This window comes from Coregonus lavaretus, assembly GCF_964263955.1.
Source record: "Coregonus lavaretus genome assembly, contig: HAP1_SCAFFOLD_499, whole genome shotgun sequence".
NCBI classification, from domain to species: domain Eukaryota; kingdom Metazoa; phylum Chordata; class Actinopteri; order Salmoniformes; family Salmonidae; genus Coregonus; species Coregonus lavaretus.
This window is the reverse complement of record NW_028161407.1, coordinates 37,597-181,775: the sequence shown is the minus strand read 5'-3', so window position 1 is coordinate 181,775 and position 144,179 is coordinate 37,597. Positions and strand designations below refer to the sequence as shown.

At 42.4% G+C, this 144,179-nt stretch overlaps 9 protein-coding genes across 10 annotated transcripts; 8 read left to right on the top strand and 1 right to left on the bottom strand.

The window, feature by feature from the left end:
* Positions 1-2,806: 2,806 nt before the first annotated feature.
* LOC311120715 (NACHT, LRR and PYD domains-containing protein 1 homolog) lies at positions 2,807-20,455 on the top strand (the record flags this gene model as incomplete). Its single annotated transcript, XM_084195293.1, has 11 exons — positions 2,807-2,877; positions 12,596-12,738; positions 13,329-13,366; positions 14,010-14,074; positions 14,207-14,421; positions 14,609-14,868; positions 15,028-15,153; positions 15,319-15,451; positions 15,537-15,566; positions 17,734-18,016; positions 18,512-20,455. The coding sequence occupies 11 exons, from the start codon at positions 2,807-2,809 to the stop codon at positions 18,516-18,518; spliced, it is 1,371 nt and encodes a 456-aa protein (XP_084051419.1). The 3' UTR covers positions 18,519-20,455.
* Positions 4,342-10,791, top strand: LOC311120712 (protein NLRC3-like; the record flags this gene model as incomplete). The annotated part of the gene is made up of 7 exons (XM_084195290.1): positions 4,342-4,462; positions 4,653-6,453; positions 6,530-6,703; positions 8,674-8,847; positions 9,299-9,472; positions 10,051-10,097; positions 10,235-10,791. 7 exons carry the CDS (start codon positions 4,342-4,344, stop codon positions 10,789-10,791), a joined length of 3,048 nt encoding a protein of 1,015 aa, XP_084051416.1.
* Positions 20,456-41,141: 20,686 nt separating the features above from the next.
* On the top strand, positions 41,142-42,884 carry LOC311120708 (uncharacterized protein). Its single transcript, XM_084195280.1, has 3 exons — positions 41,142-41,271; positions 41,359-41,467; positions 41,707-42,884. Exons 1-3 carry the CDS (start codon positions 41,197-41,199, stop codon positions 42,648-42,650), a joined length of 1,128 nt encoding a protein of 375 aa, XP_084051406.1. The 5' UTR covers positions 41,142-41,196; the 3' UTR covers positions 42,651-42,884.
* A 49-nt stretch (positions 42,885-42,933) lies between these two features.
* LOC311120707 (uncharacterized protein) lies at positions 42,934-44,692 on the bottom strand. The gene is made up of 2 exons (XM_084195279.1): positions 44,496-44,692; positions 42,934-44,253 (listed from the first exon to the last, which is right to left on the bottom strand). Exons 1-2 carry the CDS (start codon positions 44,674-44,676, stop codon positions 43,226-43,228), a joined length of 1,209 nt encoding a protein of 402 aa, XP_084051405.1. The 5' UTR covers positions 44,677-44,692; the 3' UTR covers positions 42,934-43,225.
* A 5,956-nt stretch (positions 44,693-50,648) lies between these two features.
* Positions 50,649-57,342, top strand: LOC311120718 (protein NLRC3-like; the record flags this gene model as incomplete). The annotated part of the gene is made up of 8 exons (XM_084195296.1): positions 50,649-50,811; positions 50,955-52,767; positions 52,851-53,024; positions 55,282-55,455; positions 55,535-55,708; positions 55,970-56,143; positions 56,603-56,649; positions 56,786-57,342. Exons 1-8 carry the CDS (start codon positions 50,691-50,693, stop codon positions 57,340-57,342), a joined length of 3,234 nt encoding a protein of 1,077 aa, XP_084051422.1. The 5' UTR covers positions 50,649-50,690.
* Positions 57,343-61,071: 3,729 nt separating this feature from the next.
* Positions 61,072-62,515, top strand: LOC311120714 (caspase recruitment domain-containing protein 18-like; the record flags this gene model as incomplete). The annotated part of the gene is made up of 4 exons (XM_084195292.1): positions 61,072-61,098; positions 61,226-61,358; positions 61,441-61,470; positions 62,202-62,515. The coding sequence occupies exons 2-4, from the start codon at positions 61,271-61,273 to the stop codon at positions 62,513-62,515; spliced, it is 432 nt and encodes a 143-aa protein (XP_084051418.1). The 5' UTR covers positions 61,072-61,098; positions 61,226-61,270.
* Positions 62,516-77,404: 14,889 nt separating this feature from the next.
* On the top strand, positions 77,405-89,706 carry LOC311120719 (protein NLRC3-like; the record flags this gene model as incomplete). Its single annotated transcript, XM_084195297.1, has 9 exons — positions 77,405-77,464; positions 81,462-81,829; positions 83,248-83,414; positions 83,603-85,403; positions 85,480-85,653; positions 87,624-87,797; positions 88,154-88,327; positions 88,966-89,012; positions 89,150-89,706. The coding sequence occupies exons 2-9, from the start codon at positions 81,489-81,491 to the stop codon at positions 89,704-89,706; spliced, it is 3,435 nt and encodes a 1,144-aa protein (XP_084051423.1). The 5' UTR covers positions 77,405-77,464; positions 81,462-81,488.
* A 4,432-nt stretch (positions 89,707-94,138) lies between these two features.
* Positions 94,139-98,939, top strand: LOC311120717 (NACHT, LRR and PYD domains-containing protein 1 homolog). Its single transcript, XM_084195295.1, has 6 exons — positions 94,139-94,399; positions 94,559-94,684; positions 94,850-94,982; positions 95,066-95,095; positions 97,253-97,535; positions 98,301-98,939. Exons 1-6 carry the CDS (start codon positions 94,166-94,168, stop codon positions 98,305-98,307), a joined length of 813 nt encoding a protein of 270 aa, XP_084051421.1. The 5' UTR covers positions 94,139-94,165; the 3' UTR covers positions 98,308-98,939.
* An 8,014-nt stretch (positions 98,940-106,953) lies between these two features.
* On the top strand, positions 106,954-109,694 carry LOC311120705 (uncharacterized protein). Of its 2 annotated transcripts, none has more exons than XM_084195278.1 (2): positions 106,954-107,010; positions 108,691-109,694. In XM_084195278.1, the coding sequence occupies exon 2, from the start codon at positions 108,736-108,738 to the stop codon at positions 109,483-109,485; it is 750 nt and encodes a 249-aa protein (XP_084051404.1). In that variant the 5' UTR covers positions 106,954-107,010; positions 108,691-108,735; the 3' UTR covers positions 109,486-109,694. The 2 variants fall into 2 exon arrangements, with proteins under 2 accessions (XP_084051404.1, XP_084051403.1); XM_084195277.1 differs by having other exon boundaries at positions 107,939-109,520.
* Positions 109,695-144,179: the final 34,485 nt, after the last annotated feature.

The following is a 144,179-nucleotide window of genomic DNA, read 5'->3' as shown; positions in this document are numbered from 1 at the left end:
TGGTTTGGAGAACCTTTACACACGACGCAAAAATATGCAAAATGTAAGCTACAAATTGAAGAAAACGAACACTAAAGTGACAGTTATAAATGTATGTGGGTTTTACTGACGGTGGTTCTCGATAGTGGCTGATATTTAACATGATACAAATTGTAAAATAAACGGAGAAAAGCCTGGGCATAGCCTATAATTAAAACATTCCGAAGCTCATACATCAACTCGGCAGGTTCAGTCCTACAGAAGCCTAAAGCTTGGGGGTCCAAATTGCATCCACGCCTATTATGAGGTCACACCAGTAGAGGTGCGTGCGTAAAATCACTGTTAATTCATATGCCTTGTGACCGTGAAATAGACTGTAGGCCTAAAGGCCGAGACAATAAGAAGACACAGTGGCAGAATAAATTCAACCACCTTTGTTTTATCACAAAACCGGAGAGCAACTTCTGTCCAGTTAAGTCCACAATGCATATTCTATGTAACAGACAGTTACATGACCTACAGCATGGTCAAGCAAGTTAATGTTTCGGACATTTTCGGACCACTAAACAACTATTGATTTAGAACCACAGAGAGTTTTCAGCAAATTGCAAAGAGTGGTTCATGGTCCTGATTTATGTGTGTGTGTGTGGGTGTGTGTGCGTGCGTGCGCGTTCGTGCAAGTAGAAAAAACATGTTGACTCACCCTACTTGTAGAGAAACGCCAATGACACCCTCCTCTCTTTCATGTTGACAAAATGGTCTATCAGTCTGTCATACAGTACACGGTCTATCACTCTGTCATACAGTACACGGTCTATCACTCTGTCATACAGTACACGGTCTATCACTCTGTCATACAGTACACGGTCTATCACTCTGTCATACAGTACACGGTCTATCACTCTGTCATACAGTACACGGTCTATCTCTCTGTCATACAGTACACGGTCTATCACTCTGTCATACAGTACACGGTCTATCACTCTGTCATACAGTACACGGTCTATCACTCTGTCATACAGTACACGGTCTATCTCTCTGTCATACAGTACACGGTCTATCACTCTGTCATACAGTACACGGTCTATCACTCTGTCATACAGTACACGGTCTATCTCTCTGTCATACAGTACACGGTCTATCACTCTGTCATACAGTACACGGTCTATCACTCTGTCATACAGTACACGGTCTATCACTCTGTCATACAGTACACGCTTTTATTTTTTGTTGTCCTAGGCTACCTGGCTAAAATGCTTGCTCACTAGCCTAACTTCCATTCATGGCAACGTTAGCTAGTTAACATTATCCTTCTACATCTAGCTACATATTTAACTTCTATCCTCTCAGGCCGGGGCACAGCAATGTATGACTTAATGGTTGGATCAGAATCGCTGTTATAATCATTCGCCAGTATGGAGAATTAAGTAAAACCACAAGTCCGAATCCCTATCTCCATCCATGGTTCATTTAGGAAAAGGCCAATGTTAACTAACTAGCTAGACACCAGAGGACAACAACACAACGAGATGCAACAATTCAAGTTGTTTCTGTCAAAATCCAAGCTGGTTTACCTTGACACCTTTTAATGGAGCACCAGAACCAATCACAGTTGAGCTCGCTCAGTTTAGCTCAACGCTGATTGGCTAATTTCTAATACTTTTTTAAATCGAAGGACAAATGTTCGCTGGCTTCCCTTGTCTTCAATGCTACGGGCAACAATGTCATACTCGTTTGGACCAGACAGCATCAGATAGATGGCCTACACATAGAGAGACAGAGGGGCGCTGTTTAGCTCGCTCGGATGCTTTCTCCTGTGAGATACATTCAGCCTCTTGCGAATTAAAGGACAATTATGAAGCACAGAGAGACGAAAGATACATTATAGCCTGGCTTCCCTTGGCATAGAAGAAATACCTGTCAGTTATTTTAACTGTCTGTAATGTCTACTTGGTAAATGTTTATAATGTCTGTCAATCTAAGCTGTAACGTATTTTTAGTTGTGTGTACCCCAGGTAGACTAGCTGTTATTATGGAGTCAGCTAATGGGGTTCCAACCAGGTAGACTAGCTGTTATTATGGAGTCAGCTAATGGGGATCCAACCAGGTAGACTAGCTGTTGTTATGGAGTCAGCTAATGGGGATCCAACCAGGTAGACTAGCTGTTATTATGGAGTCAGCTAATGGGGATCCAACCAGGTAGACTAGCTGTTATTATGGAGTCAGCTAATGGGGATCCAACCAGGTAGACTAGCTGTTGTTATGGAGTCAGCTAATGGGGATCCAACCAGGTAGACTAGCTGTTATTATGGAGTCAGCTAATGGGGATCCAACCAGGTAGACTAGCTGTTGTTATGGAGTCAGCTAATGTGGATCCAACCAGGTAGACTAGCTGTTATTATGGAGTCAGCTAATGGGGATCCAAGTCAAATCAAATCAAATTAACTGTGTATGTTTAAATGCAATATGAAGTCTCTGTTTGAACTCTGACCACAGACAGTAAAAGTGTTGTCATTGTTAATGGTTCTTCAACAATGTTTAGAAATATTGACTGTTCTGTTATTTCTTATTGTAGCTGAGTGAGCTGTGACTTACATTTAAAATGAGTATCTCTGGGGAGAGAGAGGAGGGGACCACTGCCTCTAAAATGAGTCTCTCTGGGGAGAGAGAGGAGGGGACCACTGCTTCTAAAATGAGTCTCTCTGGGGAGAGAGAGGAGGGGACCACTGCCTCTAAAATGAGTCTCTCTGGGGAGAGAGATAAGGAGACCACTGCCTCTAAAATGAGTCTCTCTGGGGAGAGAGAGGAGGAGAACACTGCCTCTAAAATGAGTCTCTCTGGGGAGAGAGAGGAGGGGACCACTGCCTCTAAAACGACTCAAGACACCAGTTCTAAGAGGTAAGAGATGACATGTAAAATATACAGTTCTCTTAAAGATATAAAACTAAAGGGAAAAGTGTTCCCAAATTACATAAAATGTAGGTCTACATAATTCATTTAAAATTCCCCAAATCGATTTATCAATTGCAGACTGTAGCTTTATAAAGAAACATCAGAGCTGTGTTCAAATACTCATACTAGCCGCACTAACCGTACTATTTGTGATGTAAATTGAGTATGTAGTATGCTTATTCGCAAAAGTACGAAGTATACACGCAGTGGACACTATTTACGTGCTTTTAGGGCCCATAATGCAATTCTTCAGAAAATGGGTGTGGCTTCACAACGTTTTCAGATTTTAAGAAAATGGCGGAAAATATGCAGCCGAAGTCTAACGAGAGCGGATACAAATTCATTGCTTTAACTAATTATGACAAATGTTAAGAAAATGTTGAACAATGTAATGACTTTTCAAATAAGTTAAGCTACACGTTATGTTGGCTGACAATGTGTTGGCTACGCTATCCTTACGCACCGCAAAGCATATCATTACAGCAGTAGGTACTACCAGTATGTTAGCTAGCTACCTCGTTAGTTGGCTACTAATACACCGAACTTGCCAGTATATTAACTATATGCTAACTAACTAACTATCTAACGTTTATTGACTTGATTATTCACATCATTCTTAGCTAAGTGGTATAGTTGTTGTGCGTTCTCAATGGACATAAATTAGCTCTTGCTATCTACTCCGATTTCAAAGCACTCTCGTCTGAGTGTGCCAGAGCGCAGAATAATTGACGAATTTACAAACGCCCAACACCGGTTTAATGTGGCCGGTGTCAGTAAACGTCGGCAAAAATGTAAATTGTTGCCAGCAGCACTGGATAACATGAAAACAGCCTATCCGGCTCTGCTATGGCGAGTAAAATGGTCAGAGTGAGGTGTTCTCTCATTTGTGTCTGGAAGTAGCTAGCCAGTTAGCTTGACTGCTGTCATGAGGGTCAGAACGCTAGGATCAACCCTACTCCTCGGCTAGTGTGTGCTCTGAACACTCAGAGAGCGAAAACGCTCTGAATTTAAGAACACCCAGAGCGCACTCTGGCACTCCAGATTGAATTTACGAACACAAACATGTCTAGCTAGTGATTTGTTTATGCTAACAAGCTAGCAAGTGGTTGCATAGCAAAATAATCAACTTCCGGTAGACAGGCGTAGTGTTAGTATGCACAACTGAAAGGATACCATTCGTTTACAGTATACTAAAATGAACTAATAGTATATTGTATGTAATACTCATTAAGTATGTAGTATAAAGTAGGTTAGTATGGGTATTCGAAGGATACCCAGGACTTCTAGAAGTTCCATTATACAGTTGTTCAAATGAAGTAGATGAGATATTGATAAGGTGATCGATCTCCCTGTTTTGTTGAAAGTGTCCAGAAGCCCAGAGCAGAGTCACCTGCCCCCAGCCTGCTATCAATGAAGAGTGATCAGTCACCTGCTTTCAGCCAAGAACCATTACCAGATGACAATAAGGAAGTGGAGAGTTTAGACAGTGAGGATGCATTAAAGATCACACACAACCTTCTGGACAGAAGAAGTAAGACTGTGTTTCATACAATATTACAAAGAACGGTACAAAGGCCCCTTTAAACACACACACACACACACACACACAATCACACACACACACACACACACACACACACACACACACACACACACACACACACACACACACACACACACACACAAACTTATGAGTCCCAACTCTCATTGTTTTCCTACAGGTCAAACTCTTCTGACAGTCCAACAAGACATTAAGGCTAAACTGAAACACAAGTATCAACACATATCTGAAGGAATTGGACACCATGGAAACCAAAGTCTGTTAAAGGACATCTACACAGAGCTCTACATCACAGAGGGTGGAAGTGGAGGGGTCAATAATGAACATGAGGTGAGACAAATAGAGATGGCATCCAAGAAACAAACCACACAAGAGACACCAATCAAATGCAACGACATCTTCAAGACTTTACCTGGACAAGACAAACCTATCAGAACTGTGCTGACAAAAGGAATCGCTGGCATTGGAAAAACAGTCTCTGTGCAGAAGGTCATCCTTGACTGGTCAGAAGGAAAAGCAAATCAGGACGTTCATTTCATGTTTCCTCTTCCTTTCCGTGATCTGAACCTGAAAAAGGACCAATACAGTCTGATGCAACATCTTTCCCACTACTTCTCAGACCTGAAAGAGATTGAAAGCATTGAAGATGGGGAAACCAAAACTGTTTTCATTTTTGATGGTCTGGATGAGTGTCGACTTCCTCTAGACTTCATAAACAATGAGAAGTGCTGTGATGTCACGAAGCCAACCTCAGTGGACGTGCTGCTGACAAACCTCATCAAGGGAAATCTGCTTCCCTCTGCTCTCCTCTGGATAACCTCACGGCCTGCAGCAGCCAATCAGATCCCTCCTGAGTGTGTTGACCAGGTGACAGAGGTACGAGGGTTCAATGATCCACAGAAGGAGGAGTACTTCAGGAAGAAAATCACAGATCAGAATCTGGCCAATGAAATCATCAAACACATGAAGACATCAAGGAGCCTCCACATCATGTGCCACATGCCAGTCTTCTGTTGGATATCAGCCACTGTCCTTGAGATGATGCTGAAAGAGGCAGAGAAGGATGAAGTCCCCAAAACTTTGACCCAGATGTACATACACTTCACGCTCATCCAAATCATTGTGAAGAACAAGAAGTACAACAAAGCCACAGAGACAAACCCAAAGGAACTGTCTCAGTCAGACAAAGAGATGATCCTGAAACTGGCAAAGCTGGCTTTCCAACAGCTGCAGAAGGGCAACCTGATCTTCTATGAGGAGGACCTGAGAGAGTGTGGCCTTGATGTCACAGAGGCATCAGAGTACTCAGCATTGTGTACAGAGATCTTTAAAGAAGAATCTGGGCTGAACCAAGACAAGGTCTACAGCTTTGTGCATTTGAGCATTCAGGAGTTTCTAGCAGCAGTGCATGCTTTAGAATCATGTCTGGACAAGAAGGAAAATGTTTTTTCCACCACTAGTGAGGATGAAGATGAGGAGTCAATCCAGTTGTTTGACTTACACAGGAGAGCAGTGGACCAGGCCTTGAAGAGTGAGAATGGACACCTGGACCTGTTCCTCCGCTTCCTTCTGGGTCTCTCACTGGAGTCCAATCAGAATCTGTTACGAGGCCTTCTGACACAGACAGGAAGTACAACACAGAGCAATGAGGAAACAGTTGAGAGAACAGTCAGGTACCTTTCAGACAAGATCAAAAGGGAATCCTCACCAGAAAGGATCATCAACTTGTTCCACTGTCTGAATGAACTTGGTGCCAACTCTCTAGTTGAAGAAATGCAAACCTCCCTGCGATCAGGAACTCTTTCAGAAACAGAGCTAGAACCTCAACAATGTTCAGCCCTGGCCTACCTGTTACTGATGTCAGAGGAGGTGCTGGAGGAGTTTGACCTGAAGACATACACCACATCAGAGGAAGGTTATCAGAGGTTAATGCCGGTTGTGAAAACCTGCAAGAGAGCACTGTAAGTTCTGCTATTGAGTTGATGTTTACATTATTCTGGAGGATTTGTATATCTAACATATTATCTCCTCTCTTAGACTGGATGGCTGTAAACTCACATATGAATCCTGTGAGACTCTGGCCTCAGTTCAGCAGACACCAAACTGCCCCCTGAGAGAACTGGACCTCAGCTACAATGACCTGGGAGACAGAGGAGTGGAGCTGCTCTGTGTTGGACTAACCAATCCTCTCTGCAACATACAGACACTTGTGTGAGTTAACTATCTTCAGTATCCACTGTTTCTTTATTGTTTATATATTCGTAGTTGTTAGGAATCTTAACATTATTTGAACATATACATAAAATGTGATAAATATTTAAAACAAAATGTAATGACTCGCTAGGTGTGGCTGGCAGGATGGAACAAAAACAGTCCAACACACAGGAGCTTAAACCTGCTAGGCTGGCATATTTATTCAAAATAAAAGATTAACAAAGATTGTCAAACTATAACTGAAAACAAAACACTCTAATTAACTGAACCGAGAGTTTGACTTAGTTGTAATGAAAAACTAGCTGGGCTGCTACACAGATTCACTTGTAGTCCGGTTAGTTTTCCTGTGGAGAACACAATGTCCAGGGGCGTCCAGCCCGGAGCTCTCCCCTGCTGAACTAAAGCAACACCTTAAATGTCCAAGGTGCATTGCAGCCTAAACGAGGCCAAGTGGTCTCAGGTGTGGACGTAGCCCTGCAGCCTACAATGCTGGTTGTGGGGGCGTGGCTGACGCTCAAAACAGTGGCTTTCCCCGGGCCACATTACCGGAGCCACCACACAAAGGTTAAATATCTTGAGTGAGGTGGTATGTTTTTAACATTTAGTTATACCACAGCATTGTTGAATACTCATTTCTGATTGGCTAGAAGGGCATTCTAGAATGGACATTCAAACCAGATAACGGGACAGTTGGAAAATATATGATGACGCAATAAGCGCCTATACATGCAGAGCTTGCTACAAAGTTACAGAAAGCTCAACCGGAATTGGTTACATTGTAAACACAGGTGCAATTGGCATGATGACTGCAAGAATGTCCACCAGAACTGTTTCCATAGAATTTAATGCTAATTTCTCTACCAACATCGTTTTAGAGAATTTTGCAGTACGTCCAACTGGCCTCACAACCGCAGACCAAAGTGTATGGTGTCCTGGGGGTGTGCGGTTTGCTGATGTCAACGTTGTGAACAGAGTGCCCCATGGTGGCGGTGGGGTTATGGTATGGGCACGCATAAGCTACGGACCTACGAACACAATTGCATTTTATCGATGGCAATTTGAAATCACAGAGATACCGTGACGAGATCCTGAGGCCCATTGTCGTACCATTCATCTGCCGCCATTACCTCATGTTTCAGCATGATAATGCACAGGCCCATGTTGCAAGGATCTGTACAAAATTCCTGGAAGCTGAAAATGTCCCAGTTCTTCCATGTCCTGCATACTCACCAGACATGTCACCCATTGAGCATGTTTGGGATGCTCTGGATAGACGTGTAGTACAGCGTATTCCAGTTCCCGCCAATATCCAGCAACTTCACACAGCCATTGAAGAGGAGTGGGACAACATTCCACAGGCCACAATCAACAGCCTGATGAACTCAATGCGAAAGGAGATTTGTCGTGCTGCATGAGGCAAATGGTGGTCACACCAGATACTGATTGGTTTTCTGATCCATGCCCCTACATTTTAAAAAATGTATCTGTGACCAACAGATGCATATCTGCATTCTCAGCAATGTGAAATCCATAGATTAGGGCCTAATGAGTGGATTTCAATTAGCTGATTTCCTTATGAACTGTAACTCAGTAAAATCATTGAAATTGTTGCATGTTGAGTTTATATTTTAGTTCATTGTACTTTGCTGTTATTCTGGCTGCAGAGGTCGTGACTGGGTTAGCAACAGTGTATTGACATATCTCCTCTCTTCAGACTAGCTGGCTGTAAACTCACATATGAATCCTGTGAGACTCTGGCTTCAGCTCTGCAGACACCAAACTCCCCCCTGAGAGAACTGGACCTCAGCTACAATGACCTGGGAGACAGAGGAGTGGAGCTGCTCTGTGTTGGACTAACCAGTCCACTCTGCAACATACAGACACTAGTGTGAGTTAACTTTCTACAGTATGAGTTATTATGTGGATGTTTTAAACATTTGTTAATCATGTGCTCTTCTGCCCTCTAGTCTAGGTCAGTGTGGTCTGACAGAGGGTTGCTGTTCAGATCTGGCCTCAGTCCTGAGTTCACCCAACTCACAACTGAAACAACTGGAGCTGAGAGACAATGACCTGCAGGACTCAGGAGTTACACTGCTGTCTGCTAGACTGGAGGATCCAGACTGTAAACTACACACACTGGGGTAAGTACAGCTGTTTCAGTCAGGTCGGTACTGAGCTGAGTTACACTGCCCTCTGCTGGACTGGAGGATCCAGACTGTAAACTACACACACTGGGGTAAGTACAGCTGTTTCAGTCAGGTCGGTACTGAGCTGAGTTACACTGCCCTCTGCTGGACTGGAGGATCCAGACTGTAAACTACACACACTGGGGTATGTACAGCTGTTTCAGTCAGGTCGGTACTGAGCTGAGTTACACTGCTCTCTGCTGGACTGGAGGATCCAGACTGTAAACTACACACACTGGGGTAAGTACAGCTGTTTCAGTCAGGTCGGTACTGAGCTTAGTAAAACAAATACTCTGAACATCTGATGTTTCATCACAATGTTGGTGTCATGGACAAATGTATGAGTGTCCTACAAGATGATTGACACCAGTACACCAACCTAGACAGCTGTTGTGTCTCTCTGTAGGCTGTCTGGCTGTCTGGTCACAGAGGAGGGCTGTGCTGCTCTGTCTTCAGCTCTGAGGTCAAACCCCTCCCACCTGAAAGAGCTGGACCTGAGCTACAATCACCCAGGAGACTCTGCAGGGGGACTGCTTTCAGCTGCTCTGGTGGATCCCACAGATAAACTGATGAAGCTGAAGTAAGTCAGAATATATGTCCTAATAGTGTGAGCAGCGGTTGTGTCCTATGAAGTGTAGTAGGTTCAGTAACATGAGGACATGATGATAGAATTAAGGGGAAGTTTACCCAGCAGGCTTAGCACTCCAACACAGCATACATCATCACCACATGAATACTCTCTTCTGCATCTCTGATATCCTGTTGGAATTGTACTCTGTTCTGTATGCAGTAGGTAGGATAGAATACCTGTATGTATCTAGTAATTAATTGTACTCTGTTCTGTATGCAGTAGGTTGGGTAGAATACCTGTATGTCTCTAGTATGGAATTGTAATCTGTTCTGTATGCAGTAGGTATGATAGAATACCTGCATGTCTCTAGTAATGAATTGTACTCTGTTCTGTATGCAGTAGGTAGGATAGAATACCTGTATTTCTCTAGTAATGAATTGTACTCTGTTCTGTATGCAGTAGGTAGGATAGAATACCTGTATTTCTCTAGTAATGAACTTGGATAGTGCACCAGAACACAACAATATGGTTTAAATGCTGACTGCTTTATTAGGTCTTTGTCAGTCAATAACCTGTTTCTCCTACAGTGTGGATCATGGTGGAGAGTTCAGGCTGAAATCAGGGCTGAGGAAATGTAAGTCTCTTCAATCATAATCAACTGCATATTCAGAACTACAGTAACATAGTAACTAATCAATACTTGTTCTCTACCTACAAAAACAACATTTTATATGAAGATGTGGTTTGATTAAACTCCCCTTTTGTCTACAGATGCCTGTCATCTCACCCTGGACCCAAATACAGCAAACCCACACCTGATACTGTCTGAGGGGAACAGGAAGGTGACACGGGTGGAGGACAAGCAGCATTATGAAGACCATCCAGACAGATTTGACCATCTTTACTTAGTTCTCTGCAGAGAAGGCTTATCTGGATGTCGTTATTTCTGGGAGGTGGAGAGGGATGGTGACATGGCTGACATTGGTGTGGTGTACAGAGGACTGAAGAGGAAGGGACGGGTGGATGAAAGTTGGATTGGAGCCAACAGGAAGTCCTGGTGTTTATTCTGCTCTGATAGCCTCTATTTATTTTACCATTCTGGAGTCAGCAGATGCATCCCTGGTCCTGTTTCTAAGAGAGTTGGAGTGTATCTGGACTGGCCAGCTGGTACTTTGTCCTTCTATAGTGTGTCCTCCTCTGGTACACTGACACACCTTTACACAGAACACACCACATTCACTGAACCCCTCTATCCTGGGTTTGGGTTGAGCGTTTTCTCTTCCTCAGTGACCCTGTGTCAGATAGATGATCAACACAATCAAAGGTGAGTCATAGCAATGTTTTATCATGTGTTTTCCTCTGGAATCATTCCTACAATTACATTATTGTTGATGTGTTTAAATAACCCCCTAAAATCGATTAACGCAGCGGTGTGTCAATCTAAGTAACATAATAACAAAATCCCCATCAATCATCCGTCAGTTTAGGATAGATATATCTGTTTTTCAATCCAACGCATCGGCGGTGAAAGGTGGCAGAGCTAGGGTGTTTTGTCAGGGGACTCATCTGAAGTCAGTACCGTCGATATGCCAACTTCTGTTTGTAGAATCCGAACCGTTTTGGCTAGAAACTAATCTGACCCCACTGTGGACTAGGGAGATGCTCTACGACCCCCATGAGTGTCAAGGGATACGTCTTACCGGTAACCGGTACCGTTTGGAAAAAAATTATGTAATGAAGGTAGTTTTGTGCCTAACCCAAAATAGGGGTTAAATGTAATATCCCTTGACATGTAAAATATATTTCCTAAGCTTTCTTTTATCTCCTAGATATAGGACAGACAGTGGTCATTTAGCAGACGCTCTTATCCTCAGAGACTTACAGTAGTGGTCATTTAGCAGATACTCTTATCCTCAGAGACTTACAGTAGTGGTCATTTAGCAGATACTCTTATCTTCAGAGACTTCCAGTAGTGGTCATTTAGCAGATACTCTTATCCTCAGAGACTTACAGTAGTGGTCATTTAGCAGATTCTCTTATCCTCAGAGACTTCCAGTAGTGGTCATTTAGCAGATACTCTTATCCTCAGAGACTTACAGTAGTGGTCATTTAGCAGATACTCTTATCCTCAGAGACTTACAGTAGTGGTCATTTAGCAGACACTCTTATCCTCAGAGACTTACAGTAGTGGTCATTTAGCAGACGCTCTTATCCTCAGAGACTTACAGTAGTGGTCATTTAGCAGATACTCTTATCCTCAGAGACTTACAGTAGTGGTCATTTAGCAGACACTCTTATCCTCAGAGACTTACAGTAGTGGTCATTTAGCAGACACTCTTATCCTCAGAGACTTACAGTAGTGGTCATTTAGCAGATACTCTTATCCTCAGAGACTTACAGTAGTGGTCATTTAGCAGATACTCTTATCTTCAGAGACTTCCAGTAGTGGTCATTTAGCAGATACTCTTATCCTCAGAGACTTACAGTAGTGGTCATTTAGCAGATTCTCTTATCCTCAGAGACTTCCAGTAGTGGTCATTTGCAGATACTCTTATCCTCAGAGACTTACAGTAGTGGTCATTTAGCAGATACTCTTATCCTCAGAGACTTACAGTAGTGGTCATTTAGCAGACACTCTTATCCTCAGAGACTTACAGTAGTGGTCATTTAGCAGACGCTCTTATCCTCAGAGACTTACAGTAGTGGTCATTTAGCAGATACTCTTATCCTCAGAGACTTACAGTAGTGGTCATTTAGCAGACACTCTTATCCTCAGAGACTTACAGTAGTGGTCATTTAGCAGACACTCTTATCCTCAGAGACTTACAGTAGTGAGTGCTTCATACATTTTTCGTACCTTTTTTTTTTCTTCTCCTACTGATCCCCCGTGGGAATTGAACCCACAACCCTAACATTGCAAGCACCATGCTCTACCAACTGAGCTACACAGGACCACATTCAGAAGTTGACATAGTGTTATGTCACATTTGGCAATGCACCCTACATAGGGAGCTGTTCTGTCACCCTTTATACACCCTTTGTATTGCTTATGAAGACTGTATGTATGCTATATAAAGCCTTTATAAGTTGTATTTAGTTTAATCACAGTCTATCCTTCTGCTTTACCAACAGCAGAGACCATGGTGGAGAGTGTTGTATCAAGCCTGGACCTGAGAACACCAGAGACCATGGTGGAGAGTGTTGTATCAAGCCTGGACCTGAGAACACCAGAGACCACGGTGGAGAGTGCTGTATCAAGCCTGGACCTGAGAAATGTGAGTGTTAAATTATAATTGTTTTAAAATCAAAATACGATTAAAGCGTTCATTATACTTGAGTCCCAGGCAAGGAACACAATCATGATCTATTTGGTCAAAACACACTTAAAGGTAGAGTCAGCAATATGATGTAGATGCACAAAGTAAACATCATAGTGGGTACATTTCTACAACATCTAAGAGTGTTGGAGCGCGATGCTAAACTTCTCTGTTTTGGTCCCGTGGCTACCACGCTGTAAGAGAGTGAAGAGAACCCGTGCACATGGGCAGATACTGTGTGAGAGAGAAGTCAGGCATCTTGCTCATCACAATATCTGCGGTGCTGCTCGTACAACATCATTTAGCTGACTCTATCTTTAAGCTCTCATCCTGGGATCTACCAGAAATCAGGCCCCCAACATCTCCAAAACATGGACCAGAACGATGTTGTTTCCTGCTTCCACAAACATTCATTAATATAACACTAATGTGTGCTAATGAGACTGTTGCTCACTTATATACATTTTTATTACAAGTCTATTTAATAATTATTAATTCATTACTACATGAGATTGTCCATTTTAAATAACAACTACTTTTGACTTCAGGGATTCCTCAGAGCTGTAAGACTTGTGACCATGTTGAGGTAAGTCATAATGTCAATTCTTACTTTTACATACCTTCAGGAGTCAGGCACAGTCTGAAAGCCAGGTGTGTACTGACCAACCATTCATACTGGGATACAGACAGTCCTGTGTTCTGCTTTAGTAATATAAACACAGTCTGAAAGCCAGGTGTGTACTGACCAACCATTCATACTGGGATATAGACAGTCCTGTGTTCTGCTTTAGTAATATATACACAGTCTCAAAGCCAGGTGTGTACTGACCAACCATTCATACTGGGATATAGACAGTCCTGTGTTCTGCTTTAGTAATATAAACACTGTCTCAAAGCCAGGTGTGTACTGACCAACCATTCATACTGGGATATAGACAGTCCTGTGTTCTGCTTGTAGGCATGCAGGATTTTAGCTGTTGTCATATTTTGTCATTAGACAGTTGAATTGGATCAATCCCCAGCATTCCATGTAACATTTAATAAATACATTAGATTAGTTACTTTGGTTAATGGGCCAGTTTCCCGGACACAGATTAAGTCTAGTCTTGGACCTTAAAGGACTTTCTATTGAAGCTTCCATTGATCATGCTTTAAGTCCAGCACTAGACTCAATCTGTGTCCAGGAAACTGGCCCCATATGTATAACTGACATGCTTGTCCTTGTTCAGGACTCCACACACTGGCTTCAGATTGAACCCTTGACTTCCACTGTCCAGGGAGTGACAATCTTCAGGTAAAATAACTACTTTTAACATTTCATTCCGCTTGCTAGTGTATTTCCCCATTACCTTTGGGAATAGTCTTCTAATCCATCCTCTCCATTTGACGATTGACCCTCTCTACCATATCTTGTTGTTGCCCTCAGGCACAGGACACCCAAAGGGCGTTATGAGTGCACAGTGTCTGGGCTCCGCTGGGTGTGTGACAGAGATGTCATTCTGAAGTATCACTTCAGGAACTGGTATCCCTACAGTCACCTTCTGAAAGACATGCAGTACGGACAAGGTGGTCCATTGCTGGACATCACTATGGAGTTAGGTGAACTGGAGGAAGTTCATCTGCCACACTTTGTCTGTTTAGGTAAAACCATATTGACATAGTATTCAGAAAGACATTTCCATGTAACTGAGTTTCACTTCCTGAATGAATGAATGAATATTCTGGGAGTTTGAGTTTACTGTGATCTGATACTGCATATTCTTTGTGTTTTAGTTGGATGAATAATACAATATTTGTCTTTCTGTCTCCTTTTTATTGTGTTGTTCAGGGACCAACCCTTCCCTGACGAATGAGATGACGATTCTTCATGTAGAGGAACATGGAGTGTCTGTTGAGGAAGTGCATGAGGTCACCAGATTCCATGCTAAGATTCTCCATCCCAAGTTCTCAGCTATCTCTGTTATACTGAGCTATATCTTTTCGTGGAACATAGATGTCCACTGTGAGCTGATGCTCTATATGACAGTGAAAAAGGAAACACTAATTCCACGCCTATACCTGTTCCCCAGTAACCCCAGCCAAATACAGGTGAGGTACCATTATTTTATAGGTGACCTTAACTAAGCAGTGGTACGGTTTATGTTGACACTCATAACATGAAGATAATAGTGTGTTGCTAGTTTTCTGAATAATGTTTGAATAAGACTATACATTGACTGGTTGTGTATTCCATGCCTCGTTTCGCAGGCTGTGGAACAACAGGAAAAGTCTCAAGGGTCTTCAAGGGTTCTCATCTCAAGACCAGAGCAGGCCTTCAAACTGAATAGTTACTTCAGACTGAACATTCCCTGTTCTACCTACATCAATCCACAGGTACAGTTTTAGTAGACTAAGAACATGAATCTGACATTTAAGTCACATTTCTATCCATTGCTCTCTCTCGCTCGATGGCTCTCAATTCCAATGGCTTTATTGGCAAGGGAAACATATGTTTACATTGCAAGCAATCTCTCTCTCGTTCTCTCCATCTCTCTCCAGAAGATTCATCTCATACATAGAGACTCCACACCAAGCTTTTTCAAGGCGGTTGTGAAAATGACAGGGGTTGACATTGAGATGGAATTATTCGGTGATGATGAGAGGATTGCATGGAAAGAAGTGGTATCACAAGGTAGGAGCATATGTCAATCATAACTTTGTACTTTTGTAACATATACTATTTAGAGTGATATAACCTCATTTTTTTTATCTTTCAGATGAATACATCACTGCCACCCATTCAACAAGTAAGTAAACATGAGTTACAGTGCATTCGGAAAGTATTCAGACCCCTTGAATTGTTCCACATTTTGTTACGTTACAGCCTTATTATAAAATTGATTAAATCGTTTTTTCCCCCTCATCAATCTGCACACAATACCCCATAATGACAAAGCAAAAACAGGTTTTAGACATTTTTGCAAATGTGTATATATAAAATAAAATCACATTTACATAAGTATTTAGACCCTTTACTCAGTACTTTGTTGAAGCACCTTTGGCAGCGATAACAGCCTCGATTCTTCTTGGGTATGATGCTAGAAGCTTGGCACACCTGTATTTGGGGAGTTTCTCCCATTCTTCTCTGCAGATCCTCTCAAGCTCTGTCAGGTTGGATGGGGAGCGTCGCTGCACAGCTATTTACAGGTCTCTCTAGAGATATTAGATCGGGTTCAAGTCCGGGCTCTGGCTGGGCCACTCAAGGACATTCAGAGACTTGTCCCGGAGCCATTCCTGCATTGTCTTGTCTGTGTGCTTAGGGTCGTTGTCCTGTTGGAAGGTGAACCTTCGCCCCAGTCTGAGGTCCTGAGCGCTCTGGAGCAGGTTTTCATTAAGGATCTCTCTGTACTGCTCCATTCATCTTTCCCTCGATCCTGACTAGTCTCCCAGTCCCTGCCGCTGAAAAACATCCCCACAGCATGATGCTGCCACCACCATGCTTCACCGTAGGGATGGTGCCAGGGTTCTTCCAAATGTGACGCTTGGCATTCAGGCCAAATAGTTCAATCTTGGTTTCATCAGACCAGATAATCTTGTTTCTCATGGTCTGAGAGTCCTTTAGGTGCCTTTTGGCAAACTCCAAGCGGGCTGTCATGTGTCTTTTACTGAGGAGTAGCTTCCGTCTGGCCACTCTACCATAAAGGCCTGATTGGTGGAGTTCTGCAGAGATGGTTGTCCTTCTGGAAGGTTCTCCCATCTCCACAGAGGAGCTCTGGAGCTCTGTCAGAGTGACCATCAGGTTCTTGGTCACCTCCCTGACCAAGGCCTTCTCCCCCGATTGCTCAGTTTGGCCTGGCGGCCAGCTCTAGGAAGAGTCTTGGTGGTTCCAAACTTCTTCCATTTAAGAATGATAGAGGCCACTGTGTTCTTGGAGACCTTCAATGCTGCAGAACTGTTTCGGTACCCTTCCCCAGATCTGGGCCTCGACACAATCCTGTCTCGGAGCTCTACGGACAATTCCTTCGACCTCATGGCTTGGTTTTTGCTCTGACATGCACTGTCAACTGTGGGACGTTATATAGACAGGTGTGTTCCTTCCCAAACATGTCCAATCAATTAAATTTACCACAGGTGGACTCCAATCAAGTTGTTCAAACATCTCAAGGATGATCAATGGAAACAGGATGCACTTGAGCTCAATTTCAAGTCTCATAGCAAAGGGTCTGAATACTTATGTCGATAAGGTATTTCTGTTTTGGAATATTTTTATTCTGTCTATTTTGTATTCTTCTTTTCACTCTGTCATTTAAGTCATTATTGTGGAGTCACTACAATGTTGTTGATCCATCCTCAGTTTTCTCCCATCACAGACATTGAACTCTGTAGCTGTTTTAATATCATCAATGAACTCATGGTGACATCACTAACAGTTTCCTTCCTGCCCTGCAGCTCAGTTCAGAAGGACGACTGCATCTTTGATGTGTCTGGGGGGTTTAATACATCACCCACAGCATAATTATTAACTTGACCATGCTTAAAGAGATATTCAATGTCTGATTTGTTATTGTTACCCATCTACCAATCACTGCCCTTCTTTATGAGGCTTTCTAAAAGATCCCTGGTCTTTGTAGTTGAATCTGTGCTTGAAATGCAACACTTGACTGAGGGACCTTACAGATGTTGAATGTATGGGGGACATGTCCACTTTGACATTAGATTATTCTGAGTAGATTGTTGATAAAACATTAAGGGCATCTATTTTCAATGACTTCTCAATAAACCTAATAGGAAAAATTATTATTTCAATTTTTTATTTTAAATTGACTGACTTTAATTGGAATTGACCACAACCCTGGAGTCGGCTCTATACAATAAATGACTATCAGAGGAATGATAACTGGAGAGACTGGAAGATGTAGAAACAGCTGCTGTTAACCCTAAAGCCATATTAATTTAATTGACCCCCCCCTTCAGCATTAACAGTCCCTGACATTCCTGCTGAGGAGTTTCTGAAGAAACACTGGGCTAAACTAATTCAGCGAACCAAAAACTCAATGCCAATAGCAGATGATCTGTGGTCAAAGAACATGATTGGTGAAGAAGAGCACTCCAGAATAACAGCTGAAACAACTGAACAGGACCGAATGAGAAAACTACTGAAAGCAGTCATCCCCAAAGGACCAGAAGTGACGGGAGCTTGTCTCAAAGCTCTCGTTGAACATGAAAACCATCTTGTTAAGGACTTGAGTGAATCTAGGTAAGACAGTTTTCATTGCTCCCTCCCTTGAATATGTGTAATGATTAAAATATAGGTCAAATAAAAACACAGCTACCCAGATCTAAGAGGAACTGTTTTTCAGAATGGAAGCATGTTTTTGTGTTTCTGTCTGTAATAAATTACTGTTATCTTATTGTAGTTACATCATAGGACCATCATCACATCATTATCTCAGGTGGAACTCCTTCTTCTCCATACTTTCTGATCTCTCTCTTCCCTTCTCCTCCATACTTTCTGATCTCTCTCTTCCCTTCTCCTCCATACTTTCTGATCTCTCTCTTCCCTTCTCCTCCATACTTTCTGATCTCTCTCTTCCCTTCTCCTCCATACTTTCTGATCTCTCTCTTCCCTTCTCCTCCATACTTTCTGATCTCTCTCTTCCCTTCTCCTCCATACTTTCTGATTTCTCTCTTCCCTTCTCCTCCATACTTTCTGATCTCTCTCTTCCCTTCTCCTCCATCCTCTTTCTTGTAGAACCTAATCTGAAGACGCCGAGGCCTGTCTCCTAGTCTGTGGACTAAGACACTTCTTCACCTCGTCAAGCCAGTGCTACAGCATGAAGCTGGCTAGACAAAGACACTTCTTCACCTCGTGAAGCCAGTGCTACGGCATGAAGCTGGCTAGTCAAAGACACTTCTTCACCTCGTCAAGCCAGTGCTACAGCATAAAGCTGGCTAGTCAAAGACACACCACCACGTTGACATCTTGACCTTCCTTAGATCCTTTATGGGATTGCAACTCACTCTGTCTGAAGGAAGGAAGGGAGGAAATGGCCTCAATAAAGGGGATACCTGAGAGGGCAGAGAAGGCACGTGACATCATCGACATGGTGTTGAGAAAAGGAACTGAGTCATGTTCCAGGATGATAAACCTTCTTGGGAAGATGGACTCTCTGTCTTTGTACACATCTTCAGATCTACAGTTGTAGCCAACCCCTGGGTGTGGGGAGACCAGGCAGAATAGACAGGCAGGGTGGTTCAACATGGTCTTGTTGTCTGTTGCTTTAATTCAGGCTCCCGAAAATGTACAGAAAATGTCAATCAAACATGACCACTATAATAGCAATAAACTAACCAAAGGTCCAGCCACACAGCCTCTCTCCTTCTGCAGCCTCCTGGAGGTGTGGATCTTCTAGCAGGAGGGTCAGTTAGTCCTCCACTAGGTACCTAGCTGGACCCCTATCTAGCAGGAGGGTCAGTTAGTCCTCCACTAGGTACCTAGGTATGGACCCCTATCTAGCAGGAGGGTCAGTTAGTCCTCCACTAGGTACCTAGCTGGACCCCTATCTAGCAGGAGGGTCAGTTAGTCCTCCACTAGGTACCTAGCTGGACCCCTATCTAGCAGGAGGGCCAGTTAGTCCTCCACTAGGTACCTAGCTGGACCCCTATCTAGCAGGAGGGTCAGTTAGTCCTACACTAGGTACCTAGCTGGACCCCTATCTAGCAGGAGGGTCAGTTAGTCCTCCACTAGGTACCTAGGGATGGACCCCTATCTAGCAGAACATGTTGATACAACTCTGTCTCTCTCTCACACCAACACACCTACCTACCTGATGTCTGTGTATTTTAAAGTTTAGATTTAAAATGTCATTGTATACGCATTGTAAGCATGTATTGTATACGCATTGTAAGCATGTATTGTGATGTTATTGGAATTTACTTACTGTATTTGCATACTCACTGTGAATGTGTCCGGGAAAATGGCTCTGAGAATTTGGCATTAAACTTAAAACCACAGAAATGTATTTTATGAATATATTGTACAGTGTTGGCCTGATAGAGGTTAATGAGAGGGGCTGGATATCAACACAACCACCTCAGTCTATCAGCAGTTTTCTCAGTGAGAGCACATTGACCATTGACAGACATAAGGAGCTGTTCAACCTCTCACCCCTTTACCAATGACTTGAGAGGCTAAAGGACATATAAGGAGCTGTTCAACCTCTCTCCCCTTTACCAATGACTTGAGAGTGGCTGAAGGACATATAAGGAGCTGTTCAACCTCTCACCCCTTTACCAATGACTTGAGAGTGGCTGAAGGACATATAAGGAGCGGTTCAACCTCTCTCCCCTTTACCAATGACTTGAGAGAGGCTGAAGGACATATAAGGAGCTGTTCAACCTCTCTCCCCTTTACCAATGACTTGAGAGTGGCTGAAGGACCAATCAGCCCCCATCTATACACAATGTTTTACTAAATGTTTTATAACGTTGTATTTTTCTATGTGTATCTACCTGCCCAGGGACTACAGCTAAATCTGGCACATTTACAGAAATATTGATTGATGTGCAGTATCCCTGTCAAATACATGTTGTAAATGTCAATTAAAAGGAATGTATTGTGACTTAGAATGTTGTTTAACAATATGGAAAAAAGCAATAAAGTCAACCGCCTTTATAGCACAAATAATATTATAGCACTGACATTTGTTAACAGCATTGAAAGTAATGATTACTAGACAGTTGTCATGGTAACAGCAGTAATACAAATAACATTATTTATGATGATACTATTAATAATAATAATAATAATAATATTATAATAATCAATTTTAGAAAACACTTTAAATCCCATCGTTAATTAGATTAGATGAGTTTATTAGTCACATGGAGAGGGACGCAAAATCTTGTCCAACAGCGCAGGTCAAAATAAATAAAATCAAATCAAGAGAAGTGAATGAGACAAGATAAAGATTATAATAATATATAGACATTTACAACTGGGTGGTGGAGGGGGGGGGGGGGCAGGGTAAGAGTCTGTTGGGTGGTGGGGGCAGGGTAAGAGTCTGTTGGGTGGTGGGGGCAGGGTAAGAGTCTGTTGGGTGGTGGGGGCAGGGTAAGAGTTTGTTGGGTGGTGGGGGAAGGGTAAGAGTCCGTTGGGTGGTGGGGGCAGGGTAAGAGTTTGTTGGGTGGTGGGGGAAGGGTAAGAGTCCGTTGGGTGGGGGGGCAGGGTAAGAGTCCGTTGGGTGGTGGGGGCAGGGTAAGAGTCTGTTGGGTGGTGGGGGCAGGGTAAGAGTCTGTTGGGTGGTGGGGGCAGGGTAAGAGTCTGTTGGGTGGTGGGGGCAGGGTAAGAGTCTGTTGGGTGGTGGGGGCAGGGTAAGAGTCTGTTGGGTGGTGGGGGCAGGGTAAGAGTCTGTTGGGTGGTGGGGGCAGGGTAAGAGTCCGTTGGGTGGTGGGGGCAGGGTAAGAGTCTGTTGGGTGGTGGGGGCAGGGTAAGAGTCCGTTGGGTGGTGGGGGCAGGGTAAGAGTTTGTTGGGTGGTGGGGGAAGGGTAAGAGTCCGTTGGGTGGGGGGGCAGGGTAAGAGTCCGTTGGGTGGTGGGGGCAGGGTAAGAGTCTGTTGGGTGGTGGGGGCAGGGTAAGAGTCTGTTGGGTGGTGGGGGGGGCAGGGTAAGAGTTTGTTGGGTGGTGGGGGAAGGGTAAGAGTCCGTTGGGTGGGGGGGCAGGGTAAGAGTCTGTTGGGTGGTGGTGGGGGCAGGGTAAGAGTCTGTTGGGTGGTGGGGGCAGGGTAAGAGTCTGTTGGATGGTGGGGGAAGGGTAAGAGTCTGTTGGATGGTGGGGGCAGGGTAAGAGTCTGTTGGGTGGTGGTGGGGGCAGGGTAAGAGTCAGTTGGAATGGAAATCCAACTATCTAGTAATCATTACTTCCTCGTTTACCCTACCCTTATTAATAGTATTATTATAAATAATGTTTTACTGCTGTTACCATGACAACTATCTAGTAATCATCACTTCCTCATTTACCCTGTCCTGTTGTGTTCTAAAATACTATTCTGATACAACCCCCCAAACAATACTAATACGTTTCTTATTAAACTTTATTTTCTAGTTTATTTTATGCACTTTGTTATTATTCATTACATAATTTATCAATCATACGTAGGCGCTAATCTGTACGTAAACCATGCAAGGTATCATTTCCACGCAAAGTGTGAGATTAATCAATATAAATGTTAGCTTGAGAGTGTTCAGCCCCATGACCACGATCAGTGCCAAGTGGTGGAATAAGGGAACTGCTTGTCAAGCGTAGAACGGGGAAAATATACTGTATGTTGAAAATGTGTTTTATTGTGAGAGTAATAATGACATTATTGTATTTATTTTATTATATTGACATTGTGAATTCATGCAACGTCTTGACAGGTTAAATATAATTGACCACATTGGTGCATTTGTAACGATAATAATCCATATAAAGTACAGTCATTTGTTAAATTAGAGGTACGTGTGAAAGTGAAACTATTGTGTAAATCCTATAAAAGACTGAGATAATGGAAATCCAATGAGAGATGGCTGATCTTGCTCTGTTGGAAGATCTGGCAAAGCTGCATTTCACAGAGAGCACGTTTTTAGAGACAGGTGGGACTTTTTAGCAGAAAGTACAGATTGACTCATCAGATATCGTTTCCCAAAACCAATCTTATAGGATCATTGCGAGGATTTAAGACCTACTTTAGAAAGGCAAACCCATGCCATTCGGGTGCACGTGTAGTGTATTAGGATTATGTCTTTGTTAATGGTTTTTAAGTGGAACTGAAAGAATGTTGATTTTAGTATCAAGAGAGAATGTTTTAGTGTAACGCCACATACAACAGACAGGAAGTGTGTTGTAGACAGGGGATTGGACAGTAGAGGGAGCCACCCACATCTTGGGGAGATTATATATACTGGGGGAAAAACGAAGGAGAGGGCAGAGCGACCATTGCAATCTGAGGCGTCGCTCTCCGGGTGGGCATGTCACCTGTAACTTATGCTGAAAGCTTGTGATATGAATAAACTTATGATCAAGGTTCAGTATGAGCGGACTCCTTTGTTTATCAGCAATGACTAGCAACATTTACTCGATACCACAAATGGCGCCCAACGTGGGGCTGGTCTGCAAATCTTCTTTGTTGCATTCGTTGCCGCCAAGCTAACTCGTTCTGAAGTCATGGCCAGACAAGGGTGAGTTTTCCTCACAGCTTTGGAAGTTGTTAGTTTGGATGCTATGTGATTGTACACTGGAGGGATGTACCATTAGGACCGAAATGTGCCTCGTGTGGCGTTATTGCTGAGAACGGGGGGTCTGGCTAATCATTATGAAATTTTTTAAAACAGCGCAAAACGGGAGAGAGCCTATGGATTGTTTATAGAGATGTGTTGCTTGAATAGCAAGTCAGGAACAATCGGGGGCCAGGATATGTATACAAGTTAGGACATTGCAGGATTTGATAAGCCCTCGGAACAAACGAGGCGACCATAGGGTGGGCCATGAAATCCTGGTAACGCTTTAGGGGTTTCAGGTGTGTTCTGGGGACACGAGGTTTGGAATATAAATTCTATTGATGTTACATCTCAGCTGGTGGTTGACGAAGCATTTGTCTGGAGTAACCTCTCATAAAATATCCAGAACTCACGGCAGCCTAAAGTTATAAGGAAAAAGTAATTAAAGACGCAATGTCGGGTGCATTGTTTTTATGCTACATGGTGCATACAGGCTAATGCTAAGGCTAAATGCTAATATGCTGCATGCTAACATGTGACCGTAGAGGTCCACTGCGATGGGATAAAGCCTCTTAAATTATGTTTGTGTGTGTGTGTAATTCAGGTACTATGTTTTGTGAGCGCTGTTAAATGTTGTTGACTATGAGGGGAAAACGGAGGTACAGCAGGACTGTTAAACTCCCTTCCACGGTGAAAAAGTATTTTTGAATGTATCGCGCATGCGTGGGATTTTACTAAACCACAACACATCTGTTACACTGCAGGGGGAGACAGAGAAACACAGACGAGGGAACAAAGAGGAGAGATTTTAACACGAATCTTCTAGTTTTAAAGCGGCTGTTGTTGGAAAATGAAACTATTTGTTGAGATGTAGTGAATTTATAAATTAGATATATGTTGACGGATTATAATAAATTAAATTAAATGACGGATTAAAATAAATAAAAATGTTATTGAGCTATTTAGTCCTGAGTTAAATCTTAGAGCGATTGTGAGTGGGGGAATATTAAATATGGTTGAAATAACTCAGTGATTGCATTAACTACTAAAATATTTTTCTGTGTCTCTGTTCTTTTGTCATATGAGAGGAACGATGGAGAGAGAGAGAGAGGGGGTGCTGACGTATACATCATGTCACGTGACGCGACAGAGGATCGAGTCAAAAAGGTTTTGGTGCTGGTATGTTTGCAAAATCTTCCCCTATGGGCTTGGCAACAGACTGATCATTTGAATAACATTTGCATTTTAGAGTCTCTGGCATCACTTGGGTTTGATTGGAGTTGTGTTGGGAATCAAGGACTAACATTATTCTGTAAAATTAAGATAATTAGGTGCTTATAGAGCAAGGGGGTTTATGGGTATTGTAGTGATTGTAGGGTTAGAGGGCTTTGTTTTTAGGATTGGGAAGATAGCCACTAATCGATAAATTGGTAAGATAGGATATAGAAATAAAAATTGGTTTTAATTATTCATAATTTTTAATGGATTTTTTATTTTAATTAAAAATATTTTTTGAATAAAATTTTTAATTGAATTTTAATATTCATATTTTGGTTGATTGATAAAAAAAAGGTTTATATTAATAATTAAAGGCTATACAGTCTAAAATAAAATAATTCACGATAAAGGAATATAAAAGAGTAGTTACAATGGGGAGAAATAATGGGTAGGAGCGCGGTGGTGGTCGGGAGAGGTTGTGTTTTCTCTAGCAGGAGGTAAGCTTGGCTTCTTATATGATGTTGAGTAAAGCTTAAACCATGTATTTAGATTGTAGGTAGGTATTGTAGTCAGGTATTATAGGTAGTTTACTTAGGTAGTTATTGTAGGTTATTGTAGGTTATTGTAGGTAATTATTGTAGGTAAGTATTGTATTCGGCGGACCCCGGCGAAGCACGAGTGCTAGCTAACCCACTACTTGGACCAACAAAGCTAGCTAGCTAGCGGGTAGCTACTGGTAACTTTTAGCAACTGTGGTTAGTTGTTTCCAATGTTATTTCACGCTTAAGAGTACCTGTAATTGAGCCAGCTAGCTACCTACCATCAGCTGTTTTTCTAACCTCATTATCCGAGGCATTAACGTTAGGTGGTTGGTAGCTGCTGTACTTAATTACAGCTACTGATTGCAGTCTGCCACCCAGTTAGCTGGCGTTGGGTAAGTTTGGCTTTATACATAGCTTGGGCTTTGTCGAGTAAGGCTTAAACTATGTATTTAGATTGTAGTTAGGTATTATAGGTAGGCGTCGTGGGCTGTATATTATTAGGTATTATAGGTAGGCATCGTGGGCTGTTGTGGGTAGTTGTTGTATGTAGTTATTGTAGGTTACTTTTGTATTCAGCGGTGCCGGGTGTAGCACGAAGCTAGCTAGCTAACTCACCTCCTGGACTAGCTGGCTAGTAGCTATTAGCAACGGTAGCAACTAAATACAATATCCTTTTAGCCAGCCACATTCGTTCGCAGCGACGCCGTTTTTCAAACAAAGTCAACACAGCAGCCATTGCTAGCTAGCCAACACTACCAGCTGGCTGTACTGTGGTAGCTAAATACAATATCTTTGTGCTAGCTAGCCAACGTTTAATCATTGCTGCGTTATGAAAGAACTAGACACGGACACGAATTATCTGTTTAGTGTGTTAACACACTATTGGTAGTTTGTTGTAACCAAGTATTGGTGCTAAACTGTGTGTTATTGGATGCTAGCATGCTAGTTAGCTATGGCGTCATAGTTAGCTAGCTGAATAAAGTAAGTTGAGTCTAGTCCTTGAAACATTGAACCGCTGTAGCTTACAACAATTCTAATTTCTAAAGTGGAAGTTGGGAGAGTTTTATTCGGGTGGTTCAGTGAAACAATTATAGTTTCTGAGGTGGAAGTTGGGAGAGTTATATTTTTTTGGTGAGGGAGGCCTTGCTCTCTCCTTTCCCAGATGTTTAGTTCATTTCATTCCGATCTCCTCTGCATTATTGTAGCCATCTGCTACAGCCTGTCAACTATGCCTCTGCCTATCCCTGTTCTCTCCTCTCCGCACAGGCTACACAAACGCCTCACACCGCGTGGCTGCTGCCTCTCTAACCTGGTGGTCCCTGCATGCACCACACACCTGGAGTTCCAGGTCTCAGGCAGCCTCTGGAACTGCCGTTCTGCTGCCAACAAGGCTGACTTCATCCCAGCCTATGCTACCCTCCAGTCCCTCGACTTCCTGGCGCTGACGGAAACATGGATTACCACTGAAAACACTGCTACTCCTACTGCTCTCTCCTCGTCTGACCATGTGTTCTCGCATACCCCGAGAGCATCTGGTCAGAGGGGTGGTGGCACAGGAATCCTCATCTCTCCCAAGTGGTCATTCTCAATTTTTCCCCTAACCCATCTGTCTATCTCCTCATTTGAATTCCACGCTGTCACAGTCACTAGCCCATTTAAGCTTAATATCCTTGTCATCTATCGCCCTCCAGGTTCCCTTGGAGAGTTCATCAATGAGCTTGACGCCTTGATAAGTTCCTTTCCTGAGGATGGCTCACCCTTCACAGTTTTGGGGGATTTCAACCTCCCTACGTCTACATTTGACTCATTTCTCTCTGCCTCCTTCTTTCCACTCCTCTCCTCTTTTGACCTCACCCTCTCACCGTCCCCCCCTACTCACAAGGCAGGCAATACGCTTGACTTCATCTTTACTAGATGTTGCTCTTCTACTAATCTCACTGCAACTCCCCTCCATGTCTCCGACCACTACTTTGTATCCTTTTCTCTCTCGCTCTCCTCCAACACTACTCACTCTGCCCCTACACAGATGGTAACGCGCCGCCGCAACCTTCGCTCTCTCTCTCCCACTACTCTCTCCTCTTCCATCCTATCATCTCTTCCCCCTGCTCAATCCTTCTCCCTCCAATCTCCTGATTCTGCCTCCTCAACCCTCCTCTCCTCCCTTTCTGCATCCTTTGACTCCCTGTGTCCCCTATCCTCCCGGCCGGCTCGGTCCTCCCCTCCAGCTCCGTGGCTTGACGACTCATTGCGAGCTCACAGAACAGAGCTCCGGGCAGCTGAGCGGAAATGGAAGAAAACTAAACTCCCTGCCGACCTGGCATCTTTTCACTCCCTCCTCTCTACATTTTCTTCATCTGTTTCTGCTGCTAAGGCCACTTTCTACCACTCTAAATTCCAAGCATCTGCCTCTAACCCTAGGAAGCTCTTTGCCACATTCTCCTCACTGCTCAATCCCCCCCCCCCCCTCCTCCTCCCTCTCTGTGGATGACTTCGTCAACCACTTTGAAAAGAAGGTTGACGACATCCGATCCTCGTTTGTTAAGTCAAATGACACTGCTGGTCCTGCTCACACTGCCCTACCCTATGCTTTGACTTCTTTCTCCCCTCTCTCTCCAGATAAAATCTTGCGACTAGTGACTGCAGGCCGCCCAACAACCTGCCCGCTTGACCCCATCCCCTCCTCTCTTCTCCAGACCATCTCCGGTGACCTTCTCCCCTACCTCACCTCGCTGATCAACTCATCCTTGACCGCTGGCTATGTCCCTTCCGTCTTCAAGAGAGCGAGAGTTGCACCCCTTCTCAAAAAACCAACACTCAATCCCACTGATGTCAACAACTACAGACCAGTATCCCTTCTTTCTTTTCTTTCCAAAACTATTGAGCGTGCCGTCTTTAGCCAACTCTCTTGCTATCTCTCTCAGAATGACCTTCTTGATCCAAACCAGTCAGGTTTCAGGACTGGTCATTCAACTGAGACTGCTCTTCTTTGTGTCACGGAGGCTCTCCGCACTGCTAAAGCTAACTCTCTCTCCTCTGCTCTTGTCCTTCTAGACCTGTCTGCTGCCTTTGATACTGTGAACCATCAGATCCTCCTCTCCACCCTCTCCGAGCTGGGCATCTCCGGCGCGGCTCACTCCTGGATTGCGTCCTACCTGACCGGTCGCTCCTACCAAGTGGCGTGGCGAGAAGCTGTCTCCGCACCACGTGCTCTCACCACTGGTGTCCCCCAGGGCTCAGTTCTAGGCCCTCTCCTTTTCTCCCTATACACCAAGTCACTTGGCTCTGTCATATCCTCACATGGCCTCTCCTATCATTGCTACGCTGACGATACACAACTAATCTTCTCCTTTCCCCCTTCTGATAACCAGGTGGCGATTCGCATCTCTGCATGTCTGGCAGACATATCAGTATGGATGACGGATCACCACCTCAAGCTGAACCCTGGCAAGACGGAGCTGCTCTTCCTCCCGGTGAAGGACTGCCCGTTCCATGATCTCGCCATCACGGTTGACAACTCCGTTGTGTCCTCCTCCCAGAGTGCGAAGAGCCTTGGCGTGACCCTGGACAACACCCTGTCGTTCTCCGCTAACATCAAGGCGGTGACCCGATCCTGCAGGTTCATGCTCTACAACATTCGGAGAGTACGACCCTGCCTTACACAGGAAGCGTCACAGGTCCTAATCCAGGCACTTGTCATCTCCCGTCTGGATTACTGCAACTCGCTGTTGGCTGGGCTCCCTGCCTGTGCCATTAAACCCCTACAACTCATCCAGAATGCCGCAGCCCGTCTGGTGTTCAACCTTCCCAAGTTCTCTCACGTCACCCCCCTCCTCCGCACACTCCACTGGCTTCCAGTTGAAGCTCGCATCCATTACAAGACCATGGTGCTTGCCTATGTAGCAGTGAGGGGAACGGCACCTCCGTACCTTCAGGCTCTGATCAGTCCCTACACCCAAACGAGGGCATTGCGTTCATCCACCTCTGGCCTGCTGGCTCCCCTTCCTCTGCGGAAGCATAGTTCCCGCTCAGCCCAGTCAAGGCGGTGACCCGCTCCTGCAGGTTCATGCTCTACAACATTCGGAGAGTGCGACCCTGCCTTACACAGGAAGCGGCGCAGGTCCTGGTCCAGGCACTTGTCATCTCCCGTCTGGACTACTGCAACTCGCTGTTGGCTGGGCTCCCTGCCTGTGCCATTAAACCCCTACAACTCATCCAGAATGCCGCAGCCCGTCTGGTGTTCAACCTTCCCAAGTTCTCTCACGTCACCCCCCTCCTCCGCACACTCCACTGGCTTCCAGTTGAAGCTCGCATCCGCTACAAGACCATGGTGCTTGCCTATGGAGCAGTGAGGGGAACGGCACCTCTGTACCTTCAGGCTCTGATCAGTCCCTACACCCAAACGAGGACATTGCGTTCATCCACCTCTGGCCTGCTGGCTCCCCTTCCTCTGCGGAAGCACAGCTCCCGCTCAGCCCAGTCAAAACTGTTCGCTGCTCTGGCACCCCAATGGTGGAACAAGCTCCCTCACGACGCCAGGACAGCGAAGTCACTCACCACCTTCCGGAGACATTTGAAACCCCACCTCTTTAAGGAATACCTGGGATAGGATAAAGTATTCCTTCTAACCCCCCCCCCCCCCCCCCAAATTGTAAAGTGGTTATCCCACTGGCTATAGGGTGAACGCACCAATTTGTGAGTCGCTCTGGCTAAGAGCGTCTGCTAAATGACGTTAATGTGCCCTTGAGCAAGGCACTTAACCCTAATTGCTCCTGTAAGTCGCTCTGGTTAAGAGCGTCTGCTAAATGACTAAAATGTAATGTAATGTAAAAAACTGTTCGCTGCTCTGGCACCCCAATGGTGGAACAAGCTCCCTCACGACGCCAGGACAGCGGAGTCACTCACCACCTTCCGGAGACATTTGAAACCCCACCTCTTTAAGGAATACCTGGGATAGGATAAAGTAATCCTTTTACCCCCCCCCCCCCCCCCCCCCCAAAAAAGAAAAAAAAAATATTTTGGAAAGTGGTTATCCCACTGGCTATAGGGTGAATGCACCAATTTGTAAGTCGCTCTGGATAAGAGCGTCTGCTAAATGACGTAAATGTGCCCTTGAGCAAGGGCCCTAATTGCTCCTCTTACCCTAATTGCTCCTCTAAGTCGCTCTGGATAAGAGCGTCTGCTAAATGACTAAAATGTATGTAAATGTAATGTAATGGGAGAAAGGACAGCAAGGCTATGAAGGTGATTACACCTGTTGATATAGTACAAAATAGTAATCCTTTAACTAAAGTATTGCTAGGTTATCCGGCAAATGAAACAAAAGTTGCCCTTCATTCTCAAACAAAAACTGATAAAAGATTCCAGCGATAAGATAAACAGAGGTATAGAGAAGGTGACAGGAAAACTAATGGCAGAAGTTAGTACACCTTTCTCACACACGGATTCAGCAAAAAGACACCCACCTTATGAGAAGGAAGTAGAGCTTAGGGATGTTTATCCTCAGCTTCCAGTGATCATCCAGGAGGGTGATTTTTGCATCAGAGATGAAGATGAACGAGTAATAGATAGAGGACAAGCAGAAATGACAATAAAAATGAATCCAAAACTCCAGAAGTAAGAAAAAACCGAGATGAATGAGGTTTGGGAAGATGAAGACTTGCTTTATGTTCAAGAGGATTTTATTCAACAATGATTGGCACAGAAGAAATAGAAGGAGATATAGACCGATGCTTATCATGCCTGGATAAAGCGAATAGTTTAGAAGAAGTAACACAACTGGATGAACAACTCAAGAAGAGAAGATACAGAAGGAGAAACTGCTGAGAAAAGGATCCCAAGAATTGGAGGAGAAGAATACATTGAGGAGGAGAAAGGCCAATAGTAAGAAGATGATATTTCGAGGACAGAACTTAGAATATAAGCTTTTGAAGAATATTGATAGGTCAACAACAAGAAGGAACAGGACCAAGGAACTCTCAGAAAACTCAATCATACAACTGGTGGAGAAGACAAGCTTTGGTTAGGAAGAATCAGAGTGCACCAAATCAACAATCACTGCCACAGCTTCAACAGGACCAGTTCCAACCGCAATTGTACCAGCCACCAAGGGGGGTACCAGTTATCCATATCCACAGCCAGTTTCTGGACAGACACAGAATTGGAGAGGAAGAGGACGAGAAGGCTTAGAAGGAGGAGGAAGATTTCAGCTACACTTCCAGCAACTTTCAGAAGAGTGTTATAATTATGGACAGGTTGGTTACTTTACCTGTGACTGCAATGCGCCAGGAGGAAACAACAGAGAACATTTCTAAGGAAGATAAAGGAGCAAGTGAAGATCACCTGTTCTCCAGGTGAACCCTAAGGATTCTATGAGTGCCTAGAAGATACGAAGGGGGGTGTCAGCTGATAGCATCGATTAGAGAAGAAGAGGAAAATATCTAACAATTTAAGTAAAAACAGAGGACTATGAGAAATAATGGTGAATAGTGGAAAAACTTATCTGTGTTCAGCCTAAAGAGGTTAAACATCTCACTATGTAAAATTAACTAATTAGGATAGGGATTTGAGGTAGTAAAACAGCTAATTACTCTTAAGGAACCAATTGAGCTCTGCTATAAAAATCAAAGAGAAATTAAAATAGACATACTAATATTAGAACATATACCTATTGCATTGTTGGAAAGAGATGCATTATGTAAATTGAACTGTACAATAAGATGTACACTAGACGGCTGTCTGGTAGAAGATTTTAAAAAGTAGGGTTTTTGGTAATCATATTTGCTTAAAAATATAATATCATAGGAAGGATGATAATCTATTAGACTGCCTATTAGACAATCTGTCTGAAAAATAAAGTTAAAAGGGGTGACTGTTATTCTGGGTTACATTCTTACACCAAGACATTTCAGGCTAGGCTAAAAGGTGTTTAGTCGTTTGCCAAGTCTTTGTGTAAAGAAGTCATCACATATTCAAAAAATTGGTGGTAAAGGATTTTGTGAATAAATCAGTGGAAAAGGTTTTTAAAAGTTAGGAGAAAAGATTAGATTTAAAAAAGTTAGGAGAACTAGGGTTGAAGGAACTCTAAGACAGTAAGCTAAGTTTCAATGTTAGTTAGTAGTAAGAGAGAGAGAACAATGGTGAAGGACATTTTTAGAGTTTAGTGGGAAGATAAATATGGTAGGAGTTTAGATCTGTTAGGAGCAGATGCGTTGCTGAATGATAAGAGAAGATTGAGGGTGATTGAGTATCTATATTTACAATTCCCAGCAGGAAGATCAAGGTAATTGTGGGTGTATTTTTTATAATCAAAAGTTTGAAAGTCAGGGATAAGAGGTAGGACTGAGAGTTGAAAAAGTGACACTAGTGGTGATAAATGGAAGTACAAGCAAAGAGTTCAAAGCTTTGGGGAAAATGGATGAAGTAACAACAATGACATTAACACTTCAGTCTATTATAACAACAGTGAGAAGCAATTTAACTCTTTCAACATTGATAGTTATTAAAGCCATAAATATATCGCATTTGATTATAAGGGAACCAATAACTCCAGCACCAATTTTAGGGGGAAAAATACTTATTAGGGTTAGGATGGGGACATTCCTCCCACATGGAGAGATAATTATGGAGAAGAAGTATTGTTATCAGGACCAGAAGTAGAAGCTGTTGCACCTAGTCAAAGGAGGTGTAGTTTGTACAACGATATGAAGTGGAAGAGGGTTATGAGTGATTGTTCATTTATTTTGCGTAATGTTACAGAGAAAGATCAGGGAGAATATATGTGTACTTATCTAGTGCAAGCATTAAAATTTGTTCCGGTTAAGAATTATTGGTTAAAAGGCTATGTGATTCATAAAGTGACGCTTATAATGGAAGATTTGAAGTCTGTCGAAGCTTCCACAGTCACCAAAGGAGGTCAGGAGGAGTATATTAGAGTAGCCACTCCAACAGTAGATAATACACAGAGGATATCGGGAACTTTCCCACTAGAAGTAGTTAAGGGTGTTAATACATCAACTAAATCAACTACTTTAATGGTAACTTTGGAAGGGATTAATGATACGATGGCAATAGCAAATGTAGGAAGTATGACACCGACACCGACAACAACTTTTCTGAAATTAAAGGGGGTAGCAAGAAGGACTCAGGGGTTTATGTTACGGATGGAGAGTGCTGTCAATGATAGTAAGGATAGGGTTAAAATAGGAGAGCAGATAGTGGTAGAGAACAATATAGATTCATCTGAAATAGTGAAGGATACTATCATGGAGGTACAGGATGAGGTCTTTGATTTTAATGACAGACAAGGAGAGGTATCTGATCAGTACCGCTCGTTAGGGAAGAGAGAAACTAAATGCATATGGTTTGATTCTTCTGTTGTGAAAATTAAAGATGGATGGGCAGGTAGGAATCTTTGGTTCCAGCAGCTAGCTCATTCTGTAAGATCAGTGAGGAATCTTGAGGGTCCATGTCTGTTGAGAATTCCAGCACCAAACATTTTAGAGACAGTCGCTCGACCTCTATCAAGTATGTATCAATCTTAGGCTTTGTCATGGCTGTTGTATCAGCAACAATCAGTAACAGATAAAATAATGTCGTTGTCAAAACATTTGTTTAAGCCCAGGTTTAGGTGTTATTGGGTTAAGTAAATTAACTTATGTGAATTTGTTAGATGGGAAGTAATATCAGGTAACAGCGAACCCTGAAGCATTGGAGGTGAAACTAGTGAGGGCTAAAAGTAGTTTTTGTTCTAATAAAACATATGATGTCAGGGGTATGTTTATGGGAATATCAGATTGTGATGATTATATGATGACTTGGGATAAGCATGAACATAAGGTTAGAGAGGACAAATATAATGTACAGTGGGGAGAACAAGTATTTGATACACTGCTGATTTTGCAGGTTTTCCTACTTACAAAGCATGTAGAGGTCTGTAATTTTTATCATAGGTACACTTCAACTGTGAGAGACGGAATCTAAAACAAAAATCCAGAAAATCACATTGTATGATTTTTAAGTAATTCATTTTCATTTTATTTCATGACATAAGTATTTGATCACCTACCAACCAGTAAGAATTCCGGCTCTCACAGACCTGTTAGTTTTTCTTTAAGAAGCCCTCCTGTTCTCCACTCATTACCTGTATTAACTGCACCTGTTTGAACTCGTTACCTGTATAAAGACACCTGCCACACACTCAATCAAACAGACTCCAACCTCTCCACAATGGCCAAGACCAGAGAGCTGTGTAAGGACATCAGGGATAAAATTGTAGACCTGCACAAGGCTGGGATGGGCTACAGGACAATAGGCAAGCAGCTTGGTGAAAAGGCAACAACTGTTGGCGCAATTATTAGAAAATGGAATAAGTTCAAGATGACGGTCAATCACCCTCGGTCTGGGGCTCCATGCAAGATGTCACCTCGTGGGGCATCAATGATCATGAGGAAGGTGAGGGATCAGCCCAGAACTACACGGCAGGACCTGGTCAATGACCTGAAGAGAGCTGGGACCACAGTCTCAAAGAAAACCATTAGTAACACACTACGCCGTCATGGATTTAAATCCTGCAGCGCACGCAAGGTCCCCCTGCTCAAGCCAGTGCATGTCCAGGCCCGTCTGAATTTTGCCAATGACCATCTGGATGATCCAGATGAGGAATGGGAGAAGGTCATGTGGTCTGATGAGACAAAAATAGAGCTTTTTGGTCTAAACTCCACTCGCCGTGTCTGGAGGAAGAAGAAGGATGAGTACAACCCCAAGAACACCATCCCAACCGTGAAGCATGGAGGTGGAAACATCATTCTTTGTGGATGCTTTTCTGCAAAGGGGACAGGACGACTGCACTGTATTGAGGGGAGGATGGATGGGGCCATGTATCGTGAGATCTTGGCCAACAACCTCCTTCCCTCAGTAAGAGCATTGAAGATGGGTCGTGGCTGGGTCTTCCAGCATGACAACGACCCGAAACACACAGCCAGGGCAACTAAGGAGTGGCTCCGTAAGAAGCATCTCAAGGTCCTGGAGTGGCCTAGCCAGTCTCCAGACCTGAACCCAATAGAAAATCTTTGGAGGGAGCTGAAAGTCCGTATTGCCCAGCGACAGCCCCGAAACCTGAAGGATCTGGAGAAGGTCTGTATGGAGGAGTGGGCCAAAATCCCTGCTGCAGTGTGTGCAAACCTGGTCAAGACCTACAGGAAACGTATGATTTCTGTAATTGCAAACAAAGGTTTCTGTACCAAATATTAAGTTCTGCTTTTCTGATGTATCAAATACTTATGTCATGCAATAAAATGCAAATTAATTACTTAAAAATCATACAATGTGATTTTCTGGATTTATTTTTTTAATTCCGTCTCTCACAGTTGAAGTGTACCTATGATAAAAACGACAGACCTCTACATGCTTTGTAAGTAGGAAAACCTGCAAAATCGGCAGTGTATCAAATACTTGTTCTCCCCACTGTAACTTTTTATGTTCCAGTTAGTAAGAAGAGCAGGACTTTGATGGTTGAAAGATTAGCTTTTGCCTGACAATGTGACTATTGGGAATTTTAGATATATTTGGAGGGTTTGTGGTGATAAAGCGTATATATTCTTACCCTATGGATGGACAGGATGTTGTTACATGTCAACGTTGAAGCTTCCATATGAGGTTTCTACCATTAAAAGAGGGGTAGCACCGGACACAGATAAATCTGATTCTAGGTTTGGAAGTAGGGTGAAAAGGGACATGGCGACATGTCATAGTCTTGAAGCCTATCATTGGAGGATAAGTCTAAGAGAGAAGGGGGGACTTTTTCCATGGTATGGTGTAACATTTTTGGCAGATCATCTTGATAATATTACCTATACTTTGATTCCAGATAGTTATAGATGCCTTGAAATATATAAGGGATGCGTTTGGTAGATCTGAAGGAGCTGGATGGTCAGCGAAGTCTTGATTCCAAGATCAGTTAGGCCCAGTAGGAGCAGTGATGGATTAGATTTTAATGGCAGCTTTGATAGCACTGTGTGTGATGTTTGTAATTTGTTACTGACCTTTGAGAAAGCTATGATATTGAGATGGGTTGGAGTAGTGGTGGGAGAGTAGTGGTGGAGTGGTGGAGATGGGAGTGGCGCAGTGGTAGTAGTGGTGGAGATGGGAGTGGCGCAGTGGTCTAAGGCACTGGCAGTGCTAGCTGTGCCACTAGATATCCTGGTTCGAATCCAGGCTCTGTCGTAGCTGGCTGCGACCGGGAGACCCATGGGGCGGTGCACAATTGGCCGAGCGTCGTCCAGGGTAGGGGAGGGAATGGCTGGCAGGGATCTAGCTCAGTTGGTAGAGCATGGCGTTTGCAACGCCAGGGTTGTGGGTTTGATTCCCACGGTGGGCCAGTATAAAAAAATAATAATACAAAAAATAATGTATGCACTCACTAACTGTAAGTCGCTCTGGATAAGAGCGTCTGCTAAATGACGTAAATGTAAATGTAAATGTAAACACTCAGATGCCGTTGTTGACTGTTCCTGATCTGGATGAAGAGGGACAAGTGGGACTGGATGGAGTATTGATGATAAATATCCTTTTAGATTTTTTGATCATTTTTCAATTTTTTTTTCAATATTAGTGTGATTTTAGTATGATGTTATGAATCAAAGGGGGGAAGTGTATGAATGAATCACATTATCCTATGTCATTATTCTATCATTTATATTGATTCATACATCATTTATATATAATTTTTATATTCTTAGTTGATATTGATGTTTAATTTGAAAGTGTTGTTTTGCAAAAGATACTGTTTGGTCTTTTCTTTTCTTCCAGAAGCATTTGGGGGAATATGTAGAGATTGAAATACTCAAACAAGGACAATATGAAGGGACAATATGAAAGGAGAATGACTGGAGGAGATGGAACAAGGAAGGGGTGGAAAGGTTCCGATTCCATCATCAACAATGCATTGGAAGAGGAGACTACGGAGGAGATGAAGTGTAGTGGACTACATTCCAGTGTCTGCAATGAAATATAGACATATTTGCATGTGTAATACATAATTTGTGTCATTTTCTTAGGTATTAATTTTTGTAGAATGATATTTGATGTTATTGGATACATGTGGGGATCTTAGATGTTTTTGTTTATTTCGTGAATGCTTAGGGACAGGGAGTCTAGGCAGGGAGAGGTCCACGGTAGGGTCCGATGGGTTGACCAGCATGAGAGTGGACATTTTTTGGATAGTATTTTGTTTGCAGGGGCTTACATGTGTATTTAATTGCATCATAGTTTCAAATGCATTGATAGGGATTTATGAATTCATCGGGAGTACCTAGGTGGTTGCCTGGGGCAGAGGGACCGTGAGAGAATTTTACTGTCTTGATTGATGGATGGATATCTGGAAAGAAGGCTGCCAGACATGTTTTCGCTCTCACACTCCATAAAGATTTGTTCATATTTCATAGTAATGTATTCACACTTCATAAAGATTTGTTCATATTTCATAGTAATGTATTCACACTCCATAAACATTTGTTCATATTTCATAGAAAGGTATTTACACTCTAGAGAAAAATGTTTTTTTGGTTTAATGTTAAAGATACTCAATAAGATAAATTGTTACTTGTCATAATCCTATTCTGTTTGTTTTCGAGACTTTTAGTTCGTCTCGAAGGGGGGAATGTAGTGTATTAGGATTATGTCTTTGTTAATGGTTTTTAAGTGGAACTGAAAGAATGTATATTCTAGTTCAAAAGTAGCCATTTGTAGGGTGACACCCCAGGGGAGACAGGTGATTGGACAGCAGAGGGAGCAACCCATATTTTTGCATTGTTTATAAGTATATGCTGGAGGAAGAAGAGGTTAGAGCAGCCATTGCAATCTGGGACGTTGCTCTCCGGGTGATCTTGACACCTGTAACTCATGCTGAAAGCTTGTGATATGAATAAACTTATGATCAAGGTTCAGTATGAGCGGACTCCTTTGTTTATCAGCAATGACTAGCAACTTTTACTAGATACTACAAGGCTTTAGGTCTAAAGGTCGAGACAATAAGAAGACACAGTGGGAGAATAAATTCAACCACACCTTTGTTTTATCACAAAACCAGAGAGCAACTTCTGTCCGGTTAAGTCCACAAAGCATATTCTATGTAACAGACAGTTACATGACCTACATCATGGTCAAGCAAGTTAATGTTTCCGATCACTAAACAACTATTGATTTAGAACCACAGAGAGTTACAGCAAGTTGTAAATGCAGTGTAGTCACCTCTGTTAAGGTGTGTGTGTGTGTGTCTGTGTGTGTGTGTGTGTGTGTGTGTGTGTGTGTGTGTCTGTGTGTGTGTGTGTCTGTGTGTGTCTGTATGTGTGTCTCTGTGTGTGTGTGTGTGTGTGTGTGTTAGAGAGAGAGGCAGATCCTATGTCAATAAGCTCTAAGGTCCTATGTTACTACACAGTGTATAGAGTACGTACTCTCAAATGACACCCTTTTCCCTATATAGTGCACTACTTTTGATATTGCATTATGCTCAATCTCCACCTCTCCTCCCTCCCTCCCCCCCTCCCTCCCTCCCTCCACCTTCACTCCACCTCTCCCTCTCTCCCCCCACCTCTCCCTCTCTCCTCCCTCCCTCCCTCTCTCCACCCCCTCTCTCCCCCCACCTCTCCCTCTCTCCTCCCTCCCTCCCTCCCTCCCTCCCTCCCTCCCTCCCTCCCTCCCTCCCTACCTCCCTCCCTCCACCTTCACTCCACCTCTCCCTCTCTCCCCCCACCTCTCCCTCTCTCCTCCCTCCCTCCCTCTCTCCACCCCCTCTCTCCCCCCACCTCTCCCTCTCTCCTCCCTCCCTCCCTCCCTCTCGCCACCTCTCCCTCACCTCTCCCTCCACCTCTCCCTCCCTCTCTCCTCCCTCCCTCCCTCCACCTCTTTCCCTCCCTCCACCTCTCCCTCCACCTCTCCCTCCACCTCTCCCTCCCTCTCTCCCTCCCTCCCTCTCGCCACCTCTCTCTCCACCTCTCCCCTCCCTCCACCTCATGTCCCAACATAGGTAGTATCAGGAAGTAGAGGAAGAAATGGACCTTACAGGTAGAAGACAAAAACATCGGAGGTTTGTAGCTTTCTTTTACAATTTAATGTAGAAAAGTGTTCTGGAGAAGTTATGCTATCATAGAGAGACAGATGATTTTGGGGTAAGACATCTAGAGAAATGTAAAGTTAATACAATACTGATTTCAACTTTCAAGAATGCTAATTTTACTGTACATTGGTGTTGATTCATATTGCTTAGCCTAATCAATATGATCCAATGTGATGTGATGTTATGGGCTACAGGGCTATGAGGTAGGGTATTATTGGTAAAGGCGACTGACATCACATTATCGTGATTATTATCCACATGTCGAAACTGCGTTAGAAAGACGTGCATTGGAATTATGTAAAGCTGTCACTAAAGAAAATAGTCTGTTTCGACAAGTCAGTCAAGTAAAACTGACGCGCAACAATAGACATAGAAACTATTTAAATGTTGGGATAAATCAAAGTTCAAGTTGAAAATGCTTTCTGGTGACACCGATCAGAAAGGCTGTGGTCCGTTTTGCTCAGTGCTGTACGCTTCATATAACTTGGCCAGCGCACTGTTGCGTAATGTTCCGCATCGTTGTCGGCACACCTGAATACAAGCCCGGGTGCAAAGGGCGAGATAAACTGTTGGCACCTCATGTGAAGTCAAGCAGTGCATGGGTGTATTCACTAAGGGCACTATTCCAATTTATGAAATTACGCCTTTCCTACGCACTGCTCATAGTTTCTATTCAGACTTTACCTTATTAAGTTGCACAACGGGTTTTGCAGGCGTGGTTCGCTTGCGACCGCTGAATTAATGTAATTCAACTGCTGAAAACACTTGCTGGCCAACAGATTTTCTGGTGCATTTACCCTAATTCTCACTAATCATGGAACTGTATGAAACCGGTTCAGTCGTCGTGAACCGTGAACCAGGCTACATGTTTAACCTGCTACGTGTGGTCTGAGTTCCATAATGATTCAAACAGGCTACATGTCCTAAATTCTTGCACAACGTTAGCCTAATGCTAACGACCCTCAGGAACAACTGACGTGACAGAGGAAAGAAAGGGAAACAGAATGGAATGATGCTAAATGGAAGCTACAAATTGAAGAAAACGAACACTAAAGTGACAGTTATAAATGTATGTGGGTTTTACTGACGGTGGTTCTCGATAGTGGCTGATTTTTAACATGATACAAATTGTAAAATAAACAGAGAAAAGCCCGGGCACAGCCTATAATTAAAACATTCCGAAGCTCATACATCAACTCGGCAGGTTCAGTCCTACAGAAGCCTAAAGCTTGGGGGTCCAAATAGGCCCTTTTCACGTAACGTCAGACAACTTCCGTTCTGCCGCGATGCAGGTTATGTTTACATCCGGTGTCGCTTAGGAACGCTTAGCTAGTAGCACATCATTATGGAGTTCACCCAGTCCCTTTCACATCTGCCACCAATACGACTTAACGACGTAGAACGACTTGCTGACAAGTGGTCCCTTACTTCAAGATCGAAGCTTGATAAAGGCTACAAGTTCTTCGTTGAAGGTTACCTGTTTGATTATGAAGGTACGTGTTTATCTTTATTTAGCTTAAATTAGCCCTATGCTAGCGAAGGTTATGAGCTGACGAGTTTCTGTTTTGCAGCCTCTTTTTAATATTACTGCTGTTTGTATCGACCGTAAGATAAGAGTCAGTAATGTATTAATGGCTAATGCTGCGCCCTTTCTCCCAATCACTGTATTGAAACAGTCTCAAGTGTAGTTAACGGTGAGGTGACAGTGAGAGGGCGATGTTACAGGTCCATGAAGAAAAATGAGGAGGCTCATCGGCTTCAGGTTTCTCAGATAAACAGTTCTCTAACATTATGATAAGATAGGTTAAGATAGATAAGTTTTCTTTTTGTTGTGTTTTGCTGCGGTTGCAGATTTAATAAGAATGATTCCACAAAGTTCCACTGTGGATCAGTTTGTTTCTCAGTCTGAGCTCTGATTTTGTATCATTAAACTTAATACACAACGAAATTCTTACAAACCGATGTGGGTTGTTGACGGCAATAAAGACTGGGAAAGATTCTGTGATAACTCAAAATGTTCAAATTTTCGATAAGTCTTGGCACTACTTGTCAAAGGTTTCAGAACAGCCAATTTTTCTTAATTAAAAAAAGAAATTGGGTTTTGAAAATTGTGTACAGTAGTTTATAATGAAACGCAGAAAAAATGTTTTGTAAGTACAGCACTAATTGTTATGTCTCTATGAACAGGTTACACTAGACTCTGCAGAGGTTCCTGTGGTACTCAATCACATGTCATGTTCCTGCTCTGCTGGGAAAGCACTATGTAATCACATAGTAGCACTTCTTTTTCAAAGTGCTCACTATGTTACCATGGGCTTTAAGACAGTGCCATTGCCTCTGTCATGCACCAGCGCACTGCAGACCTGGCACCGGCCTAGGACACAGGTCAGACATTATTTGTTACACTGATGCAGAACTTTGCAGTTTGTATTGACTTTTGACAATGTATTGTTCATCATTATTATATCACAGGGAATTGTACCAGAGGCCACCAATGATATGGCGGTGTGTAAACCAGCGGCTAAGAAAAAAACAAGTGTCAGAGCTGGTGTGAAGTGCACACTGTACCGAGCCTATGATGGTGAGTCTGAATGAGCCCCCGCCTGTACTAGAGCACAAAGACTTTAGTGCATTTCTAAAATAATACAAACATAAAAGTGATTATTATTTGTTACTTTTTATATAGACTTTCAGTGGATATTTTTTTATTTGTATTAGAAGCATGTACGAGACTGGATGAGTGTGGTTGTCTTTTTTAGTGAAAAAGATAAGGTGGCATTTAATGAAATCTAAACTTGACATATCTCACTTTCATGCCAGGGCCTATTCCGGATCCTCACGTCATGGCCAGTGCTGAGAAACTGAAAGACATCCGTCCACAACCAGGGATTTGCAAATTGCTGCACGGGCTTGAGGGCCTTAATTTGGTGGACTCTAAATTTGGCCCTGTGCCATTTGGGTCTGTGCTTTCTTACCAGTGCCCTCTAGAATTAAGTAGAGATATTATTAAACACCCTGGTGCCAGTGAGTTTCCTCAGTTGCCTATTGAAGGTTACAACTTTAAATTTCCCATTGATTTTGAGCCCAACTACATACAACAATGTCATTTGGACAGCCTGATTGTGTCAGAGGAGATGTCTGCTGCTATTGAAGCAGAAACAAGAATGCAGTCAGAATGCCAGCTGTGGAGCCAGGTACGCAAACCCCGACTGACAGCCAGCAGATTCCGTGAAATATGCCATGTTCATGGGGAGTTGTCTGCCAAGGCTTTGGCAACCCGCATTCTGAGAGGAACTCCTCAGACAGCTGCTATGAGAAGAGGGTTGGATCTGGAACCTGAGATACTGAGGCAATATTCTGATTTTTGTGATGTCTCTCTGAAACAATGCGGGGTCATCATCCACCCTGATTCACCTCACCTTGCAGCCAGCCCGGATGCTAAAGTCTTCTGCCCAACAGAAGCACCACCATTTGGTCTTGCTGAGGTTAAGAGTTGCGATGTTGAAAATGTTACCCAAGTTAAACACCTGATCACAGTTAAAGGCCAGGCCTGCCTTAAGAAGAGCCACAAATACTACTATCAGGTTCAAGGCCAACTCGCCTTAAGCGGACTTCAGTGGTGTGACTTCATTACAGATACCCGCACTGACTTCACAGTTGAGAGAATCTTTAGGGATGAGGAGATTATCCACTCAATGCGACAGAAGCTTGATCATTTCTATTATAACATCTACATGGATGTCTTCTTAAGTTATAAAACATAAGGCAGAATTTTATGTGTAAATAGTGTTAAGGTAAATGTGGAAGGTGAACCTTTGACATTTTTTTCTTTAACTGCAAATTAACTTGTCATATACTGTATATCTCCTATGTACTGAAACACACATTTTGAAAAGGATTGTGATGTAAATGTCGACATGTTTTTCTTTAACTGCAAATGAACTTAATTGTGTTATATACTGTATATCTATGTATTGAAATACAAATTTTGAAAAGGATTGCGATGTTGTAAATGCTCTTACCAAAATCAAAAAGGATTGGAAGCAGTTGCTTGCAAACATATATTTAATAGTTCCATCAGTGCCATGACACATAAGCACATAACATGGTTAATAGTTGGATATTTTTACAATATATCACATTAGGTTCATTAATAGCTATGAAAAAGTTATTACCCTTAACAAAAACATACAGTATAACATTAGATCAATTGAATTACCAACAAAGTTAATTCATATTTACATTTGTTTGTACATACAATACAGTAATATAAAAGTACTTCTATTTACAGCCCATCTAGCTTACTCAGGAAATATACAACTTCCAGTTGACAAAAACATCAGACTGGTTTGTCTCCTTTAATGTCAAGAGGTCCCTGATAGTTCGACATGAGGCAGCAGATGGCCCACAGCTGATTCACTGAACCCACTGTGGAAAGAGGAACAAGCCCATCCCAGATATGGTACTCCTTCACCCTCCGTATGGCCCTCTCGACTAAAATCCTCAGCCGGGCGATGGCCTGGGTCTTAAGAGTGTCCTCCCTGCTGAGCTGAGGAGATTTTTTCAGTGGAGGGATGACGAGTGTTGCCCCCACTTCTGACAACATCCTCTCGATCAGGAAACCCTTGTCCGCCATTAATTCATCTCCGGGCTGAAGTAAATGCAAGATCTGACATTTCCGTGTTATTTCCATGTCGGAGATGGAGCCTGTGTAGAGCTTTGATACAAATGTGATAACACCACATGGAGCTACACCAATCAGCCCTTTAAAGGTGGTGTGATTTTTGTAGCTCGAAAAGGTTTCTGACTGTAGTGAGAGGGAGGATGGTGTTTCACAGCGGATCTCGGTGCAGTCTACTATAACTCTCACCTGAGGGCAGTAGAGCTTGAACTTATCAGGCATTGTGGCCTGCACCTGCTCTCTTGTCATCCACACCGGCAGTGAGCCAAGAACCTGGTAAAGGTAGCTAGTCCATGTTAAAATGATGCGGCTAACTGTGGACAGGCTGACCTCAAAGATGGTAGACAAGGTTTTCTCCTGAAGCCCAGCTGCAACACGACACAGAAACATAAATAGTTCATCAATAAGTGGAAGTTTTCGGTGAGGGCTAGGTGTCACATGTGCCGTTTGCTGTGCCTTAGACCAGTATACAAGCCGTGAAGCAGAGGGATAAACAGAATCCCAAAACACAGTGAAGACCTCCTTTGAGCTGAATCGTGTGTAGTAGCGATAGTCCTCATCTGTGACACAAAAATTAAAAAGGAGTGGATGCTGCTTCTTAACTGTCAGGTGCTGGATCTCAATTTCTAGGGACAACACTTGCAGCTCCAACTCTCGAATTCTTTGAGTAGCACTGTCCAGTTTACCTTAAGGGGAAGAAAAAGCATACATGTTGGTAGGTTAGTTATTACTCATCTATCCCATCCCATTTTCAATAAATAAAACTGAAGAAGCTTCTAAGATGGATGAGGTTTAAAACGCCAAGTCTTTTCACAGAGAGACCAGTTACTCCAAATCGTAGTATAAAATAGTATTTTTACTTAACTGCCATATACTTTTACTTTTTTTGCCAAACAGATACATGGTTACTCTTATTTGCAATACTAACCAGGAGAAGGACGGCAGGCATAGTCGTGATCGTTTGTCACTGCAGGCAAAGCACCCTCTGTGCTGTCAGGCATCTCATGATCAGAATCATCCAGGACAGCAACACCAAGACGCTTTCTTGCTCGCTGGTAAACTGACTCCCGAGCTTGTGAGCCGCCTCCTATATGTGTGAAATTAACCATATGCTTGTCATGATACATTTTGGTAATCACTTTTCAGTCCCTAAAATGACAAAATGTAGCAGCTATATTGCATCAGGATTAAATTATTAAACATTTTGTACAAGTAATATATTATTGGATTACAGTAGTATTACGTTTAACGCTGTCTACCTATCCTTACCCCAATCATTCCAGTGGAATCTAGACGGCACTGATCCCTGTTTAATACGGATCCGTCCACTGGCCGATGTGTATCTATCCTCAGGGGGAAAGTGCTGACTGCAAACAAAGGTGCTCCCACGAAGAATCTTAAAACTTGGTCCCTCATCTCTCCTGATCGCCCTCACCCAACGGGCACGTATTTCTCCATCAACAGGGAAATCGTGAAAACTCAGATACGGGAATTTCTGTTTGTTGTTTGAACAAAATGGTACACTGCAATAGCATCTTCTCGAAGATTGTGCCATGCTTCGGTGTTGGATGGGATACTGTTGCGATACAGACACCGGGAGAAAAGAAACAGCTAAATTAACATTCAGCTTTGACCAGGAATCAATATTTATCTAGCTATCATGCACAACAGTATTTGAATAGGTGAGTTACTATACATTCATGAATAAACTAACTGCCTAACAAAGGGTTAGATAGCTAGCTAAGTAAACTTGTTACATTACAGCCAGGCAGCAATGTAACGCTACCTTTTAACGTTATCGGTATCTGGTACTAAGTTGTTGTTAGCTAACGTTAGCCCACTTTTAAGTAACTAAGGCAGTGAACAATTATGAATTAACAATAACGTTAGCAAGTTACAAACCATTGCATATACGTAAACATTATTACTCTTAACTTTACTAATTTAACTTAAACGTACCTTTTGGAATTTCTTCAAGTAGCTAGCTTGCTAGTTAGTGGTCAACAGTTGTATTTTCGTTGAGAAGTCTCAGGTTACGGGCGAACGGAAGTGAAGTTAACCTGCTACGCGGAAAGGCGGAAGTTAGATGACGTCATCGTGAAAAGAGCCTATTGCATCCACGCCAATTATGAGGTCACACCAGTAGAGGTGCGTGCGTAAAATCACTGGGGAAGACAGAAAAATACAATACAATCTATGTGTTGTAATATTTGTTTTGCTCTATAACCTGTTAATTCATATGCCTTGTGACCCTGATATAGACTGTAGGCCTAAAGGTCGAGACAATAAGATGACACAGTGGGAGAATAAATTCAACCACACCTTTGTTTTATCAGAAAAACCAGAGAGCAACTTCTGTCCGGTTAAGTCCACAAAGCATATTCTATGTAACAGACAGTTACATGACCTACATCATGGTCAAGCAAGTTAATGTTTCCGACATTTTCGGACCACAAAACAACTATTGATTTAGAACCACAGAGTTACCGCAAGTTGTAAATGTAGTGTAGTCACCTCTGTTAAGGTAGGTGTGTGAGTGTCTGTGGTTTCAGAGAGAGACATATCCTTTGTCAATAAGCTCTAAGGTCCTATGTTACTACACAGTGTATAGAGTACGTACTCTCAAATGACACCCTTTTCCCTATATAGTGCACTACTTTTGATATTGCACTATGATCAATCTCCACACCTCCCTCCCTCCCTCCACCCCCTCCCTCCCTCCCTCCACCCTCCCTCCCATCCCCCTTACCTCTCCCTCCCCCCCCACCTCTCCCTCTCTCCCCCCACCTCTCCCTCTCTCCTCCCTCCCTCCCTCCCTCCCTCCCTCCCTCCCTCCCTCCCTCCCTCCCTCCCTCCCTCCACCTCTCCCTCTCTCCTCCCTCCCTCCCTCCCTCCACTCCACCTCTCCCTCTCTCCCCCCACCTCTCCCTCTCTCCTCCCTCCCTCCCTCTACCTCTCCCCTCCCTCCACCTCATGTCCCAACATAGGTAGTATAAGGAAGTAGAGGAAGAAATGGACCTTACAGGTAGAAGACAAAAACATCGGAGGTTTGTAGCTTTCTTTTACAATTTAATGTGGAAAAGTTTTCTGGAGAAGTTAGGCTATCATCGAGAGATATATGATTTAGGGGTAAGACGTCTGCAGAATTGTAAAGTTAATACAATACTGATTTCAACTTTCAAGAATGATAATTTTACTGTACATTGGTGTTGATTCATATTGCTTAGCCTAATCAATATGATCCAATGTGATGTGATGTTATAGGCTACAGGGCTATGAGGTAGGGTATTATTGGTAAAGGCGATTGACATCACATTATCGTGATTATTATCCGCATGTCGAAACTGCGTTAGAAAGACGTGCATCGGAATTATGTAAAGCTGTCACTAAACAAAATAGTCTGTTTCTTCAAGTCAGTCAAGTAAAACTGACGCGCAACAATAGACATAGAAACTATTTAAATGTTGGGATAAATCAAAGTTCAAGTTGAAAATGCTTTCTGGCGACACCGATCAGAAAGGCTGTGTTCCGTTTTGCTCAGTGCTGTACGCTTCATATAACTTGGCCAGCGCACTGTTGCGTAATGTTCCGCATCGTTGTCGGCACACCTGAATACAAGCCCGGGTGCAACGGACGAGATAAACTGTTGGCACCTCATGTGAAGTCAAGCAGTGCATGGGTGTATTCACTAAGGGCACTATTCCAACTTATGAAATTACGCCTTTCCTACGCACTGCTCATAGTTTCTATTCAGACTTTACCTTATTAAGTTGCATAACGGGCTTTGCAGGCGTGGTTCCCTTGCGACCGCTGAATTAATGTAATTCAACTGCTGAAAACACTTGCTGGCCAACAGATTTTCTGGTGCATTTACCCTAATTCTCACTAATCATGGAACTGTATGAAACCGGTTCAGTCGTCGTGAACCGTGAACCAGGCTACAGGTTTAACCTGCTACGTGTGGTCTGAGTTCCATAATGATACAAACAGGCTACATGTCCTAAATTCTTGCACAACGTTAGCCTAATGCTAACGACCCTCAGGAACAATTTACACTGAGGTGACAGAGGAAAGAAAGGGAAACAGAATGGAATGATGCTAAATGTAAGCTACACATTGAAGAAAACGAACACTAACGTGACAGTTATAAATATATGTGGGTTTTACTGACGGTGGCTCTCGATAGTGGCTGATATTTAACATGATACAAATGGTGAAATAAACGGAGAAAAGCCCGGGCATAGCCTATAATTAAAACATTCCGAAGCTCATACATCAACTCGGCAGGTTCAGTCCTACAGAAGCCTAAAGCTTGGTTGTCCAAATTGCATCCACGCCAGTTATGAGGTCACACCAGTAGAGGTGCGTGCGTAAAATCACTGGGGATGACAGAAAAATACAATACAATCTATGTGTTGTAATATTTGTTTTGCTCTATAACCTGTTAATTCATATGCCTTGTGACCCTAATATAGGCTTTAGGCCTAAAGGTCGAGACAATAAGAAGACACAGTGGCAGAATAAATTCAACCACACCTTTGTTTTATCACAAAACCAGAGAGCAACTTCTGTCCGGTTAAGTCCACAAAGCATATTCTATGTAACAGACAGTTACATGACCTACATCATGGTCAAGCAAGTTAATGTTTCCGACATTTTCAGACCGCTAAACAACTATTGATTTAGAACCACAGAGAGTTACAGCAAGTTGCAAAGAATGGTTCATGGTCCTGATTTATGTGTTTGTTCAAGTAGAAAAAACATGTTGACTCACCATACTTGTAGAGAAACGCCAATGACATCCTCCTCTCTTTCATGTTGACAAAATGGTCTATCACTCTGTCATACAGTACACGTCTATCACTCTGTCATACAGTACACGGTCTATCACTCTGTCATACAGTACACGGTCTATCACTCTGTCATACAGTACACGGTCTATCACTCTGTCATACAGTACACGGTCTATCACTCTGTCATACAGTACACGGTCTATCACTCTGTCATACAGTACACGGTCTATCACTCTGTCATACAGTACACGGTCTATCACTCTGTCATACAGTACACGGTCTATCACTCTGTCATACAGTACACGGTCTATCACTCTGTCATACAGTACACGGTCTATCACTCTGTCATACAGTACACGGTCTATCACTCTGTCATACAGAGCTTTTAAATCAAAGGCCAAATGCTCGCAGGCTTCCCTTGTCTTAAATGCTACGGGCAACAATGTCATACTCGTTTGGACCAGACAGCATCAGATAGATGGCCTACACATAGAGAGACAGAGGGGCGCTGTTTAGCTCGCTCGGATGCTTTCTCCTGTGAGATACATTCAGCCTCTTGCGAATTAAAGGACAATTATGAAGCAAAGAGAGACGAAAGATACATTATAGCCTGGCTTCCCTTGGTATAGAATAAATACCTGTCAGCTATTTTAACTGTATGTAATGTCTACTTGGTAAATGTCTATAATGTCTGTCAATCTAAGCTGTAACGTATTTTTAGTTGTGTTTACCCGAGGTAGACTAGCTGTTGTTATGGCGTCAGCTAATGGGGATCCAACCAGGTAGACTAGCTGTTGTTATGGCGTCAGCTAATGGGGATCCAAGTCAAATCAAATCAAATTAATAACATATTGGACTGTGCATGTTTAAATGCAATATGAAGTCTCTGTTTGAACTCTGACCACAGACAGTAAAAATGTTGTCATTGTTAATGGTTCTTCAACAATGTTCAGAAATATTGACTGTTCTGTTATTTCTTATTGTAGCTGAGTGAGCTGTGACTTACATCTAAAATGAGTCTCTCTGGGGAGAGAGAGGAGGGGACCACTGCCTCTAAAATGAGTCTCTCTGGGGAGAGAGAGGAGGAGACCACTGGCTCTAAAATGAGTCTCTCTGGGGAGAGAGAGGAGAGAGGCACTGCCTCTAAAATGAGTCTCTCTGGGGAGAGAGAGGAGGGGACCACTGGCTCTAAAATGAGTCTCTCTGGGGAGAGAGAGGAGGAGACCACTGCCTCTAAAATGAGTCTCTCTGGGGAGAGAGAGGAGGGGACCACTGCCTCTAAAATGAGTCTCTCTGGGGAGAGAGAGGAGGAGACCACTGCCTCTAAAATGAGTCTCTCTGGGGAGAGAGAGGAGGGGACCACTGCCTCTAAAATGAGTCTCTCTGGGGAGAGAGAGGAGGGGACCACTGGTTCTAAAATGAGTCTCTCTGGGCAGAGAGAGGAGGAGACCACTGCCTCTAAAATGAGTCTCTCTGGGGAGAGAGAGGAGGGGACCACTGGTTCTAAAATGAGTCTCTCTGGGCAGAGAGAGGAGGGGGCCACTGCCTCTAAAATGAGTCTCTCTGGGGCGAGAGAGGAGGGGGCCACTGCCTCTAAAATGAGTCTCTCTGGGGAAAGAGAGGAGGGTACCACTGCCTCTAAAATGAGTCTCTCTGGGGAGAGAGAGGAGGAGACCACTGCATCTAAAATGAGTCTCTCTGGGGAGAGAGAGGAGGGGACCACTGGCTCTAAAATGAGTCTCTCTGGGGAGAGAGAGGAGGAGACCACTGCATCTAAAATGAGTCTCTCTGGGGAGAGAGAGGAGGGGACCACTGGCTCTAAAATGAGTCTCTCTGGGGAGAGAGAGGAGGGGACCACTGCCTCTAAAATGAGTCTCTCTGGGGAGAGAGAGGAGGGGACCACTGCCTCTAAAATGAGTCTCTCTGGGGAGAGAGAGGAGGGGACCACTGCCTCTAAAATGAGTCTCTCTGGGGAGAGAGAGGAGGGGACCACTGCCTCTAAAATGACTCAAGACACCAGTTCTAAAAGGTAAGAGATTAATTGTAAAATATACAGTTCTCTTAAAAATATCAAACTAATGAAGAGAAAAGTGTTCACAAATTACATAAAATGTAGGCCTATATCATTCATTTTAAAGGCCAAAACCGATTTACCAATTGCAGACTGTAGCTTTATAAAGAAACATCAGGAATGCTATGAGTTCAGCTATACAGTTGTTGAAATGATGTAGATGAGGTACTGATGAGATATTGATGAGGTGATCTGCCTCCCTGTTTTGTTCAGTGTCCAGAAGCCCAGAGCAGAGTCACCTGCCCCCAGCCTGCTATCAATGAAGAGTGATCAGCCACCTGCTTTCAGCCAGGAACCATTACCAGATGACAATAAGGAAGTGGAGAGTTTGGACAGTGAGGATGCATTAAAGATCACACACAACCTTCTGGACAGAAGAAGTAAGACTGTGTTTCAAACAATATTACATAGAATGGTACAAAGGCCCCTCTAAAACACACACACACACACACACACACACACACACACACACACACAAACACACATGAACTTATGAGTCCCAACTCTCATTGTTTTCCTACAGGTCAAACTCTTCTGACAGTCCAACAAGACATTAAGGCTAAACTGAAACACAAGTATCAACACATATCTGAAGGAATTGGACACCATGGAAGTCTGTTAAAGGACATCTACACAGAGCTCTACATCACAGAGGGTGGAAGTGGAGGGGTCAATTATGAACATGAGGTGAGACAGATAGAGATGGCATCCAAGAAACAAACCACACAAGAGACACCAATCAAATGCAACGACATCTTCAAGCCTTTACCTGGACAAGACAAACCTATCAGAACTGTGCTTACAAAAGGAATCGCTGGCATTGGAAAAACAGTCTCTGTGCAGAAGGTCATCCTTGACTGGGCAGAGGGAAAAGCAAATCAGGACGTTCATTTCATGTTTCCTCTTCCTTTCCGTGATCTGAACCTGAAAAAGGACCAATACAGTCTGATGCAACTTCTTTCCCACTACTTCTCAGAGCTGAAAGAGATTGACAGCATTGAAGATGCTGAAACCAAAACTGTTTTCATTTTTGATGGTCTGGATGAGTGTCGACTTCCTCTACACTTCAAAAACAATGAGAGGTGCTGTGATGTCACGAAGCCAACCTCGGTGGACGTGCTGCTGACAAACCTCATCAAGGGGAATCTGCTTCCCTCTGCTCTCCTCTGGATAACCTCACGGCCTGCAGCAGCCAATCAGATCCCACCTGAGTGTGTTGACCAGGTGACAGAGGTACGAGGGTTCAATGATCCACAGAAGGAGGAGTACTTCAGGAAGAAAATCACAGATCAGAATCTGGCCAATGAAATCATCAAACACATGAAGACATCAAGGAGCCTCCACATCATGTGCCACATGCCAGTCTTCTGTTGGATATCAGCCACTGTCCTTGAGATGATGCTGAAAGAGGCAGAGAAGGATGAAGTCCCCAAAACTCTGACCCAGATGTTCATACACTTCACGCTCATCCAAATCATTGTGAAGAACAAGAAGTACAACAAAGCCACAGAGACAAACCCAAAGGAACTGTCTCAGTCAGACAAAGAGATGATCCTGAAACTGGCAAAGCTGGCTTTCCAACAGCTGCAGAAGGGCAACCTGATCTTCTATGAGGAGGACCTGAGAGAGTGTGGCCTTGATGTCACAGAGGCATCAGAGTACTCAGCATTGTGTACAGAGATCTTTAAAGAAGAATCTGGGCTGAACCAAGAGAAGGTCTACAGCTTTGTGCATCTGAGCATTCAGGAGTTTCTAGCAGCAGTGCATGCTTTAGAATCATGTCTGGACAAGAAGGAAAATGTTTTTTCCACCACTAGTGAGGATTACATTTACATTTTACATGAAGAGGAGGAGTCAATCCAGTTGTTTGACTTACACAGGAGAGCAGTGGACCAGGCCTTGAAGAGTGAGAATGGACACCTGGACCTGTTCCTCCGCTTCCTTCTGGGTCTCTCACTGGAGTCCAATCAGAATCTGTTACGAGGCCTTCTGACACAGACAGGAAGTACAACACAGAGCAATGAGGAAACAGTTGAGAGAACAGTCAGGTACCTTTCAGACAACATCAAATGGGAATCCTCACCAGAAAGGATCATCAACTTGTTCCACTGTCTGAATGAACTTGGTGCCAACTCTCTAGTTGAAGAAATGCAAACCTCCCTGCGATCAGGAACTCTTTCAGAAACAAGACTAAAACCTGACCAATGTTCAGCCCTGGCCTACCTGTTACTGATGTCAGAGGAGGTGCTGGAGGAGTTTGACCTGAAGACATACACCACATCAGAGGAAGGTTATCAGAGGTTGCGGCCGGTAGTGAAAACCTGCAAGAGAGCACTGTAAGTTCTGCTATTGAGTTGATGTATACATTATCATTATTCTGAAGGATTTGTATATCTAACAGATGATCTCCTCTCTCCAGACTGGATCACTGTGACCTCACATATGAATCCTGTGAGACTCTGGCTTCAGCTCTGCAGACACCAAACTCCCCCCTGAGAGAACTGGACCTCAGCTACAATGATCTGGGAGACAGAGGAGTGGAGCTGCTCTGTGTTGGACTAACCAGTACACTCTGCAACATACAGACACTAGTGTGAGTTAAATTTATTCAGTATCCACTGTGAGTGTTTATATATTATGTATGTAGTTAGTATGTGTATGTTTTTAACATTATTTGAACATCTTGGTAAATATGCAGAAACATACATAAAATGTGATAAATATATCAAACTAAGGTTAAATATCTTGAGTGAGTTAGTATGTTTTTAACATTGGTTAATCGTGTGTCCTTCTGTTATTGTCTTAATGCATCTCATTATTCTTAAAGCTTTGCATATTTAACAGTGTATTGACCTATCTCCTCTCTCCAGACTGGCTGGCTGTAAACTCAAATATGAATCCTGTGAGACTCTGGCTTCAGCTCTGCAGACACCAAACTCCCCCCTGAGAGAACTGGACCTCAGCTACAATGACCTGGGAGACAGAGGAGTGGAGCTGCTCTGTGTTGGACTAACCAGTGCACTCTGCAACATACAGACACTAGTGTGAGTTAAATATCTTCAGTATCCACTGTGAGTGTTTATATATTATGTATGTACTGTATACTGAACAAGAATATAAACGCAACATGCAACAATTTGAAAGGTTTTACTGAGTTACAGTTCATATGAGGAAATCAGTCAATTGAAATAGATTCATTAGAACCCTAATCTATGGATTTCACATAAATGGGAATTCAGATATGCATCTGTTGGTCACAGATACCTTTAAAAAAATAAGTATGGGTGTGTATCAGAAAACCAGTCCGTATCTGGTGTGACCACCATTTGCCTCATGCAGCGCGACACATCTCTTTCACATAGAATTGATCAGGCTGTTGATTGTGGCCTGTGGAATGTTGTCCCACTCCTCTTCAATGGCTGTGCGAAGTTGCTGAAAACTGCCGGGAACTGGAAGACGCTGTCGTACACGTCGATCCAGAGCATCCCAAACATGCATGTCTGGTGAGTATGCAGTCCATGGAAGAACTGGGACATTTTCAGCTTCCAGGAATTGTATACAGATCCTTGCGACACGGGGCCGTGCATTATCATGCTGAAACATGAGGTGATGGCGGCAGATGAATGGCACGACAATGGGCCTCAGGATCTCGTCACGGTATCTCTGTGCATTCAAATTCCCATCGATAAAATGCGATCGTGTTCATTGTCCGTAGCTTATGCCTGCCCATACCATAACCCCACTGCCACCATGGGGCACTCTGTTCACAACGTTGACCTCAGCAAACCGCTTGCCCCACACAATGCCATCACGACGCCATACACGCTTTCTGCCATCTTCCCAGTACAGTTGAAACCGGGATTCATCCGTGAAGAGCACATGTCTCCAGCGTGCCAGTGGCCATCGAAGGTGAGCATTTGCCCACTGAAGGCGGTTACGACGCCAAACTGCAGTCAGGTCAAGACCCTGGTGAGGATGACGAGCACGCAGATGAGCTTCCCTGAGAAGGTTTCTGACTATTTGTGCAGAAATTATTCGGTTGTGAAAACCCACAGTTAAATCAGCTGTCCTGGTGGCTTGTCTCAGACCATCCTGCAGGTGAAGAAGCCGGATGTGGAGGTCCTGGGCTGGCGTGTTTACACATGGTCTGCGGTTGCGAGGCCAGTTGGATGTACTGCCAAATTCTCTAAAATGATGTTGGAGGCGGTTTATGGTAGAGAAATTAACATAGAATTCTCTAGCAACAGCTCTGGTGGACATTCCTGCAGTCATCATGCCAATTGCACGCTCCCTCAAAACTTGACACATTTTTTTCATTGTGTTGTGTGACAAAACTGCACATTTCAGAGTGGCCTTTTATTGTCCCCAGCACAAGGTCCACCTGTGTAATGATCATGCAGTTTAATCAGCTTCTTGATATACCACACCTGTCAGGTGAATGGATTATCTTAACAAAATTGATTATCTTAACAAAGGAGAAATGCTCACTAACAGGGATCTAAACAAATGTATGCACAACATTTGAGAGAAATAAGCTTTTGTGCGTATGGAACATATCTGGGATCTTTTATTTCAGCTCATGAAACGTGGGACCAACACTTTACATGTTGGGTTTATATTTCTGTTCAGTATAGTTAGTATGTGTATGTTTTTAACATTATTTTAACATTTTGGGACATATCCAGAAACATACATAACAACATATATCAAACTAAGGTAAATATCTTGAGTGAGTTAGTATGTTTTTAACATTGGTTAATCATGTGTCCTTCTGTTATTATCTTAATGCATCTCATTATTCTTAAAGCTTTGCATATTTAACAGTGTATCACTATATATCCTCTCTCCAGACTGGCTGGCTGTGAACTCACATATGAATCCTGTGAGACTCTGGCTTCAGCTCTGCAGACACCAAACTCCCCCCTGAGAGAACTGGACCTCAGCTACAATGACCTGGGAGACAGAGGAGTGGAGCTGCTCTGTGTTGGACTAACCAGTCCACTCTGCAACATACAGACACTAGTGTGAGTTAACTATCTTCAGTATGAGTTATTATGTGGATGTTTTAGACATTTGTTAATCATGTGCTCTTCTGTCCTCTAGTCTAGGTCAGTGTGGTCTGACAGAGGGTTGCTGTTCAGATCTGGCCTCAGTCCTGAGTTCACCCAACTCACAACTGAAACAACTGGAGCTGAGAGACAATGACCTGCAGGACTCAGGAGTTACACTGCTGTCTGCTGGACTGGAGGATCCAGACTGTAAACTACACACACTGGGGTAAGTACAGTTGTTTCAGTCAGGTCGGTACTGAGCTGAGTTACACTGCCCTCTGCTGGACTGGAGGATCCAGACTGTAAACTACACACACTGGGGTATGTACAGCTGTTTCAGTCAGGTCGGTACTGAGCTTAGTAAAACAAATACTCTGAACATCTGATGTTTCATCACAATGTTTGTGTCATGGACAAATGTATGGGTGTCCTACAAGATGATTGACACCAGTCCACCAACCTAGACAGCTGTTGTGTCTCTCTGTAGGCTGTCTGGCTGTCTGGTCACAGAGGAGGGCTGTGCTGCTCTGTCTTCAGCTCTGAGGTCAAACCCCTCCCACCTGAAAGAGCTGGACCTGAGCTACAATCACCCAGGAGACTCTGCAGGGGGACTGCTTTCAGCTGCTCTGGTGGATCCCACAGATAAACTGATGAAGCTGGAGTAAGTCAGAATAGATGTCCTAATAGTGTGAGCAGTGGTTGTGTCCTATGAAGTGTAGTAGGTTCAGTAACATGAGGACATGATGGTAGAATACAGGGGACGTTTACCCAGCAGGCTTAGCACTCCAACACAGCATACATCATCACTACATGAATACTCTTCTTCTGCATCTCTGATATCCTGTTGGAATTGTACTCTGTTCTGTATGTAGTATGTAGAATAGAATACCTGTATGTATCTAGTAATGAATTGTACTCTGTTCTGAATGGAGTAGGTTGGATAGAATACCTGTATGTCTCTAGTAATTAATTGTACTCTGTTCTGTATGCAGTAGGTAGGACAGAATACCTGTATGTCTCTAGTAATGAACTTGGATAGTGCACCAGAACACAACAATATGGTTTAAATGTTGACTGCTGTATTAGGTCTTTGTCAGTCAATAACCTGTTTCTCCTACAGTGTGGATCATGGTGGAGAGTTCAGGCTGAAATCAGGGCTGAGGAAATGTAAGTCTCTTCAATCCTAATTAACTACATATTCAGAACCATAGTGATATAGTAACTAATCAATACTTGTTCTGTACCTACAAAACAACATTTTATATGAAGATGTGGTTTGATTAAACTCTCCTTTTGTCTACAGATGCCTGTCATATCAACCTGGACCCAAATACAGCAAACCCAAACCTGATACTGTCTGAGGGGAACAGGAAGGTGACACGGGTGGAGGAGAAGCAGCATTATGAAGACCATCCAGACAGATTTGACCATCATTACCAAGTTCTCTGCAGAGAAGGCTTATCTGGATCTCGTTATTACTGGGAGGTGGAGATGGATGGTGACATTTCTCATATTGGTGTGGTGTACAAAGGAATGCAGAGGAAGGGAGAGATGGAGGATGACAGTTGGATTGGAGCCAATAGGAAGTCCTGGTGTTTATTCTGCTATGACAGTGGTTATCACTTTTACCATGCTGGAGTCATCAGATCCATCCCTGGTCCTGTTTCTAACAGCGTTGGAGTGTATCTGGACTGGCCAGCTGGTACTTTGTCCTTCTATAGCGTGTCCTCCTCTGGTACACTGACACACCTTTACACAGAACACACCACATTCACTGAACCCCTCTATCCTGGGTTTGGGGTTTCCTCCTCCTCCTCAGTGACCCTGTGTCAGATAGATGACCAACACATTCAAAGGTGAGTCATAGCAATGTTTTATCATGTGTTTTCCTCTGGAATCATTCCTACAATTAGATTAGTAGTAGTGGTTTGTTTTAATGTGTTCTGTTGGACCTACAGACAGTTAGATTAGTAGTGGTGGTGTGTTTTAATGTGTTCTGTTGGACCTACAGACAGTTAGATTAGTGGTGGTGGTGTGTTTTAATGTGTTCTGTTGGACCTACAGACAGTTAGATTAGTGGTGGTGGTGTGTTTTAATGTGTTCTGTTGGACCTACAGACAGTTAGATTAGTAGTAGTGGTGTGTTTTAATGTGTTCTGTTGGACCTACAGACAGTTAGATTAGTAGTAGTGGTGTGTTTTAATGTGTTCTGTTGGACCTACAGACAGTTAGATTAGTAGTAGTGGTGTGTTTTTAATGTGTTCTGTTGGATCTACAGACAGTTAGATTAGTAGTAGTGGTGTGTTTTAATGTGTTCTGTTGGACCTACAGACAGTTAGATTAGTAGTGGTGGTGTGTTTTTAATGTGTTCTGTTGGACCTACAGACAGTTAGATTAGTGGTGGTGGTGTGTTTTTAATGTGTTCTGTTGGATGTACAGATGTTTCCTCTCCTATGTCTCACTGTAGTGTCAGTTTCACTCTAACCACAAGAGGGCATCAGAACCTGTTAAAATGATACCTGGTGACTTCACGTCTCTAGGGGCTTTCATCAAGATAAGCAATGTCACCTGTAATGTCACCATCAGTATTGACTTCATGGAAGTTGACATAGTGTTATGTCACATTAGGCAATGCACCCTACATAGGGAGCTGTTCTGTCACCCTTTATACACCCTTTGTATTGCTTATGAAGACTGTATGTATGCTATATAAAGCCTTTATCAGTTGTATTTAGTTTAATCACAGTCTATCCATCTGCTTTCCCAACACCAGAGACCATGGTGGAGAGTGTTGTATCAAGCCTGGACCTGAGAACACCAGAGACCAGATATGTGAGTGTTAACTGATAATTGTTTTAAAATCAAAATACGATTAAAGCGTTCTTGAGTCCCAGGCAAGGAACACAATCATGATCTATTTGGTCAAAACAAACTTAAAGGTAGAGTCAGCAATATGATGTAGATGCACAAAGTAAACAGCATAGTGGGTCAATTTCTACAACAACTAAGGGCGTTGGAGCGCGATGCTAAACTCCTCTGTTTTGGTCCCGTGGCTACCACGCTGTAAGAGAGTGAAGAGAACCCGTGCACCTGGGCAGATACTGTGTGAGAGAGAAGTCAGGCATCTTGCTCATCACAATATCTGCGGTGCTGCTCGTACAACATCATTTAGCTGACTCTACCTTTAAGCTCTCATCCTGGGATCTACCAGAAATCAGGCCCCCAACATCTCCAAAACATGGACCAGAACCATGTTGTTTCCTGCTTCCACAAACATTCATTAATATAACACTAATGTGTGCTAATGAGACTGTTGCTCACTTATATAGATTTTTATTACAAGTCTATTTAATAACGATTAATTAGTTATTACATGAGATTGTCCGTTTTAAATAACAACTACTTTTGACTTCAGGGATTCCTCAGAGCTGTAAGACTTGTGACCATGTTGAGGTAAGTCATAATGTCAATTCTCACTTTTACATACCTTCAGGAGTCAGGCACAGTCTGAAAGCCAGGTGTGTACTTACCAACCATTCATACTGGGATATAGACAGTCCTGTGTTCTGCTTTAGTAATATAAACACAGTCTGAAAGCCAGGTGTGTACTGACCAACCATTCATACTGGGATATAGACAGTCCTGTGTTCTGCTTTAGTAATATAAACACAGTCTGAAAGCCAGGTGTGTACTGACCAACCATTCATACTGGGATATAGACAGTCCTGTGTTCTGCTTGTAGGCATGCAGGATTTTAGCTGTTGTCATATTTTGTCATTAGACAGTTTAATTGGATCAATCACCAGCATTCCATGTAACATTGAATCAATACATTAGATTAGTTACTTTGGTTAATGGCCCAGTTTCCCGGACACAGATTAAGCCTAGTCTTGGACCTTAAATAACTTTCTATTGAAACTTCCATTGATCATGCTTTAAGTCCAGCACTAGACTCCATCTGTGTCCAGGAAACTGGCCCCATATGTATAACTGACATGCTTGTCCTTCTTCAGTACTCCACACAGTGGCTTCAGATTGAACCCTTGACTTCCACTGTCCAGGGAGTGAAAATGTTCAGGTAAAATAACTACTTTTAACATTTCATTCCACTTGCTAGTGTATTTCCCCATTACCTTTGGGAATAGGCTTCTAATCCAACCTCTCCATTTGACGATTGACCCTCTCTACCATATCTTGTTGTTGCCCTCAGGCACAGGACACCCAAAGGGCGTTATGAGTGCACAGTGTCTGGTCTCCGCTGGGTGTGTGACGGAGATGTCATTCTGAAGTATCACTTCAGGAACTGGTATCCCTACAGTCACCTTCTGAAAGACATGCAGTACGGACAAGGTGGTCCATTGCTGGACATCACTATGGAGTTAGGTGAACTGGAGGAAGTTCATCTGCCACACTTTGTCTGTTTAGGTAAAACCATATAGACATAGTATTCAGAAAGACATTTCCATGTAACTGAGTTTCACTTCCTGAATGAATAAATGAACTATTCTGGGAGTTTGAGTTTACTGTGATCTGATACTGCATATTCTTTGGGTTTTAGTTGGATGAATAATACAATATTTGTCTTTCTGTCTCCTTTTTATTGTGTTGTTCAGGGACCAACCCTTCCCTGAGGAATGAGATGAAGATTCTTCATGTAGAGGAACATGGAGTGTCTGTTGAGGAAGTGCATGAGGTCACCAGATTCCATGCTAAGATTCTCCATCCCAGGTTCTCAGCTATCTCTGTTATACTGAGCTATATATTTTTTTGGAACGTAGATGTCCACTGTGACGTGGTCCTCTATATGGCAGTAAAAAAGGCAACAGTAATTTCACGGCTGTACATGCTCCTCAGAAACTCCAGTCAGAAAGAGGTGAGGCACTATCATTGAAGTGACAACAGTATGTTGAAACTTACTAAAGGAAAGCTGATAGTTTGTTGAAAATCTATAGATTACAAAGACAACATGCAGCTCTGTGAGAAATCTATTTCTGTCTCATTCATTTGAAGAGCCAGTAGACGGCACTCTTCTCTCTGTTCGAAGGAGAACCCAATGCTCCGGGGCAGTGAAGGGGACATTGCCCTGAGTAGTGTGCTGTCTTTCGCATGGGACGTTAAACAGGTTTCCTGACTCTCTGTGGTCACTAAAGATCCCATGGCACTTATCGTAAGAGTAGGGGTGTTAACCCCGGTGTCCTGGCTAAATTCACTATCTGGCCCTCATACCATCATGGCCACCTAATCATCCCCAGCTTCCAATTGGCTCAATCATCCCCTTTCCCCTGTAACACTTCCTGAGGTCGTTGCTGTAAAAGAGACTCTCTTCTCAGTCAATTACCTGGTAAAATAAGGGTAAAATAAATAAAAAATAGTGTACAATTTTTTTTGATGTTGACAAAAAAGGATTGCTCAGTGAGCTGCATGTTGTGTGAATTATTAGACTACATTGTTCAGACTGACTACTACACTGCTCATTTTGTAGGCTGTTCGGGACCGGGAGAAATATCAGGTGTCCCAAGGATATTCAGAACTGGTCCTGTCAAGTCCAAACGGGTCCTTAAAGCTGAACAGTTGGTTTGTAGTAAAGAATCCCCATTCCTCCTCCATCAATCCAGAGGTGCAGTTTTAGCAGGCTGAGGACATGAATCTGTCATATTATATATTCATAACTGGAATATCATTATATTTCTTTCTCTCTCTCTCTGTCTGTTGTCTCAATCGTTGCACCATATGACCTTCTACAGAAGATTCAGCTGTTACCTGCAGACACCACACCAAGCTGTTGTAAGATGGTTATGAGAAACACAGGGGTTGACATTGAGATGGAGTTAATCGGGGATGATGAGAGGACAGTATGGAGAGATATGGTACCAACAGGTAGGAGAATATGTCAATCATAACTCTGTTATTTTCTGACAGATGCTATTTAGTGATTAAAACCTCTTTTTGTTTCTTTCAGATGAATACATCCCTGAAACCCATTCAACTAGTAAGTAAACATGAGAGGTACAAACCAATGGCTTGAGGGCCAGTCGACATGGTTTACTGTTGGACTAGTCCTGATTATAAAAGGCTGTCTTCAAGATCAATGACATCTCCTCCAGGACTTGATGTACATTAGCCTGGTTCTGAATGACATCTCCTCCAGGATTTGATGTAGATTAGCCTGGTTCTGAATGCCCCAATGACATCTCCTCCAGGACTTGATGTACATTAGCCTGGTTCTGAATGCCCCAATGCCATCTCCTCCAGGACTTGATGTAGATTAGCCTGGTTCTGAATGACATCTCCTCCAGGACTTGATGTACATTAGCCTGGTTCTGAATTCCCCAATGACATCTCCTCCAGGACTTGATGTAGATTAGCCTGGTTCTGAATGCCCCAATGACATCTCCTCCAGGACGTGATGTAGATTAGCCTGGTTCTGAATTCCCCAATGACATCTCCTCCAGGACTTGATGTAGATTAGCCTGGTTCTGAATGCCCCAGCCTGTTTTTCTACGTCTGTGAAAACCGACCCTAAATATGAATGAAACAGTAGTGGTGTGATGTGTTCATTGATGCAGGTTGTTATTGTTACAGAATGTGTTCTTAATGCAAAGATTAACAATACAATGAAGACTTTTACTGTAGGTCACTCTGAAACAAGTCTGTTTCTAAATGTCTGAAATGTAAATGTGAATGAACAAATGTAGTTACTTTATAACCTGACTCTCTCAGGTGCTGTGTTGGGGGTAGGGCGTCCGGCTGAGAGCAGTCTGACTGGTTCTGCAGAGCAGCAGCTGCGTTCTGTACGGACAGAGTTTGTGAGACGAGTGTCAGGACCTGTCCTGGAAGGTCTGCTGGACGGACTCCTGCAACACACAGTCATCAACCAGGAGGAAATGGAGTCAGTAAAGGTGATAGCTGAGAGGACAGAGAAGGCACGTGACATCATCGACATGGTGTTGAGAAAAGGAACTGAGTCATGTTCCAGGATGATCAACCTTCTTGGGGAGCTGGACCCCTATCTTTGGTCACAGCTTCAGATCTAAAGTTGTAGCCAACCCCTGGGTGTGGGGAGACCAGGCAGAATAGACAGGCAGGGTGGTTCAACATGGTCTTGGTGTCTGTTGCTTTAATTCAGGCTCCCGAAAATGTACAGAAAATGTCAATCAAACATGACCACTATGATAGCAATAAACTAACCAAAGGTCCAGCCACACAGCCTCTTTCCTTCTGCAGCCTCCTGGAGGTGTGGATCTTCTAGCAGGAGGGTCAGTTAGTCCTCCACTAGGTACCTAGCTGGACCCCTATCTAGCAGGAGGGTCAGTTAGTCCTTCACTAGGTACCTAGCTGGACCCCTATCTAGCAGGAGTGTCAGTTAGTCCTCCACTATGTACCTAGCTGGACCCCTATCTAGCAGGAGGGTCAGTTAGTCCTCCACTAGGTACCTAGCTGGACCCCTATCTAGCAGGAGGGTCAGTTAGTCCTCCACTAGGTACCTAGCTGGACCCCTATCTAGCAGGAGGGTCAGTTAGTCCTCCACTATGTACCTAGCTGGACCCCTATCTAGCAGGAGGGTCAGTTAGTCCTCCACTAGGTACCTAGCTGGACCCCTATCTAGCAGGAGGGTCAGTTAGTCCTCCACTAGGTACCTAGCTGGACCCCTATCTAGCAGGAGGGTCAGTTAGTCCTTCACTAGGTACCTAGCTGGACCCCTATCTAGCAGGAGGGTCAGTTAGTCCTCCACTAGGTACCTAGCTGGACCCCTATCTAGCAGGAGTGTCAGTTAGTCCTCCACTATGTACCTAGCTGGACCCCTATCTAGCAGGAGGGTCAGTTAGTCCTCCACTATGTACCTAGCTGGACCCCTATCTAGCAGGAGGGTCAGTTAGTCCTCCACTAGGTACCTAGCTGGACCCCTATCTAGCAGGAGGGTCAGTTAGTCCTCCACTAGGTACCTAGCTGGACCCCTATCTAGCAGGAGGGTCAGTTAGTCCTTCACTAGGTACCTAGCTGGACCCCTATCTAGCAGGAGGGTCAGTTAGTCCTTCACTAGGTACCTAGCTGGACCCCTATCTAGCAGGAGGGTCAGTTAGTCCTCCACTAGGTACCTAGGTATGGACCCCTATCTAGCAGGAGGGTCAGTTAGTCCTCCACTAGGTACCTAGGTATGGACCCCTATCTAGCAGGAGGGTCAGTTAGTCCTCCACTAGGTACCTAGCTGGACCCCTATCTAGCAGGAGGGTCAGTTAGTCCTCCACTAGGTACCTAGCTGGACCCCTATCTAGCAGGAGGGTCAGTTAGTCCTCCACTAGGTACCTAGGTATGGACCCCTATCTAGCAGGAGGGTCAGTTAGTCCTCCACTAGGTACCTAGCTGGACCCCTATCTAGCAGGAGGGTCAGTTAGTCCTCCACTAGATACCTAGCTGGACCCCTATCTAGCAGGAGGGTCAGTTAGTCCTCCACTAGGTATGGACCCCTATCTAGCAGAACATGTTGATACAACTCTGTCTCTCTCTCACACCAACACATGGGGCGGCAGGTAGCTTAGTGGTTAAGAGCGTTGTGCCAGTAACCGAAAGGTCCCTGGTTCTAATCCCCGAGCCAAATAGGTGAAAATCTGTCGATGTGCCCTTGAACAAGGCACTTAACCCTAATTGCTCATGTAAGTCGCTCTGGATAAGAGCGTCTGCTAAATGACATAAAAAATAAATAAATAACCTACCTACCTGATGTCTGTGTATTTTAAACTTTAGATTTTAAATTTCATTGTATACGCATTGTAAGCATGTATTGTATACGCATTGTAAACATGTATTGTATACACATTGTAAGCATGTATTGTATACGCATTGTAAACATGTATTGTATACGCATTGTAAACATGTATTGTATACGCATTGTAAACATGTATTGTATACGCATTGTAAACATGTATTGTATACGCATTGTAAACATGTATTGTATACGCATTGTAAACATGTATTGTATACGCATTGTAAGCATGTATTGTATACGCATTGTAAACATGTATTGTATACGCATTGTAAGCATTTATTGTATACGCATTGTAAACATGTAGTGTGATGTTATTGGAATTTACTTATTGTATTTGCATACTCACTGTGAATGTGTCCGGGAAAATGGCTCTGAGAATTTGGCATTCAACTTAAAACCACAGAAATATATTTTATGAATATATTGTACAGTGTTGGCCTTATAGAGGTTAATGAGAGGGGCTGGATATCAACACAACCACCTCAGTCTATCAGCAGTTTTCTCAGTGAGAGCACATTGACCATTGACAGACATAAGGAGCTGTTCAACCTCTCACCCCTTTACCAATGACTTGAGAGTGGCTGAAGGACATATAAGGAGCTGTTCAACCTCTCACCCCTTTACCAATGACTTGAGAGTGGCTGAAGGACATATAAGGAGCTGTTCAACCTCTCTCCCCTTTACCAATGACTTGAGAGTGGCTGAAGGACATATAAGGAGCTGTTCAACCTCTCACCCCTTTACCAATGACTTGAGAGTGGCTGAAGGACATATAAGGAGCTGTTCAACCTCTCTCCGCTTTACCAATGACTTGAGAGTGGCTGAAGGACATATAAGGAGCTGCTCAACCTCTCATCCCTTTACCAATGACTTGAGAGTGGCTGAAGGACATATAAGGAGCTGTTCAACCTCTCACCCCTTTACCAATGACTTGAGAGTGGCTGAAGGACCAATCAGCCCCCATCTATACACAATGTTTTACTAAATGTTTTATAACGTTGTATTTTTCTATGTGTATCTACCTGCCCAGGGACTACAGCTAAATCTGGCACATTTACAGAAATGTTGATTGATGTGCAGTATCCCTGTCAAATACATGTCAATTAAAAGGAATGTATTTTGTGTGTGTTTGTCTTTGTATATACTGTGTGTGTGAGTTGGTCTCTGATTACTGTGATTAGTTCAATGTAACGTCATATACTATACATTATAATCAGTCTGTTTTGGGTTTGCAGAATCATTGTATATCATTGGTTTTCCATCCTATCATGTTACCACACAGATGTGACTGTCTAGCTCAGCGGTTCCCAAACTTTCCCATTCTGGAGATCATCAAATCACCGTCCAAAGCTCTTGAGGACCACCATTGCGAAGTCGCTGATTTTTTTTCACATCAAATAAATTGCCGGTCAAATTCTATCATTAGATGTGAATGTAACAAAGCCTGTAAAGGTGTATTATTAATATTATTATAAAGTATTTGCATTGTGAAAAGGAATGTAAAATTGATTATAATACGATTAATACTCCCAACTGTTATTATTTTTGAATAATAAAATACTACAATCTAAAAGTAATTGAGGACCACCTGCACCACCCCCCAAGGACCACAGGTTGGGAACCACTGGTCTGGAGTCCTTCTGCCAAACCTGGTTGTTGTGTCACACTGCCCCCTCCTGGTAGCACTGCAAAACATCACCTCATTAAATACAAAAATGTAATTGCAGTTTTACTAGATAGAATCTTAACTTGTAGGCTGAATACTTGTATTAAGTGGATGAAGACTTTACATGAACCTATAGGTGTTGAATCCGCCCACTGTGTTGAAACAGGAAGTCCATTTATAATGAAGTAGAGGAACGGGTCCACCTCTTATTGTAGATCAATGGTGCCGCTACTTCGCTTCACCTCCGTTCAGCCAGTATGAATAAAGAAGACCTAGAAAGAATAAGGTCGTGACCTCGGCGATTTTCCTTCAAAATAAAAGTCCCGCAATGATGATTGTGATTTTTTCTATACTGAAATTCGTTACATTTTATGAGGAAATGTTAGCAGACTTAGAATGTTGTTTAACAATATGCAAAAAGCAATAAAGTAAAATTTTAAATTTTTACATTTTAGTCATTTAGCAGACACTCTTATCCAGAGCGACTTACAGGAGCAATTAGGGTAAATCGCCTTAATAGCACAAATAATATTATAGCACTGACATTTGTTAACAGCATTGAAGTAATGATTACTAGACAGTTGTCATGGTAACAGCAGTAATACAAATAACATTTATGATGCTACTATTAATAATAATAGCAATAACACTTAATAATAATATAATTATTATAATAATCATTTTTACATAACACTAAAATCCCATTGTTAATTAGATTAGATGAGTTTATTAGTCACATGGAGAGGGACGCAAAATCTTATGCTCCAACAGTGCAGGTCAAAATAAATCAAATCAAATCAAGAGAAGTGAATGAGACCGTTGAGGCCGTTGGGTGGTGGGGGCAGGGTAAGAGTCTGTTGGCTGGTGGGGGCAGGGTAAGAGTCTGTTGGGTGGTGGGGGCAGGGTAAGAGTCCGTTGGGGAATGCCCACAGGGGGAGCAGCAGGGGGGGGAGTGATATGTGAATGAAACAATAATAAAGCAGAATAATATGTAGATATTTACTCTAACAATGAGACATCTCCATTGGGGGGTGTGGCTAGGGTAAATGAGGAAGTGATCCATGGTGGCCATCAGTAACAACAAACCAGGTATGGTTTTATTTACTTTACATTTTTCTCCCCTCTTATCATAGTTTTGTTTTTGTCCTGTTGTGTTCTAAAATACAATTCTGGTACAAACCTCCCAAAAATACTAATGTGTTGTTTGTTAAACTTTTATTTTGTAGTTTATTTTATGCATTTTGAGATTATTCTTGTTTTCAAAATAATGATTATTATTACTATTCATTACATCGTACATAGGCGCTAATCTGTACATAAACCATGCAAGGGATCATTTCCACGCAAAGTGTGAGATTTATCAATATATATGTTAGTTTGAGAGTGTTCAGCCCCATGACCATGCTTACGTACAGTGCCAAGTGGTGGAATAAGGGAACTGCTTGTCAAGCGTAGAATGGGGAAAGGGAGTTACATAGTAGGTTGTACAACTGAATGAATGAATTCAAATGAAATGTGTCTTCCGTATTTAACCCCTCTGAATCAGAGAGGTGCTGGGTCTGCCTTAATCGACATCCACGTCATCGGCGCCCGGGGAACAGTGGGTTAACTGTTCAGGGGCAGAACGACAGATTGTTGCCTTGTCAGTTTGGGGATTCGATCCAACAACCTTTCGGTTACTGGCCCAACGCTCCTACCCACCAGGCGACCTGCCGCCCCAAAATATACTGTATGTTGAAAATGTGTGAAATTGTGAGAGTAATAATGACATTTTTTTATGTAATTATATTGACATTGTGAATTCATGCAACATGTCTTGACAGGCTATATATTTTGACCACATCAGTGCATTTGTTACGATAATAATCCATATAAAGTACAGTAATTTGGTAAATTAGAGGTATGTGTGAAAGTGAAAATATTGTGTACATCCTATAAAAGACTGAGATAATGGAAATCCAATGAGAGATGGCTGATCTGCTCTGTTGGAAGATCTGGCAAAGCAGCATTTCACAGAGAGCACGTTTTTAGAGACAGGTGGGACTTTTTAGCAGAAAGTACAGATTGGCTCATCAGATATCGTTTCCCAAAACCAATCTTATAGGATCGTTGCGAGGATTTAAGACCTACTTTAGAAAGGCAAACCCATGCCATTCGGGTGCGCGTCAAAGTGTTATCCATCCTCGGGTTTTTGGCAACGGGCACTTTTCAGCCGGAGCTTGCTGATCGGCCAGCGGCATCTCACATCCCTCGATGAGCCAATGTTTTGGATGCAATCATCAGCAAAACGTACTGTAACATACAATTCCCACCATCGCGCAACAGGTTAAGAGGGGTTTCTTTGCCATCAATGGGTTCCCAAATACGAACGGAGAAATAGACGGCCCCCACATCGCCATAAAAGCACCATCCCAACACGAATTCAACTAGGCTATGTGAACAGAGAAGGCTTCTACTCTTAATGAGCAGGTGATAGGTGATGTTATGTGCAAAAGACGCTACTGAATTTAGTGCTCAGGTGGAAAGCACGACTTGTTCATTCTGCAGAACAGCAATGTTGCCGATCCGCCTACAGGGGGAGCTGTTCAGGATGGATGGCGTATTGGTGAGTATTGCCTACTGCTAGTGTCAGATATTGAATTCAATCAAAAGGTTTTATTTGTCTCACTCAGTTGTGGTTTGATTAGTAAAAATAAAAAACATAGCTACAAAGAGAGGACCATTAGAACACTTCAAAGTATATTTGTCATCGCTAAAACAACTTGAAGTGTTCTAATGGTCTCTTTGTAGCTAGGTTTTTAGTTTTACTCATCAAACCACAAAGGTTTTATTTGTCTCACTCAGTTGTGGTTTGATGAGTAACAATGAGCGTTATAACTCCACGTGAAATACGCCCATCATTCACCCTTCATGGTGACAATAACGCCCTTATTTGCTGTATAGTTGGGAAGTATTGGAATTAGGCCCAGACAGTATATCTAAAGGAAATATCCATGGCGAACTTCAAATGTCTTTGGAGGTGTTGGCAGAATGTTTTATTTTACAGTGACATTTGCTGTAGGTCTATCTGACCGTTTCTGAAAGACAAAAACAATTGCAAATAGTTGTGGACCTGTAAACAGATCGTTTGAATGAAGTAATGTTTTGCATTCACTTTTTCCCGAAACTAAATATGCTTCACTGCCCACAAATTCGGAAACGTTGTCTACTCGAAAAAATTAAAATAAACTAGAGTTTATTGGTAGCCTACACACTTCAATACAAAAGATCAGCTGTCTGTTCACCTGTTACATTCTGCTGTATGTTATAAACCGCGCCGCGCACCCTGTCATCTGCATAGAGCAAACACTTTAAATAATAGCCTCTCTAATAGGCCCAATTAAATGAGAAATGCGCATGGTAATTTGTTGTATGGCTACATCGGGAATATGAACTCATCATGGCCAGAAAAGGTGAGGAATTTATTATGCAATGATTATGATAATGTATTATGTTATAAATGAAATAATGTCTACGCAAGAAATGTCACATTACATCATTCAGACGGAAAAGGTGAATCGTCTGTTCTAACGTTAAACTGCGCTTCGGATCGGATCGCATAGAGCAAAATAGGCTGCTTGAAATACTGTAGCTGATCTATTTACTACTGTGAAGTGGGTCCAATTAAATGAGAGATGGGACGAATGGTAGCCAATCCTAACTTGTTGTATGCCTATAGGATATTTGGCGAGTATAGGCTTTATTCTGTAATGATCATGGAAATGAAATAAAAACAGGAAATATATGTATATTTCTAATTGTTTTAGAATGTAAAGATACATCGATTTTCGCTCTTCTCACTAACAGCAAATGATTGCATCTTGTTATTATATTTAGCTAGGGCTACCGGTTGTTTTGTTCTGAATAAGAGTCTCGTCATATATTCCCCATCTGCACAAAGCTACTAGGCTACTTTTGCCTTCTTGCAATGCAAGACTTCAACCACTAGAAACTGTGAGCACGCATGGTCTAAAGGTTGCAGGAGGATTAGCACATTGTCATGTCAAGTTCAGTTTTAATAAATGACAACATTTGCGGACACACCTACACCTCTCTGGAAATCGCCAGTAAGAACTGAATTGAATCATATTGAATGGATTGGAATTGATTTGATTGGACTCTGTTGAAATGAATTGAACTGGATTGAACTGAATAAAATAAAGAAATGAGTCATGTTATTCACTAAATGAAGAAAAAATATGTATATTGACACCACTGCGATTAAATGTTTAAAAACAAATATACACTGCTCAAAAAAATTAAGGGAACACTAAAATAACACATCCTAGATCTGAATGAATGAAAAAATCTTATTAAATATGTTTTTCTTTACATACAGTGGGGGAAGAAAGTATTTAGTCAGCTACCAATTGTGCAAGTTCTCCCACTTAAAAAGATGAGAGAGGCCTGTAATTTTCATCATAGGTACACGTCAACTATGACAGACAAAATGAGAATTTTTTTCTCCAGAAAATCACATTGTAGGATTTTTTATGAATTTATTTCGAAATTATGGTGGAAAATAAGTATTTGGTCAATAACAAAAGTTTCTCAATACTTTGTCATATACCCTTTGTTGGCAATGACACAGTTCAAACGTTTTCTGTAAGTCTTCACAAGGTTTTCACACACTGTTGCTGGTATTTTGGCCCATTCCTCCATGCAGATCTCCTCTAGAGCAGTGATGTTTTGGGGCTGTCGCTGGGCAACACGGACTTTCAACTCCCTCCAAAGATTTTCTATGGGGTTGAGATCTGGAGACTGGCTAGGCCACTCCAGGACCTTGAAATGCTTCTTACGAAGCCACTCCTTCGTTGCCCGTGCGGTGTGTTTGGGATCATTGTCATGCTGAAAGACCCAGCCACGTTTCATCTTCAATGCCCTTGCTGATGGAAGGAGGTTTTCACTCAAAATCTGACGATACATGGCCACATTCATTCTTTCCTTTACACGGATCAGTCGTCCTGGTCCCTTTGCAGAAAAACAGCCCCAAAGCATGATGTTTCCACCCCCATGCTTCACAGTAGGTACAGTGGGGAAAAAAATTATTTAGTCAGCCACCAATTGTGCAAGTTCTCCCACTTAAAAAGATGAGAGAGGCCTGTAATTTTCATCATAGGTACACGTCAACTATGACAGACAAATTGAGAGAAAAAAATTCAGAACATCACATTGTAGGATTTTTTATGAATTTATTTGCAAATTATGGTGGAAAATAAGTATTTGGTCACCTACAAACAAGCAAGATTTCTGGCTCTCACAGACCTGTAACTTCTTCTTTAAGAGGCTCCTCTGTCCTCCACTCGTTAACTGTATTAATGGCACCTGTTTGAACTTGTTATCAGTATAAAAGACACCTGTCTAAAACCTCAAACAGTCACACTCCAAACTCCAATATGGCCAAGACCAAAGAGCTGTCAAAGGACACCAGAAACAAAATTGTAGACCTGCACCAGGCTGGGTAGACTGAATCTGCAATAGGTAAGCAGCTTGGTTTGAAGAAATCAACTGTGGGAGCAATTATTAGGAAATGGAAGACATACAAGACCACTGATAATCTCCCTCGATCTGGGGCTCCACGCAAGATCTCACCCCGTGGGGTCAAAATGATCACAAGAATGGTGAGCAAAAATCCCAGAACCACACGGGGGGACCTAGTGAATGACCTGCAGAGAGCTGGGACCAAAGTAACAAAGCCTACCATCAGTAACACACTACGCCGCCAGGGACTCAAATCCTGCAGTGCCAGACGTGTCCCCCTGCTTAAGCCAGTACATGTCCAGGCCCGTCTGAAGTTTGCTAGAGTGCATTTGGATGATCCAGAAGAGGATTGGGAGAATGTCATATGGTCAGATGAAACCAAAATATAACTTTTTGGTAAAACCTCAACTCGTCGTGTTTGGAGGACAAAGAATGCTGAGTTGCATCCAAAGAACACCATAACTACTGTGAAGCATGGGGGTGGAAACATCATGCTTTGGGGCTGTTTTTCTGCAAAGGGACCAGGACGACTGATCCGTGTAAAGGAAAGAATGAATGGGGCCATGTATCGTGAGATTTTGAGTGAAAACCTCCTTCCATCAGCAAGGGCATTGAAGATGAAACGTGGCTGGGTCTTTCAGCATGACAATGATTCCAAACACACCGCCCGGACAACGAAGGAGTGGCTTCGTAAGAAGCATTTCAAGGTCCTGGAGTGGCCTAGCCAGTCTCCAGATCTCAACCCCATAGAAAGTATTTGGAGGGAGTTGAAAGTCCGCGTTGCCCAGCGACAGCCCCAAAACATCACTGCTCTAGAGGAGATCTGCATGGAGGAATGGGCCAAAATACCAGCAACAATTTGTGAAAACCTTGTGAAGACTTACAGAAAACGTTTGACCTGTGTCATTGCCAACAAAGGGTATATAACAAAGTATTGAGAAACTTTTGTTATTGACCAAATACTTATTTTCCACCATAATTTGCAAATAAATTCATAAAAAATCCTACAATGTGATTTTCTGGAGTTTTTTTCTTCATTTTGTCTGTCATAGTTGACGTGTACCTATGATGAAAATTACAGGCCTCTCTCATCTTTTTAAGTGGGAGAACTTGCACAATTGGTGGCTGACTAAATAATTTTTTTCCCCACTGTATGGTGTTTTTTGGATGCAACTCAGCATTCTTTGTCCTCCAAACACGACGAGTTGAGTTTTTACCAAAAAGTTATATTTTGGTTTCATCTGACCATATGACATTCTCCCAATCCTCTTCTGGATCATCCAAATGCACTCTAGCAAACTTCAGACGGGCCTGGACATGTACTGGCTTAAGCAGGGGGACACGTCTCGCACTGCAGGATTTGAGTCCCTGGCGGCGTATTGTGTTACTGATGGTAGGCTTTGTTACTTTGGTCCCAGATCTCAGCAGGTCACCCCCGTGTGGTTCTGGGATTTTTGCTCACCGTTCCTGTGATCATTTTGACCCCACGGGGTGAGATCTTGCGTGGAGCCCCAGATCGAGGGAGATTATCAGTGGTCTTGTATGTCTTCCATTTCCTAATAATTGCTCCCACAGTTGATTTCTTCAAACCAAGCTGCTTACCTATTGCAGATTCAGGCTTCCCAGCCTGGTGCAGGTCTACAATTTTGTTTCTGGTGTCCTTTGACACCTCTCCCTCCCTCCACCTCTCCCTCCCTCTACCTCTCCCTCCCTCTACCTCTCCCTCTACCTCTCCCTCCCTCCCTCTCTCCCTCCCTCCACCCCTCCCTCCCTCTCTCCCTTCCCCCACCTCTCCCTCCCTCCCCCCACCTCTCCCTCCCTCCACCTCTCCCTCCCTCTCTCCCTCCCTCCCTCCCTCTCTCTCCCCACCTCTCCCTCCCTCCCTCCCTCCCTCTCCCCACCTCTCCCTCCCTCCCTCCCTCTCCCCACCTCTCCCTCCATCTCTCCCTCCCTCCCTCCACCTCTCCCTCCCTCTCTCCCTTCCTCCACCTCTCCCCACCTCTCCCTCCCTCCCTCCCTCCCTCCCCCCACCTCTCCCTCCCTCCCTCCCTCCCTCCCTCCCTCCCCCCACCTCTCCCTCCCTCCCTCCCTCCCTCCCTCTCCCCACCTCTCCCTCCCTCCCTCCACCTCTCCCTCCCTCCACCTGTCCCCCCCTCTCTCCCTCCCTCCACCTCTCCCTCCCTCCCTCCCTCCCTCCCTCCACCTCTCCCTCCCTCCCTCCACCTCTCCCTCCCTCCCTCCCTCCACCTCTCCCTCCCTCCACCTCTCCCTCCCTCCACCTCTCCCTCCCTCCCTCCCTCCCTCCTTTACTGACGGTTGCCATCGATAGTGGTTTATATTTAACATGATTCAAATTGTAAAATAAACGGAGAAAAGCCCGGGCATAGCCTATAATTAAAACATTCCGAAGCTCAAACATCAACTCGGCAGGTTCAGTCCTACAGAAGCCTAAAGCTTGGGTGTCCAAATTGCATCCACGCCTATTATGAGGTCACACCAGTAGAGGTGCGTGCGTAAAATCACTGTTAATTCATATGCCTTGTGACCGTGAAATAGACTGTAGGCCTAAAGGCAGAGACAATAAGAAGACACAGTGGCAGAATAAATTCAACCACACCTTTATTTTATCACAAAACCGGAGAGCAACTTCTGTCCAGTTAAGTCCACAATGCATATTCTATGTAACAGACATGACCTACATCATGGTCAAGCAAGTTAATGTTTCCGACCACTAAATAACTATTGATTTAGAACCACAGAGAGTTACCGCAAGTTGTAAATGTAGTGTAGTCACCGCTGTTAAGGTGTGTGTGTGTGTTTGTGTGTGTCTCTGTGTGTGTGTGTTAGAGAGAGAGACAGATCCTATGTCAATAAGCTCTAAGGTCCTATGTTACTACACAGTGTATAGAGTACGTACTCTCAAATGACACCCTTTTCCCTATATAGTGCACTACTTTTGATATTGCACTATGCTCAATCTCCACCTCTCACTACCTCCCTCCCTCCACCCCCTCCATCCCTCCACCCTCCCTCCCATCCCCCCCACCTCTTCCTCTCTCCCCCCACCTCTCCCACACTCCTCCCTCCCCCCACCTCTCCCTCCCTCCACCTCTCCCTCTCTCCTCCCTCTCCCTCTCTCCTCCCTCCTCCCTCCCTCTCTATCTCCCTCCCTCCACCTCGCCACCTCTCCCTCCACCTCTCTCTCCCTCCCTCCCTCCCTCTTGCCACCTCTCCCTCTACCTCTCCCCTCCCTCCACCTCATCTCCCAACATAGGAAGTATAAGGAAGTAGAGGAAGAAATTGACTTTACAGGTAGAAGACAAAAACATCAGAGGTCTGTAGCTTTCTTTTACAATTTAATGTAGAAAAGTGTTCTGGAGAAGTTAGGCTATCATAGAGAGACAGATGATTTAAGGGTAAGACGTCTGCAGAATTATAAAGTTAATACAATACTGATTTCAACTTTCAAGAATGATGAGTTTAGTCTTATTTATAAATCAAATCAAATTTTATTGGTCACATGCGCCGAATACAACAGGTGCAGACATTACAGTGAAATGCTTCCTTACAGCCCTTAACCAACAGTGCATTTATTTTTAACAAAAAAAGTAAAAATAAAACAACAACAAAAAAAAGTGTTGAGAAAAAAAGAGCAGAAGTAAAATAAAATAACAGTAGGGAGGCTATATATACAGGGGGGTACCGGTGCAGAGTCAATGTGCGGGGGCACCGGCTAGTTGAGATAGTTGAATTAATATGTACATGTGGGTAGAGTTAAAGTGACTATGCATAAATAATTAACAGAGTAGCAGCAGCGTAAAAAGGATGGGGTGGGGGGGCAGTGCAAATAGTCCGGGTAGCCATGATTAGCTGTTCAGGAGTCTTATGGCTTGGGGGTAGAAGCTGTTGAGAAGTCTTTTGGACCTAGACTTGGCACTCCGGTACCGCTTGCCATGCGGTAGCAGGGAGAACAGTCTATGACTAGGGTGGCTGGAGTCTTTGACTATTGTATATTGGTGTTGATTCATATTAATTAGCCTAATCAATATGATCCAATGTGATGTGATGTTATAGGCTACAGGGCTATGAGGTAGGGTATTATTGGTAAAGGCGACTGACAGCACATTATCGTGATTATTATCCGCGTGATGAAACAACGTTAGAAGACGTGCATCGGAATTATGTAAAGATGTCACTAAATTAAGAAAATAGTCTGTTTCGACAAGTCAGTCAAGTAAAAATGACGTGCAACAATAGCATAGAAACTAAATAAATGTTGGGATAAATCAAAGTTCAAGTTGAAAATGCTTTCTGGCGACATGGATCAGAAAGGTGGTGGTCCGTTTTGCTCACTGCTGTGCGCTCGATATAACTTGGCCGGCGCACCGTTGCGTAATGTTACCCACTGGTTCAATCGTTGTCGGCACCTTTCATCTGAATACATGCCCCGGTGCAACGGACGAGATAAACTGATCGCACCTCATGTGAACTCGAGCAGTGCATGGGTGTGTTCACTAAGGGCACTATTCCAACTTATGAAATTACGCCTTTCCTACGCACTGCTCGTCGTTTCTATTCACACTTTACCTTATTAAGTTGCATAACGGGCTTTGCAGGCGTGGTTGCCTTGCGTGCGCTGAATAAATGTAATTCAACCGCTGAAAACACTCCCACTTGCTGGCCAACAGATTTTCTGGTGGAGTTTTCATTAAATAGCGTTTTCAGTACATCTATTTTAAGCCTTTAAGTACGGTGTACCTTTAATTACATTTTTGTCGACAGACTAGAATACATCGAGAGAACGGGTTGAGAATATTAAAAATACTCGGATTTTGTAGATTATTTAGGCACCTTTTAGGGTTAAGAAAGTATGTATGAATCATAAAAAAACTGGTTTGGAGAACCTTTACACACGACGCAAAAAATATGCAAAATGTAAGCTACAAATTGAAGAAAACGAACACTAAGTGACAGTTATAAATGTATGTGGGTTTTACTGACGGTTGCTGTCGATAGTGGCTGATATTTCACATGATACAAATTGTAAAATAAACGGAGAAAAGCCCGGGCACAGCCTATAATTAAAACATTCCGAAGCTCATACATCAACTCGGCAGGTTCAGTCCTACAGAAGCCTAAAGCTTGGGTGTCCAAATTGCATCCACGCCTATTATGAGGTCACACCAGTAGAGGTGCGTGCGTAAAATCACTGTTAATTCATATGCCTTGTGACCGTGAAATTGACTGTAGGCCTAAAGGCCGAAACAATAAGAAGACACAGTGGCAGAATAAATTCAACCACACCTTTGTTTTATCACAAAACCGGAGAGCAACTTCTGTCCAGTTAAGTCCACAATGCATATTCTATGTAACAGACATGACCTACATCATGGTCAAGCAAGTTAATGTTTCCGACCACTAAACAACTATTGATTTAGAACCACAGAGAGTTACCGCAAGTTGTAAATGTAGTCTAGTCGCCGCTGTTAAGGTGTGTGTGTGTGTGTGTGTGTGTGCGTGTGTGTGTGTGTTTGTGTGTGTCTCTGTGTGTGTGTGTTAGAGAGAGAGGCAGATCCTATGTCAATAAGCTCTAAGGTCCTATGTTACTACACAGTGTATAGAGTACGTACTCTCAAATGACACCCTTTTCCCTATATAGTGCACTACTTTTGATATTGCACTATGCTCAATCTCCACCTCTCCCTACCTCCCTCCCTCCACCCCCTCCATCCCTCCACCCTCCCTCCCATCCCCCCCACCTCTTCCTCTCTCCCCCCACCTCTCCCACACTCCTCCCTCCCCCCACCTCTCCCTCCCTCCACCTCTCCCTCTCGCCACCTCTCCCTGTCTCCTCCCTCCCTCCCTCCACCTCTTTCCCTCCCTCCCTCCATCCACCTCTCACTCCCTCCCTCCCTCCCTCCACCTCGCCACCTCTCCACCTCTCCCCTCCCTCCACCTCATGTCCCAACATAGGAAGTATAAGGAAGAAGAGGAAGAAATGGACTTTACAGGTAGAAGACAAAAACATCAGAGGTCTGTAGCTTTCTTTTACAATTTAATGTAGAAAAGTGTTCTGGAGAAGTTAGGCTATCATAGAGAGACAGATGATTTAAGGGTAAGACGTCTGCAGAATTATAAAGTTAATACAATACTGATTTCAACTTTCAAGAATGATGAGTTTAGTCTTATTTATATTGGTGTTGATTCATAATGCTTAGCCTAATCAATATGATCCAATGTGATGTGATGTTATAGGCTACAGGGCTATGAGGTAGGTAGGGTATTATTGGTAAAGGCGACTGACAGCACATTATCGTGATTATTATCCGCGTGATGAAACCACGTTAGAAGACGTGCATCGGAATTATGTAAAGATGTCACTAAATAAAGAAAATAGTCTGTTTCGACATGTCAGTCAAGTAAAAATGACGTGCAACAATAGCATAGAAACTAAATAAATGTTGGGATAAATCAAAGTTCAAGTTGAAAATGCTTTCTGGCGACATGGATCAGAAAGGCTGTGGTCCGTTTTGCTCACTGCTGTGCGCTCGATATAACTTGGCCGGCGCACCGTTGCGTAATGTTACCCACTGGTTCAATCGTTGTCGGCACACCTTTCATCTGAATACATGCCCCGGTGCAACGGACGAGATAAACTGATCGCACCTCATGTCAACTCGAGCAGTGCATGGGTGTATTCACTAAGGGCACTATTCCAATTTATGAAATTACGCCTTTACTACGGACTGCTCGTCGTTTCTATTCAGACTTTACCTTATTAAGTTGCATAACGGGCTTTGCAGGCGTGGTTGCCTTGCGTGCGCTGAATAAATGTAATTCAACCGCTGAAAACACTCCCACTTGCTGGCCAACAGATTTTCTGGTGTAGTTTTCATTAAATAGCGTTTTCAGTACATCTATTTTAAGCCTTTAAGTACGGTGTACCTTTAATTACATTTTTGTCGACAGACTAGAATACATCGAGAGAACGGGTTGAGAATATTAAAAATACTCGGATTTTGTAGATTATTTAGGCACATTTTAGGGTTAGGAAAGTATGTATGAATCATAAAAAAAACTGGTTTGGAGAACCTTTACACACGACGCAAAAAATATGCAAAATGTAAGCTTCAAATGGAAGAAAACGAACACTAAAGTGACAGTTATAAATGTATGTGGGTTTTACTGACGGTTGCTGTCGATAGTGGTTTATATTTAACATGATACAAATGGTGAAATAAACGGAGAAAAGCCCGGGCACAGCCTATAATTAAAACATTCCGAAGCTCATACATCAACTCGGCAGGTTCAGTCCTACAGAAGCCTAAAGCTTGGGGGTCCAAATTGCATCCACGCCTATTATGAGGTCACACCAGTAGAGGTGCGTGCGTAAAATCACTGTTAATTCATATGCCTTGTGACCGTGAAATAGACTGTAGGCCTAAAGGCCGAGACAATAAGAAGACACAGTGGCAGAATAAATTCAACCACCTTTGTTTTATCACAAAACCGGAGAGCAACTTCTGTCCGGTTAAGTCCACAATGCATATTCTATGTAACAGACAGTTACATGACGTACAGCATGGTCAAGCAAGTTAATGTTTCCGACATTTTCGGACCACTAAACAACTATTGATTTAGAACCTCAGAGAGTTTTCAGCAAATTGCAAAGAGTGGTTCATGGTCCTGATTTATGTGTGTGTGGGTGTGTGTGCGTGCGCGTTCGTGCAAGTAGAAAAAACATGTTGACTCACCCTACTTGTAGAGAAACGCCAATGACACCCTCCTCTCTTTCATGTTGACAAAATGGTCTATCACTCTGTCATACAGTACACAGTCTATCACTCTGTCATACAGTACACGGTCTATCACTCTGTCATACAGTACACAGTCTATCACTCTGTCATACAGTACACGGTCATCACTCTGTCATACAGTACACGGTCTATCACTCTGTCATACAGTACACGGTCTATCACTCTGTCATACAGTACACGGTCTATCACTCTGTCATACAGTACACGGTCTATCACTCTGTCATACAGTACACGGTCTATCACTCTGTCATACAGTACACAGTCTATCACTCTGTCATACAGTACACGGTCTATCACTCTGTCATACAGTACACGGTCTATCACTCTGTCATACAGTACACGGTCTATCACTCTGTCATACAGTACACAGTCTATCACTCTGTTATACAGTACACGGTCTATCACTCTGTCATACAGTACACGGTCTATCACTCTGTCATACAGTACACGGTCTATCACTCTGTCATACAGTACACGGTCTATCACTCTGTCATACAGTACACGGTCTATCACTCTGTCATACAGTACACGGTCTATCACTCTGTCATACAGTACACGGTCTATCACTCTGTCATACAGTACACGGTCTATCACTCTGTCATACAGTACACAGTCTATCACTCTGTCATACAGTACACGGTCTATCACTCTGTCATACAGTACACGGTCTATCACTCTGTCATACAGTACACGGTCTATCACTCTGTCATACAGTACACAGTCTATCACTCTGTCATACAGTACACGGTCTATCACTCTGTCATACAGTACACAGCCTATCACTCTGTCATACAGTACACGGTCTATCACTCTGTCATACAGTACACGGTCTATCACTCTGTCATACAGTACACGGTCTATCACTCTGTCATACAGTACACGGTCTATCACTCTGTCATACAGTACACGGTCTATCACTCTGTCATACAGTACACGGTCTATCACTCTGTCATACAGTACACGGTCTATCACTCTGTCATACAGTACACGGTCTATCACTCTGTCATACAGTACACGGTCTATCACTCTGTCATACAGTACACGGTCTATCACTCTGTCATACAGTACACGGTCTATCACTCTGTCATACAGTACACGGTCTATCACTCTGTCATACAGTACACGGTCTATCACTCTGTCATACAGTACACGGTCTATCACTCTGTCATACTGTACACACTTTTATTTTTTGTTGTTGAGGCTACCTGGCTAAAATGCTTGCTCACTAGCCTAACTCCATTCATGGCAAGGTTAGCTAGTTAACATTATCCTTCTACATCTAGCTACATATTTAACTTCCATCCTCTCAGGCCGGGGCACAGCAATGTATGACTAAATGGTTGGATCAGAATCGCTGTTATAATCATTCGCCAGTATGGAGAATTAAGTAAAACCACAAGTCCGAATCCCTATCTCCATCCATGGTTCATTTAGGAAAAGGCCAATGTTAACTAACTAGCTAGACACCAGAGGACAACAACACAACGAGATGCAACAATTCAAGTTGTTTCTGTCAAAATCCAAGCTGGTTTACCTTGACACCTTTTATTGGATCAACAGAACCAATCACAGTTGAGCTCGCTCAGTTTAGCTCAACGCTGATTGGCTAATTTCTAATACTTTTTTAAATCGAAGGACAAATGTTCGCTGGCTTCACTTGTCTTCAATGCTACGGGCAACAATGTCATACTCGTTTGGACCAGACAGCATCAGATAGATGGCCTACACATAGAGAGACAGAGGGGCGCTGTTTAGCTCGCTCGGATGCTTTCTCCTGTGAGATAAATTCAGCCTCTTGCGAATTAAAGGACAATTATGAAGCACAGAGAGACGAAAGATACATTATAGCCTGGCTTCCCTTGGCATAGAAGAAATACCTGTCAGCTATTTTAACTGTATGTAATGTCTACTTGGTAAATGTTTATAATGTCTGTCAATCTAAGCTGTAACGTCTTTTTAGTTGTGTGTACCCCAGGTAGACTAGCTGTTATTATGGAGTCAGCTAATGGGGATCCAACCAGGTAGACTAGCTGTTGTTATGGAGTCAGCTAATGGGGATCCAAGTCAAATCAAATCAAATTAACTGTGTATATTTAAATGCAATATGAAGTCTCTGTTTGAACTCTGACCACAGACAGTAAAAGTGTTGTCATTGTTAATGGTTCTTCAACAATGTTTAGAAATATTGACTGTTCTGTTATTTCTTATTGTAGCTGAGTGAGCTGTGACCTACATCTAAAATGAGTCTCTCTGGGGAGAGAGAGGAGGGGACCACTGCCTCTAAAATGAGTCTCTCTGGGGAGAGAGAGGAGGGGACAACTGCCTCTAAAATGAGTCTCTCTGGGGAGAGAGAGGAGGGGATCACTGCCTCTAAAATGAGTCTCTCTGGGGAGAGAGAGGAGGGGACCACTGCCTCTAAAATGAGTCTCTCTGGGGAGAGAGATAAGGAGACCACTGCCTCTAAAATGAGTCTCTCTGGGGAGAGAGAGGAGGAGACCACTGCCTCTAAAATGAGTCTCTCTGGGGAGAGAGAGGAGGGGACCACTGCCTCTAAAATGACTCAAGACGCCAGTTCTAAGAGGTAAGAGATGACATGTAAAATATACAGTTCTCTTAAAGATATAAAAGTAAAGGGAAAAGTGTTCCCAAATTACATAAAATGTAGGTCTACATAATTCATTTAAAATTCCCCAAATCGATTTATCAATTGCAGACTGTAGCTTTATAAATAAATATCAGAGCTGTGTTCGAATACTCATACTAGCCGCACTAACCATACTATTTGTGATGTAAATTGAGTATGTAGTATGCTTATTCGCAAAAGTACGAAGTATACACACAGTGGACACTATTTCCGTGCTTTTAGGGCCCATAATGCAATTCTTCAGAAAATGGGTGTGGCTTCACAACGTTTTCAGATTTTAAGAAAATGGCAGAAAATATGCAGCCGAAGTCTAACGAGAGCGGATACAAATTCATTGCTTTAACTAATTATGACAAATGTTAAGAAAATGTTGAACAATGTAATGACTTTTCAAATAAGTTAAGCTACACGTTATGTTGGCTGACAATGTGTTGGCTACGCTATCCTTACGCACCGCAAAGCATATCATTACAGCAGTAGGTACTACCAGTATGTTAGCTAGCTACCTCATTAGTTGGCTACTAATACACCGAACTTGCCAGTATATTAACTATATGCTAACTAACTAACTATCTAACGTTTATTGACTTGATTATTCACGTCATTCTTAGCTAAGTGGTATAGTTGTTGTGCGTTCTCAATGGACATAAATTAGCTCTGGCTATCTACTCCGATTTCAAAGCACTCTCGTCTGAGTGTGCCAGAGCGCAGAATAACTGACGAATTTACAAATGCCCAACACCGGTTTAATGTGGCCGGTGTCAGTAAACGTCGGCAAAAATGTAAATTGTTGCCAGCAGCACTGGATAACATGAAAACAGCCTATCCGGCTCTGCTATGGCGAGTAAAATGGTCAGAGTGAGGTGTTCTCTCATTTGTGTCTGGAAGTAGCTAGCCAGTTAGCTTGACTGCTGCCATGAGGGTCAGAACGCTAGAATCAACCCTACTCCTCGGCTAGTGTGTGCTCTGAACACTCAGAGAGCGAAAACGCTCTGAATTTAAGAACACCCAGAGCGCACTCTGGCACTCCAGATTGAATTTACGAACACAAACATGTCTAGCTAGTGATTTGTTTATGCTAACAAGCTAGCAAGTGGTTGCATAGCAAAATAATCAACTTCCGGTAGACAGGCGTAGTGTTAGTATGCACAACTGAAAGGATACCATTCGTTTACAGTATACTAAAATGAACTAATAGTATATTGTATGTAATACTCATTAAGTATGTAGTATAAAGTAGGTTAGTATGGGTATTCGAAGGATACCCAGGACTTCTAGAAGTTCCATTATACAGTTGTTCAAATGAAGTAGATGAGATATTGATAAGGTGATCGATCTCCCTGTTTTGTTGAAAGTGTCCAGAAGCCCAGAGCAGAGTCACCTGCCCCCAGCCTGCTATCAATGAAGAGTGATCAGCCACCTGCTTTCAGCCAGGAACCATTACCAGATGACAATAAGGAAGTGGAGAGTTTGGACAGTGAGGATGCATTAAAGATCACACACAACCTTCTGGACAGAAGAAGTAAGACTGTGTTTCATACAATATTACAAAGAACGGTACAAAGGCCCCTTTAAACACACACACACACACACACACACACACACACACACACACACACACACACACACACACACACACACACACACACACACACACACACACACACACACACAAACTTATGAGTCCCAACTCTCATTGTTTTCCTACAGGTCAAACTCTTCTGACAGTCCAACAAGATATTAAGGCTAAACTGAAACACAAGTATCAACACATATCTGAAGGAATTGGACACCATGGAAACCAAAGTCTGTTAAAGGACATCTACACAGAGCTCTACATCACAGAGGGTGGAAGTGGAGGGGTCAATAATGAACATGAGGTGAGACAAATAGAGATGGCATCCAAGAAACAAACCACACAAGAGACACCAATCAAATGCAACGACATCTTCAAGACTTTACCTGGACAAGACAAACCTATCAGAACTGTGCTGACAAAAGGAATCGCTGGCATTGGAAAAACAGTCTCTGTGCAGAAGGTCATCCTTGACTGGTCAGAAGGAAAAGCAAATCAGGACGTTCATTTCATGTTTCCTCTTCCTTTCCGTGATCTGAACCTGAAAAAGGACCAATACAGTCTGATGCAACATCTTTCCCACTACTTCTCAGACCTGAAAGAGATTGAAAGCATTGAAGATGGGGAAACCAAAACTGTTTTCATTTTTGATGGTCTGGATGAGTGTCGACTTCCTCTAGACTTCATAAACAATGAGAAGTGCTGTGATGTCACGAAGCCAACCTCAGTGGACGTGCTGCTGACAAACCTCATCAAGGGAAATCTGCTTCCCTCTGCTCTCCTCTGGATAACCTCACGGCCTGCAGCAGCCAATCAGATCCCTCCTGAGTGTGTTGACCAGGTGACAGAGGTACGAGGGTTCAATGATCCACAGAAGGAGGAGTACTTCAGGAAGAAAATCACAGATCAGAATCTGGCCAATGAAATCATCAAACACATGAAGACATCAAGGAGCCTCCACATCATGTGCCACATGCCAGTCTTCTGTTGGATATCAGCCACTGTCCTTGAGATGATGCTGAAAGAGGCAGAGAAGGATGAAGTCCCCAAAACTCTGACCCAGATGTACATACACTTCACGCTCATCCAAATCATTGTGAAGAACAAGAAGTACAACAAAGCCACAGAGACAAACCCAAAGGAACTGTCTCAGTCAGACAAAGAGATGATCCTGAAACTGGCAAAGCTGGCTTTCCAACAGCTGCAGAAGGGCAACCTGATCTTCTATGAGGAGGACCTGAGAGAGTGTGGCCTTGATGTCACAGAGGCATCAGAGTACTCAGCATTGTGTACAGAGATCTTTAAAGAAGAATCTGGGCTGAACCAAGACAAGGTCTACAGCTTTGTGCATTTGAGCATTCAGGAGTTTCTAGCAGCAGTGCATGCTTTAGAATCATGTCTGGACAAGAAGGAAAATGTTTTTTCCACCACTAGTGAGGATGAAGAGGAGGAGTCAATCCAGTTGTTTGACTTACACAGGAGAGCAGTGGACCAGGCCTTGAAGAGTGAGAATGGACACCTGGACCTGTTCCTCCGCTTCCTTCTGGGTCTCTCACTGGAGTCCAATCAGAATCTGTTACGAGGCCTTCTGACACAGACAGGAAGTACAACACAGAGCAATGAGGAAACAGTTGAGAGAACAGTCAGGTACATTTCAGACAAGATCAAAAGGGAATCCTCACCAGAAAGGATCATCAACTTGTTCCACTGTCTGAATGAACTTGGTGCCAACTCTCTAGTTGAAGAAATGCAAACCTCCCTGCGATCAGGAACTCTTTCAGAAACAGAGCTAGAACCTCAACAATGTTCAGCCCTGGCCTACCTGTTACTGATGTCAGAGGAGGTGCTGGAGGAGTTTGACCTGAAGACATACACCACATCAGAGGAAGGTTATCAGAGGTTAATGCCGGTTGTGAAAACCTGCAAGAGAGCACTGTAAGTTCTGCTATTGAGTTGATGTTTACATTATTCTGGAGGATTTGTATATCTAACATATTATCTCCTCTCTTAGACTGGATGGCTGTAAACTCACATATGAATCCTGTGAGACTCTGGCCTCAGTTCAGCAGACACCAAACTGCCCCCTGAGAGAACTGGACCTCAGCTACAATGACCTGGGAGACAGAGGAGTGGAGCTGCTCTGTGTTGGACTAACCAATCCTCTCTGCAACATACAGACACTTGTGTGAGTTAACTATCTTCAGTATCCACTGTTTCTTTATTGTTTATATATTCGTAGTTGTTAGGAATCTTAACATTATTTGAACATATACATAAAATGTGATAAATATTTAAAACAAAATGTAATGACTCGCTAGGTGTGGCTGGCAGGATGGAACAAAAACAGTCCAACACACAGGAGCTTAAACCTGCTAGGCTGGCATATTTATTCAAAATAAAAGATTAACAAAGATTGTCAAACTATAACTGAAAACAAAACACTCTAATTAACTGAACCGAGAGTTTGACTTAGTTGTAATGAAAAACTAGCTGGGCTGCTACACAGATTCACTTGTAGTCCGGTTAGTTTTCCTGTGGAGAACATAATGTCCAGGGGCGTCCAGCCCAGAGCTCTCCCCTGCTGAACTAAAGCAACACCTTAAATGTCCAAGGTGCATTGCAGCCTAAACGAGGCCAAGTGGTCTCAGGTGTGGACGTAGCCCTGCAGCCTACAATGCTGGTTGTGGGGGCGTGGCTGACGCTCAAAACAGTGGCTTTCCCCGGGCCACATTACCGGAGCCACCACACAAAGGTTAAATATCTTGAGTGAGGTGGTATGTTTTTAACATTTAGTTATACCACAGCATTGTTGAATACTCATTTCTGATTGGCTAGAAGGGCATTCTAGAATGGACATTCAAACCAGATAACGGGACAGTTGGAAAATATATGATGACGCAATAAGCGCCTATACATGCAGAGCTTGCTACAAAGTTACAGAAAGCTCAACCGGAATTGGTTACATTGTAAACACAGGTGCAATTGGCATGATGACTGCAAGAATGTCCACCAGAACTGTTTCCATAGAATTTAATGCTAATTTCTCTACCAACATCGTTTTAGAGAATTTTGCAGTACGTCCAACTGGCCTCACAACCGCAGACCAAAGTGTATGGTGTCCTGGGGGTGTGCGGTTTGCTGATGTCAACGTTGTGAACAGAATGCCCCATGGTGGCGGTGGGGTTATGGTATGGGCACGCATAAGCTACGGACCTACGAACACAATTGCATTTTATCGATGGCAATTTGAAATCACAGAGATACCGTGACGAGATCCTGAGGCCCATTGTCGTACCATTCATCTGCCGCCATTACCTCATGTTTCAGCATGATAATGCACAGCCCCATGTTGCAAGGATCTGTACAAAATTCCTGGAAGCTGAAAATGTCCCAGTTCTTCCATGTCCTGCATACTCACCAGACATGTCACCCATTGAGCATGTTTGGGATGCTCTGGATAGACGTGTAGTACAGCGTATTCCAGTTCCCGCCAATATCCAGCAACTTCACACAGCCATTGAAGAGGAGTGGGACAACATTCCACAGGCCACAATCAACAGCCTGATGAACTCAATGCGAAAGGAGATTTGTCGTGCTGCATGAGGCAAATGGTGGTCACACCAGATACTGATTGGTTTTCTGATCCATGCCCCTACATTTAAAAAAATGTATCTGTGACCAACAGATGCATATCTGCATTCTCAGCAATGTGAAATCCATAGATTAGGGCCTAATGAGTGGATTTCAATTAGCTGATTTCCTTATGAACTGTAACTCAGTAAAATCATTGAAATTGTTGCATGTTGAGTTTATATTTTAGTTCATTGTACTTTGCTGTTATTCTGGCTGCAGAGGTTGTGACTGGGTTAGCAACAGTGTATTGACATATCTCCTCTCTTCAGACTAGCTGGCTGTAAACTCACATATAAATCCTGTGAGACTCTGGCTTCAGCTCTGCAGACACCAAACTCCCCCCTGAGAGAACTGGACCTCAGCTACAATGACCTGGGAGACAGAGGAGTGGAGCTGCTCTGTGTTGGACTAACCAGTCCACTCTGCAACATACAGACACTAGTGTGAGTTAACTTTCTACAGTATGAGTTATTATGTGGATGTTTTAAACATTTGTTAATCATGTGCTCTTCTGCCCTCTAGTCTAGGTCAGTGTGGTCTGACAGAGGGTTGCTGTTCAGATCTGGCCTCAGTCCTGAGTTCACCCAACTCACAACTGAAACAACTGGAGCTGAGAGACAATGACCTGCAGGACTCAGGAGTTACACTGCTGTCTGCTAGACTGGAGGATCCAGACTGTAAACTACACACACTGGGGTAAGTACAGCTGTTTCAGTCAGGTCGGTACTGAGCTGAGTTACACTGCCCTCTGCTGGACTGGAGGATCCAGACTGTAAACTACACACACTGGGGTAAGTACAGCTGTTTCAGTCAGGTCGGTACTGAGCTGAATTACACTGCCCTCTGCTGGACTGGAGGATCCAGACTGTAAACTACACACACTGGGGTATGTACAGCTGTTTCAGTCAGGTCGGTACTGAGCTTAGTAAAACAAATACTCTGAACATCTGATGTTTCATCACAATGTTGGTGTCATGGACAAATGTATGAGTGTCCTACAAGATGATTGACACCAGTACACCAACCTAGACAGCTGTTGTGTCTCTCTGTAGGCTGTCTGGCTGTCTGGTCACAGAGGAGGGCTGTGCTGCTCTGTCTTCAGCTCTGAGGTCAAACCCCTCCCACCTGAAAGAGCTGGACCTGAGCTACAATCACCCAGGAGACTCTGCAGGGGGACTGCTTTCAGCTGCTCTGGTGGATCCCACAGATAAACTGATGAAGCTGAAGTAAGTCAGAATATATGTCCTAATAGTGTGAGCAGCGGTTGTGTCCTATGAAGTGTAGTAGGTTCAGTAACATGAGGACATGATGATAGAATTAAGGGGAAGTTTACCCAGCAGGCTTAGCACTCCAACACAGCATACATCATCACCACATGAATACTCTCTTCTGCATCTCTGATATCCTGTTGGAATTGTACTCTGTTCTGTATGCAGTAGGTAGGATAGAATACCTGTATGTATCTAGTAATGAATTGTACTCTGTTCTGTATGCAGTAGGTAGGATAGAATACCTGTATGTATCTAGTAATTAATTGTACTCTGTTCTGTATGCAGTAGGTTGGGTAGAATACCTGTATGTCTCTAGTATGGAATTGTAATCTGTTCTGTATGCAGTAGGTATGATAGAATACCTGCATGTCTCTAGTAATGAATTGTACTCTGTTCTGTATGCAGTAGGTAGGATAGAATACCTGTATTTCTCTAGTAATGAATTTTACTCTGTTCTGTATGCAGTAGGTAGGATAGAATACCTGTATTTCTCTAGTAATGAACTTGGATAGTGCACCAGAACACAACAATATGGTTTAAATGCTGACTGCTTTATTAGGTCTTTGTCAGTCAATAACCTGTTTCTCCTACAGTGTGGATCATGGTGGAGAGTTCAGGCTGAAATCAGGGCTGAGGAAATGTAAGTCTCTTCAATCATAATCAACTGCATATTCAGAACTACAGTAACATAGTAACTAATCAATACTTGTTCTCTACCTACAAAAACAACATTTTATATGAAGATGTGGTTTGATTAAACTCCCCTTTTGTCTACAGATGCCTGTCATCTCACCCTGGACCCAAATACAGCAAACCCACACCTGATACTGTCTGAGGGGAACAGGAAGGTGACACGGGTGGAGGAGAAGCAGCATTATGAAGACCATCCAGACAGATTTGACCATCTTCACTTAGTTCTCTGCAGAGAAGGCTTATCTGGATGTCGTTATTTCTGGGAGGTGGAGAGGGATGGTGACATGGCTGACATTGGTGTGGTGTACAGAGGACTGAAGAGGAAGGGACGGGTGGATGAAAGTTGGATTGGAGCCAACAGAAAGTCCTGGTGTTTATTCTGCTCTGATAGCCTCTATTTATTTTACCATTCTGGAGTCAGCAGATGCATCCCTGGTCCTGTTTCTAAGAGAGTTGGAGTGTATCTGGACTGGCCAGCTGGTACTTTGTCCTTCTATAGTGTGTCCTCCTCTGGTACACTGACACACCTTTACACAGAACACACCACATTCACTGAACCCCTCTATCCTGGGTTTGGGTTGAGCGTTTTCTCTTCCTCAGTGACCCTGTGTCAGATAGATGATCAACACAATCAAAGGTGAGTCATAGCAATGTTTTATCATGTGTTTTCCTCTGGAATCATTCCCACAATTACATTATTGTTGATGTGTTTAAATAACCCCCTAAAATCGATTGACGCAGCGGTGTGTCAATCTAAGTAACATAATAACAAAATCCCCATCAATCATCCGTCAGTTTAGGATAGATATATCTGTTTTTCAATCCAACGCATCGGCTGTGAAAGGTGGCAGAGCTAGGGTGTTTTGTCAGGGGACTCATCTGAAGTCAGTACCGTCGATATGCCAACTTCTGTTTGTAGAATCCGAACCGTTTTGGCTAGAAACTAATCTGACCCCACTGTGGACTAGGGAGATGCTCTACGACCCCCATGAGTGTCAAGGGATACGTCTTACCGGTAACCGGTACCGTTTGGAAAAAAATTATGTAATGAAGGTAGTTTTGTGCCTAACCCAAAATAGGGGTTAAATGTATGTGTAAAATATATTTCCTAAGCTTTCTTTTATCTCCTAGAAATAGGACAGACAGTGGTCATTTAGCAGATACTCTTATCCTCAGAGACTTACAGTAGTGGTCATTTAGCAGATACTCTTATCCTCAGAGACTTACAGTAGTGGTCATTTAGCAGATACTCTTATCCTCAGAGACTTACAGTAGTGGTCATTTAGCAGATACTCTTATCCTCAGAGACTTACAGTAGTGGTCATTTAGCAGATACTCTTATCCTCAGAGACTTACAGTAGTGGTCATTTAGCAGATACTCTTATCCTCAGAGACTTACAGTAGTGGTCATTTAGCAGATACTCTTATCCTCAGAGACTTACAGTAGTGGTCATTTAGCAGATACTCTTATCCTCAGAGACTTACAGTAGTGGTCATTTAGCAGACGCTCTTATCCTCAGAGACTTACAGTAGTGGTCATTTAGCAGATACTCTTATCCTCAGAGACTTCCAGTAGTGGTCATTTAGCAGATACTCTTATCCTCAGAGACTAACAGTAGTGGTCATTTAGCAGATACTCTTATCCTCAGAGACTTCCAGTAGTGGTCATTTAGCAGATACTCTTATCCTCAGAGACTTACAGTAGTGGTCATTTAGCAGACGCTCTTATCCTCAGAGACTTACAGTAGTGGTCATTTAGCAGATACTCTTATCCTCAGAGACTTACAGTAGTGGTCATTTAGCAGATACTCTTATCCTCAGAGACTTACAGTAGTGGTCATTTAGCAGATACTCTTATCCTCAGAGACTTACAGTAGTGGTCATTTAGCAGATACTCTTATCCTCAGAGACTTACAGTAGTGGTCATTTAGCAGACACTCTTATCCTCAGAGACTTACAGTAGTGGTCATTTAGCAGATACTCTTATCCTCAGAGACTTACAGTAGTGGTCATTTAGCAGATACTCTTATCCTCAGAGACTTACAGTAGTGGTCATTTAGCAGACGCTCTTATCCTCAGAGACTTCCAGTAGTGGTCATTTAGCAGATACTCTTATCCTCAGAGACAAACAGTAATGGTCATTTAGCATACACTCTTATCCTCAGAGACTTACAGTAGTGGGCATTTAGCAGACGCTCTTATCCAGCGAGACTAACAGTAGTGGTCATTTAGCAGATGCTCTTATCCTCAGAGACTTACAGCAGTGGTCATTTAGCAGATACTATTATCCTCAGAGACTTACAGTAGTGGTCATTTAGCAGATACTCTTATCCTCAGAGACTAACAGTAGTGGTCATTTAGCAGACACTCTTATCCTCAGAGACTTACAGTAGTGGTCATTTAGCAGATACTCTTATCCTCAGAGACTTACAGTAGTGGTCATTTAGCAGACGCTCTTATCCTCAGAGACTTACAGTAGTGGTCATTTAGCAGATACTCTTATCCTCAGAGACTTACAGTAGTGGTCATTTAGCAGATACTCTTATCCTCAGAGACTTACAGTAGTGGTCATTTAGCAGATACTCTTATCCTCAGAGACTTACAGTAGTGGTCATTTAGCAGATACTCTTATCCTCAGAGACTTACAGTAGTGGTCATTTAGCAGACACTCTTATCCTCAGAGACTTACAGTAGTGGTCATTTAGCAGATACTCTTATCCTCAGAGACTTACAGTAGTGGTCATTTAGCAGACACTCTTATCCTCAGAGACTTACAGTAGTGAGTGCTTCATACATTTTTCGTACCTTTTTTCTTTTCTTCTCCTACTGGTCCCCCGTGGGAATTGAACCCACAACCCTAACATTGCAAGCACCATGCTCTACCAACTGAGCTACACAGGACCACATTCAGAAGTTGACATAGTGTTATGTCACATTTGGCAATGCACCCTACATAGGGAGCTGTTCTGTCACCCTTTATACACCCTTTGTATTGCTTATGAAGACTGTATGTATGCTATATAAAGCCTTTTATCAGTTGTATTTAGTTTAATCACAGTCTATCCTTCTGCTTTACCAACACCAGAGACCATGGTGGAGAGTGTTGTATCAAGCCTGGACCTGAGAACACCAGAGACCATGGTGGAGAGTGTTGTATCAAGCCTGGACCTGAGAACACCAGAGACCATGGTGGAGAGTGTTGTATCAAGCCTGGACCTGAGAACACCAGAGACCATGGTGGAGAGTGTTGTATCAAGTCTGGACCTGAGAATACCAGAGACCATGGTGGAGAGTGTTGTATCAAGCCTGGACCTGAGAACACCAGAGACCATGGTGGAGAGTGTTGTATCAAGCCTGGACCTGAGAAATGTGAGTGTTAAATTATAATTGTTTTAAAATCAAAATACGATTAAAGCGTTCATTATACTTGAGTCCCAGGCAAGGAACACAATCATGATATATTTGGTCAAAACAAAACTTAAAGGTAGAGTCAGCAATATGATGTAGATGCACAAAGTAAACATCATAGTGGGTACATTTCTACAACAACTAAGAGTGTTGGAGCGCGATGCTAAAATTCTCTGTTTTGGTCCCGTGGCTACCACGCTGTAAGAGAGTGAAGAGAACCCGTGCACATGGGCAGATACTGTGTGAGAGAGAAGTCAGGCATCTTGCTCATCACAATATCTGCGGTGCTGCTCGTACAACATCATTTAGCTGACTCTACCTTTAAGCTCTCATCCTGGGATCTACCAGAAATCAGGCCCCCAACATCTCCAAAAAATGGACCAGAACGATGTTGTTTCCTGCTTCCACAAACATTCATTAATATAACACTAATGTGTGCTAATGAGACTGTTGCTCACTTATATACATTTTTATTACAAGTCTATTTAATAATTATTAATTCATTATTACATGAGATTGTCCATTTTAAATAACAACTACTTTTGACTTCAGGGATTCCTCAGAGCTGTAAGACTTGTGACCATGTTGAGGTAAGTCATAATGTTAATTCTTACTTTTACATACCTTCAGGAGTCAGGCACAGTCTGAAAGCCAGGTGTGTACTGACCAACCATTCATACTGGGATATAGACAGTCCTGTGTTCTGCTTTAGTAATATATACACTGTCTCAAAGCCAGGTGTGTACTGACCAACCATTCATACTGGGATATAGACAGTCCTGTGTTCTGCTTGTAGGCATGCAGGATTTTAGCTGTTGTCATATTTTGTCATTAGACAGTTGAATTGGATCAATCCCCAGCATTCCATGTAACATTTAATAAATACATTAGATTAGTTACTTTGGTTAATGGGCCAGTTTCCCGGACACAGATTAAGTCTAGTCTTGGACCTTAAAGGACTTTCTATTGAAGCTTCCATTGATCATGCTTTAAGTCCAGCACTAGACTCTATCTGTGTCCAGGAAACTGGCCCCATATGTATAACTGAGATGCTTGCCCTTGTTCAGGACTCCACACACTGGCTTCAGATTGAACCCTTGACTTCCACTGTCCAGGGAGTGACAATCTTCAGGTAAAATAACTACTTTTAACATTTCATGCCACTTGCTAGTGTATTTCCCCATTACCTTTGGGAATAGGCTTCTAATCCAACCTCTCCATTTGACGATTGACCCGCTCTACCATATCTTGTTGTTGCCCTCAGGCACAGGACACCCAAAGGGCGTTATGAGTGCACAGTGTCTGGGCTCCGCTGGGTGTGTGACAGAGATGTCATTCTGAAGTATCACTTCAGGAACTGGTATCCCTACAGTCACCTTCTGAAAGACATGCAGTACGGACAAGGTGGTCCATTGCTGGACATCACTATGGAGTTAGGTGAACTGGAGGAAGTTCATCTGCCACACTTTGTCTGTTTAGGTAAAACCATATTGACATAGTTTTCAGAAAGACATTTCCATGTAACTGAGTTTCACTTCCTGAATGAATGAATGAATATTCTGGGAGTTTGAGTTTACTGTGATCTGATACTGCATATTCTTTGTGTTTTAGTTGGATGAATAATACAATATTTGTCTTTCTGTCTCCTTTTTATTGTGTTGTTCAGGGACCAACCCTTCCCTGAGGAATGAGATGAAGATTCTTCATGTAGAGGAACATGGAGTGTCTGTTGAGGAAGTGCATGAGGTCACCAGATTCCATGCTAAGATTCTCCATCCCAAGTTCTCAGCTATCTCTGTTATACTGAGCTATATCTTTTCGTGGAACATAGATGTCCACTGTGAGCTGATGCTCTATATGACAGTGAAAAAGGAAACACTAATTCCACGCCTATACCTGTTCCCCAGTAACCCCAGCCAAATACAGGTGAGGTACCATTATTTTATAGGTGACCTTAACTAAGCAGTGGTACGGTTTATGTTGACACTCATAACATGAAGATAATAGTGTGTTGCTAGTTTTCTGAATAATGTTTGAATAAGACTATACATTGACTGGCTGTATATTCCATGCCTCGTTTCGCAGGCTGTGGAACAACAGGAAAAGTCTCAAGGGTCTTCAAGGGTTCTCATCTCAAGACCAGAGCAGGCCTTCAAACTGAATAGTTACTTCAGACTGAACATTCCCTGTTCTACCTACATCAATCCACAGGTACAGTTTTAGTAGACTAAGAACATGAATCTGACATTTAAGTCACATTTCTATCCATTGCTCTCTGTCGCTCGATGGCTCTCAATTCAAATGGCTTTATTGGCATGGGAAACATATGTTTACATTGCAAGCAATCTCTCTCTCGTTCTCTCCATCTCTCTCCAGAAGATTCATCTCATACATAGAGACTCCACACCAAGCTTTTTCAAGGCGGTTGTGAAAATGACAGGGGTTGACATTGAGATGGAGTTATTCGGTGATGATGAGAGGATAGCATGGAAAGAAGTGGTATCACAAGGTAGGAGCATATGTCAATCATAACTTTGTACTTTTGTAACAGATGCTATTTAGAGTGATATAACCTCATTTTGTTTCTTTCAGATGAATACATCACTGCCACCCATTCAACAAGTAAGTAAACATGAGTTACAGTGCATTCGGAAAGTATTCAGACCCCTTGAATTGTTCCACATTTTGTTACGTTACAGCCTTATTATAAAATTGATTAAATTGTTTTTTCCCCCTCATCAATCTGCACACAACACCCCATAATGACAAAGCAAAAACAGGTTTTAGAAATTTTTGCAAATGTGTATATATAAAATAAAATCACATTTACATAAGTATTTAGACCCTTTACTCAGTACTTTGTTGAAGCACCTTTGGCAGCGATAACAGCCTCGATTCTTCTTGGGTATGATGCTAGAAGCTTGGCACACCTGTATTTGGGGAGTTTCTCCCATTCTTCTCTGCAGATCCTCTCAAGCTCTGTCAGGTTGGATGGGGAGCGTCGCTGCACAGCTATTTACAGGTCTCTCTAGAGATATTAGATCGGGTTCAAGTCCGGGCTCTGGCTGGGCCACTCAAGGACATTCAGAGACTTGTCCCGGAGCCACTTCTGCGTTGTCTTGTCTGTGTGCTTAGGGTCGTTGTCCTGTTGGAAGGTGAACCTTCGCACCAGTCTGAGGTCCTGAGCGCTCTGGAGCAGGTTTTCATTAAGGCTCTCTCTGTACATTGCTCCATTCATCTTTCCCTCGATCCTGACTAGTCTCCCAGTCCCTGCCGCTGAAAAACATCCCCACAGCATGATGCTGCCACCACCATGCTTCACCGTAGGGATGGTGCCAGGGTTCTTCCAGATGTGACGCTTGGCATTCAGGCCAAAGAGTTCAATCTTGGTTTCATCAGACCAGAGAATCTTGTTTCTCATGGTCTGAGAGTCCTTTAGGTGCCTTTTGGCAAACTCCAAGCGGGCTGTCATGTGTCTTTTACTGAGGAGTAGCTTCCGTCTGGCCACTCTACCATAAAGGCCTGATTGGTGGAGTTCTGCAGAGATGGTTGTCCTTCTGGAAGGTTCTCCCATCTCCACAGAGGAGCTCTGGAGCTCTGTCAGAGTGACCATCAGGTTCTTGGTCACCTCCCTGACCAAGGCCCTTCTCCCCCGATTGCTCAGTTTAGCCGGGCGGCCAGCTCTAGGAAGAGTCTTGGTGGTTCCAAACTTCTTCTATTTAAGAATGATAGAGGCCACTGTGTTCTTGGAGACATTCAATGCTGCAGAACTGTTTCGGTACCCTTCCCCAGATCTGGGCCTCGACACAATCCTGTCTCGGAGCTCTACGGACAATTCCTTCGACCTCATGGCTTGGTTTTTGCTCTGACATGCACTGTCAACTGTGGGACCTTATATAGACAGGTGTGTTCCTTCCCAAACATGTCCAATCAATAAAATTTACCACAGGTGGACTCCAATCAAGTTGTTCAAACATCTCAAGGATGATCAATGGAAACAGGATGCACCTGAGCTCAATTTCAAGTCTCATAGCAAAGGGTCTGAATACTTATTTCGATAAGGTATTTCTGTTTTGGAATATTTTTTTATTCTGTATATTTGTATTCTTCCGTTCACTCTGTCATTTAAGTCATTATTGTGGAGTCACTACAATGTTGTTGATCCATCCTCAGTTTTCTCCCGTCACAGACATTGAACTCTGTAGCTGTTTTAAAATCACCAATGGCCTCATGGTGACATCACTAACAGTTTCCTTCCTGCCATGCAGCTCAGTTCAGAAGGACGACTGTATCTTTGATGTGTCTGGGTGGTTTAATACATCACCCACAGGATAATTATTAACTTGACCATGCTTAAAGAGATATTCAATGTCTGATTTGTTATTGTTACCCATCTACCAATCACTGTCCTTCTTTATGAGGCTTTCTAAAAGGTCCCTGGTCTTTGTATATAGTTGAATCTGTGCTTGAAATGCAATACTTGACTGAGGGACCTTACAGATGTTGAATGTATGGGGGACAGGCCCACTTTGACATTAGAGGATTCTGAGTAGATTGTTGATAAAACATTAATAATCTATTTTCAATGACTTCTCAATAAACCTAACAGGAAAAAGTATTATTTCAATTTTTTATTTTAAATTGACTGACTTTAATTGGAATTGACCACAACCCTGGAGTCGGCTCTATACAATAAATGATAACTGGAGAGACTGGAAGATGTAGAAACAGCTGCTGTTAACCCTAAAGCCATATTAATTTAATTGACCCCCCCTTCAGCAATAACAGTCCCTGACATTCCTGCTGAGGAGTTTCTGAAGAAACACTGGGCTAAACTAATTCAGCGAACCAAAAACTCAATGCCAATAGCAGATGATCTGTGGTCAAAGAACATGATTGGTGAAGAAGAGCACTCCAGAATAACAGCTGAAACAACTGAACAGGACCGAATGAGAAAACTACTGAAAGCAGTCATCTCCAAAGGACCAGAAGTGACGGGAGCTTGTCTCAAAGCTCTCGTTGAACATGAAAACCATCTTGTTAAGGACTTGAGTGAATCTAGGTAAGACAGTTTTTTCTTTGCTCCCTCCCTTGAATATGTGTAATGATTAAAATATAGGTCAAATAAAAACACAGCTACCCAGATCAAGGAGGAACTGTTTTTCCAGAATGGAAGCATGTTTTTGTGTTTCTGTCTGTAATAAATGACTGTTATCTTATTGTAGTTACATCATAGGACCATCATCACATCATTATCTCAGGTGGAACTCCTCCTTCTCCTCCATACTTTCTGACCTCTCTCTTCCCTTCTCCTCCATACTTTCTGATCTCTCTCTTCCCTTCTCCTCCATACTTTCTGATCTCTCTCTTCCCTTCTCCTCCATACTTTCTGATCTCTCTCTTCCCTTCTCCTCCATACTTTCTGATCTCTCTCTTCCCTTCTCCTCCATACTTTCTGATCTCTCTCTTCCCTTCTCCTCCATACTTTCTGACCTCTCTCTTCCCTTCTCCTCCATACTTTCTGATCTCTCTCTTCCCTTCTCCTCCATACTTTCTGATCTCTCTCTTCCCTTCTCCTCCATACTTTCTGATCTCTCTCTTCCCTTCTCCTCCATACTTTCTGATCTCTCTCTTCCCTTCTCCTCCATACTTTCTGATCTCTCTCTTCCCTTCTTCTCCATACTTTCTGATCTCTCTCTCCCCTTCTCCTCCATACTTTCTGATATCTCTCTTCCCTTCTCCTCCATACTTTCTGATCTCTCTCTTCCCTTCTCCTCCATACTTTCTGATCTCTCTCTTCCCTTCTCCTCCATCCTCTTTCTTGTAGAACCTAATCTGAAGATGCTGAGGCCTGTCTCCTAGTCTGTGGACTAAGATACTTCTTCACCTAATCTGAAGACGCTGAGGCCTGTCTCCTAGTCTGTGGACTAAGACACTTCTTCACCTAATCTGAAGACGCTGAGGCCTGTCTCCTAGTCTGTGGACTAAGACACTTCTTCACCTATTCTGAAGACGCTGAGGCCTGTCTCCTAGTCTGTGGACTAAGACACTTCTTCACCTAGGAATGTATTTTGTTTGTGTGTGTCTTTGTATATACTGTGTGTGAGTTGGTCTCTGATTACTGTGATTAGTTCAATGTAACGTCATATACTATACATTATAATCAGTCTGTTTTGGGTTTGCAGAATCATTGTATATCATTGGTTTTCCATCCTATCATGTTACCACACAGATGTGACTGTCTAGCTCAGCGGTTCCCAAACTTTCCCATTCTGGAGACCATCAAATCACCGTCCAAAGCTCTTGAGGACCACCATTCACGGAGTCGCTGTTCTTTTTTCACATCAAATATATTGCCGGTCAAATTCTATCAATAGATGTGAATGTAACAAAGCCTGTAAAGGTCTATTATTATAAACTAGTTGCATTGTGAAAAGGAATGTAAAATTGATTATAATACCATTAATACTCCCAACTGTTATTACTTTTTAATAATAAAATACTACAATCTAAAAAGTAATTGAGGACCACCTGCACCACCCCCCAAGGACCACAGGTTGGGGACCACTGGTCTGGAGTCCTTCTGCCAAACCTGGTTGTTGTGTCACACTGCCCTCTCCTGGTAGCACTGCAAAACATCACCTCATTAAATAAAATCATTAAATACAAAAATGTAATTGTAGTTTTACTAGATAGAATCTTAACTTATAGGCTGAATACTTGTATTAAGTGTATGAAGACTTTACATGAACCTATGGGTGTTGAAATAGGAAGTCCATTTATAATGAAGTAGAGGAACGGGTCCACCTCTTATTGTAGATCAATGGTGCCGCTACTTCGCTTCATCTCCGTTCCGCCAGTATGAATAAACAAGACCTAGAAAGAATAAGGTCGTGACCTCGGCGATTTTCCTTCAAAATAAAAGTCCCGCAATGATGATAGTGATTTTCTTTTTTTTTACTGAAATTCGTAACATTTATTGTATTAAATATCTGACACTAACACCTCTATTTCAGTCTAGGAAAGTTTTTTCTTAGCTTTTGTTGTTTCATTTCATTTTAAGGCTTTGTACATTCCCCACGGGCTTTAAAGGGATGATTTTGACCATATCTGGTTAATTAGGGGCGTTTCTAAATGCTAAATAGCCAAAGTAATACACAAGAACTGAGGCTGAGAACAACTGGTATTTATCAATGGCGACCTCCTACGTTTGCGTCATAGGATTGGTTGATACATCATACTTTTTCTATGCATACCAACAAAATTGCGTTTATATGTTGTATTTTAAGATAGATTCTACACAATATTTATAAATTGATAAATGTGCACAAAAGCATTGAGATGTATAAACTTGGCGCATTCATGTTTGCAGTTATAAATCAGACCTGTTGTAAAACGGTGCCTGCATGAACTAGCGTTATGAAATACACCCATCATCAATCTTTTATGGTGACAATAACGCCCTTATTTGCTGTATACTTTGGAAGGATTGGAATTAGGCATAGACAGTATATCTAAAGGAAATATCCATGGCGAACTTCAAATGTCTTTGGAGGTGTTGGCAGAATGTTTTATTTTACAGTGACATTTGCTGTCGGTCTATCTGACCGTTTCTGAAAGACAAAAACACTTGCAAATAGTTGTGGACCTGTAAACAGATCGTTGGAATGAAGTAATGTTTTGCATTCACTTTTTCCCGAAACTAAATATGCTTCACTGCCCACAAATTCTGAAACATTGTCTACTCGAAAAAATAAAAAATAAACTACAGTTTATTTGTAGCCTACACACTTCAATACACTGTTGCTACTAGGCTACTTTTGCCTTCTTAATATGCAAGACTTCAACCACTAGAACCTGTGCGCACGCATGGTCTAAAGTTTGCAGCAAATTCTCAGGTCAAGTTCAGTTTTTATAAATGACAACATTTGCGTGAAAACTGGAACATGCATGTTTTAGGCATATTGTGTGTGTAGGCAACGTTTATAAATGAGACCCCTGGTATTTTGCATAGAGCAAAATACTTGAAATAGTTTCTTTACTGCTGTGAAGTGGGTCCAATTAAACGAGAGATGGGACGAATGGTAACCATGTAGGTCTATATGCTACCTCGTGAGTATGAAACCATCACAGAAAAGGTGAGGAATTTATTATGCAATGATCATGGAAACGAAATAAATAATAGCCTAGGAAATAGATGGCTATTTCTAATTATTTTAAAACGCAAAGATAAACGAAATACATTTTCTCTCTTCTTACTAACGGCAAATGATTGCTTCTTGTTATTAACCTTTTATTGTTATGAATAAGCGTGTCCATCATATCCCACATTTACACAAAATACTAATCTACTTGCCTTCTTGCAACGCAATACTTCAACCGCTAGAAACTGTGCAAACGCATGGTCTAAAGTTAGCGAAAAGGTGAGAGTGTCTGTCTGTCTGTCTGTCTGTCTGTCTGTCTGTGTGTCTTCACATATTTCTATATTTCTTAATTCCATTCTTCTACTTTTAGATTTGTGTGTATTGTTGTGTATTGTTAGATACTATTGCACTGTTGGAGCTAGGAACCCAAGCATTTCACTACACCCACAATAACATCTGCTAAATATGTGTATGCGACCAATACAATTTAATTTGATTTAAATAGCCCCTGGGTGTGAGAATTCATTATTGAAAAATATATTGAGAAACGTTGGTAAACCAATACATAGTCAGGGTTGGGGTCAATTTCATTTAAATTCCAGTCAATTCAGGAAGTAGACTGACATTCTAATTCCAATTCTCTTCAATGCTTTTCAATGAAGACAATTTGGATTTGGAATTTGGTTTACTTTCTGACTGGACTGGAATTCAAATGGAAGTGACTCCAACCATGTACATAGTCACTATGAAAATATAGACCTTAATGATATTTTTAGTAAAAGTGAAATATTGTGTTTATTATCCTGTAGTGTGTTAATCTCTCTGTGTGTGTCTGTGTTTGTGTATATGCTTTAGTGTGTGTGTGTGTGTGTGTGTGTGTGTGTGTGTGTGTGTGTGTGTGTGTGTGTGTGTGTGTGTGTGTGTGTGTGTGTGTGTGTGTGTGTGTGTGAGAATTGGTGAGATAGTGAATAAATAATGAGTTCATTTGTATCACATTATTCTAGGTCAGTGTATTCCAACCTCTCCTCTGGGATCCCTAAGGATCACATTATTCTAGGCCAGTGTATTCCAACCTCTCCTCTGGGATCCCTAAGGATCACATTACTCTAGGCCAGTGTATTCCAACCTCTCCTCTGGGATCCCTAAGGATCACATTACTCTAGGTCAGTGTATTCCAACCTCTCCTCTGGGATCCCTAAGGATCACATTATTCTAGGTCAGTGTATTCCAACCTCTCCTCTGGGATCCCTAAGGATCACATTACTCTAGGTCAGTGTATTCCAACCTCTCCTCTGGGATCCCTAAGGATCACATTACTCTAGGCCAGTGTATTCCAACCTCTCCTCTGGGATCCCTAAGGATCACATTACTCTAGGTCAGTGTATTCCAACCTCTCCTCTGGGATCCCTAAGGATCACATTACTCTAGGTCAGTGTATTCCAACCTCTCCTCTGGGATCCCTAAGGATCACATTACTCTAGGCCAGTGTATTCCAACCTCTCTTCTGGGATCCCTAAGGATCACATTACTCTAGGCCAGTGTATTCCAACCTCTCCTCTGGGATCCCTAAGGATCACATTACTCTAGGTCAGTGTATTCCAACCTCTCCTCTGGGATCCCTAAGGATCACATTACTCTAGGCCAGTGTATTCCAACCTCTCCTCTGGGATCCCTAAGGATCACATTACTCTAGGCCAGTGTATTCCAACCTCTCCTCTGGGATCCCTAAGGATCACATTACTCTAGGTCAGTGTATTCCAACCTCTCCTCTGGGATCCCTAAGGATCACATTACTCTAGGCCAGTGTATTCCAACCTCTCCTCTGGGATCCCTAAGGATCACATTACTCTAGGCCAGTGTATTCCAACCTCTCCTCTGGGATCCCTAAGGATCACATTACTCTAGGCCAGTGTATTCCAACCTCTCCTCTGGGATCCCTAAGGATCACATTACTCTAGGTCAGTGTATTCCAACCTCTCCTCTGGGATCCCTAAGGATCACATGAGTTGTTTTTTCACTAGAAGTAACACACTTGATTCAACTAATGAACTAATTATCATCAAGCCTTTGATTAGTAGAATCAGATGTGTTGGTGCTAGGGCAAAAACATGTATTTAGTATTTATTAAAATGTTTATCTACCTGCCCAGGGACTACAGTTGAAAACTAGCTAGCTGGCTAAATCTGGTACATTCACAGAAATGTTGAATGATGTGCAGTATCACTGTCAATTACATTTTCAATAAATGAAATTAAAAGGAATGGAATGTATTTATGTGTGTGTGTGTTTCTGTGAATGTGTTTCGGTCTATCTGTGTGTGTGAATGTGTCTTTGATAAGTGTGATTAATTCAATGTAACTTCACATTATAAATAGTCAATTTTTAAATTCATATGCTATACATTATAATACTTTTTTGGGGGGGTTTGCAGAATCATTGTATATCATTGGTTACCCATCCTATCATGTTACCACACAGATATGACCGTCTAGCGTCCTTCTGCCAAACCTGGGTGTTGTCACAGGGCCCTCTCTTGGTAACACCTGCAAAACATCACTAAATCAAATCCTGAAATAAAAATCCACTTTTACTAGATAAAATATGAATTTATGGGCTGAATACTTGCATTAAGTTTATGAAGACTTTACATGACATAAATATATACTATAAACCTATACGTGGTGAACCCGCCCACTGTGTTGAAATAGGAAGTACATTTATAAGGAAATAGAGAAAGAAATGGACACTATCGGTCGAAGAAAAATGTTTCTGAGGTTTGTAGTGTTCTTTTACAATTTGATGTAGAAAAGTGTTTTGTAAAAGTTAGGCCATCGCAGAGAGAGGTGATTTAGGGGGTAAGACATCCGCAGAATTGTTAACTTATTCAAATACTGATTTCAACGTTCAATATGGATCATTTTAGGCTTACTTACATTGTCTCTGGATCATATTGATTAGCCTAGTCAATATGAATCAATGTTATATTATAGGCTACAGGGCTATGAGGTAGGGTATGGGCGATTGACTGCACATGATCATGATTATTATCTTTGCGCTCTTTCAATTACTGGAGAAAGACGAGTATCAGGTAAACTAGTTTCTTTGAAAAAAAAGTCCGTCTCGTCAATTCAGCCAAGTAAAAGTGACGTGCAGCAACGGGCATTGAAACGTGTTTTTTTTTCCCGAGTTCCAAGTTGTTTTGACCACACTGAAGTCGAAAGTCGGAGAGTTCCCAGTTGTTTTGACCGCACTGAAGTCGAAAGTCGGAGAGTTCCCAGTTGTTTTGACCGCACTGAAGTCGAAAGTCGGAGAGTTCCCAGTTGATTTGAACGCACTGAAGTCGAAAGTCATCATCAACTTGCTGTAGTCACCTCTGTTAAGGTGAGGTGTTGTAAATGTAGTGTAGTCAGTCTGTTAAGGTGAGGTGTTGTAAATGTAGTGTAGTCAGTCTGTTAAGGTGAGGTGTTGTAAATGTAGTGTAGTCAGTCTGTTAAGGTGAGGTGTTGTAAATGTAGTGTAGTCAGTCTGTTAAGGTGAGGTGTTGTAAATGTAGTGTAGTCAATTGATGATAGTATTATTATCAACCTACAGTGTATCATTTCTACAAATTCTAAACCAGAACGTGGCCATGCTTCCATGAGCCACTAGTGGGTGCTAAAGTTCAGCAGTAGCATTGGTATCAAACGTGAGGTGTCACTTTGCAGGAATACCAGTTACGCTTCATTCACGCTATAGGGCCGTTCTGGCTCCGGTGTTTTCTTTGCTCTTCAGGGTTCCAGCAGCTATGGTGGATGTGTAACCAGGCCAGCCTAGTACAACTCAGCTTGGCTCGGTTTGGCCTCCTAGTGGGAATCAGGCATTAGGGCAACAAGCAACAAGGGAAGAACCTCCTCCATCACCTTCCTGTCAGCATGTTAAAGGGAAAACAAATACAAGAAACATCACCTTTAACCAAAAAGCGTTTTCTTTTAGTTATCCTAACTTTTTAAGATAACTTTTTTTGCTTTTTTTTTTAATCATATTTTATCTATTTCTTCTTCGAGAGAGAGGGAAAAAAAGGGATGTTTAAAAAAAAAAAGGGATGTTTATATTATAACCAAACTATTTCATTATTTTTGCACCTCTTTGTAGCTTTTAACTCACAAGGGTCTTATTCCAGCATTAGAACCAAGCATCCCTTAGTAAAGAGTCATCCCAAATGCTACCCTATTCCCTATAGTACTCTTTGTGTATTAAAGCGATGGTGGTGATTGTTGCTATGAAAAGAGCCCGATCCTCCTAACCTTGAACTGAGGTACTACATCACATATAAAGACAGTAGCAGTGTATTATTAAACCACACTCTATGTTAGAGGTAACGTTGAATATATTGATCCAAGCACATTTTACGGTGCGTTGTTGTTGTGTTCGACTTCCTCCTCCTCCTCCTCCTCCTCCTCCTCCTCCTCCTCCTCCTCCTCCTCTTCCTCCTCCTCCTCCTCCTCCTCTGTGCATGTAACGTTTATGTATCGTTATGTGTGTCTGAACACGTGCCAGCGTACACTTGGGTTACCGTCCCAAAATGGCACCCTATTCCCTACATAGTGCACTACTTTAGACCAGAAATGAAGCACTATAGTTGGGGGATAGGGTAGCATTTGGGGCAAGCCCTTGGTAATGTGCCTGTAATGGAGGTGCTGTATCTTTAATCTTACATTCAAATGTTTAGACTTTTTACATTTTGTTCAACATGTATTTATCATTATAATTCTCTTCTTCACTTACAGTATGAAGGCCGTTTGAGGTTATATTATTTATCATATTGCTATTTCCTTGTCTTCCATTTTCAATGTGTTTTTTCATTTCATTCAGTGTCTTGTTATTAGTTTTCATTCTGTGTCTATAAGTTATATAATTTTCCTTGAGAGAGTGACAACTTTTGCTCAATCACACTGTTCTAATCGTTGTGTTATAATGGTTATAGTGCGGTTATGAACAGTGTTACGTCACAAGGCTTTAAGGTGAAAGACAGACGTTACTTTTTCATTGTTTTTGCTGTTTTGTTTTCCCCCTCTATTCTGTTCTGTTGTCAATCAGAAGTTAGGCCTTTGGTTAAGTTGCGTTTTTTCAAAAAGGGATGTTTTTTGCATTTTCCCCAAAAATAGATACTGTGAACGGAATCATACATTTGCAATGTGTTGTCAGACAGTATGGTTCATTTTAACAGTAGAATAGAGTAAAGATATGTCCAGGGTGGTATAGTGTCAGTGTTACCACTATATGTTAACACTGTGAATGTCAGTGGCGTGAACCCCGTTATCGCCATCTAGTGGACAGCATTGCAGTAACAGTACCGAGGAGATGTCCAATGAATAATGACTGAGGAAATGGGAAATGTTTAATATTTCGTTTGTTCTACATGTTGTGTTTCAATAGCTTGCTCACAAAACACGTACACAACGAATAAAGTGCCTGAGCAATATGACAACCAGAAATCCAGGCTCTGTCGTAGCCGGCCGCGACCCGGAGACCCATGGGGCGGCGCACAATTGGCCCAGCGTCGTCCAGGGTAGGGGAAGGAATGGCCGGCAGGGAGGTAGCTCAGTTGGTAGAGCATGGCGTTTGCAACGCCAGGGTTGTGGGTTCGATTCCCACGGGGGGCCTGTATAAAAATAAAATAATGTATGCACTCACTAACTGTAAGTCGCTCTGGATATGAGCGTCTACTAAATGACTAAAATGTAAATGGCACCCTGTTCCCTACATAGTGCACTACTTTTGACCAGAACCCTATGAGCCCTGGTCTGGGGTAGTGCACTATATAGGGAATAGGGTGCCATATGGGATGCATGCAATATCTCTATACAGATAAAGACTGATATTTTATTTATTTATTTGTTTGACCTTTATTTAAGCAGGGAGAACAATCACAAATTCTGTCAGCAAATGCTGTACATTCATTCAATCGTAACTTTCTCTTCAAAGTGGGATGTTTTTTCAGTTGTTTTTAAACACGGGATTGTCGTAGCAACCATTGTTGGTATTTTATGCATTGTGACTTTACTTTGACCAAAACTCAGAATCTCTGGCACCGGCCACAGTGCTTCCAATGCCCCAGAGACTGCATAAAGGTTCAGACCAAGACAGTGGTAATGTTCGAAAAAATGTATGCACGCATGACTGTAAGTCGCTTTGGATAAAAGCGTCTGCTAAATGGCTTATTATTATTATTATTATTATTATTATTATTATTATTATTATTATTATAGTCACCTCTGTTAAGGTGAGGTGTTGTAAATGTAGTGACGTCACCTCTTAAGGTGAGGCGTTGTAAATGTCCCAACACAGGAAGTCCATGTATAAGGAAGTAGAGGAATAAATGGACGTTATGGGTAGAAGACAAAAACATCGGAGGTTTGTAGCTTTCTTTTACAATTTAATGTAGAAAAGTGTTCTGGAGAAGTTAGGCTATCATAGAGAGACAGATGATTTAGGGGTAAGACATCTGCAGAATTGTAAAGTTAATACAATACTGATTTCAACTTTCAAGAATGATAATTTTACTGTACATTGGTGTTGATTCATATTGCTTAGCCTAATCAATATGATCCAATGTGATGTGATGTGATAGGCTACAGGGCTATGAGGTAGGGTATTATTGGTAAAGGCGATTGACATCACATTATCGTGATTATTATCCACATGTCGAAACTGCGTTAGAAGACGTGCATCGGAATTATGTAAAGCTGTCACTAAAGAAAATAGTCTGTTTCGACAAGTCAGTCAAGTAAAAATGACGCGCAACAATAGACATAGAAACTATTTAAATGTTGGGATAAATCAAAGTTCAAGTTGAAAATGCTTTCTGGCGACACGGATCAGAAAGGCTGTGGTCCGTTTTGCTCAGTGCTGTACGCTTCATATAACTTGGCCAGCGCACTGTTGCGTAATGTTCCGCATCGTTGTCGGCACACCTGAATACAAGCCCGGGTGCAACGGGCGAGATAAACTGTTGGCACCTCATGTGAAGTCAAGCAGTGCATGGGTGTATTCACTAACCTCTCACCCCTTTACCAATGACTCTGCTGCTAAGGCCACTTTCTACCACTCTAAATTCCAAGCATCTGCCTCTAACCCTAGGAAGCTATTTGCCACATTTTCCTCACTGCTGAATCATCCCCCCCCCCCCCCCCCTCCTCTCTCTCTGTGGATGACTTCGTCAACCACTTTGAAAAGAAGGTTGACGACATCCGATCCTCGTTTGTTAAGTCTAATGACACTGCTGGTCCTACTCACACTGCCCTACCCTATGCTTTGACTTCTTTCTCCCCTCTCTCTCCAGATAAAATCCTGCGACTTGTGACTGCAGGCCGCCCAACAACCTGCCCGCTTGACCCCATCCCCTCCTCTCTTCTCCAGACCATCTCCGGTGACCTTCTCCCCTACCTCACCTCGCTGATCAACTCATCCTTGACCGCTGGCCATGTCCCTTCCGTCTTCAAGAGAGCGAGAGTTGCTCCCCTTCTCAAAAAACCAACACTCGATCCCACTGATGTCAACAACTACAGACCAGTATCCCTTCTTTCTTTTCTTTCCAAAACTATTGAGCGTGCCGTCTTTAGCCAACTCTCTTGCTATCTCTCTCAGAATGACCTTCTTGATCCAAACCAGTCAGGTTTCAGGACTGGTCATTCAACTGAGACTGCTCTTCTCTGTGTCACGGAGGCTCTCCGCACTGCTAAAGCTAACTCTCTCTCCTCTGCTCTTGTCCTTCTAGACCTGTCTGCTGCCTTTGATACTGTGAACCATCAGATCCTCCTCTCCACCCTCTCCGAGCTGGGCATCTCCGGCGCGGCTCACTCCTGGATTGCGTCCTACCTGACCGGTCGCTCCTACCAAGTGGCGTGGCGAGAAGCTGTCTCCGCACCACGTGCTCTCACCACTGGTGTCCCCTAGGGCTCAGTTCTAGGCCCTCTCCTTTTCTCCCTATACACCAAGTCACTTGGCTCTGTCATATCCTCACATGGCCTCTCCTATCATTGCTACGCTGACGATACACAACTAATCTTCTCCTTTCCCCCTTCTGATAACCAGGTGGCGAATCGCATCTCTGCATGTCTGGCAGACATATCAGTATGGATGACGGATCACCACCTAAAGCTGAACCCTGGCAAGACGGAGCTGCTCTTCCTCCCGGGGAAGGACTGCCCGTTCCATGATCTCGCCATCACGGTTGACAACTCCGTTGTGTCCTCCTCCCAGAGTGCGAAGAGCCTTGGCGTGACCCTGGACAACACCCTGTCGTTCTCCGCTAACATCAAGGCGGTGACCCGCTCCTGCAGGTTCATGCTCTACAACATTCGGAGAGTACGACCCTGCCTTACACAGGAAGCGGCACAGGTCCTAATCCAGGCACTTGTCATCTCCCGTCTGGACTACTGCAACTCGCTGTTGGCTGGCCTCCCTGCCTGTGCCATTAAACCCCTACAACTCATCCAGAATGCCGCAGCCCGTCTGGTGTTCAACCTTCCCAAGTTTTCTCACGTCACCCCCCTCCTCCACACACTCCACTGGCTTCCAGTTGAAGCTCGCATCCGCTACAAGACCATGGTGCTTGCCTATGGAGCAGTGAGGGGAACGGCACCTCTGTACCTTCGGGCTTTGATCAGTCCCTACACCCAAACGAGGGCATTGCGTTCATCCACCTCTGGCCTGCTGGCTCCCCTTCCTCTGCGGAAGCATAGTTCCCACTCAGCCCAGTCAAAACTGTTCGCTGCTCTGGCACCCCAATGGTGGAACAAGCTCCCTCACGACGCCAGGACAGCGGAGTCACTCACCACCTTCCGGAGACATTTGAAACCCCACCTCTTTAAGGAATACCTGGGATAGGATAAAGTAATCCTTCTACCCCCCCCCCCCCCCCCCAAAAAAAAAAATTGTAAAGTGGTTATCCCACTGCCTATAGGGTGAATGCACCAATTTGTGAGTCGCTCTGTTTAAGAGCGTCTGCTAAATGACGTAAATGTGCCCTTGAGCAAGGCACTTAACCCTAATTGCTCCTGTAAGTCGCTCTGGATAAGAGCGTCTGCTAAATGACTAAAATGTAAATGTAATGTAAAAATGACTTGAGAGTGGCTGAAGGACATATAAGGAGCTGTTCAACCTCTCACCCCTTTACCAATGACTTGAGAGTGGCTGAAGGACATATAAGGAGCTGTTCAACCTCTCACCCCTTTACCAATGACTTGAGAGTGGCTGAAGGACATATAAGGAGCTGTTCAACCTCTCACCCCTTTACCAATGACTTGAGAGTGGCTGAAGGACATATAAGGAGCTGTTCAACCTCTCACCCCTTTACCAATGACTTGAGAGTGGCTGAAGGACATATAAGGAGCTGTTCAACCTCTCACCCCTTTACCAATGACTTGAGAGTGGCTGAAGGACATATAAGGAGCTGTTCAACCTCTCACCCCTTTACCAATGACTTGAGAGTGGCTAAAGGACATATAAGGAGCTGTTCAACCTCTCTCCCCTTTACCAATGTCTTGAGAGTGGCTGAAGGACATATAAGGAGCTGCTCAACCTCTCACCCCTTTACCAATGACTTGAGAGTGGCTGAAGGACATATAAGGAGCTGTTCAACCTCTCACCCCTTTACCAATGACTTGAGAGTGGCTGAAGGACATATAAGGGTTTAACTTGCGCTTAGGCGCAACAAACACAAGTCCAACATTTATCGGAAACTGTTAAACTACCTGTTCACTACCCTCCTGCTCTCCGGGGATGTGCAACTCAATCCTGGGCCCAACATCACCGAGCCAGCGATACGCACCGGAGTGGAGGGCGGTGGATGGCCTCGTCCACTGATCGTCGCCGCTGTGGAGGTGGGTGAGTGCTATGGTTCTGTGGTTTCTCTCGGCTCACCCGGCTCCGGGATGGATTTTGACTCTTCGGGCATACCGGGGTCGCTGTGTGCGGTCCCTGACTCTGCTTCTGGTATGCAAGCTGTTTTAATTAGTTTCCCGCATCCAGTGCAGGCGGGAGGGATTGTTAATTGCGCTACCGAACTGCCCCTAATCAAAACGAAACAAAACGACCTAAACCCAGCCGTCAGAAAACACAGAAAATTTAACTTTTTTCAATGTGTCAATCACTCTCGAGTCATCTGGGACCCACGAGCTAAGCCCAAGGGACTACTAGGGGGGCACTTGAACATTCGTAGTGTCATTCCAAAAAGTGATCAAATTCAACATCTACTCACAGACTCCAACCTTGACTTTCTCTGCCTCTCAGAGACATGGCTCCATAGAAACTCTCCATCTGCTGCTTTGATTGTGCCTGGCTACAATGTTTTCAGGAGAGACAGGACTGAAGGAAGAGGAGGGGGTGTGATGATTTATATTAAAGAACATATCCGATGTAAACAAATTGAGTGGTCATGTGATAATGAACTAGAATGTATTGGCCTGAACATTACACTGTCTCCCCAAATGTCTTTTACCCTCATTGGAATGTATAGGCCACCTTCCACCAAAAGTGTGTTTTTTGATCAGTTTAATAACATGCTTAGGGAATGTGATTTTGGGAAAGAGGTCATCTTAATGGGAGATTTTAACATTAATTATGAAGACAAGTGTTGTAGGAAAACCCTCAAACGGATCACTAATACCTTTGACCTTACACAGCTAGTTAAAGGGCCAACCAGGGTGACTTGTTGCTCTAAAACACAGATTGATTTGGTGTTCAGTAATAAACCAGAGAGAGTGACTAAATCATTCAATATGGTTACTGGGCTATCTGATCATAATCTGACACTTATAGCCAGAAAGCTGTCTAAGAGCAGGTTTAACCTCTCTACTGTTAGAAAGCCTGATCAACTAAGAATACCTAAGAGTGAATTAAGCTATTTTGAAAATGCAATTAAGGGAATTAACTGGAATGATCTCTTGTCCTATGCAGACGTGGAAGCTGATAGTCAAGTTTTTCTATCCACAATCCAGACTACATTAAACGGTTTCCTAAAGAAAATCAAATCCAAACCTGGCCAAAAGAGCACTCTTCCTTGGCTAAATGGAGAAATCTGGAAATTGATGAAAGAACGAGATTATTATCTAAAAATAGCCCTAAGATCCAAATTAGAGCATGACAGACGTAGGTTTACCATGTTGAGAAATAAGGTGATGAAAGAAATCAGACAGGCCAAGGCAAACTTTTTTATTAACATAATTGGTGAAGCAAAGGGAAATTCTAAACTGATCTGGGAGAATCTAAAAAAGTTAACAGGGAAAGACCATAGTAACACTGCAAAAAGACTAGAAATCATGGTGAATAACAATCTAACACAGGATGCAGTCGAAATAGCAATAGCCTTCAATTCCTACTTTATTGACTCTGTCAGGGTACTGACACAGAACCCCTCCACTGGTTTCTTGGGCTCAGTGCTAGTAAATGATGCTCAACCTGTCTTCATCATAAGGGAGGTTTCTGAGTCAAAGGTAGACAAGGTGATTAGCTCACTAAAGAACTCTAAAGCCAAAGATGTGTTTGGGATGGACTCTACCTTTCTTAAAAACTACAAAGAGTCACTCATTGGCCCCATTACTAAGGTCACCAACACATCTATTGGTCTCGGGGTGTTTCCAAGGGTATGGAAGTCGGCCATAATAACGGCCATCTTTAAATCAGGCGACCCTGCTGACGTGAGTAACTACAGGCCCATTAGTATACTACCTGTGGTGTCAAAGGTTGTTGAAAAGTGTGTAGCAGAACAACTGATTGCCCACCTCAACAACAGCCCCTTCACATTACATTCCATGCAGTTTGGCTTCAGAGCGAAACACTCCACAGAAATGGCCAACTGCTTTTTTCTGGAAAATGTGAAGTCCAAGATGGACAAAGGGGGCGTTGTTGGGGCTGTGTTTCTGGACCTAAGGAAGGCTTTTGATACTGTTAACCATGAGATTCTCATCACAAAATTGTCCAAGTTCAACTTTTCCCCCGATGCCTTGAGATGGATGAAATCATACCTTGAAGGCAGAACTCAGTGTGTCAGAGTGAGCAATGAGCTGTCGCCCACTCTTAGCTATGATGTGGGTGTGCCCCAAGGGTCAATACTGGGGCCCCTCCTGTTCAGCCTGTACATTAATGATCTGCCTTCTGTCTGTACTGGGTCTGAAGTTGAAATGTATGCAGATGATACAGTGATATATGTGCATGCAAAGAGCAAACAACAAGCTGCACAAGAACTCACTACTGTAATGGTCCAGGTTACAAAGTGGCTCAGTGACTCGTGTTTGCATCTCAATGTGAAAAAAACTGTTTGCATGTTCTTCACAAAGAGGGCAACAGATGCTACTGAGCCAGAAGTCTATGTGTCAGGGGAGAAGCTCCAGGGGGTATCTGATTTTAAGTACCTTGGCATCATACTTGATTCCAACCTCTCTTTTAAAAAGCATGTGAAAAAGGTAATTCAAATAACCAAATTCAACCTAGCTAATTTCCGATTTATACGAAATTGTTTGACTACAGAGGTAGCAAAACTGTACTTCAAATCTATGATACTCCCCCACTTAACATACTGCTTGACTAGTTGGGCCCAAGCTTGCTGTACAACAGTAAGACCTATTCAGTCTGTCTACAAACAGGCTCTCAAAGTGCTTGATAGGAAGCCCAATAGCCATCATCACTGTCACATCCTTAGAAAGCATGAGCTCCTGAGTTGGGAAAATCTTGTGCAATACACCGATGCATGTCTTGTATTCAAGATCCTAAATGGCTTGGCTCCCCCTCCACTCAGTATTTTTGTTAAACAGAAAACCCAAACATATGGCAGCAGATCCACAAGGTCTGCCATGAGAGGTGACTGTGTAGTTCCCCTAAGGAAAAGCACCTTTAGTAAATCTGCTTTTTCTGTGAGAGCTTCCCATGTCTGGAATACACTGCCATCAGACACACACAACTGCACCACATATCACACTTTCACAAAATGCTTGAAGACATGGCTAAAGGTCAATCAGATTTGTGAACATGGTCCCTAGCTGTGTGTTGCCGCTTTCCATGTCTGTTGTCTGTAACTTGTGAGGTGTGGAAACACTTTGTTGCTTTTATGAATTTTGTCTTGCTGCTTTTTGTTCTATGTTGCTCTGTCTGTATGCTACGTCTTGCTTGTCCTATGTTGCTATGTCTGTATGCTATGTCTTGTTCTATGTTGTTATTGTCTATATTGTAATTGTTTTTAATAACCTGCCCAGGGACTGCGGTTGAAAATTAGCCGGCTGGCTAAAACCGGCACTTTTACTGAAACGTTGATTAATGTGCACTGTCCCTGTAAAAATAAAAATAAACTCAAACTCAAGGAGCTGTTCAAACTCTCACCCCTTTACCAATGACTTGAGAGTGACTGAAGGACATATAAGGAGCTGTTCAACCTCTCTCCCCTTTACCAATGACTTGAGAGTGGCTTAAGGACATATAAGGAGCTGTGCAACCTCTCTCCCCTTCACCAATGACATGAGAGTGGCTGAAGGACCAATCAGCCCCCATCTATACACAATGTTTTACTAAATGTTTTATAACGTTGTATTTTTCTATGTGTATCTACCTGCCCAGGGACTACAGCTAAATCTGGCACATTTACAGAAATGTTGATTGATGTGCAGTATCCCTGTCAAATACATGTTGTACATGTCAATTAAAAGGAATGTATTTTGTGTGTGTTTGTCTTTGTATATACTGTGTGTGTCTATCTGTGTGTGTGAGTTGGTCTCTGATTACTGTGATTAGTTCAATGTAACGTCATATACTATACATTATAATCAGTCTGTTTTGGGTTTGCAGAATCATTGTATATCATTGGTTTTCCATCCTATCATGTTACCACACAGATGTGACTGTCTAGCTCAGCGGTTCCCAAACTTTCCCATTCTGGAGATCATCAAATCACCGTCCAAAGCTCTTGAGGACCACCATTCACGGAGTCGCTGTTCTTTTTTCACATCAAATATATTGCCGGTCAAATTCTATCAATAGATGTGAATGTAACAAAGCCTGTAAAGGTCTATTATTATTATTATAAACTAGTTGCATTGTGAAAATGAATGTAAAATTGATTATAATACCATTAATACTCCCAACTGTTATTATTTTTAATTAATAAAAAACTACAATCTAAAAAGTAATTGAGGACCACCTGCACCACCCCCAAGGACCACAGGTTGGGAACCACTGGTCTGGAGTCCTTCTGCCAAACCTGGTTGTTGTGTCACACTGCCCTCTCCTGGTAGCACTGCAAAACATCACCTCATTAAAGACAATCATTAAATACAAAAATGTAATTGCAGTTTTACTAGATAGAATCTTAACTTATAGGCTGAATACTTGTATTAAGTGTATGAAGACTTTACATGAACCTATGGGTTTGAATCCTCCCACTGTGTTGAAACAGGAAGTCCATTTATAATGAAGTAGAGGAACGGGTCCACCTCTTATTGTAGATCAATGGTGCCGCTACTTCGCTTCACCTCCGTTCCGCCAGTATGAATAGACAAGACCTAGAAAGAATAAGGTCGTGACCTCGGCGATTTTCCTTCAAAATAAAAGTCCAGCCATGATGATAGTGGTTTTCTTTTTTTTAACTGAAATTCTTAACATTTATTGTATTAAATATCTGACACTAACACCTCTATTTCAGTCTAGGAAAAGTTTTTTCTTAGCTTTTGTTGTTTCATTTCATTTTAAGGCTTTGTACATTCCCCACGGGCTTTAAAGGGATGATTTTGACCATATCTGGTTAATTAGGGGCGTTTCTAAATGCTAAATAGCCAAAGTAATGCACAAGAACTGAGGCTGAGAACAACTGGTATTTATCAATGGCGATCTCCTACGTTTGCGTCATAGGATTGGTTGATACATCATACTTTTCTATGCATACCAACAAAATTGCGTTTATATGTTGTATTTTAAGATAGATTCTACACAATATTTATAAATTGATAAATGTGCACAAAAGCATTGAGATGTATAAACTTGGCACATTCATGTTTGCAGTTATAAATCAGACCTGTTGTAAAACGGTGCCTGCATGAACTAGCGTTATGAAATACACCCATCATTCATCTTTTACGGTGACAATAACGCCCTTATTTTCTGGATACTTTGGAAGGATTGGAATTAGGCCCAGACAGTATATCTAAAGGAAATATCCATGGCGAACTTGATCAAATGTCTTTGGAGGTGTTGGCAGAATGTTTTATTTTACAGTGACATTTGCTGTAGGTCTATCTGACCGTTTCTGAAAGACAAAAACAATTGCAAATTGTTGTGGACCTGTAAACAGATCGTTGGAATGCAGTAATGTTTTGCATTCACTTTTTTCCCGAAACTAAATATGCTGCCCTGCCCACAAATTCTGAAACATTGTCTACTCGAAAAAATAAAAATAAACTACAGTTTATTGGTAGCCTACACACTTCAATACAAAAGATCATCTGTCTGTTCACCTGTTACATTCTGCTGTATGTTATAAACCGCGCCGCGCACCCTGTCATCTGCATAGAGCAAACACTTTAAATAATAGCCTCTCTAATAGGCCCAATTAAATGAGAAATGCGCATGGTAATTTGTTGTATGGCTACATCGGGAATATGAACTCATCATGGCCAGAAAAGGTGAGGAATTTATTATGCAATGATTATGATAATGAATTATGTTTATAAATGAAATATTGTCTACGCAAGAAATGTCACATTACATCATTCAGACGTAGCCTACAAACGTCAATGGAAAAGGTGAATCGTCTGTTCTAACGTTAAACTGCGCTTCGGATCGGATCGCATAGAGCAAAATAGGCTGCTGGAAATACTGTAGCTGATCTATTTACTACTGTGAAGTGGGTCCTATTAAATGAGAGATGGAACGAATGGTAGCCAATCCGAACTTGTTGTAGGCCTATAGGATATTTCGCGAGTATATGCTTTGTTCTGCAATAACAGGAAATATATGCCTATTTCTAATGATTTTAGAATGTAAAGATGAATTGATTTTCACTAACGGCAAATGATTGCATCTTGTTATTAACCTTTTTATTGTTATGAATAAACGTGTCCATCATATCCCACATTTACACTAAATACTAATCTGCTTGCCTTCTTGCAATGCAATACTTCAACCACAGAAACTGTGAATACGCATGGTCTAAAGTTAGCGGGAAGGTGAGTGTGTCTGTGTGTCTGTGTGTCTGTCTGTCTGTCTGTCTGTCTGTCTGTGTGTCTTCACATATATATTCACTATATTTCTTAATTCCATTCTTCATCTTGGCCAGAAAAGGTGAGGAATTTACCCCAAAATTTAAAAAAATCTAAATTCATATGCTATACATTATAATAAATATTTTTTGGGGGTTTGCAGAATCATTGTATATCATTGGTTACCCATCCTATCATGTTACCACACAGATATGACCGTCTAGCGTCCTTCTGCCAAACCTGGGTGTTGTCACAGGGCCCTCTCTTGGTAACACCTGCAAAACATCACTAAATCAAATCCTGAAATAAAAATCCACTTTTACTAGATAAAATATGAATTTATGGGCTGAATACTTGCATTAAGTTTATGAAGACTTTACATGACATAAATATATACTATAAACCTATACGTGGTGAACCCGCCCACTGTGTTGAAATAGGAAGTACATTTATAAGGAAATAGAGAAAGAAATGGACACTATCGGTCGAAGAAAAATGTTTCTGAGGTTTGTAGCGTTCTTTTACAATTGGATGTAGAAAAGTGTTTTGTAAAAGTTAGGCCATCGCAGAGAGAGGTGATTTAAGGGGTAAGACATCCGCAGAATTGTTAACTTATTCAAATACTGATTTCAACGTTCAATTTAGGCTTACTTACATAGTAATAATAATAATATTATAATAATATGCCATTTAGCAGACGCTTTTATCCAAAGCGACTTACAGTCATGCGTGCATACATTTTTGTGTATGGGTGGTCCCGGGGTTTGAACCCACTACCTTGGCGTTACAAGCGCCGTGCTCTACCAGCTGAGCTACAGAGGACCACATAGTCGCTGGATCATATTGATTAGCCTAGTCAATATGAATCAATGTTATATTATAGGCTACAGGGTTATGAGGTAGGGTATGGGCGATTGACTGCACATGATCGTGATATTAGCTTTGCGCTCTTTCAATTACTGGAGAAAGACGTGTATCAGGTAAACTAGTTTCTTTGAAAAAAAAAGTCTGTCTCGTCAATTCGGCCAAGTAAAAGTGACGTGCAGCAACGGGCATTGAAACGTTTTTTTCTTCCCGAGTTCCAAGTTGTTTTGACCACACTGAAGTCGAATGTCGGAGAGTTCCCAGTTGTTTTGACCGCACTGAAGTCGAAAGTCGGAGAGTTCCCAGTTGATTTGACTGCACTGAAGTCGAAAGTCGGAGAGTTCCCAGTTGATTTGACCACACTGAAGTCGAAAGTCGGAGAGTTCCCAGTTGTTTTGACCACACTGAAGTCGAAGTCGGAGAGTTCCCAGTTGATTTGAACGCACTGAAGTCGAAAGTCATCATCAACTTGCTGTAGTCACCTCTGTTAAGGTGAGGTGTTGTAAATGGAGTGTAGTCACCTCTGTTAAGGTGAGGTGTTGTAAATGTAGTGTAGTCACCTCTGTTAAGGTGAGGTGTTGTAAATGTAGTGTAGTCAGTCTGTTAAGGGGAGGTGTTGTAAATGTAGTGTAGTCAGTCTGTTAAGGTGAGGTGTTGTAAATGTAGTGAAGTCAGTCTGTTAAGGTGAGGTGTTGTAAATGTAGTGTAGTCACCTCTGTTAAGGTGAGGTGTTGTAAATGTAGTGTAGTCACCTCTGTTAAGGTGAGGTGTTGTAAATGTAGTGTAGTCAGTCTGTCAAGGTGAGGTGTTGTAAATGTAGTGTAGTCAGTCTGTTAAGGTGAGGTGTTGTAAATGTAGTGTAGTCAGTCTGTTAAGGTGAGGTGTTGTAAATGTAGTGTAGTCACCTCTGTTAAGGTGAGGTGTTGTAAATGTAGTGTAGTCACCTCTGTTAATGTGAGGTGTTGTAAATGTAGTGTAGTCACCTCTGTTAAGGTGAGGTGTTGTAAATGTAGTGTAGTCAGTCTGTTAAGGTGAGTTGTTGTAAATGTAGTGTAGTCAGTCTGTTAAGGTGAGGTGTTGTAAATGTAGTGTAGTCAGTCTGTTAAGGTGAGGTGTTGTAAATGTAGTGTAGTCAGTCTGTTAAGGTGTGGTGTTGTAAATGTAGTGTAGTCAGTCTGTTAAGGTGAGGTGTTGTAAATGTAGTGTAGTCAGTCTGTTAAGGTGAGGTGTTGTAAATGTAGTGTAGTCAGTCTGTTAAGGTGAGGTGTTGTAAATGTAGTGTAGTCAGTCTGTTAAGGTGAGGTGTTGTAAATGTAGTGTAGTCAATTGATGATAGTATTATTATCAACCTACAGTGTATCATTTCTACAAATTCTAAACCAGAACGTGGCCATGCTTCCATCAGCCACTAGTGGGTGCTAAAGTTCAGCAGTAGCATTGGTATCAAACGTGAGGTGTCACTTTGCAGGAATACCAGTTACGCTTCATTCACGCTATAGGGCCGTTCTGGCTCCGGTGTTTTCTTTGCTCTTCAGGGTTCCAGCAGCTATGGTGGATGTGTAACCAGGCCAGCCTATTACAACTCTGCTTGGCTCGGTTTGGCCTCCTAGTGGGAATCAGGCATTAAGGCAACAAGCAACAAGGGAAGAACCTTAATAATAATAATAATAATATGCCATTTAGCAGACCCTTTTATCCAAAGCGACTTACAGTCATGCGTGCATACATTTTTGTGTATGGGTGGTCCCGGGGATCGAACCCACTACCTTGGCGTTACAAGCGCCGTGCTCTACCAGCTGAGCTACAGAGGACCACATATGGCTTGTATGATCTTCCAGTCCTGCCTGGCCATGCCTGGAGCAGTCACAGCCAGCCTGGTCTGCTGGGCGCGGCCCTCATCATAGGTGCTACATTTCTCTGTGTAACCTTCTCCATCACCTTCCTGTCAGCATGTTAAAGGGAAAACAAATACAAGAAACATCACCTTTAACCAAAAAGCGTTTTCTTTTAGTTATCCTAACTTTTTAAGATAACGTTTTTTGCTTTTTTTTAAATCATATTTTATCTATTTCTTCTTCGAGAGGAAAAAAAAGGGATGTTTAAAAAAAAGGGATGTTTATATTATAACCAAACCATTTCATTATTTTTGCACCTCTTTGTAGCTTTTAACTCACAAGGGTCTTATTCCAGCATTAGAACCAAGCATCCCTTAGTAAAGAGGCATCCCAAATGCTACCCTATTCCCTATAGTACTCTTTGTGTATTAAAGCGATGGTGGTGATTGTTGCTATGAAAAGAGCCCGATCCTCCTAACCTTGAACTGAGGTACTACATCACATATAAAGACAGTAGCAGTGTATTATTAAACCACACTCTATGTTAGAGGTAACGTTGAATATATTGATCCAAGCACATTTTACGGTGCGTTGTTGTTGTTGTGATCCGACCTCCTCCTCCTCCTCCTCCTCTTCCTCCTCCTCCTCCTCCTCCTCCTCCTCCTCCTCCTCTTCCTCCTCTTCCTCCTCCTCCTCCTCCTCCTCCGTGCATGTAATGTTTATGTATCGTTATGTGTGTCTGAACACGTGCCAGCGTACACTTGGGTGACCGTCCCAAAATGGCACCCTATTCCCTACATAGTGCACTACTTTAGACCAGAAATGAAGCACTATAGTTGGGGGATAGGGTAGCATTTGGGGCAATAGTTGGGGGATAGGGTAGCATTTGGGGCAAGCCCTTGGTAATGTGCCTGTAATGTAGGTGCTGTATCTTTAATCTTACATTCAAATGTTTAGACTTTTTACATTTTGTTCAACATGTATTTATCATTATAATTATCTTCTTCACTTACAGTATGAAGGCCATTGGAGGTTATATTATTTATCATATTGCTATTTCCTTGTCTTCCATTTTCAATGTGTTTTTTTCATTTCATTCAGTGTCTTGTTATTAGTTTTCATTCTGTGTCTATAAGTTATATAATTTTCCTTGAGAGAGTGACAACTTTTGCTCAATCACACTGTTCTAATCGTTGTGTTATAATGGTTATAGTGCGGTTATGAACAGTGTTACGTCACAAGGCTTTAAGGTGAAAGACAGACGTTACTTTTTCATTGTTTTTGCTGCTTTGTTTTCCCCCTCTATTCTGTTCTATTGTCAATCAGAAGTTAGGCCTTGGTTAAGTTGCGTTTTTTCAAAAAGGTAAGTTTTTGCACTTTCCCCAAAAATAGATACTGTGAACGGAATCATACATTTGCAATGTGTTGTCAGACAGTATGGTTCATTTTAACAGTAGAATAGAGTAAAGATATGTCCAGGGTGGTATAGTGTCAGTGTTACCACTATGCGTTAACACTGTGAATGTCAGTGGCGTGAACCCCGTTATCGCCATCTAGTGGACAGCATTGCAGTAACAGTACAGAGGAGATATCCAATGAATAATGACTGAGGAAATGGGAAATGTTTAATATTTCGTTTGTTCTACATGTTGTGTTTCAATAGCTTGCTCACAAAACACGTACACAACGAATAAAGTGCCTGAGCAATATGACAACCAGAAATCCAGGCTCTGTCGTAGCCTGCCGCGACCCGGAGACAGAACACTAAACACGGGATTGTCGTAGCAACCATTGTTGGTATTTTATGCATTGTGACTTTACTTTGACCAAAACTCAGAATCTCTGGCACCGGCCACAGTGCTTCCAATGCCCCAGAGACTGCATAAAGGTTCAGACTAAGACAGTGGTAATGTTCGAAAAAATGTATGCACGCATGACTGTAAGTCGCTTTGGATAAAAGCGTCTGCTAAATGGCTTATTATTATTATTATTATTATTATTATTATTATAGTCACCTCTGTTAAGGTGAGGTGTTGTAAATGTAGTGACGTCACCTCTTAAGGCGAGGCGTATCAGGAAGTAGAGGAAGAAATGGACTTTACAGGTAGAAGACAAAAACATCTGAGGTTTGTAGCTTTCTTTTACAATTTAATGTAGAAAAGTGTTCTGGAGAAGTTAGGCTATCATAGAGAGACAGATGATTTAGGGGTAAGACATCTGCAGAATTGTAAAGTTAATACAATACTGATTTCAACTTTCAAGAATGCTAATTTTACTGTACATTGGTGTTGATTCATATTGCTTAGCCTAATCAATATGATCCAATGTGATGTGATGTGATAGGCTACAGGGCTATGAGGTAGGGTATTATTGATAAAGGCGATTGACATCACATTATCGTGATTATTATCCACATGTCGAAACTGCGTTAGAAGACGTGCATCGGAATTATGTAAAGCTGTCACTAAAGAAAATAGTCTGTTTCGACAAGTCAGTCAAGTAAAAATGACGCGCAACAATAGACATAGAAACTATAAAAATGTTGGGATAAATCAAAGTTCAAGTTGAAAATGCTTTCTGGTGACACCGATCAGAAAGGCTGTGATCCGTTTTGCTCAGTGCTGTACGCTTCATATAACTTGGCCAGCGCACTGTTGCGTAATGTTCCGCATCGTTGTCGGCACACCTGAATACAAGCCCGGGTGCAAAGGGCGAGATAAACTGTTGGCACCTCATGTGAAGTCAAGCAGTGCATGGGTGTATTCACTAAGGGCACTATTCCAACTTATGAAATGACGCCTTTCCTACGCACTGCTCATAGTTTCTATTCAGAAATATTGGAAGATGGAAAAAAAAGTGTACAATAGGGGTTGAATAGGGGGGTCCTATACATTTACCCTAATTCTCACTAATCATGGAACTGTATGAAACCGGTTCAGTCGTCGTGAACCGTGAACCAGGCTACAGGTTTAACCTGCTACGTGTGGTCTGAGTTCCATAATGATTCAAACAGGCTACATGTCCTAAATTCTTGCACAACGTTAGCCTAATGCTAACAACCCTCAGGAACAACTGACGTGACAGAGGAAAGAAAGGGAAACAGAATGGAATGATGCTAAATGTAAGCTACAAATGGAAGAAAACGAACACTAAAGTGACAGTTATAAATGTATGTGGGTTTTACTGACGGTGGCTCTCGATAGTGGCTGATATTTAACATGATACAACTTGTAAAATAAACGGAGAAAAGCCTGGGCACAGCCTATAATTAAAACATTCCGAAGCTCATACATCAACTCGGCAGGTTCAGTCCTACAGAAGCCTAAAGCTTGGGGGTCCAAATTGCATCCACGCCTATTATGAGGTCACACCAGTAGAGGTGCGTGCGTAAAATCACTGGGGAAGACAGAAAAATACAATACAATCTATGTGTTGTAATATTTGTTTTGCTCTATAACCTGTTAATTCATATGCCTTGCGACCCTGATATAGGCTTTAGGCCTAAAGGTCGAGACAATAAGAAGACACAGTGGGAGAATAAATTCAACCACACCTTTGTTTTATCACAAAACCAGAGAGCAACTTCTGTCCGGTTAAGTCCACAAAGCATATTCTATGTAACAGACAGTTACATGACCTACATCATGGTCAAGCAAGTTAATGTTTCCGACATTTTCGGACCACTAAACAACTATTGATTTAAACCACAGAGAGTTACCGCAAGTTGCAAAGAATGGTTCATGCTCCTGATTTATGTGTTTGTTCAAGTAGAAAAAACATGTTGACTCACCCTACTTGTAGAGAAACGCCAATGACATCCTCCTCTCTTTCATGTTGACAAAATGGTCTATCACTCTGTCATACAGTACACGTCTATCACTCTGTCATACAGTACACGGTCTATCACTCTGTCATACAGTACACGGTCTATCACTCTGTCATACAGTACACGGTCTATCACTCTGTCATACAGTACACGGTCTATCACTCTGTCATACAGTACACGGTCTATCACTCTGTCATACAGTACACGGTCTATCACTCTGTCATACAGTACACGGTCTATCACTCTGTCATACAGTACACGGTCTATCACTCTGTCATACAGTACACGGTCTATCACTCTGTCATACAGTACACGGTCTATCACTCTGTCATACAGTACACGGTCTATCACTCTGTCATACAGTACACGGTCTATCACTCTGTCATACAGTACACGGTCTATCACTCTGTCATACAGTACACGGTCTATCACTCTGTCATACAGTACACGGTCTATCACTCTGTCATACAGTACACGGTCTATCACTCTGTCATACAGTACACGGTCTATCACTCTGTCATACAGTACACGGTCTATCACTCTGTCATACAGTACACGGTCTATCACTCTGTCATACAGTACACGGTCTATCACTCTGTCATACAGTACACGGTCTATCACTCTGTCATACAGTACACGGTCTATCACTCTGTCATACAGTACACGGTCTATCACTCTGTCATACAGTACACGGTCTATCACTCTGTCATACAGTACACGGTCTATCACTCTGTCATACAGTACACGGTCTATCACTCTGTCATACAGTACACGGTCTATCACTCTGTCATACAGTACACGGTCTATCACTCTGTCATACAGTACACGGTCTATCACTCTGTCATACAGTACACGGTCTATCACTCTGTCATACAGTACACGGTCTATCACTCTGTCATACAGTACACGGTCTATCACTCTGTCATACAGTACACGGTCTATCACTCTGTCATACAGTACACAGTCTATCACTCTGTCAGACAGTACACGCTTTTATTTTTTGTTGTCCTAGGCTACTGTAATATTCATATGTGTCAGCATACTGAATTGTAATTGGATTCCTTCTACCGTCGTATCATACTGCGCTATGATTGGTTAAGACCACCCAGGTGGTGAGGTCATCTTAAAGATGAACATGCCAGTTATATTTTAATAAAGAGCTACGTTTATAAAGATCCTGTCGTCCTGCATTTTATTATTTTGTACAAAGCATACAAAACAAGACATGGTGTCAGAAGTGAGATTAAAAGATGGATTTTGCTGGAGTTCCTTCACCTCGAATGGATTGGGGTTCTACACATCTTTCTAGTTTCAAGTTGTTTAACCGCACTGAAGTGATTCATCACTCCAGAGAACGCGTTTCCACTGCTCCAGAGTCCAATGGCGGCGAGCTTTACACCACTCCAGCCGACGCTTGGCATTGTGCATGGTGATCTTAGGCTTGTGTGCGGCTGCTCAGCCATGAAAACCCATTTCATGAAGCTCCCGACAAACAATTACTGTGCTGATGTTGCTTCCAGAGGCAGTTTGGAACTCGGTAGTGAGTGTTGCAACTGAGGACAGACTATTTTTACGCGATACGCGCTTCAGCACTCGGCGGTCCAGTTCTGTGAGCTTGTGTGGCCTACCACTTCACGCTGAGCCGTTGTTGCTCCTAGACGTTTCCACTTCACAATAACAGCACTTACAGTTGACCGAGGCAGCTCTAGCAGGGCTGAAATTTGACGAACTGACTTGTTGGAAAGGTGACATCCTATGACGGTGCCACGTTGAAATCACTGAGCTCTTCAGTAAGGCCATTCTACTGCCAATGCTTGTCTGTGGAGATTGCATGGCGGTGTGCTTTATTTTATACACCTGTCAGCAATGGGTGTGGCAGAAATAGCCGAATCGACTCATTTGAAGGGGTGTCCACATACTTTTGTATATATACTATATATCATTGGTTACCCATCCTATCATGTTACCACACAGATATGACTGTCTGGAGTCCTTCTGCCAAACCTGGGTGTTGTCACACTTCCCTCTCCTGGTAGCACTGCAAAACATCACAATCAAATAAAATGATAAAAATCCACTTTTACCAGATGGAATATGAATTTATGGGCTGAATACTTGCCTTGCATGAAGTGTACGAAGACTTTACATGACATAAATATCAACATATAATATAAACCTACAAGTGTTGAACCTGCTGACCAGATGCTGGTGGGAGGAGCTATAGGAGGAAGGGCTCATTCTAATGGCTGGAATGGAATCAGAGGAACGGTATCAAACATATGGAAACCACATGTTTGACTCCATTCCATTAATTCCATTCCAGCCATTAGAATGAGCCCATCCACCTATAGCTCCTCCCACCAGCCTCTGCCGCAGACGACTGAAATAGGAAGTACATTTATAAGGAAGTATGGTTGAAGAAAAATGTTTTGAGGTTTGTAACGTTCATTTACAATTTAATATAGAAAAGTGTTTTTGAGAAGTTAGACTATTATAGAGAGTTGATTTAGGGGGTAAAGCATCCGCAGAATTGTAAAGTTATACAATACTGATATCAACTTTCAAGAATGATCATTTTAGGCATATTTTGATTACTATATTGGTTAGCCTAATCAATATGATGTGATAGACTAGTAGGGTATTATTGTTATAAGCGATTGACAGCACATTATCATGATTACGCATGATCCCCAAGACGGTCAAAACTTTAATTTCTTTAACTTCCTGAAGGAAGACGTGCATCGGATTTCTTTGTAAAGCTGTCGCTAAAGAAACTAGTCCGTCTGGTCAAGTAAAAGTCACGTGCAACTATGGGCATAAAAACTAAACCATACGGGTTACTAAACGATACGGGTTACTAAACGATACGGGTTAGTAAACGATACGGGTTTACTACCTACATTTGGGATACGGGAGCTACCTACATACGATACGGGAGCTACCTACATTTGTTCCTCGCTGTCGTTCCTGTCGTTCCAAAACCTTTTCTGTTGCGAAATGTTTTGGTACGGTTTGGGAAGCTGTGCACTAATGACTACAACCAGGCTCAATCAAACATGTTGGTACGGTTTCAGAAGGTGTGCACTAATGAGTACAACTAGGCTCAATCAAATGTACTTGCCAGACAAACTAATTTTTCCATAATTTGAACTTTTCCTGCATAACAAAGCAATGTCACCTTGTAGGCTACTATCGTATCTGAAGATTATGCCTTTGTTAAATGTTTTTCATGACGAAATGGAATGTTGGTTGTTCAGGCCAAAGGGGGGATGTTTTATGATGTTATTTGAAAGGTGCCGCTTGGAGGGTGACGCCCGAGGGGAGACTGGTGATTGGCCAGAAGAGGGAGTAGCCCCTCCCTTTGCATTGTTTATAAATAGGAGTTAAACGATGAGACGACAGAACGGCCATAACAATCTGGGAGGCGTTCTCCAGGCAACGCGTGTCTGTGAATTTATGCTGTAACCTCGTGGTATGAATAAAAACTTCTGACACGATGCAGCATAACGGACTTTTTGTTCATCAGCAATATTACCACCATTCATCATATACGACATAATGGCGCCCAACGTGGGGCATGGGTTTGCGTCTCCTCTTTGTTTCAGTCAACCGCCGGCCTAACTCTCTCTGAAGCATGGCCGAAAAAGGGTGAGTGTGTTCTTACCGCTTCGGAGTTTGTTAGATTGGTTATGACTTGTGTACATTGAAGGGATGTTCCATATGACCTGGCCTCAGGTGGTGTTTGTTGCTGGTCGACTGAAGTCTGCTAAATTTATTTCATCGGGAACGACAGTTAATTGGAATTTAGAGCATTAAACTGTAGGATTTAGAGTGATAAGTTTTTATTTCATTGGTAACGGATGGCAATGAGGATTTAGAGCATAAATTTATATTTCATTGGTAACTATGGGCAATGACAAATTTAGAGCAAAAGGAACGGTATAATTGAGATTATTTCATTGGTAACGGGTGACAATGATTGGTAAATTATTTCATTGGTAACTATGGTCAATGGTTGGTAAATTCAGATATGCGCATTCTTTAGAGCATTGCAGTGGTTTAGATAAGACCTCGTTACGAACGGGGCGACCGCAGGGTGGGCCAAAATCCTGGAAATGCATTAGGAGTTTTCAGGTCAGTCTGGGACTGGGGTTGGTGGGACATTTCTTGGGGATGGCTTACTCAACTTCTGTTCGACGGGATAGTTGCATTGGGGGGGATCGCTCACTGAAATAGCCATACCCACGGCAGAATAAATTTAGGGCAAAGGAAACAGTAATCAATTAAAGGTGCAATGCGGGATGTTCATTTGTGTAGTAGGTCGCAGTTGACTAGAGGCTGAAGCTAGGGCTGGATTGGTTTAGGCTACGTGGTGCCTCGTTGCTATGGTGGCTGAGGTGGATGCTAATGTTACATGCTAATTGTGTGTTGTGTCAGTGTACCTTGGGCTAAGCTAGATGCTAATTGTGTTGCCTGCTACATGCTAACGGATATCCTTAGGGGTCCACTGCGATGGATTCAAGCCTCTTAAACTTGTTTGTATGTAGGTGGAACTGAAAGTTCTGCGTAAATGTGAGTTATGTTGTGTTATTGTCTGGCTATAAGTGTAAAATAGAGAAACTGAGGTAGGATGCTGGCGTTCTATTTTGTAGTAAGCATGGGCTTGAATGGTTGTGCGCATGCGTTTAATTTTGCGACACTACACTACAGAAAGGGGGAGTTTATGACACGAGATTAGGACACGTTTTGGTTTACGGCACTGAATCTTCGACATGTGGTCGTGCTGAGGCGACGGAACAAAATGGTGGCCAGTACGGTCATGTGATTGTTTCAGGCTTCTTTTCAGGGGTAAGGGCTACCGGAAGAGAGAGGTGAACACGACTTTTAAAATCGTTAAAGTAACTGTTATGTGAACGTTAAACTATTTGGCGATGTAGTACATTTATAGATCAAATATATGTTGACGGAGTATAATTAATTAAAATAAGACTATTAAAATTAAATGAAATGTTTTGAAGCGATCTATGTAATAAATGATATTTGCGCATGCGTGGGATTCTGCAAAACAACACATGGGGGCTGCAGGGAGACGGAGAAACACACAGACAGAGAGATTTTAGCACGAGTATTCTAGTTTAAAGATTGGTTGAAGATGAAACTTGCTTTGTAGCCTATTGAATTTATAAATTAAATATAGGATAACGGATTATAATAGATTGAATTAAATAATTAAATAACGGATTAAAATAAAAATAAAAAAAGGTTTTTGAGCGATTTATTTAATTCTGAGTTTAGTCTTACAGTGAATCATGTAGAACAAACGAATATTGAATGGTTGGAGATACTCAGTGACTGCATGAACTACTAAAAGCTGTTCTTGTGTCTTTGTTCCTTGTCATGAGAGACAGGAGAGAGAGGAGTGAGGAGATACAGGAAGTGATCACGTCACGTGGCAGAGGATCAAGTCAAAAAGGGTTTGGTACTGATTATGGTTACAAGATCTTTCCCTAACAGGATATGTGATGTTATGACGATTTTACAAGGGGCTTGGCAAATTCTATTTCAATAAAAGTTACATTTTGGAAGCTATGTGCATCACTGGGCTGGATTGCAGTTCGATTGGAAATCAGGTACTGACATTATTCTTTAAATTTATGATAATTAGGGGTTATAGAGCAAGGGGTTAAAGGCTTTGGTTATGGGTATTTTAGTCTGAAGATGACTAACTTGCATTTACTGGCAGTTGATGGGCTGGGGTAATATACTCAACACTAATGGATAAGGTGGTGACATAGGATATAGGAATAAAATTGGTTTTAATTATTCATGATTTTTAATTGACTTATTTGGATTTATTTGGAGTTGTTAGAATATATTAAGAATTACAGGGGGAAGTCTATAACTTAAATAGTCTAAAATAGGATAGTTCACAATAAAGGAATATAAAGGGCTTGATATAGGGGGAAATTGATTAAAATAGTCATTTTTTAATCAAAGTAGACTAGTGTTAGGAGAGACTAATGGCAGAAGTTAGTACCCCTTTCTCACACATGGATTCAGCAGAAAGACATCATCCAGCAGGGTGATTATGGCATCAGAGATGAAGACGAATACGAGTAGAAACGACGATGAAGATGAATTCAAAATTCCAGAAGTAAGAAGAACCGACATGTCTGGAAACGAAGAGAAGGAGGTTCAGAAAGATGAAGATGAAGAGAAGAAAAACTGATGAAGAAAAGGATCCCAACAATAGGAGATGTCTGGAACGTGAAGAGGATGATGAAGATGATATGTCAAGAACAGAACTTAGAAGATAACCTTTGGAAGAATACTGATAGGTTCACAACGAGAAGAAACGGACGAAGAAAATTCTATCAAATACAACTTATAACTGGTGGTGGAGAAGAAGAAAATAAGTGTTGGTTATGAAGAATCAGAATGAATCAAATCAACAATCACTGTTACAGCTTTAACTGAACAATATCAAAGGCAATTGTACCAACCAAGGGGGGACCAGATGTTCCATATCGACGGTCAGTTTCTGGACAGACACAGAATTGGAGAAGAAGAAACAGAGGAAGATCAACGAGCAAGTGAAGATCACTTGTGCTTCAGGTGAACACTAAATATTCTAGAGTGCCGAGAATATCCGGAATGGGTGCATTGCTGAGAGCCTCGATTAGAGAAGAAGAGAAAATAGCTAACAGTTGAAACCACCGGCCATTAGAAGTGATAGTGAATAGGGGAAAACTTATCGGGGTTCAGTCTAAAGAGGTTAAACATATCACTCTGTAAAATAAACTAATTAGGTTAGGATAGGGATTGGAAGTAGTAAAATAGTTTAATTACTCTTGGGGAATCAATTGAGCTCTGCTATAAAAGTCAAAGAGGAAGTAAAAGAGAAATACTAATATTAGAAGATGCTGTTATGGCAGTGTTGGGAAGAGATGCATGGTTTAAGTTGAGGCATACAATAAAGATGTACACTAGACGACTGACTGTCTGGTAGACTATTTTAAGAAGTAGGGTTTTTGGGGAGTCATTTGCTTAAAAGATAAATATCATAGGAAGGATGATAATGTATTAGATTGCCTGTTAGACAATCTGTCTGGGAAAAAACTTAATAGGGGTGACTGTTATTTTGGGTTACATTCTTACACTAAGAGATTTGAGGTTAGGCTAAAAGGTGTTTAGTCGGTTTTGCCAAGTCTGTGTGTAATGAGTCAGAAGCAGGTGGGGAACTTTCCCAATCACATATTCTAAAAATTTGGTGGTAAGAGATTTTGTCCATAAGTCAGGGGGAAAGGTTTTAAATGTTATGAGAGAAAAGATTAGATTAAAATAAGTTAGGGGTAGGATAGGTTGAAAGAACTCTGAGACAGTAAGCTAAGTTTCAAAGTTAGTAGTAAGACAGAGAGAGAACAGTGAGGAAGGACATTTTAAAGTTTAGTGGGAAGATATGGTAGGAGTTTAAATCGGTTAGGAGCAGATGCATTGAGAAAGTATGTGTTGCTGAATGATTTGAGGGTGATTGAGTATCTATATTTACAGTTTCCAGTAGGGAGATCAAGGTCATTATAGGTGTATTTTGTTATAATCAGGAGGTTTAAAGTTTAGAGGTAGAACTGAAAGGGGGAAAAAGTGACACTAGTGGTGATAGATGGAAGTACAAGCAAAGACCATTTTTTTTCCTTTGGGGAAAACTAGGAGTAACTAAGGACATTAACACTTCAGTCTATTATAACAACAGGGAGAAGCAATTTAACTCTTTCAACATTGATAGGGATTAAAGTCATAAACGTATTGCATTTGATTATAAGGGAACCAATACAGCACCAATTTTAGGGGGAAAAATACTTATTAGGGTTTAAGATGGGGACGTTTCTCTCATATGGAGAGATAATTATGGAGAATAAGTATTGTTATCAGGACCAGGAGTAGAAGGAGGTATAGTTTGGAATAGGGTTAGGAGTGACTGTTCACTTATGTTGCGTAATATTATAGAGAAAGGTTAGGGAGAATATATGTGTACTTATTTAGGGCAAGCATTAGAATTTGTTTCGGTTAGGAATTATTGGTTACGGGCAATGTAATTCATAAAGTAACGCTTATAATGGAAGATTTGAAGTCTGTGGAAGTTTTCACAGTCATTGAGGGAGTTCAGGAGGAGTAGAACTGAATGGACAGTAGTCACTCCAACAGTGAATAATACACATAGGATAATGGGAAATTTTGCACTAGAAGTAATTAGGGTTAATGCAGCAGCTAAATCAACGACTTTAATGGTAACTTTGGAAGGGATTAATGATACGATGGTAATAGCAAATGTAGGAAGGATGACAACAACTTTTCTGAAATTGAAGGAGGCAGCAAGAGAGACTCAGGGGTTTAGGTTATTACGAATAGGGTTAAAAAAGGAGAGCCGATATTAATAGAAACAATATAGATTAATCTGAAATGGAGAATAGAGATTCGTCAGGGAAGCTACAGTATGGGGTCTTTTGATTTTGATGACAGAGGGGGGGGGGCATCTGATCAGTGCTGCTCGTTCCTCTGTTGTGAAAATTAGAGATAGATTAACTCATTCTGTGGGGTCAGTGAGGAATCTTGAGGGTTGATGTCTGTTGGGGATGCCAGCCCAAGACGTGTTAGACGGTCGCGCGGCCTCTGACGGGTGTGGGTAAATGTTATGCTTTGTCATGACTGTGGTATCGGCAACAGTCATTGACCGATAAAATAATGTTGTTGTCAAAACAGTAGGGTTTAAGTGTTCTTGGGTGAAAAGATTACCCTATGAGCATTGGTTAGAGAGAGAGTAAAATCAGGTAATTGCAAACTCTGAAGTATTCAGGTGAAATATTGAGGGATAAAAGTGGTGTTTATTCTAATGAAACATATGAGGTAAGGGGTATGTTTATGGAAAGATCAGATTGGGATGTTAGATGATAACTTTGGATAAGTATGACCTTAAGGGTAGTAATGACAAATAATAGGTTACTTTTTATATATCAGGTAGTAAGAAGAGCAGGACTTTGATGGTTAAAAGATTAGCTTTTGACTGACAATGTGACTATGGGAATTTTAGAGGATAAGGGGAAATTATGATAGAGTATATTCTTACCCTATGGGGGATAGGATGTTGTTACAGGTCAACGTTGAAGCTTCCATATGAGGTTTTACCATTATAAGAGGGATAGCATTGGACACAGCTAAATCTAGGGTTAAAAGGGTGACATTACATTTACATTTTGGTCATTTAGCAGACACATGGCGACATGTCATAGTCTTCAAGCCTATCATTGAAGAATAAGTTTAAGGGAGAAGGGGGGACTTCATTCATGGTATGGTGTAACATTTGGAAAATATCAGGGATGCATTTGGATGCAAAATCAGTTAGGCCAGTAGGGGGCAGTGATGGGGTACATTTTAAGGCACTGTGTAATATGTTACTGACTTTTGAGAAAGTTATGAGATTGAGATAGGTTGGAGAAGTGGTGCCTGGAGGCAACACTCAGATGCCATTGTTGACTGTTCCGGATCTGGACGAAGAGGGACAAGTGGCCTACTGATGGATAAATATCATTTTGGATTATTTGATGATTTGTCAAATTGTTTTTTCAATATTAGTATGATTTTTAGTATGATTTATGAATCAAAGGGGGGGATGGATAATGTGATTCATGCATCATTTATATATCATTTTTAGATTGTTAGTGGATATTGATGTTTAATTTGAAAATGTTGTTTTGCAAAAGATACTGTTTGGTCGTTTATTTTCTTGTCATTCCAGAAGTATGTGGGAGAACATGTGGAGATTGGAATACTCAAACAAAGACAATATGACTGGAGGAGATGAAACAAGGAGGGTGTGGCTGATTCCATCATCAACAAGTCCATTGGAAGAGGACACTACAAAAAGAGGAAGTGTAGTGGACTACATTCCAGTGTCTGCAATGAAATATAGACATATTTGATGTGTAATACATAATTGTGTCATATTCTTAGGTATTGATTTTAGTAGAATTATGTTTGATGTTATTGAATGCAGATGAGGATCGTAGATGCTTTTGTTTATTTCGATGGGGTTAGGGACAGAATGTTTAAGCAGGGAGAGATTCCCTTTCAGGTCCTATGGGTTGACCAGCCTGAGAGTGGATATTTATGGATAGGATTTTGTTTACATGGGTATTTAATTACATCATAGTTTCAAATGCATTTACATGAGTTATGAGGTTATCTGGAGTACCGACGGTGGTTGCCTGGGGCAGAGGAACGGTGAGAGAATTTTACTGTCTTGATTGATATGGATGGATGGCTGCTGGACAGTTTTTCGCTCTCACACTCCATAGAGATATATTCATAATTCATAGTAATGTATTTACACTCCATAAAGAGTTATTCATAATTCATAGTAATGTGTTCATACTTCATAAACAGTTGTTCATATGTCATAGTAATGTATTCACACTTCATAAACAGGTATTTCATAGAAAGGTATTTACACTCTAGAGGAGAATGTTTTTGGGTTTAAGGTTAAGAATATTCAATGAGATAAATGGTTAATAGTCATAATCTTATTCTGTTTGTTTTCGAGACGTTTATTTCGTCTCGAAAGGGGGGAATATCGTATCTGAAGATTATGCCTTTGTTAAATGTTTTTCATGACGAAATGGAATGTTGGTTGTTCAGGCCAAAGGGGGGATGTTTTATGATGTTATTTGAAAGGTGCCGCTTGGAGGGTGACGCCCGAGGGGAGACTGGTGATTGGCCAGAAGAGGGAGTAGCCCCTCCCTTTGCATTGTTTATAAATAGGAGTTAAACGATGAGACGACAGAACGGCCATAACAATCTGGGAGGCGTTCTCCAGGCAACGCGTGTCTGTGAATTTATGCTGTAACCTCGTGGTATGAATAAAAACTTCTGACACGATGCAGCATAACGGACTTTTTGTTCATCAGCAATATTACCACCATTCATCATATACGACACTACTACTAAACCAGAACAAGAAACAGTGGTGTGTAGCCTGTATTCTCTTAAAGGGTTAGGAAGAAATACCTGTCAGCTATTTTAACTGTCTGCAATGTCTACTTGGTAAATGTTTTATAATGTCTACTACCGTCTTTCAATGTACACTGTAAAGTTGATGTCTGTAATATCTTTTTTAGTTAGTTGTGTGTGGACCCCAGGAGTTATTGAGTCAGCTAATGGGGATCCAACCAGGTAGATTAGCTGTTGTTATGGAGTCAGCTAATGGGGATCCAACCAGGTAGACTAGCTGTTGTTATGGAGTCAGCTAATGGGGATCCAACCAGGTAGACTAGCTGTTGTTATGGAGTCAGTTAATGGGGATCCAACCAGGTAGACTAGCTGTTGTTATGGAGTCAGCTAATGGGGATCCAACCAGGGAGACTAGCTGTTGTTATGGAGTCAGCTAATGGGGATCCAACCAGGTAGATTAGCTGTTGTTATGGAGTCAGCTAATGGGGATCCAACCAGGTAGACTAGCTGTTGTTATGGAGTCAGCTAATGGGGATCCAACCAGGTAGACTAGCTGTTGTTATGGAGTCAGCTAATGGGGATCCAACCAGGTAGACTAGCTGTTGTTATGGAGTCAGCTAATGGGGATCCAACCAGGTAGACTAGCTGTTGTTATGGAGTCAGCTAATGGGGATCCAACCAGGTAGACTAGCTGTTGTTATGGAGTCAGCTATTGGGGATCCTTTTAAAATCAAATAACAGATTGGGCTGTCTTAATTGTTTGTGACTATGAACAGTAAAATAAAAAAAGTATCTTGTCACGTTGGCTAAGTAAAAGTGATATGCAACAAAAGGAAAATGAACTACCAGTAGTTTAAATGTAGGGCTAAATAAAATGTATTTAGTTTAGATTGAGAGCAGCTTTCTGGTTACACAGATCGGAAAGGCAGTAGTTTAAATGTAGGGCTAAATAAAATGTATTTAGTTTAGATTGAGAGCAGCTTTTTGGTGCACTTGATTTAACGTGAGCCAATGGGTTCAATGATTGTCAGTGTAACCGGTGCTAAACGGCTAGCTAGTTAGCGGTGCGCGCTAGTAGCGTTTCAATCGGTAACGTCACTCGCTCTGAGACCTTGAAGTAGTTGTTTCCCTTTGCTTTGCAAGGGCCGCGACTTTTGTGGAGCGATGGGTAACGATTCTTCGAGGTTGACTGTTGTCATTGTGTGCAGAGGGTCCCTGGTTCGAGCCCAGGTAGAGGCTCGGAGAGGGACGGAAGCAGAACTGTTACATCAGCACACACCATCTGTCTTGATGAAAACCCCGCCAGCCAGTGTACAGATTGAGATAATCTGACCGCACCTCAAGTGAACTCAAGCAGTGGGTGTCAGCCTTTTCAGTAAACGGACCAAAACGGAGAGGGACCTAACTGAATTTGTTCACTATACAATAGATCACTAAATCAAATCCTGAAATAAAAATCAACTTTTACTAGATAAAATATGAATTTATGGGCTGAATACTTTATGAAGACTTTACATTACATAAATATATACTATAAACCTATACGTGGTGAACCCGCCCACTGTGTTGAAATAGGAAGTAGAGGGAAAAATGGACACTATCGGTCGAAGAAAAAGGTTTCTGAGGTTTGCAGCGTTCTTTTACAATTTTATGTAGAAAAGTGTTTTGTAAAAGTTTAGGCCATCGCAGAGAGAGGTGATTTAGGGGGTAAGACATCCGCAGAATTGTTAACTTATTCAAATACTGGTTTCAACGTTCAATATGGATCATTTTAGGCTTACTTACGTTGTCGCTGGATCATATTGATTAGCCTAGTCAATATGAATCAATGTTATATTATAGGCTACAGGGCTATGAGGTAGGGTATGGGCGATTGACTGCACATGATCGTGATATTAGCTTTGCGCTCTTTCAATTACTGGAGAAAGACGTGTATCAGGTAAACTAGTTTCTTTGAAAAAAAAGTCCGTTTCGTCAATTAGGCCAAGTAAAAGTGACGTGCAGCAATGGGCATTGAAACGTTTTTTTTTTCTCCCGAGATCCAAGTTGTTTTGACCACACTGAAGTCGAAAGTCGGAGAGTTCCCAGTTGTTTTGATCGCACTGAAGTCGAAAGTCGGAGAGTTCCCAGTTGATTTGAACGCACTGAAGTCAAAAGTCATCATCAACTTGCTGTAGTCACCTCTGTTAAGATGAGGTGTTGTAAATGTAGTGTAGTCACCTCTGTTAAGGTGAGGTGTTTTAAATGTAGTGTAGTCAGTCTGTTAAGGTGAGGTGTTGTAAATGTAGTGTAGTCAGTCTGTTAAGGTGAGGTGTTGTAAATGTAGTGTAGTCAGTCTGTTAAGGTGAGGTGTTGTAAATGTAGTGTAGTCAGTCTGTTAAGGTGAGGTGTTGTAAATGTAGTGTAGTCACCTCTGTTAAGGTGAGGTGTTGTAAATGTAGTGTAGTCAGTCTGTTAAGGTGAGGTGTTGTAAATGTAGTGTAGTCAGTCTGTTAAGGTGAGGTGTTGTAAATGTAGTGTAGTCAGTCTGTTAAGGTGAGGTGTTGTAAATGTAGTGTAGTCACCTCTGTTAAGATGAGGTGTTGTAAATGTAGTGTAGTCAGTCTGTTAAGGTGAGGTGTTGTAAATGTAGTGTAGTCAGTCTGTTAAGGTGAGGTGTTGTAAATGTAGTGTAGTCACCTCTGTTAAGGTGAGGTGTTGTAAATGTAGTGTAGTCACCTCTGTTAAGGCGAGGTGTTGTAAATGTCCCAACACAGGAAGTCCATGTATAAGGAAGTAGAGGAAGAAATGGACGTTATGGGTAGAAGACAAAAACATCGGAGGTTTGTAGCTTTCTTTTACAATTTAATGTAGAAAAGTGTTCTGGAGAAGTTAGGCTATCATAGAGAGACAGATGATTTAGGGGTAAGACATCTACAGAATTGCATAACGGGTTTTGTAAGGGGTGGTTCGCTTGCGACCGCTGAATAAATGTATTTCAACCGCTGAAAACACTCCCACTTGCTTGGTAGATTTAAAAATACTCAGATTTTGTAGATTATTTAGGCACATTTTAGGGTTAGGAAAGTATGTATGAATCATTAAAAAAAATTGGTTTGGAGAACCTTTACACACTAAATATATTGATTAATAAAAAATACAGTGGTTTGATTCATCCTGAAAGTTGTCATATTCAAGTTCAATCCATGACATATTGGAAGATGGGGAAAAAAAGTGTACAATAGGGGTTGAATAGGGGGGGTCCTATACATTTACCCTAATTCTCACTAATCATGGAACTGGCTACAGGTTTAACCTGCTACGTGTGGTCTGAGTTCCATAATGATTCAAACAGGCTACATGTCCTAAATTCTTGCACAACGTTAGCCTAATGCTAACGACCCTCAGGAACAACTGACGTGACACAGGAAAGAAAGGGAAACAGAATGGAATGATGCTAAATGTAAGCTACAAATTGAAGAAAACGAACACTAAAGTGACAGTTATAAATGTATGTGGGTTTTACTGACGGTGGTTCTCGATAGTGGCTGATATTTAACATGATACAACTTGTAAAATAAACGGAGAAAAGCCTGGGCATAGCCTATAATTAAAACATTCCGAAGCTCATACATCAACTCGGCAGGTTCAGTCCTACAGAAGCCTAAAGCTTGGGGGTCCAAATTGCATCCACGCTAATTATGAGGTCACACCAGTAGAGGTGCGTGCGTAAAATCACTGGGGAAGACAGAAAAATACAATACAATCTATGTGTTGTAATAATGTTTTTGCTCTATAACCTGTTAATTCATATGCCTTGTGACCCTGATATAGGCTTTAGGCCTAAAGGTCGAGACAATAAGAAGACACAGTGGGAGAATAAATTAAACCACATCTTTGTTTTATCACAAAACCAGAGAGCAACTTCTGTCCGGTTAAGTCCACAAAGCATATTCTATGTAACAGACAGTTACATGACCTACAGCATGGTCAAGCAAGTTAATGTTTCCGACATTTTCGGACCACTAAACAACTATTGAGTTAGAACCACAGAGAGTTACCCCAAGTTGCAAAGAATGGTTCATGGTCCTGATTTATGTGTTTGTGCAAGTATAAAAAACATGTTGACTCACCCTACTTGTAGAGAAACGCCAATGACATCCTCCTCTCTTTCATGTTGACAAAATGGTCTATCACTCTGTCATACAGTACACGGTCTATCACTCTGTCATACAGTACACGGTCTATCACTCTGTCATACAGTACACGGTCTATCACTCTGTCATACAGTACACGGTCTATCACTCTGTCATACAGTACACGGTCTATCACTCTGTCATACAGTACACGGTCTATCACTCTGTCATACAGTACACGGTCTATCACTCTGTCATACAGTACACGGTCTATCACTCTGTCATACAGTACACGGTCTATCACTCTGTCATACAGTACACGGTCTATCACTCTGTCATACAGTACACGGTCTATCACTCTGTCATACAGTACACGGTCTATCACTCTGTCATACAGTACACGGTCTATCACTCTGTCATACAGTACACGGTCTATCACTCTGTCATACAGTACACGGTCTATCACTCTGTCATACAGTACACGGTCTATCACTCTGTCATACAGTACACGGTCTATCACTCTGTCATACAGTACACTGTCTATCACTCTGTCATACAGTACACGGTCTATCACTCTGTCATACAGTACACGGTCTATCACTCTGTCATACAGTACACGGTCTATCACTCTGTCATACAGTACACGGTCTATCACTCTGTCATACAGTACACGGTCTATCACTCTGTCATACAGTACACGGTCTATCACTCTGTCATACAGTACACGCTTTTATTTTTTGTTGTCCTAGGCTACTGTAATATTCATATGTGTCAGCATACTGAATTGTAATTGGATCCCTTTTACCATCGTATCATACTGCACTATAATTGGTTAAGACCACCCAGGTGGTGAGGTCATCTTAAAGATGAACGTGCCAGTTATATTTTAATAAAGAGCTACGTTTATAAAGATCCTGTCGTCCTGCATTTTATTATTTTGTACAAAGCAAAACAAGACATGGTATCAGAAGTGAGATTAAAAGATGGATTTTGCTGGAGTTCCTTCACCTCGAATGGATTGGGGTTCTACACATCTTTCTAGTTTCAAGTTGTTTAACCGCACTGAAGTGATTCATCACTCCAGAGAACGCGTTTCCACTGCTCCAGAGTCCAATGGCGGCGAGCTTTACACCACTCCAGCCGACGCTTGGCATTGTGCATGGTGATCTTAGGCTTGTGTGCGGCTGCTCAGCCATGAAAACCCATTTCATGAAGCTCCCGACAAACATGTGCTGATGTTGCTTCCAGAGGCAGTTTGGAACTCGGTAGTGAGTGTTGCAACCGAGGACAGACGATCTTTACGCCCTTCAGCACTCGGTGGTCCCGTTCTGTGAGCTTGTGTGGCCTACCACTTCTCGGCTGAGCCATTGTTGCTCCTAGACGTTTCCACTTCACAATAACAGCACTTACAGTTGACCGGGGAAGCTCCAGCAGGGCAGAAATTTGACGAACTGACTTGTTGGAAAGGTGGCATCCTGTGACGGTGCAACATTGAAATCACTGAGCTCTTCAGTAAGGCCATTCTACTGCCAATGTTTGTCTATGGAGATTGGACGGCTGTGTGCTCGATTTTATATACCTGTCAGCAACGGGTGTGGCAGAAATAGCCGAATCGACTCATTTGAAGGGGTGTCCACATACTTTTGTATATATACTATACATCATTGGTTACCCATCCTATCATGTTACCACACAGATATGACTGTCTGGAGTCCTTCTGCCAAACCTGGGTGTTGTCACACTTCCCTCTCCTGGTAGCACTGCAAAACATCACAATCAAATAAAATGATAAAAATCCACTTTTACCAGATGGAATATGAATTTATGGGCTGAATACTTGCCTTGCATGAAGTGTACGAAGACTTTACATGACATAAATATCAACATATAATATAAACCTACAAGTGTTGAACCTGCTGACCAGATGCTGGTGGGAGGAGCTATAGGAGGAAGGGCTCATTCTAATGGCTGGAATGGAATCAGAGGAACGGTATCAAACATATGGAAACCAAATGTTTGACTCCATTCCATTAATTCCATTCCAGCCATTAGAATGAGCCCATCCACCTATAGCTCCTCCCACCAGCCTCCTCTGCCGCAGACGACTGAAATAGGAAGTACATTTATAAGGAAGTATGGTTGAAGAAAAATGTTTTGAGGTTTGTAACGTTCATTTACAATTTAATATAGAAAAGTGTTTTTGAGAAGTTAGACTATTATAGAGAGTTGATTTAGGGGGTAAAGCATCCGCAGAATTGTAAAGTTATACAATACTGATATCAACTTTCAAGAATGATCATTTTAGGCATATTTTGAATACTATATTGGTTAGCCTAATCAATATGATGTGATAGACTAGTAGGGTATTATTGTTATAAGCGATTGACAGCACATTTATCATGATTACGCATGATACACAAGACGGTCAAAACTTTAATTTCTTTAACTTCCTGAAGGAAGACGTGCATCGGATTTCTTTGTAAAGCTGTCGCTAAAGAAACTAGTCCGTCTGGTCAAGTAAAAGTCACGTGCAACTATGGGCATAAAAACTAAACCATACGGGTTACTAAACGATACGGGCCGGCCGCGACCGGGAGACTCATGGGCGGCGCACAATTGGCCCAGCGTCGTCCAGGGTAGGGGAGGGAATGGCCGGCAGGGATGTAGCGCAGTTGATACAGCATGGCGTTTGCAATGCCACGGTTGTGGGTTCGATTCCCACGGGGGGCCAGTATAAAAAAAAAAAAAAAAAAAAAAATATTGTATTCACCAACTGTAAGTCGCTCTGGATAAGAGCGTCTGCTAAATGACTAAAATGTAAATGTAATGTAAATGGTTACTAAACCATACGGGTTACTAAACGATACGGGTTACTAAACGATACGGGTTACTAAACGATACGGGTTACTAAACCATACGGGTTACTAAACGATACGGGTTACTAAACGATACGGGTTACTAAACCATACGGGTTACTAAACGATACGGGTTACTAAACGATACGGGTTACTAAACCATACGGGTTACTAAACGATACGGGTTACTAAACGATACGGGTTACTAAACCATTCGGGTTACTAAACGATACGGGTTGGGAGCTACCTACATTTGTTCCTCCCTGTCGTTCCAAAACCTTTTCTGTTGCGAAATGTTTTGGTACGGTTTGGGAAGCTGTGCACTAATGACTACAACCAGGCTCAATCAAACATGTTGGTACGGTTTCAGAAGGTGTGCACTAATGAGTACAACTAGGCTCAATCAAATGTACTTGCCAGACAAACCAATTTTTCCATAATTTGAACTTTTCCTGCATAACAAAGCAATGTCACCTTGTAGGCTACTACTAAACCAGAACAAGGAACAGTGGTGTGTAGCCTGTATTCTCTTAAAGGGTTAGGAAGAAATACCTGTCAGCTATTTTAACTGGCTGTAATGTCTACTTGGTAAATGTTTTATAAAGTCTACTACCGTCTTTCAATGTCAACTGGAAAGTCGATGTCTGTAATGTCTTTTAGTTGTGTTTGGACCCCAGGTGTTATGGAGTCAGTTAATGGGGATCCAACCAGGTAGACTAGCTGTTGTTATGGAGTCAGCTAATGGGGATCCAACCAGGTAGACTAGCTGTTGTTATGGAGTCAGCTAATGGGGATCCAACCAGGTAGACTAGCTGTTGTTATGGAGTCAGCTAATGGGGATCCAACCAGGTAGACTAGCTGTTGTTATGGAGTCAGCTAATGGGGATCCAACCAGGTAGACTAGCTGTTGTTATGGAGTCAGCTAATGGGGATCCAACCAGGGAGACTAGCTGTTGTTATGGAGTCGGCTAATGGGGATCCAACCAGGTAGACTAGCTGTTGTTATGGAGTCAGCTAATGGGGATCCAACCAGGTAGACTAGCTGTTGTTATGGAGTCAGCTAATGGGGATCCAACCAGGGAGACTAGCTGTTGTTATGGAGTCGGCTAATGGGGATCCAACCAGGTAGACTAGCTGTTGTTATGGAGTCAGCTAATGGGGATCCAACCAGGTAGACTAGCTGTTGTTATGGAGTCAGCTAATGGGGATCCAACCAGGTAGACTAGCTGTTGTTATGGAGTCAGCTAATGGGGATCCAACCAGGTAGACTAGCTGTTGTTATGGAGTCAGCTAATGGGGATCCAACCAGGTAGACTAGCTGTTGTTATGGAGTCAGCTAATGGGGATCCAACCAGGTAGACTAGCTGTTGTTATGGAGTCAGCTAATGGGGATCCAACCAGGTAGACTAGCTGTTGTTATGGAGTCAGCTAATGGGGATCCAACCAGGGAGACTAGCTGTTGTTATGGAGTCGGCTAATGGGGATCCAACCAGGTAGACTAGCTGTTGTTATGGAGTCAGCTAATGGGGATCCAACCAGGTAGACTAGCTGTTGTTATGGAGTCAGCTAATGGGGATCCAACCAGGTAGACTAGCTGTTGTTATGGAGTCAGCTAATGGGGATCCAACCAGGTAGACTAGCTGTTGTTATGGAGTCAGCTAATGGGGATCCAACCAGGTAGACTAGCTGTTGTTATGGAGTCAGCTAATGGGGATCCAACCAGGTAGACTAGCTGTTGTTATGGAGTCAGCTAATGGGGAACCAACCAGGTAGACTAGCTGTTGTTATGGAGTCAGCTAATGGGGATCCAACCAGGTAGACTAGCTGTTGTTATGGAGTCAGCTAATGGGGATCCAACCAGGTAGACTAGCTGTTGTTATGGAGTCAGCTAATGGGGATCCAACCAGGTAGACTAGCTGTTGTTATGGAGTCAGCTAATGGGGATCCAACCAGGTAGACTAGCTGTTGTTATGGAGTCAGCTAATGGGGATCCAACCAGGTAGACTAGCTGTTATTATGGAGTCAGCTAATGGGGATCCAACCAGGTAGACTAGCTGTTGTTATGGAGTCAGCTATTGGGGATCCTTTTAAAATCAAATAACAGATTGGGCGGTCTTAATTGTTTGTGACTATGAACAGTAAAATAAAAAAAAGTATCTTGTCACGTTGGCTAAGTAAAAGTGATATGCAACAAAAGGAAAATGAACTACCAATAGTTTATATGTAGGGCTAAATAAAATGTATTTAGTTTAGATTGAGAGCAGCTTTCTGGTTAAACAGATCGGAAAGGTAGTAGTTTATATGTAGGGCTAAATAAAATGTATTTAGTTTAGATTGAGAGCAGCTTTTTGGTGCACTTGATTTAACGTGAACCAATGGGTTCAATGATTGTCAGTGTAACCGGTGCTAAACGGCTAGCTAGTTAGCGGTGCGCGCTAGTAGCGTTTCAATCGGTAACGTCACTCGCTCTGAGACCTTGAAGTAGTTGTTTCCCTTTGCTTTGCAAGGGCCGCGGCTTTTGTGGAGCGATAGGTAACGATTCTTCGAGGTTGACTGTTGTCATTGTGTGCAGAGGGTCCCTGGTTCGAGCCCAGGTAGAGGCTCGGAGAGGGACGGAAGCAGAACTGTTACATCAGCACACACCATTTGTCTTGATGAAAACCCCGCCAGCCAGTGTACAGATTGAGATAACCGGTACCGCACCTCAAGTGAACTCAAGCAGTGGGTGTCGGCCTTTTCAGTAAACGGACCAAAACGGAGAGGGACCTACCTGAATTTGTCTAATAGAAACTCTAGTTTTTGTTGCAAAATGTTTTGCTACAGTTTTCTACAGTGTGCACTAATGA

Coding starts and splice junctions, on each gene's coding strand:
- LOC311120708 (XM_084195280.1), top strand. CDS start 41,197: ATGGGCTTTAAGACAGTGCCATTGCCTCTGTCATGCACCAGCGCACTG. Junction 41,272..41,358: donor GGCACCGGCCTAGGACACAG/GTCAGACATTAT, acceptor ATTATATCACAG/GGAATTGTACCAGAGGCCAC. Junction 41,468..41,706: donor ACTGTACCGAGCCTATGATG/GTGAGTCTGAAT, acceptor CTTTCATGCCAG/GGCCTATTCCGGATCCTCAC.
- LOC311120707 (XM_084195279.1), bottom strand. CDS start 44,676: ATGGTTAATTTCACACATATAGGAGGCGGCTCACAAGCTCGGGAGTCA. Junction 44,254..44,495: donor TGCCTGCCGTCCTTCTCCTG/GTTAGTATTGCA, acceptor CTTCCCCTTAAG/GTAAACTGGACAGTGCTACT.
- LOC311120717 (XM_084195295.1), top strand. CDS start 94,166: ATGAAGATTCTTCATGTAGAGGAACATGGAGTGTCTGTTGAGGAAGTG. Junction 94,400..94,558: donor GTAACCCCAGCCAAATACAG/GTGAGGTACCAT, acceptor CTCGTTTCGCAG/GCTGTGGAACAACAGGAAAA. Junction 94,685..94,849: donor CTACCTACATCAATCCACAG/GTACAGTTTTAG, acceptor ATCTCTCTCCAG/AAGATTCATCTCATACATAG.
- LOC311120705 (XM_084195278.1), top strand. CDS start 108,736: ATGACGGATCACCACCTAAAGCTGAACCCTGGCAAGACGGAGCTGCTC.